Source organism: Miniopterus natalensis, chromosome 17 (genome assembly GCF_054644295.1).
Source record: "Miniopterus natalensis isolate mMinNat1 chromosome 17, mMinNat1.hap1, whole genome shotgun sequence".
Lineage (NCBI taxonomy): Eukaryota > Metazoa > Chordata > Mammalia > Chiroptera > Miniopteridae > Miniopterus > Miniopterus natalensis.
This window is the reverse complement of record NC_142097.1, coordinates 5,397,615-5,541,793: the sequence shown is the minus strand read 5'-3', so window position 1 is coordinate 5,541,793 and position 144,179 is coordinate 5,397,615. Positions and strand designations below refer to the sequence as shown.

General features: G+C 45.9%; 1 protein-coding gene across 1 annotated transcript; it reads right to left on the bottom strand.

Annotated features, from left to right (window-relative positions):
• Window positions 1-43,854: 43,854 nt before the first annotated feature.
• Window positions 43,855-128,888, bottom strand: HS3ST3A1 (heparan sulfate-glucosamine 3-sulfotransferase 3A1). Its single transcript, XM_087825838.1, has 2 exons — window positions 128,290-128,888; window positions 43,855-46,704 (listed from the first exon to the last, which is right to left on the bottom strand). Exons 1-2 carry the CDS (start codon window positions 128,886-128,888, stop codon window positions 46,086-46,088), a joined length of 1,218 nt encoding a protein of 405 aa, XP_087681964.1. The 3' UTR covers window positions 43,855-46,085.
• Window positions 128,889-144,179: the final 15,291 nt, after the last annotated feature.

The window sequence follows — 144,179 nt, the reverse complement described above, 5'->3', positions numbered from 1 at the left end:
TTTTAAATTCACAATATTAATTTCATTCACATGAGCCTTCCCTCAACATTGTATGTGCATTTTAACCCTGGAATGGAAGCTCCCGAGTCCCCTGGTTTAGCCGTCTATCTACATATGGACGGATGGATGTGCGTGTGTGTATTTAAATTGCTTTGGATTATGTTGAGAGTTTTTCTGAAGTTATCTGAAAGTTATAAACAGCTTAAAACTTTACTCCCAAATACTTCAGCATGTATCTGTTAAAAACTCTTATATTTTCCTACATAATCACAATAGAAGCTGTTCTTAAAAAATTTAACATTGCTTTAGCCTATACAGTTAATATTCACATTTCCCCAGTTGTTCCCAAAATGTTCTCTTTTGCCTTTTTGTTTGTTTGTTTGTTTGGGACAATTTCTAACATCTGGTTCTCACTCTTTCCCTGTGGTGTCCACCCCAGGGGCACACGCTGATTTGCCCGCAGTGAAAGCCAGTCTGTCCCTCCGCGGCCCCCTGGCCATCAGGATGGGCCCGGGTTCTGTACAGATGCTAACTCGGCTCACAGAGCGCAGGTCTGTCTCTGGCTTCCACTCACTGCCCTTGGCCAGGTATCAGACTTTGTATTTTTTTTTAATTAAGATTTCTTTTTTTTCAAGTACTCAGCACTTCCCTTGGCTTGTATTTTATTAATGAGCCATCAGGTTGTTTCCTTTTTTTTGTTTTTAAAGCAGCCCCGCTATCTTTGTTCCTTTTCTCCAACTACGAGAGCTCTCTTTTCTGAAAACAGCGTTGACAAATTTTGTTTGTCCTGTTTCCTCTGTGACCGGAGCATCAAGCGGGGGTAATGGCCCCAGGAAGGCGAGGCCGCCGCTGATTTCCTCGGGGACGCGCCTGGAGTGCGGAGGTCGGCGGGGCAGCAATCGGCGGCTCTCGGTGCTCGGCCCCTGGCTAGTTTCCATCCTGCGCGGGTAATTTGCCAAAGCAAACTCTTCTAGATGGATGGGGCCTCTCCCAGTCACTTTCCCTCAGCTTCAGATGGCAGTGTCACTGCAGCACAGATGATGGAGCCCCCCAGCCCCCAGTGTGAGAAGCCCTTACATGCGCCCAGGAGCCACCGTCCACCGTCAGGTCGGCGGGTACAGCCCCAAGGCAGAGCGTCGCCTCCCTCCCATGTCAACTCTGGCGCTAAGCTCCACACGGCTGCCACAGTGCCTCTGGAGAGGTTTTTTTTTTTTGGCTTTATTTTTTTTTTTTTACTACTGTTTGGAGGGTTGCAGAGAGATATGACAGAAAGGGATCTCTGCTTGCTAGCTTCTGTCTTCTCTCCCACTTTTCTGAATTTTTCACTGTCTCTTCCCAAAAGAGAAATTGCATTGGGTTATGATCCAAGCGCTCGGCTGCTCGGCTCTGATTTCAGTGTGTCTGCATCCACCCACCAGTCACAGTGCCGGCAAACAAGCCCTCCCGCTCCTCCTGGGGGGCTGCCACCCGGGAAACTGAGAGACGGGGCTCTGCCCTCTGGGCCTTGCACTCTAGTAAGAGCGTGATTTCCACCGGCATCGAGGATAACATGAAGCAGAAGGGAGTTCCCCCCATAGCTTTTATGCGTTTGTGCTTTTAGATTAAAAAAATAAGAAAGCAGAAAACCCAACGTCTGCCCTGATAGAGTTGGGCCCTTAAGTGACAAGGCATAGAAATCCCACCCCACCCCACAGTGCTTTAAGCCAGAAGGGGCTTTACGGGCTCTGAAAGCTGGGAAATGCAGGAGCTGGAGCTGACTTTAGGGGTGTCTTCTTTTAGGGTCCAGTCACATGGCCAGAATCGCCTTGCTTACCCTTTGGGTCACATCCAGGGCTCTTAGTGGCAGTCTCTAGGACTTCAGGCTCCCATAACTTGGAGAAGAGTTGATTCTCTCATAGATCAAAGGAAAGCCTCACAATTGAAAACTGGGGGCTGCTTACCTGGCTTGTGTTATGTGCATCCTGGATCCAACCAATGTGTGGGGACAGAGGGCTGTGGGTTTGGGGAGACAATGTGCCGACTGGCAGCCTATGTCACTCTCTACCTTGAGGGAAGGGTCAACTCTGCAGGAGTTGAGAGTAGATGTAAATGGTTCTTCCAAAAGGAAATTGACATTAGTGGTGAACAGATGTGGTAATAAAGCAGAAGATATCCCCTGCAGTAATAATACAGAATAAATCAGGGACAGAGGAGTTATACCCCACCTGCGAGAACCTGAGCTGACCCAAATTCCACGCAGGCAGCGGAGACTCTGACCTGTCTCACTGGGCTTCTAGCACTGCTCCATCCCCCAGATTCTGGGATGTCCTCAACACAGCCTGGACCGCTGGGAATGGTCCCAAGGCGTGTGTCCCGTGTTCGTGGCAGGTCGCCTCCAGCTAGCCCAGGGCTCACCTCCCCGAGTGCCCGACTGCCCAGTACCCAGCAGAGTGGCGGCACTCACAGACGTTGCTCTCCTACATGGGGTAGAGATGGGTCTCGTGGGTTTGAGAAGACCTGCCCCACTTCTCTACCCCAGAACCTCACCCCCAAGCGGAGACGCTGTGTGAGGTCAGGTTCATCGACAAACGGTAAAACTTTCCCCCTCACTATCTTTGTCGCTTAGTTTTTATTTTAAATTTAGTAATAGGACCCATATCCTGTATTGTTCAAAAGCCACTCTGCTTGCTGTCATCTGCTACCGTTAGTACCATTATTATTACTGTTATTGTGTTGTTAGAAATGGCAATCTCCTGGGAGTCCAGAAGTAAGAACTAGAGAGTACTAATTTGACCTGATCTCCAATAGTATCTAAGGCAAAGAGCGGGCCTCTGGCAAAGAGCGCCAGGAAACATTGATATCTGCCTTGGCCGCTGAGAGGGAGGGACTCAGGACATGTCTAGGGACTCTGTGCAGCTGACGCCTTGGCCTAACAAGCAGGAATGATGCTCCACAGACTGTGTCTTCCAGATCTATCTGGAGTACGCTGTTCTTGGGCTCCAGTGGTAACCGGAAAGCCACCTAATTGGGCCCACATGAAATAGCTGCTTGAGTTTTTGCCATTTGACTTCACTTCAGAAAATTATTTTAAACTTCGCATCTTCTGCCCGCTCTGGCTTATGGCTTCCAAGAAGGTCTTTAGTATTTGCTTCTGAGTTCCTTTGATGTTGTTTATAATCACCTGCTGCTTGAGTGTTTTGTTAACAAAACGCTGGCTTCTGAATCTAGAGAGTGGGGGTTCTACTAAACAATCTAATGAAGAAACTTACCCTCCAATCAGATTTCAGATGATTGACTGTTATTTAAAGTTCGTGTGGCCTTTGGTACATTAGAAAAGGAGCCCTGAGAAACATGAAGTTAAGACCATTGTATGGAGTTTAAAAAGCCCTGTACCAAGCACATGCTAGCTGCTTTCCGTCTATTTCCATAACTGCATTTAAAAGGCATTAAATGTTCCGATTGAGGGGTTATTTTTGTTTGGCCATTGTCATCAATTCCATATAATGTAATAGATTTCAAAGATATGTTTTCATGGTGAAGCGTTTGGAAATGAGAAAATTGTTGTTTTACGTGAGACTCATGAAAAGAATGCTGCCCTGTTAATGATAATGGCCTTTAAAATGTTCCACATTCCAGAATGTCCCCATCCAAAGCCCTGCCCTGTAAGTCATCCTCTCAGCGTGCGCCATCTCCTAGGCAAGGAGTGCGTTAAACTCCACGACTGTTATTATCACAGGTCTCATTTTATCTGAACACTTTTTCAGAGCCAACAACAGCCCAGAACGTGGAATGACAAGGAACGTTCGGCCTGACTGAGTTTCTGAGCCAGCTCACAGGGCTTGCACTACCCGCTAGATTACACTCCTGTTAGTCTGCGAGCTCTCCGTGGAAATTTCTAGGTCAGGCCATAAGACCCATGTCATTACACAGAAATACTGAACAAAGCTTGATGTCTTCAGGCCTTGTCATCGTGGTGCAGATCAGTTGTGTGGAAGTGAGGAGGGACACGGGACAGTTGTTTTCACTAAGGAAAAATCGAGCACAAGTGCAAGCCCCCACCAAACCTCGGGAGACCCATGAAAACGGAAAGGCGGTGATGGAATTCGAGAGATGCATGGGCTAAGACGGCCTGTGCATAACTCACACTGCAAAGAAAGGAAGAGCAGGAGAAGCCCCCATTAGGTACCCCGAATTAAATAACACCGACCTGGTAGGTGCTGCAAACTGGAGAGGAGGCCTGCGTGAGAGGTGGGTACCATCAGGGACCGGAGAGGATGTCCCAGTAACAGGCAGGTGGCTTCTCTCTGCTACAGCCCTCCTGGGTGTGGGCATCCCACTGTGGCCAGATACTCTGAGTTTTAAAAAGAAACTCAAGTCCCAGTTTTCAGAGGAAATCTAATTTTTAAATGTCTGCAGAATTGTGTGTATGTGTACATGTGCCCATTTGTGTATAAATACTAATAAATGCCACTGGGGCCACCATTATGTGATCTGCACTTTTAAAAGGTACAGCACAGGGTCTGGAAAATTAGCTTTCTGATACAAGTTTTATGAGAAGACACTAGTGGTAAATAAAATGCATTTTTGTAGGAGGAAGTGACAATTTAGTTCTTGATGTTTAACAAATTTCACCCTTTACATTTTAGTTGTGCCCATAGTCAAGGTTTGTAATTCATTTCTAAAAAGGTGACTTCTATTTTTAAGGAAAGGAACTGGAAAATGGGGGCAAGTTGACTGCTCTGCCTTTCCCCCTTAATCCAAGTAACATCTAAGGAACAGAGCAGAGAAGGGAAAACTAAGGGGGAAGTCACACGGGCATCAGTGTCTTTGTAATTCAGCATCTCCAGGGACCACTGGATATTAGGGTCATTGCGGTGGCAGCTAACTTGCTTTCTTATCAGCCCCCTCTCTGGGGTCTCCATGTATGGGAGCACATCAGCGTCTGTTTACCTCTCTTCAGCCTCACTCATTTCTGAGCAGGACAGTGACCTCAAGGAGGGACGTTCCGCTTTCTCCACTTGCCAAGGCCGTCTGGGGGAAAGGCACTGCTTTACCACCGATACCTCATCTGCTCACCTCTGCCCCCACCAGTTAATGCTCTGGGAATTGCAGAAAAGTGGAAAATACCTCTTTTCTTACCCTGTGTCTCACATCATCATGGGCCTTCCTTGTGGAAATGGCCCCTTTGGATTTTGTCCTCTCATCCTACCTGCTATAGTGATGATACCCCGGAGCATCCCAGCGGAGCCCAAGCGGAACTGGTTTGTTGGCCGTGATCTGTGCCATACCTGGGTCTTTGTGCCTGATGCAAAGAGGAGGGAAGCCGGCTCTCCTGCACTGTGGCGGGGAGGGAGGGAGCGGCTCCCTCGCAGAGCAGGAGTGGTGGCAGCGACACTGGCTGGCACATACTAAGCATAAAGCATCCTGGGCACTTTGCATCTGTTTTCCTGCTTGTCCTCAGGTTAACCCAGAGGTTGATGTTCTAACCTTCATTACTCCCGCTGGAGTCAGAGAGGTTGATTAACTTAGCTCCGTCCTGTGCAGGAGGAGGAGCTGCTGCCCCCAGAGGACAGGAGGTCAAAGGACTGTCTTACTTTGAGCGGGCGAGACCTCAAATTCAGGCCACAGGGGGGTTTGGTAACTATACTGTACGAGGAATAGTGCGCATTGCAGGGTCTCCAGAGGACAGAGACACAGAGACTCAAAACGAAGCCTTCCGAGGGTGGCCGAGGTAAATGGGGACTCACCCTGAGAGGCAGAGGACGTCCTAGGAAAACGGAGATTGTGATATCTTTGTTCAAGAACCTGCAGTAGGACCAGTGTCAGTGTGACTGTTGAGCATGCTTGAGTGGCAGTTATGGAGAAACCTTGCAGGGTTATCTTCATGGAGGAAGTTCCAGGTATAACTGGTGAGTTCCACATCTAGAATACATCTTAAAATCTGTTCAAGTGCATCCAGGGAACTGCTTTTCAGAGATGTTTTAGAGCAGTTTCTCAAAATGTGGTTCCCAGGCCAGAGTCATCATCACACCTGAGTCCGTGTTAGAAATGCAGGTTCTCAGCCCTGCCCCAGACCAGCTGCATGAGAATTTCCGGGGCTGGGCCCAGCCGTGTGCGCTTTAACCGACCCTCCTGTCGACACTGATCACATTGAACTCTGAGAGGCACAGAGCAGCTTATGTTCGCATGTCTCCTCCGCCCTCCAGGCGCTAAGCTTCTCACTTCGTCCTGCAGTGTGTATTAGGGCCTGAGGTGCGACAGGCACAACGCATCCTGAGAACAGATGCACTGCCCCGAAGGAGAGCACTTCTGCACACATAAGTCCTTAAAGAGCATGCATCCCATAAAGATGGGATGCTTGTTAAAATGTAAATTTTAGGCCCCCCACCCTACTTTACTACCCGCACTGTGGGATCCAAATCTAGGATAAGGCCCAGGAATTGGAACTTTAATTACTTAAATAATTACATAAACTTTGCTCTTTTCTTTGTAAAAATGTAGATATTCATGGAAAAGGTAATAAATACTCCCACAGGGTACAACATTCAAAACATACAAACGGGGATTCACAGAAGAGTAAACCTTCCCCCCACCCGGGGATCTGCCACAAATGCAGCTACAGGCGGTTTTGTTTGGCTCCTCCTACATCCTATCAGTTCTTATGCAAACAGTTCCGTGCACACGCACACGCACACGCACACGCTGCATGAAAGGATCGTACCTCTCAACCCTATATCCGGACTGTACACTTAAACAAATTCACCAAGTGACTCCTTCTGCTGTGGGTGGGAATGTAAATTTCTGCAGCCACTGCGGGACATACGATGGAAGGTCCTAGAAGAATGCAAACTAGAACTTCCAGATGGCCCAGCAATCCCACTTCCGAGTATTCATTTGAAGGAAAGGAAAACACGAACCGAGAGGAGACTTGCCTTCCATGCTCATTGCAGGGTTATTTGCAATATCCAAGGCACGGAAACAACCTGAGTGAGACACACTTTTGAGAATTACTTTTCTTGGATTTTTGGACAGAATTTGAAAAGTGTATTTCTGTAAGTTATATATTCTTTGGATGGTTCTAGTTAAATTTTAGTTCATCCCTGATTTGGAGGCCAACAATTTCTGAATTGATAGGATCTGAATTAATGAGACACTATTTATACTTTTTCATGGGGGATTATTTTGTGTGCTTGTCGTGTGTCCCCACTTAGGAGAAGAGCGCAGGCCTTCTCTTTGCCTTCACACCTGACCTTAAAGCAGCAGCGCCTGGACATGGCCGGCACTGAGTGAACACCTGCCGGGTGACTGAAGGAGCGCAGAGCGTGTGCGGCCGACTCCAGCCGCAGTGACTGCGTTGCGTGGACGCGTTGGCCTCGCAGTCACAAGCACTGAGGGCCGGAGGGCTTGCGAGGGAGACAAATACATTTTAGCTTCTGTGCTCACGTCACACCTGCTAAATCAGCAGATTCACCGTGAAGGCCCTCTGCACGGCAAAGGCAGGCTTCTGGTGACGACGGAGCTGCGGCAGCCAAGCCATGCAAACAGACAAACAAAATCCATAAAACCCACAGATAAAACCACGCTCTATCCAGCCAGGCCCCGCGGAAGGGACCAGCTCCGATTCTGCGGGGCCCCTTGAATTCCCATCATGGATTCACAGTGCCCTGACCTCTCAAGGTGACTAAAGGAAGACAGGTGCGGAACGTGTCTTAATGTGTGCAGGTCACCCTTCCCATTAATTCAATAAAGCCAAGCAAACGGGAGTTAAGAAAAAAAATATTTTTTCCGGTAACTTATCCTTCCTAAAATGCAGAGATTGAACTTAAAAGACCCCCTACAGAGCTTGAATAATATCAACTATTCCTCCCAGAGCCCTTTAAAGATAAAAACACCAACAAAACAAAACAAAAAGCCCTGAGGTTATTAAAGGATTAAGCTTCAAGCTGTAACCTAAAGACCAGGGCCTGTTAGGAACAGGGTTAGATAGCCCTGGAACGTTGGCATCTACAAGGCCCGAGGTACAGTCAGCTGGATGAAAGGATGATTGTTCTAAATTGGCCTCTTTGCTGGTCGTTCTGGGGGAGGGGGCAGTGCCTGGGGCAGCCCCACTGGGTCCATGAGGAAGGAACCCAAAGTGGGCCAAGCCGGCTTCACATTCTCTCACTGCTGCTTGGTGTCCTGATGTGCAGGCATCCAGAGTTCATTCCAGTACCTCAGCCTGCAAGGCTGGACTAGAGATAAAATGCAGACAGAGCAATCCGCAGGGGTAGGGTGACCCCGGATGCCTAATGACCCTGCGGATAGCAAAGGACTTCAGCGGATAAAGGTAAAACTTGGTGGATGTCAAATTTGTGAGTAAGAATTGAAACCATACTGTGCTAAAATGCTTTTTCAAAAAATCTCCAAAAACCCTTCATGGATGTTTTGGGCCTCCGCGATGTCTCTGCTGTAAAGTGGAAACATTCTGTTCTCATCTGAGGGATGCCCAGAGTTCTGCCTCTGTTCCTCAAATTATCTGACATACAGTTCAATTCAGTTCCATTCAACAGATGCTCAGTCATCACCTAGTATAGCCAAGGCACTATGTTAAGCAACTTAAAGATGTATAAATAGAAAAGGCAAGAGACATAATACTAGTGATGAAAAGGACCTTAAAGGCCATTAATTAATTAATTCAAATAAGCACTGAGTGCCAAGCCTTGTCTTCCCCTAGAAAACTAAGGACATAGCCATAAGCCATGACAGGTGGGTCTCTGGTCCATGTGATCCAGGGTACATTCCAGAATCACCCGAGGAGTTTGTAAGATGCCCAGACAGGGGCTTCACATTGCCCTGAAGATTCCGATTCAGTCAGTTTTCGTGGGATCCTGGGGATACAGGTAATTCTGAGAGAGAACCAGTAATGTAGCACCACTTGAGCATCATTACGCGAGGAAACTAGGGCTAGGAAGGCAGCTGGGATGCTCCCCAGGGTCAATCTGCGAACACGGAGTCATTCCAGGCCTTTGTCAGAGCATGCATGCCACGGTGAGAAACAGGCATGTTCACAAGTAACCGTACACACAGGTAACACAGCACGAGGCTCCGGAAAAGGTCCAGAGTAACAGAGATGTAAAGGCAGAGCCCACCTCCAGGGTGGCACTCAAATGAGCCGGTTGCTCAGTGGTTAGAGCACCGGCCTTCCGACTGCAGGGCCCCTGGCTTGACTCCAGCCAAGGGCGCCCGCCTTGGTTGCAGGCTCGATCCCGGCCACGTGAGGGAGGCAACCAGTCAGTGGGTCTTTCTCATACGGGTGTTTGTCTCTCTCCTTCCCACTCTCTCTGACAAAGCAACGGAAAAAATACCCTCGGGTGAAGATTAATTTTTTTTTTAAATGGGGCTTGGAGAGAGCCTTAGAGGGGATTATAGAAGTTTATGGCCAGGAAGTGTGAGTCCAGCTATATAGGAACTGCATTGAATGCACAGGTGGTTTTGGAGCATATTGCCACCTCAACAGTGCTAAGTCTTGGAATCCATAAACAGCGATGTTCTCCCAATTATTTAGGTCTTTAATTTCTTTCAGCAGTGCTTTGTCTATTTCAGTATATGAGTCTTGCACCTCCTTGATTAAATTTATTTCTAAGTATCTTATTCTTTTTTGATGCTATTGTAAATGAAATTGTTTTCCTAATTTTATTTTTGGATTTCTAATTGCTAGTGTATGGAAATCTAACTATTTTTTGCATATTAATCTTATATCCTGTAACTTTACTCAGTTAGATCACTAGTGCTAATATTTTCTGGTTTTTTTTAATAGTTTATCTAGGATTTTCTGTATATAAGATAATGTTATCTGTGAATAATTTTACTCCTTCCTTCATATTTAGATTTTTTTTTCTTTTTTCTTACATAATTGCTCTGGCTAGAATGTTTGTTACTCTGTTGAATAGAAATGATGAGAGTAGAATCTTTATCTTATTTCTGATCTTAGAGGAAAAGCTTTCACTCTTCATTGAGTAGGACGTTAAATATGTTTGCTTGTTTTATAAATGCCTTTTATCAAATGGAGAAAGTTCTCTTCTTCTTAACTTTTGAGTGTGTTTATCATGAAAACTTGTTGGATTTTATCAAATGTGTATTTCTGCATCAATTGAGAAGATCATTTACTTTCTTCATTCTATAACGTGCCCATTACATTGGTTGATTTTTGTTTGTTTAACCCCCATTGCATAATAAATCCAAATTGCTCGTGGCGTACAATCCTTAATATGCTGCTGGATTTGGGAGGAGTCTGTCCTGAGTAATTAAGTTAATCTAGTACATGACATAGCTGTCAACGAGGTTCCTGGTGAGGAGAGGCACACAATCTAACAGGAAAGATTTTAATTTCTACCGCTTGCATGGGAGTTGGAACAGAAAGGGAGATTACAAAAGAAAAGGCAGACTTTATTCTATTGGCTTAAACAAATCTCAGAAAAGGCTCTGCGAGGTCTTAGGGCGCTAAAGGAGAAAGGCTGCTGATGACACAGCCCTGCCCACGTGAAGTTCCAAATCCCAGGGGAGCGGTGTGGTCGCCCGGGCTCGGGCGTCTTGAACAAGGTCTGTGCAGCCCGTTATAATCACATTAAAATAAGTTGGCGAGTAATCTCTATGTCTATAATTCTCTATAGTTTTATGATTAATTCGTGTCCCTGTTATCTCTGCCTAACAAGCCAAAACATAGTGGCTTACAATAAGAGTAGTTGTTTGACTACCTCTGGCAGTTTCTGCGGGCTAGGAACTGAGAGAAGCCGCAGCTAGGCAGTCCTGGCCTGAGGCCTGTCATGTCAGTCACAGGGGTTGGTGACATCTCCCTCTCCTCACTCACTCTCGGGGCTTCTCTGGTGTGTGTTCCACAGGGGCTACCTTGAGCCTCCTCAAAGTGGTAAGACTGTGCATGGCCAGCCAAGGCCTCTGGATTGTGAGCTTCAAGGTGCCAAGCTGCAGCTACACCTCCCCAACCAGGGTGCCAGGCTGCAGCTACACCTCCCCAACCAGGGTGCCAGGCTGCAGCTACACCTCCCCAACCAGGGTGCCAGGCTGCAGCTACACCTCCCCAACCAGGGTGCCAGGCTGCAGCTACACCTCCCCAACCAGGGTGCCAGGCTGCAGCTACATCTCCCAAGCGAGAAGCTTCCAAAGTCACACAGAGCCACCTCCTCTATAGCCTGTGGGTTGACCAGTCACTAAGGACGGTCACATTCAACAGAGGGGACACAGATTCCACTTCTTCGGGACAGGAGAGTAAAACATTTGCAGGCATGTGTTCAAACTGCCACGATTTACCTGACTGATTATTTTAATGACATTTTATTTAATTGATTGGAAAATCGAATCCCCTGATACTGACACGTAAGCTTTGTCATTTGGTCCACAGAGCTCACATTAAGGCAAAACTGTTCATTTGTGGCAAACAAAATGCTGGAGAGGAAATGATTAACTTCTTGAGTTCTGCATTTGCAACCTAAATATAAGGTGAGACTTTTACAAAGTATCACTGCTTCCAAGACAGTTGTACAAAACCCATCTTCCAGAAAACAATGTTCCACTCTCCTTTATGTGAAGTTTAAGAAAATATCCTAAAACCAAGCTCCCTACGGTACCTGTGGCTGACATTTATTTGCTCCTTTCACTTGCAAGACCCATTTCCTATTTTCACAGAGCGCAGAGCGAGCGCCTGGTTGGCCCTCACACGGACACGCAGGCGCAAGAACGGCGTCCTGTGCGTGGCTGAGCGAGGCCTCGCTGGGTAAATAAAAGGTGCTCATTTATTTATGATGCAAAAATCCATTGTGTGTTCTGCAGGAGGAATCGTCAATTATTTATTTCGAACTCACTGTCTCTAAGTACAGCTTTTTGTGTGCATGGGGCATGTCCATTTCACTACTTTAAAATGCATAATTTTCTTTTGAATGTGGTGAGTGTTCTGTCTCAAAGCTTGTGACATTGTAGTAACCTGCACATTGGTAAAGGATTTTTAGCTTATTATTTCATTTTCATCTGAACCCTCTGTTGCCCTGTAGTAAAATGCTCAAGAATTAAGACAGATGGATATCAGGAGTTCATTCATTCACTGCACACTCACTCCTTTCCCCACCTCCCAAACAGAAAGACTACATCACTAAATCATTAATTATATTCTGGGAACAAACACCTACTCAGGCCTCGGGCACTTACCCTAACCCTAGTAAAGGTGTGATTAGAGTAGCACCATTTCTCAATTGTGTTTTTGTGGCCCTTAAACTTGGATTTCATTTATATTAACTCTAGACCCATCACATCACACTGCAGATCAGACAATCTGGTTTCTATGGTCTGCCCGGAAAATGCAAATAGTTCAGAGATGTCCACAGCCTGCTGGGTGCGTCCCCCAGGGGTGCATTTACCCCCCAGTGTGTACCCAGCAGCCCCTCTGCGCAGCGCTCACTCAGGTGGCAACGAGGGAAGGCGCGGAGTGTGCCAGCCAGGAGCGACTGCTCCTGCGGCCAGCGGCCACCAGCTTTCTCGGGCCAAAGGATGGAAAGCTCTCCTCATGGGAGGTCTGGACGGACGGCTGCTGGCAAAACTCTGACCCAGCACAGCTTTGAGGCCCTAGAGCGGTGCCAGGAGCAGTGGGCAAGCTCCTAGACCCCTGACCCAGCATCCCAGCGGGCAGTCTACTCTTGGGCCCTGGCCTGGTGTGCGCGCTCCAGGTGCCGTATCCATCCAGGTGGGTGGCTTGGCTCCCTCTGGGTGCGCCTACTGAAGGGCGCCTGGTTGACTGCGGTCTTCAGCTCTCACACCTCGGGCCCCACGTGGCATGTGCACTGAGGCCGCGCTCTCCTCTTCCCAGGCTGTTTCCAGCTGACAATTGAGGACAGGGGAGAAGAAAGGGGCGACTAGGGCCAGGCCGTTCCTTCCTGATGTGGGGCTCCCCCAAAGGGCAGGCTCTGCTCTCCGTCTCCCCCTCAGAAAGCTGCCTCTGGCCTGCACTGCAGTTTGAGGTTCTTCCTACCCAACCTTCCTTCCTTTCCCGTTTTCTTTCACAGATGTCAGACCTGTCTTGTAACCTGAAGGCTCTTCTCACCCCCTTTTGCTCCATCTCCCCTTTGTAAAAAGATAAACGGATTTCCCCCAGCAAATCTCTCCTGCTGCTAATTTCATTTCAGTGTCTGCTCTCTGGAGAACCTGAACCACACACTTGGCCCCTGGTTCCTTTTTCTTTTTCCAGTTCTTCCATTGCCCTCTAGTTCCTGCCCTCACACTCTATACCTACCCACGCAGTAGGTCTTTTTATTCTTTCCTCTTATGCTGACGGATCAGAAAGAGATAAACATCTCCTTCTATCTAAGCTCAGCCTAAATCCTTAACACACATGCACATGCACACATGTGTATGCATGTGAGCATGCACACACACACATGCACATGCACACACACACGCACACAAACTGGTCTCCTCTCCAGCCTTCACTGCCTGCAGAATAGGCCTGGGTACTCCCTCCTCTGCCCCCTCACAGAGCAGACGAATCTGTCTAACTAAGCGGAGAAGTTGAACTTTGCAAAAAACGGGTGAAACAGTCATATGTGCTAGATCTGAATTTTGCTTGATCATGTTTTACTCACCTTCGTATTACCAGTGCCGGTGCTTACAGCACTACTAACAGAGTTGTGCAGTTGTAATAACTGTTGAACAAAGACCCACATAATTTCTCTCTCGCTTCTCAGCCCACACTGCTCTCTCCACGTCCCTCGGCACTTCCTCGGATCCGGGGCTTCAAGCTTCCTTCTGGCCCTCTTCAGAGACCTTAGTTGTTGCTCCAGATCTGAACTCTCACCACCCAAGCTGGTTTTGGTCTCCATCTAAAATCCATACTAAGACCCTTATTTCACTAATGCCCATTCTTCCAGCTGCCAGAAGTCTGATTCAATTCATAAAGTAGAAGAAGAAATTTGCCTTTAGCCGTAGACTTTGGATAAGTTGATTCCGTTTCCCCTGGCTTCGGTTTTCTCACCCGTGCTACTTTATTTATAATGTCTATTGTAAACTGAAAGTATTTCCCAAGAAATTAATTCATACAACAATATGAATGGTTGAAATTTTACTTTACATTTTTCTGGGAGATATACATCTCTGTATCCCTATTTCTAATATACTTATTAAATCAAATAAATCAGTAGCATTAAGGCTTTGTGTTGATCAGAGTGAAGAATTAGTGTTGAGGACATACTTGGAGGCTTGGAAAGGTTGATTCTCCTGGTATGAGGTATAATCAGCCCTGCCGCCCCCCCACACCTACACATGCGTCCCCCCCCCCCCACTCCCACGTCTCCTGGTGGGCACACACTCGGGCAAGTTTGCTACCTCCTGGGTTCCAGGATGAGTCCTTTCGTTGCCCATCAAGGCACATGTGGATGTTCTGACAATGAAAGACAGACCACTAATGAATGACATGTAAGGGGTTTGAAATACAGGACAAAACCTTGGTTATTGATGCTTAGCTCCTCCAAAGCTCTGAGAGAAAGGAAATCTGCACTAAACCTCCACATTTCCTTCCCCACCCCTGGGAACAGGCCCTGAAATGCACACGCCTTGGAAATATATGAGATGCCTCTTGGATCTAAGCTCCTTCACCATCAGCTTTAAGTACCATAATAAACTAAGACAACATCCTGCGACCCTGCAAATGCTCTTCGGTGAAATGCACTGGGTGAGACCCCGACTGGAGGAGAAAAGGGCACCCTGTTTCTTCACTGTTCGGGACCTCAGAGCACCGGCCTGGCAGCCTGGGGTCAGAGGAGAGACTGTGAAGCTTGTTGCATCCATCTGATCTAAAGCAGCAGATGCAGCAGAGTAACATTTTGAAGTATTGGTCATAGATTTTTCCTCGCTGGTCTTTACCCTCTGTCACTCCTCACCCAGACAGATGGACACCCCACTGTCATGCCTCAGGACAGGGTTGTCTCAGCAGCTATGCCAAGAGGAAGAAGAATGGACTCAGCTTTGATTAAAATTGGTTTTTGAAACTGATGGCAGGAGCAATGGTCAGCAGAAAGAAGAGATTTGAGTCACAAGGGCCTCAGAATAAGAAAGGAGAACCGTCTTGATGGGTCACTCAGAACAGAGGCAGAAGCTCTGGGACTAAATTTGGTTTCTTTTAGTCCTAGATCTTCACCTTAACACTGTGCCCAGTGCTCACGCTGATGTAGTTCATGTATTGGCTCTTCCAGAAAGATTTGTCTCCTAGTCTAGATGCTGTTATTCCAAGTGCCCAGCCTCTGGCTACTCAGCTACTAGTTATCCTAGTTACTAGATACCCTAGTTAATAATCCCTAGGTCCCTGAGGCTGATAGAGTGTTGCCAACTCTGTTTTGATGGAAACCATATGTTTGTAATTTCACATCAGTGTCAGATGGCAAGACCTGGAGTAGGGCTTCTTGTTCCACAGAGTGTTTGCTTGCCTGAGGCTCATAAAGATCAGTCCTACAGGCTACTGGGGTAACCAGTATTCTGAAACTCCACACAAAAAACCTTTCTGTTAGGCTTGCCTTTGTTCTTGGTACTTCCAGACAAGAAGTCAGAAGAGTCACCTCAAAACTGAAGCAGTTCATGCATCATGCCACCCACCCCAACATTGCTCCCCACAGGGAACTGGGTCACCTAGAAGGCAGTGGGGATCAATCCAGGCTTTGTTCATTTATGGTGATGGAAAATACTAGTCACAAAAGTCTAAAGTCACCCCTAGTGCCTGAGGTTGATTATAAACAAAGAGGAGGGCCCGAGATGGGCAGAGTCAGGGCCAGAAGCACCATCTCAGGCCTGAGCAGAGGAAGGGCGTACAGACTCCTATTGTTTACCTGGAGCCTCAGTGATGCCCAGTCAGGAAGCCCCCTTCACAAACAGAGTTGCCTCTGCCAGCCCTCGGGGACCTGGGGAATACATTTGCCCGGCCTTTGGTCTGTGTGTTTAGACTCATGCCACACCGAATTTCATCTGGGAGGAAAAGCTGTTTCAGATGACCATGAATAGCAGCTTTCATCAGCTGTCACTTCCCATTAAGGCCAGCATAACATGGAAATGTACTAGAGGCTGCTAGAGGCCTGGACCGGTAGTAGTGCTTTCTATTCTAAACATTTATTAACATCATTTATCCTTTTAAAAAGGTTAATCAGTCCACTTGGCTTCCCCCAGGCCCACTGCCCTTTGCTTAGGTACATCTGACTCTTTGTGGTGAAAACTTTGATACCTTAGTCCAGCTCTGGGTGGAATTTAGAAGAGAAACAGAATTTATCTTCTGTACTAGGAGAGATGGGATAATGCTACTATGGGCAGATATTCTGCCTTATATTTGCTGTTAGGAGTAGCAGTGGACTTACTTCAGTGGCATTTGGTAAACCAGCTCTCTAAAAAAAATAATGAAGAGGGAAAGAAAAAGGAAGGAAGGAAGGAAGGAAGGAAGGAAGGAAGGAAGGAAGGAAGGAAGGAAGGAAGGAAGGAAGGAAGGAAGGAAGGAAGGAAGGAAGGAAGGAAGGGAGGAAGACAGGTCATGTTTGTAGTGCTTGCCAATTTCTACAGTGTAAATACTACCACCATGGTCGATTTCAAGCTACCAGCTTGGCATCACTAAGTGTGGAGTCCATGTAGTTGGGAAACAACTGGCTCTAGTAAGCCAGTGGAACTCAGCTCCAACACACAGCTGGCACGTGGGCCTGTGGGTTGGTTTTATAAAGCTGTGTGATGGATACAGGCATAGAAATTTATTGGCCTATATTCTTCAAGCCAGCACAGATAATAAAAGATCCCTTGATCCAAGCGATGGAGGAGGCAGGAATAGGGAGGGCATGATTGGCTGCAGCCCAAGCTAGGTGAGGTAATGTGCTTTAAACTCCAGCCTAAGACCAAGGACCATTTATTGGCCATTTAAGACATTGAAACAGGCAATGGAGACAGGCCAAGCCTGCCTGTCTTGACCCTCAAAGCCATGCTTAGGTTTGGCGGTACTCTGGATAAACACAGAATTGGGAACCAGGCCTTATTTATCCAGGCTTAATAGAAATCTCCAGATTCAACTGTGCTGGGCAGGCAGGAGAAGGAATCTAAGCATCTCTGAAGAAAAATGATCCTCATTCGTAACTTTCTATATAAGTTGCTATGACTAAAGTAAACTTGCATGAAGTCAGCTGGACCCCTGATAACCACCGATCAGTTTAAGGAGCAGCGCTTGACGCAGAGCGACTGTGCACAGGGCGTGCATAGTGGAGCCAATGGCCTCTGGGGTGATCTGACTGACGCCTCCAAATAGGAGCACTTGTGCAGCATGGTGGCAAAATGGCCCAATCGGGTCCTCTTGGGGGAAACATATAAATATAAAGTCGTTCCTCTGTGATGTGTGAGACGCTGCTTTTCTGGCCTTGGGGAATGTGAGGCATTTCCAGTACTGGACCCGCGGGGACCCTGCTCTTCTCCCCTGTCTTTCATCACAGTAGCCACGTCTGCCTCCGTTTCCATCCCAGGGCTAAACCAGTCCTGTGCTTAAGGAAACTGCCACCTAGGAATATAAGACTTGTATATAAATAACATTTGTCAAGTGTCCCTAAGGAGCTCTGATGAAGGGCTTGGAGAAGACGGGAGGTGGCTCAGGCTGTGGAGCGGTCGGAGAAGGGATTGTGACGCAGCCTTGCAGCTGGGCATTGAAGGGTTCACAGTATGAGGAACTGCGGAGAAGTTAGGAGGAAGGGAGAACAGGAGGACATTGCAGAAACTGCGGGCCCCTGTATCAGCGTCAGGCAGGCACGGACTGTGAAGGGAAGCAAAATACACCACCCGAAAATATGCCTCTTCGACATATTGATTATTGGCTTGATTGCTTTTAAGAAACAGCAGACAGAGAAGAAGCTCTAAGACTGAGTGAAAGTCACCCTTTGAGAGAGACGTTTACCCTTATCAGGAAAACCTTCATTTGTAAGGTGTCTCCCCCTCTGTACCGGGAAGAGGGTGTGATAAAAGTCTAGAGACTCTCATCACTGGAGAAGGTACAGGTTCAAACATGCATAACAACCTCACCCTTTTTCGCTGTGCTTTTCCTGGCCGCCTCCCAAACCGGTTCCCCCTTCCCCTCAAGGCCACCTTTGGTCTTTAGGTGGATATGCTATTCAGAGTGGTGGCTCGGGTGATTTTTAAGGAGTTAGTTTTCCTGGGTGTCTCCCACGTGTACAGGAGGTGCACATGTTATTAGACAGTTGTTTGTTTTTCTCTTGTTAATCTGTTTTTTATTACAGAGGGAGGTATTCGCCAAGAACCTAGAAGGATAGAGGAAAAATATTTTTCCTCCCTGCAACTGTAAGGTGGGGGAAATAAAGGAAGGAAGAAATCACAGGAAAGAATATCAGAAAGAAATAATTCAGACCATATCATGGAAAGATTTTAAATGGTAGACTGAGAGGGCTGGGCTTCTTCAAAATATGAGGAATGATCTAACAAAAATTTTGACCGGGAAGGAGACTCTCTAAGAATTCCTGGAAAATCACTGTGGTGATTGTGTGGAGCCAGAAAAGAAGAGAGATCCCATTTCCCTGATCCATACAGGAACAACCCAGCATTGAAACTCTTTCTGATTAGGATGCCGTTCGTATTAAAAGATGACAACTGATATGATATCTGGCATCAATGAAAAGAATCCGAGACCTGCAGTGCTAGCTCTGGAGGTGAATTAACTCTCCCTGGGCATCCTGCAGGGCTGGGGGAAGTGCCGGGGGAAAGGTGGTTCTGACTTGGCCAGCAGCTTATAGCCATAGGGGTGAGGTAGGCACAATCAAAGAAACTGGAGGTAATAGGATTCACTCATTACATTTTTCTTTTCTTTTTTCTCTATAAAAGCGCAGTTTCTGTAGAAAAAGATATCATTTCTTTTACAAATTTACTCTCACGGGAACACGTTTGGAAAGAAATGGAATACATTCAGTACAGCCTTGTTGCTAAAAACATTTAGCACCGTGTGCCTGTAAGAACTGCTTAGAAATGCTTTCCAAATATGACTCATTTGACTTTGAAACTCCCAAGCACAAAGTCCCCTGTGATGATGTACCTGTCAGATGCACAGAGGCGTGGGGCAGTGAGTTAGAAGGGAGGGCTCTGGAGCCAGACTGTCTAGTTTGCAACCAGGCCCTATAATTTGCCTTCTCTGGAAACTTAAGCACTTAGCTACCCCTTGCCTCAGTTTCCTCTTTCATAAAATGATGCCGAGGTTGCTGGGAACATTAAGTGATTTCACACGTAAACTTAGAATCGTCCCTAACACATAATTAGCACTCAATAAATATTAGTCAGGGATATCTACCCACCTCTTACTCAATGCTTACTCTGTTCTATCAGAGGGACGCTTACTAATGTCCTCTCACACACAGAATGGACCTGGGATGTTCCCAGCCCTCCGGAATCTACCTGTAGTCCTGTATTTCGTGCTGCTTATTGGAGAAATTGTCTTAATTGAGCTCATTTCAGCCTGCAGACAATAAGGGGGTTTTAATTGCTGTCTGTCAAAGTTGCCCTTGGGTGGCTTTCTGGAGACTTTCCCCTTCCACGAGGGCCTCTGGTTTGCTCTGGACTCCCGCATGCTGGTTCCTCCCAGGCCCACGCCAGGCAGAGCCGCCCCCATTGGGCAGGGCAGGGCGGGCAGGGCAGGGCGGGCAGGGCGGGCAGGGCAGGGCAGGGCAGGGCAGGGCAGGGGGGGCAGGGCAGGGCAGGGCACTATTTAAGGGGAGCAGAGAGAATGTCCAGGTCTGCCCTCTTTCCTCTTAAACACATTTGCTTCACCGTCCCTCTGGGCCTTTTAAAGCAGCCAGATATTTTTTTAAACCACTTTTTAGGTCACCACCAACATCTACAACATGTTTTAAACCAAACTTTAAATAATGTTTTACTTCGTGCTGTGTGTGAGAAACCTGAAGCGATCTCCCGAGACCTGTCTGAGCCCGGGCTCCACCTGCTGGCCCCACGGCCTGACGGGGAAGCTGAGCCACTCCTGCTCTCCCGTTCACAGCGCTTTCTATTCTGAAGCTGACTTTATTCCAAGGTGACGTATTTGCCCTCTCTTCCTACTCTTCTTCCTTTTAAAACTAATCTCCCTGTGCATCTCCTGAGAGAGCTTCAGGTTACCTACTTCTTACAGTCAATTTATAATCCTTCACCTAGCCTATGGACAGATTTCTCCAAAAATGCCGCTCTCCAGGCTCCAGGATGAGTCCTGGGGCTGCGATGTGCAGCCTGGCGACCGCGTTAACAATACTGTGCATTTGGCGTTGCTAAGTGAGCAGATCTTAAAAGTTCTCACCGCCAGGAAGAAGGGTTTGTAACTATGTGAGGTCAGGAATCTTAGACTTACTGTGGCGATCATTTTGCAATATACACACATATATCAAACCACTCTGTTATACACCTTAAACGAATACAAGTTATATGTCAATCGTATCTCAGTAAAACCAGGGAAAAATGTTAAATGCCATCCTTCAGTTACAGGCAGAACAAGCATGAGAGTAATTGCTTCCTGAAATTCGCCTCAGTCCAAAGTCAGTATTTTGAAGAAAACAATAACTAACCCCTTTCCTTGTACCATCTTATACTTCCAAAAAGAGCACTTCTGGGAGTACATCCTAAGAATCCCGAAACACCAGTCAGAAGGAACTCATGCCCCCCGATGTTCACAGCAGCACTATTTACAGTAGCTAAGACCTGGAAACAGCCCAAGTGCCCATCAGTAGGTGAGTGGGTAAAAAGCTGTGGGACATTCACACCATGGAATACTATGCAGCTGTGAAAAAGAAGGAGCTCTTACCCTTTGGGACACTACGGATGGACCTGGAGAGGATTATGCTGAGTGAAATAAGCCAGGCAGAGAAGACAAGTATCACATGATTTCAATCCTATGTGGAATATAATAAACAAAATAAACTGATGACAAAACAGATCCAGAGACACAGAAGCATGGAACAGACTGAGGGGTCTCAGTGGGAAGATAGGAGTGGGGTGGGGGTGGGGAGAGATTAACCAAAGAACTTACGTGCATATACGCATGACCCATGGACACAGCCAGTAGTGCGGTAGGCCTGGGGGGAGGAGTGGGTGTGGGGTGGAGGGGATCAATGGGGGGAAAAAGGGGACATCTATAATACTTTCAAGAATAAAGAAAAATTTTAAAATAAAAATAAATAAAATAAAAAAATAAGTAAAAGAGCAAATCAGTAGATGGCCTGGTTCATCACAAGAGGGTGGGAGGCAGGCGTGAGGGTGTGGAATATAATGGGAAGGGAGTGAAAACAAGGAGTTTTAGGGGCTCTCTTCTCCCCCTCCCTCTGCAGATAGGATTTTGGAAGATTTTGGAATTTGGGGACCCTCCCCTTCATACCCTCTGACTCCATTTGCATTCCCTCCCAGCAACTCACAGGGTGGGGCCTCAGAGGCAGGCTTCTCAGGAAAACCCCTGGAAATCGGCTCCAATCACTGCCCCTGGGAGTGAGACCCCGTCTGATTTCCGTGGCCCTCTGCATGCCGGTGGCCATGGAATGATAATCAGATTCATGGGGTCCATGGGTATCGGCCAAACAGCTCGATGGGAGGGGGGAGGAGAAGGGAGAAGAGAATGGTGTTCCCCAAATTAGACTAGGCTTTCCTGGACTGAGAGGGGGGAGAGCAAAGTTCCTAGACAAGGCTCCCAGGCCCCCGAGCAACCCAGAGAGGTGATTAAGAAGGAAGAGGCCCCAGGGCCTGGGAAGCCCTGAGGAGCAGACCCTACAGGGGACCAGGGACTTTCCCTCCAGCAAAGGGGGTGGGAGCTGGGCGGGTGGCCCAGGATTCTCCCAGCTCCTGGTGAGCATGGGCCCTGGGCACTGACCACAGGGGGTTGCATGTCATGCAAATTGAAATAGCACTGCAGAGACATTATTGGTACAATCTCACATCCTATGGGGGCAAAAATGGTGTAAAAAGCCAATTTTCCAAAGGTTGCAGGGAAAATGAAGTGCAGACCACATCATCCCGGGTGACCATGGCCAAGGGCAGCCGTCGTTCGCCAGCGTAAAGACACTCTTGGCCCCTTTTGCCTGTGTGCTCTGTACTTTCTGGGTGTGAAACGTCTGAAGCGTTTGTCACAATGGTGCTGCTGTTTTAGCATTAGTTGTAAATAAAATTTAAAATCATTTCTAATTCAGAACAATGTCATCCGAATGTTCATTAAGTGGCACCGAAAATCATACATAGAAATCAGGAAGTTTGGTGTGGAATCTATCTCTATCTATCTATCTATCTATCTATCTATCTATCTATCTATCTATCTATCTATCTATCTATCTATCTATCTATCATCTATCTATCTATCATCTATCTATCTATCTATCTATCTATATCTATCTATCTATCTATCTATCTATCTATCTATCTATCTATCTATCTATTTATATTTTTTATTTTTTCAATTTGTTTTATTGATTTTAGAGAGAGAGGAAGGGAGAGGGGTAGAGAGATAGAAACATTGATGGGAGAAATCATGGATCGGCTGCCTCCTGCACGGCCCCTCCTGGGGTTCGAGCCCTCAGCCAGGGCGTGTGCCCTAACTAGGAATTGAACCTGTGACCTCTTGGTTGCTGGGTCGACACTCAACCACTGGGCCGCACTGGCTGGCTGGTGTGAATTTAAATGGTACACAGTGCTACGATAGAGGCCAAATAGTTCTTATACTATATCATGTTATTTAGAAAGACAATGTTGCTCTGGCCGGTGTGGCTCAGTGGTTGGAGCCTTGGCCTGCTTACCAAAGGGTTGCGGGTTCGATTCCCAGTCCAAGTACCTGGGTTGCAGATCCCCACCTTGGTCCAGGTGGTACCGGAGGCAACTAATCCATGTGTCTCTCTCAGTTCAGTGTTTCTCTCTCTCTCTCTCTCCCTTCCACTCTCTAAAATGCAATGAAAAAAATATTCTCAAGTGAGGTCTAACAAAAAAAGAAAGACAATGCTGCAAAATACTAAAGAAAGCACTGAAAAGGAAAAGCAGCTTTAAAACAGCACTATTCTCAGTGATTGCAGGTTTGTGGAGTCCAGGGATGTATCCCTCCTGCCTTACGGTTAGTTTTAAAAGGTGCATGTTCTCCAAGAATGCCTTGTGTGCACCTGCCCCGGCGTCCTGGAGTCCCAGCTGAGGGGGCATTCAGGCGCTAGGACTTGGCTGAGGCCCTGTCTCATCTGGGCTGTGCCACGTCCCTGGCAGCCGCCAGCCTGGATGAGAGGGTGGGCCCAGGACGCTGCGGCGGAGAGGGGTGATGGGGTGGGAAAGGGCCCGAAGGGGACGTCCCAGAACCCGGAGCCGGATGAGCACTGGTGCGCCCTTCCCTTCCCGGGAAGGAATTGGCTCCATTTCCTCCTTCAGAGCCACTATAATTGGGTTAATTGAAGTAAGAATTCAGAGTTAAAAATCAAGCAAATCTGCAAGCTAAGAGAACAAACAGAATGTAGATCAAGTTACTGGAGAAATCTAAGTTTTGATATGTGGGAAGCAAATGCAGAAAATTGGCTGTTGGGTCACTTCCCCAAAGCCCTGCTGGTGGTTGCTACTAGCTTTCTGCTACATGACAGCGTGGCATTAGTGGTCTGCAGAGGCCGTGTGGGTGGGTTAGGCAAGGTGCACCTCCTGGAGCTGGAGCCCAGCCCCCTGGGACTGTGCCTGAGTGACAGCCTCTAGAACAGCATCCTGAGGGTGGCACAAGCGCAGAGTATGTCCCGGAGTCAAAGGTGAACCCCTGGAACTCACAGAGGAAGCCAGCGCACCTCCACCAGGGCCAGAACAGAAGAGTGTTAATGGTAATTAAAGAGTTTGGAAAAATGTTAAATAGGTGCTGTGTCCCACCTACCAGGGATTATTGCTGCTACTTTCAATGTGCGTGTAGATAGATTGGAAAACATTAATTTCTTAATTTGCTCCGTTGGGCAGGAGGTGCTCAGTCTTGCCCGTGGTGGCTCTTTGCAGATAGGCCTGTCATTCCATCCACCAGGGACCTCTGGGGTTGTTGAGGTGGTGTCCTTTGGTTAGAGGAGGTATCTTCTGGAATAAACCGGGAGTGAAAGGGTGGAGCCTTACCAGTTAAATCAGCGCACAGCTTACAACCTTGACCCTCTCATCTCTTTCCAGGTCCCTTTGGGCAATGCTTTCTTCACACTCTCTTATCTCCATTTGTTCTTTACTTTCTCTCACTTGACCCATGCCACCTCTCCAGCAGGATGAGTTTGGCATGTAATAAATTTCTTCATTCTTCAATCCCTTTAACTGCTGTAACTAGGGTTTTATTTCTACTAGACTCTGGCTCTATATATTGGATCAAACCCCTCTCTGTCTATACCACATGTGGTTTGCATTAATATCAGGAAAGTGTTTCATGCCAACCCTTGAGCTGAGCCCAGTGTGCTACACAATACAATGGTATTCATTTCTGCTCAGCTCTGAAGCTCCTGTTTTCACATGTGAATGCCCTGATTCTCTCTACACCGGGTTCTAAGATAAATCAGAATAAACCTAGAGCTGAGCGGACAGCTTAAGCAGTTTGTGGACTGCGGAGGTGTGGCTAGCAGAACAGTGTGTCAGGAAATGGGGCAAGGAGGCAAAGGTGTGATTAGTCAGAAAGTCAGACCAGACGACATTACTCAGGCAATTACAGAGACCATGGAGGCAGGTCTGGATTGACGATGTCCAGATGTCAAAGCCAAGGGTGACTGAAGTGTGGGATTGTTAGTGGCATCCAGCCACTTCTAGTGGATGTATTGGGCTCTCGCCTCTCCACCTTTTTAATCTCAAAAAAATATTGTGTCCATGTGCTATTGGATGGAGTTTAAAGCTGTAGGAATTAAGTGAAAAGCTCCTGTTTTTTCATGGAGGCCCAGCCAGGATCTCTCTTTACTTCTACATAGTTAATAGAGTATGAAGAGCTGAAGGGATCTCCTTGGTTCTCTTACAAGGTCAAGGAAACCAGATGTGACCAGTGTAGAAAACGACTAAGGTGACCACTTGGGCCTTTGTCTAGATCTTAAGGATGTTGGGACAGTTACTCCCAAAGATATCTTTAAATTCCAAGATTAAATTAAATTGGAAATTAAGATTTTCTGCACTGCACCTGACATTTCTTTGACAGTCCTGTACATATGTTGATGCCCCTGACCAATCAGATTAAATCTTGGATTTTGGTCCAGGGGGTTGAAGAAAGGATTGAATTGCTTTTCTGTCTTTAAAATTCTAAGTTGTTAGGAAACTTTAAAAATTAATACCTCTTTTGTTTTAGCTAGAAAAGTATTATAGGTTATGGATATAACTAGGGTTAAAACAATATTTTTTAGTGGCGATAATTGGAATCACAGATTTCATTGCAGTATATATTTTTTCATTCTTTTCAAATAATTTTTACTTGGGCCACAAGCAAAAAAAAAAGACTCCGATTTTCCAAATTCTTTTATATCATCCCACCTTTTCTATTCTAGCCCTCCGGAGTGCTGCGATGCATGGCCCAAGGCGCAGGCGGTGAGGGATGTGCCCGCCAGGTCTAGAATGGAAGCTGAGATCTCAGAAGCCTTCATACATCCCGGAGGGCTCCCTGTGCCTGCTGGCAGACCCCTGGCCTCTGACCCTGGGGTCAGGTTCAGCAGCGCCTTTCCTCTAAGCGTCTCGTGACCCTTTGGGAACGAGAGGGTCTCTGAGGGCCAGCTACTCCCACTTTCATTGCCCTATGGAAAGAAGGTCAGCATGCTTATCGGTTTCTTTTATTTTTAGATAGTGAGATAAAAACACAGTTAGGCAAAAAGGTTGTGACAATGACCACCATTAATCTCAACCTGAAACTGTGATAGAAACCGATGACCCTTTTGCTTCTAGGCTACTGCTTAGCTCACTGACACGGCATGTACTGGCAGAGTGTGGTGACAAAGTCACTTTCCTTAATGGAGCAGGAAAGAGAAGGCGGTCCTGGGACTCCTGCCTCACCGGAGCTAACGGATCCAGCCGCCATCCCTGGATACGCGGTTTAACTGGCAGTGGGCGCGGGTTCATAGGGGCGGATGGCTGTGACACAGGACGCTGGGGCGCCCGAGTTCCCCGAAGGTGGAGAGCCGCCGGGGCGGCCCCGTGCGGAGGAACAGATGTGTTTCCTGCCCTGGTGACTGCACTTGGTTCTGTAACTGAAGAGGTCCCCGATGACAAATTCCTCTAACACTTAGAAAACCGCATTTCCCAGGAAGGTCTTTCGGAGGTGGAGGGAAAGGTGACGGGAAGCCGTGAGCGCGGGTCGGGTTGCGTTCGGGAGGCCTGCGGTTCTCACGGCGCCCGGCCCGCAGGCTGCCCCCGGGCCCTGCCATGGCAACAGAGGCAAGGGGCTTGCGGGGCCCTTCTCGGGGCCTTTCTCCGGAGCAGGGGCAAGATGCCAGGAAAGGCTGTGTTCAGGGTCAAAGGTGTCGCGCCAGCCTCACCAACAGGGTGGCTGCCCGCGAGTCATAAGTAACATCTCGGTGATAGCCGACATTCATCAAGCACTGTGCCCAGCGCACACCAGCCGCTCCTCTAAGCATCCCGCTCGGAACTTCCCTGAATCTTCACAGCAATTCTGCAGATTTGACATCACCACCCCATTTTACAAATAAAAATGAAGCCAATGAAAAATGCTCTGATCTGGCTCTGCGATCTTAGGGAACCCAGACAGCTTCTGGGCACCTGTGTTTCGGGTTAGGACTGGGAAACTGAAATGTGACCAGTCCTGTAGGAAGCGTAAGCTGTCGCTTGAGGTCCCGGGGGTCTCGCCCACTTTCTTTTCAAAGCCTCTTTTCCCATTTTGTTCCTTTACGGTCCATAGCGCAGGCCAACAGGTTTCATCACCTGTACCAGCTTCAATCAGTTGCCAGCAGCTTCCCAAAGCGCGTGGTTGGGAGGGTTCTCAGGGGAAACCGGGGTTCGAGGCGTCAGAGTGCTGTGACCACCTAGTGATGTTCCTGTGGGGAGAGCAGGGAGCCCACGAGGCAGGTGAGCCGAGCCACACGCATTCCCACGGCTGTGCCATTGCATCTCCTCCGACACTCCAGGAGGGCCTGACACAATGAGTCAGTTCACTAGGATGTACTCGGAGAAGCTTCTGGGCCGCAGCACTGGGCTGTCTCCTGCCCTCACCCCAACGCGCCCCTCCATCCCCTGAAGCTGATCAGGCCAAGCAAGAGGTGGCCGGGGGAGAGGCTGAGGGCACTGTCAGCTTCGCCCGGGACGTGGAGACCCCGGAGACGGGGGGGCAGAGCAGCGGACAGAGCGGCAGCTCAGCCGGGGACTCGGGGGGGACCCACAAGTCCCGAGCCCTGCCTCCCAGAGGGCACCCGTTTTTAACTGTAACTGATACAGTGGAGAGGAGGGTGGGGCCTGTGGCTAGAGGCGCCCGTCCCGGGACAGGACGGAAAACGGATGCCCGGCAGGGCTGGGAGAAAAGGCAAAGAAAGGCAGCAGACACCTCAGTGTCTCGCCCGTGTGTCTCATTTTGCTGTTGTTTTTGCTTGAAGGCTGTAGTTGTGGCAAGGCCGGGGGTGGCTGAAGCCTGGGCGGGCTGGAGGGGAGAGGGGGAGGGGGCAAAGAGAAGAGGCGGCAGAGTGGGCAGAGGGGAGGCCGAGGCCCGGGAGGGGAGGGAAGGCCCTCTGAGCAGAGGGGAGGCCGAGGCCCGGGAGGGGAGGGAAGGTCCCCTAGGCGGAGGGGAGGCCGAGGCCCGGGAGGGGAGGGAAGGTCCCCTAGGCGGAGGGGAGGCCGAGGCCCGGGAGGGGAGGGAAGGTCCCCTAGGCGGAGGGGAGGCCGAGGCATGGGAGGGGAGGGAAGGTCCCCTAAGCAGAGGGGAGGCCGAGGCCCGGGAGGGGAGGGAAGGTCCCCTAAACAGAGGGGAGGCCGAGGCAGGGGAGGGGAGGGAAGGTCCTCTGAGCAGAGGGGAGGCCGAGGCCCGGGAGGGGAGGGAACGTCCTCTAAGCAGAGGGACATGAAGATAGAACCTGGTACTAGGAGCTCAGGGGGAAAAACAAGAACATGGGACATTCCTTAGCTATTAGTGAGTTATATCAAGAAGTCATAGTTCTGTAAGTCACCTCTTTGGAAGCGGGGTAATAACTTCAGATCTGAAAAGAAAGTATTCTTCAAGAGACTGCGTAAGAGAACGTATCAATAAAAAACTAGTTAAGAGTGTGGTAAACTCAAGTTATTCTGCTCAGAGGAGCGTGAAGGCCTTGTTTTATTTAAGAATTAAAAGTCACCTCATATTGGTTAAAAAGCCTTTCTATGAATGGTCACCAATCTCAGCAAAGGCTGTGGCCAAGTCTGTGGCAAAAACACGGATAAAGTTCTGAATGGCTCTGTGCTTGCCGTTTGGAAGCCAGACATGATGGACCGGGGAGGGGATGCCAGTGGATGTAAGCTTGGGGGTAGGGCTCCCCTAGACACTTAGATGCCAGAGCCCAAGGGGACCTCAGTGAGCGCCCACTGCAGCCTCCTTTTCATCAGATTGGGAAACAGGTGACTGACTCTATGGTGCCCCCACGAGCCCCCTCACCATGCCTCTGTGTCACCCTCTCCTTGCATACGGGCAGGACTCGCTTTAGCCAGCAGAGCATGGCAAAGGTTATGAACATCACTCCTGTAACTGTGTCACATGATAGAAGACGCCATCCTGCTGGCAGGCTTTACAGGCCCTGCCTGCTGGTGCGGTGAAGGAAGCAGGCGTGTTTGAGGGAATCACATGGCAAGGAGCTGTGGTGGCCCCTGGGAGCTGTACACAGCCTCTAGTTGCTGAAAATAGGCTCTAAGGGTTGCAAGTGGCCTGCAGGAGACAGCAAGAACTGAGTCCTCGGGCCTATAACCTCAAAAAAAAAAATTATTCCAACAACGTGAATGAGTTTGGAAGCAGAGTCTTCCCCAGACAGTTGTCCGGATGAGAATGCAGCCTGACACTGCAGCTATCTGACACTCTGATCTCTAAGCTGGCCTGGATCAGACCCACAGACTGTGACGTAATAAAGTCATGGCTCTTTGTTCTGCAGCAACATATAGCACACAGAAACCCAGAAGGGTAAATAATTTGTTTATGGTAAATTCAGTGTATATCAGGAAATATTTGTTTTATGTCCCCTCTATTTATGGTATTGCTTGGGATTGAATTTTGTTTCCCCAGGAAGATATGTTGAGGTCCTGACCTCAGGGACCTATTAATGTAATCCTATTTGATCTTTGAGGATGTAATCAAGTTACGATGAGATCGTACTACTAAAAAATACTAAAATTAAAAATAGAACTATCATACTCCTGGCCAGTGTGGCTCAGTTGGTTGGGTGTCATCCCATGCACAGGAAGTTTGCCTGTTCGATTCCTGATCCAGGCACATGCCCTGGTTACCTGCTCAATCCCAGGTAGGGGACATGTAGGAGGCAGCCAATTGAAGTTTTGCTCACATCAATTTTTCTCTCTCTCTCCTCTTCCTTCCTCTCTCTAAAAAATCAATTAAAAATCTTTTTTTTTTTCTTCAAAAAAAAAGAACTACCATATATATGATCCAGCAATTCTATTTCTGAGTATTTACCCAAAGAAAACAAAAGTACTAACTAAAATAAGAGAGATGTACCCCAAGTTTATTGCAGCATTATTTACAATAGCCAAGGCATGGAAACAACATAAGTATCCATCAGTGAATGAATAAATGAAGAAAATGTTATATATTGGTATCTATCTATAGCTCTATCATCTATCTATTATTCAGCCATACAAAAGAAATAAACCTTGCTATTTATGACAACATGGTTGGACCTTGAGGGCATTATACTTAGCGAAATAAGATGCACAGAGAAAGACAAAAACCATATGATGTCACTTATATGTGAAACCTAGAAACAAACAAGCAAGCTCATAGATACAAAAGAGATTCGTGGTTGTCAGAGGTGGGGTGTTGTATGTGGGTTCAAAATGAGTAAAGGGAGTTCAAAGGCACAAACTTCCATAAAAAAGTCATGGGGGTCTAAGGTACAGCATGGCAACTCTACCCTATCGCTAATTTGAAAGTTGCTAGTTGCTAAGGGAGTAGATCTAAAAGTTCTCAACATAAGGAAAAAATCTTGTAACTATGTAGGGTGATGAATGTTAACTAGACTTATTGATTTCACAATATATAAATATCATATATCTGAAATTAATATAATGCTATTTGTCAATTATAGTTTAATAATATATTTTTATAAAGATGAGGTTATACTAGGTAGGGTGAGCCTTAAACCTAATAACTGTTGTTTTTTAAGGACAGGACAACTTAGAGGCAGAGAGGACACAGACACATACAGGAAAGACGGGTACGTGAAGACAGACACAGAAGTTTCAGCTTTAAGCTAAGAAATGAGAGGGATTCTGAAAACCACCAGAAGCTGGAAGACAGGCATGGAAAGGAGTCTCCTTGAAAGTGCACAGAGGGAAATAATCCTGCTGACCCCTTGACTTCAGACTTCTGGACACCTGGCCTGTGAGAAAATAAATGTCTGTTGTTTTAAGCAGCTCCGTTTGTGGTCATTTGTTAGGGCAGCCCCAAGAAACTAAAATAGGCACCTTGGAAAGTTAGCTTAGTGGCCCAAGTTCTCAGGCTCCTAAATCTGAGTTCTATAAAGTGATAAGATAGCAGGACAGAGTTAGAGATGTACAGGACAAAATGAGACCTGTGGTGAAATAAATTGTGTGTGTGTGTGTGTGTGTGTGTGTGTGTACCTGCTCATTCAAACCACATAAAAATGAACAGGCGATGGGTAGAACTTAATGCTAAATATTAAGTGGAAGAAACATAGTTGTTTTGTTTTTATCTTGGAACTATTAAGGCTAAACATTGCATCAAGCCCATTTTTGTGGGGCTATCTCACACAAGAACAAAATTTATTACATGTTATAAACCTACTTCCATAAGCCAACCAGAGATAAAATGGAATCGTGAAAAAGTCAATTAATCCAAAGGCAGGCAGAAATAGATAAAGAAAGGAAGAAAATACAGATGAACTCAATAGAAAACAAATATCAAGATGATAGATTTAAACCTAACTATATCAATAATTGCATTAAGTATAAATTGTCTATCTCAATTGAAAGGAAGACCGTCATAATGGATAAAAAATATCAAGATCCAGCCATATATTGCGTACAAGGAAAGTATTTAAAATATAAAGACACAAGTGGGTCAAAAGTAAAAAAACAAAACAAAACAAAAAAAACAGAAAAAACTTACCATACTAATACTAACCAAAATAAATGACTATATTAATACCAGACAAAATACAGTTCCAAGAAAAGAATGTTGACAGGAATAAAGAAGACTACTTCGTAATGGTAAAGAGGTCAATTCACCAAAGAGACACAGTAATCATAAATGTGTATGCACCTAATAACAGAACCTCAAAATATATGTATGAAGCTAAACTTGGTAGATAGAAGAAATAGGAAAATTTTTTGAGTACAGTACTGCATATGTTCATTATTTTGAATATGGTTATGAGTTTTTCATACCTCAAACTTATCAAATATATGATTTAAATATTTATAGTTTATTATGTTCAGTTGTTTGTTTAAAAATATATATTAGAAATCCAAAAGGATAAAATGAACAGTTTAAATAATTAATAAACTAACATTAAGTTTTGCTTTATCAGAAAACCAAAGCCCTCCCAATGTCTTGCTTTTGGACCAAAAAGATAAAAGGAAAAAATTTTAGACACAGCTGATTTTTTTTTTTTTTTAAATCCTCACCTGATATTTTTCCATTGATTTTTAGAGAGAGTTGAAGGGAGGAAAGAAGGGAAGAGAGAGAAACATCCATGCGAGAGACACATCGGCTGCTTGCCTCCTGCATGCGCACCCACCCTTCACCAGGAACTGAACCCACAGCCCTTCAGTTCTCGGGCTGATTCTCTACCACTGAGAAAACTGGCCAGGGCAGACATAGCTGATTTTAAGGAAAGAAATAATAGGCAAGTCTAAAGATTTAATAATTTTTATTTTAATTTAATGTTGAAATGATGTTTACCCAGATAGTAATAATAAAATTCTTAAGTAATATATTTTATAAACATCAATGAATGACAACAATTGAGGCTGTATTGTATGAAATGGTGCCTTTTATTAAGTAAAATATAACACATGAACAAAATTTGTTTTTAAACAGAAATAACACTGAAAAGAAAATGTCATTATGTGAAGACAGATGTTTTAAATTCTTTAAACCTTTAACATAGAAAACATATACATATTTTATGTTACAGAGAAAAGAAAAAAAACGCTGCTATAGTGATGTAATTTAATAAATACATCTAAAATGAGATTTTCCTATTTTAAGTTTAATTTTAAATTGGTTGTTATTGTTGATAATTTTCCCGGTAGTGTTGTCACAATGAATTTACATTTAACATATTAAACACTTTCCAGTTTCAATTACTAGAGTGGAAAAGTTACAGAATTAAGAAACTTCCCAGAAGCATTTTGAATAAAAAAACCTTAGCTGCTTTTGCAAGAAATAATCAGGAATGATGGACATAAAGCAGAGAAGAAACTCTGTTTCCTCAGAGAAAGACTCGAGTTCTCTCAGATGAGGAAAATTCGCAACATTAAAAATAAATTCAAGGACTTGAAGTACATAAAAGCCACCTTTTTTGATGATTTAAGTCATAGAAGAAGACTTTAAAGAAGATTTGAAAGGCTTCTTAAAAATGGTTAATAAGCATCAAATATGACCCAAATCGGGGAGCTGTAAAGAGCACCTTCTTAATATAGCATAGATGTAAATATAGCTTCTACTTGGACAAATATGAGAAAACGAATTGCATCCAGTCTGCGTCCACCGCCACAACGATCTCTTTTCAGTTCCCTCCCCAAAACAAGGGGAAGAAAATAAACAACATGTACACTCGGCCAAACGGCACCGAGCCACCGAGGGGAGCTGTTAATTTGCTTGTTATTTATGAATCATAATATATATCTGCAAAAATCCCCAGGGAGCCCAGATTTACCCTTGGAAACTTACACCTTTTAATTTAAGAAAAGGCAGGGAAGCCAAAACCGTCCAACCGTTTTGACAGTTATATAAAGTGCTAATAGTCCTAGTCTATAAAGCAGGGAGCCTTGTAAAGTTTTATTTCACAGCGTAGAAGTCCTGTTTCATGGTAAATATCTTCATCTTGTGGAACTGCTGCTAATAACCAATTTCATCAAGTTGAGGTTTTTGTAACTGCGAGCACGAATTAACTCCACGACCCCAAAACCTTCTGATACACAGAGCACCCCGGTTTGATGAACCTGGTTTTTACAGGTGTTGAGTTTAGCAACACTCGCCAGTGTAGCATGAACCATCTCTCATTAAGCTTTTCCCCTAAAACTTGTTTCTTGAAAAATCAGTATATTTTTAACTTTCACATCACCATCTCTTTCTTATTCCGATGAAAATATAACACGTGAACTGAAGTTGTTTCGGGACTAGCTGATTGCAGGAGCGGGATGTGGCACAGCCTGCAAAATCTACCAGGTCACCGTGCCCACGGCAATGATCTTTTAAATACAGAAATAACCTGTCATGCTGTTACACAGGCATTTCTCAGAAAGTGTCATTGAACTTAGGTGCCATCAGAGTGTTCAGTGATGAACGTGGGACTATCCCACCTTTAGGGACTTTGCGAAAGAAAAGAAATTTAGTCTCTGTCATCAAAGACTTGTGCGAACCCTACGTGGTTGGCCACTGAAATATCATCGCCAGGACTCATCAAGCAAGCAGTTTGATGAAACTTGCATTTATATCTGCTTAGAGCTGGCAGGAATCTTTGAAAACATTTAATCTACCCCCTGATGCACAAACTGAGACTCATAAGGCCCCTTAGCATTTCTGTAAAGTCGCAAGACAGTGTCAGGCAGAGCAGAACCCCAGGTCTTGAGGCTGCTTCTTACCGATTCTCACATCCCTATGATAGGAGGCCAAGGCCACTCTACCAACTAACCCCAGGTGTCTGCTTTCTGTAGGTGACTTAGATTGAAGAAGCCTCAGTGGCCGTCCGCCTGCTGAAATGACAAACACAGACTCCACCAGTGGGTTTAAACGGCTCCTCTCTCCTTCTGGTTTCTGCTTCAGTATTAGAGAGCTTTAGGATTTGGAAACTTTGGGTGTATCTTCTAACAACTTGGGCAGTCTTCTAATTTCAAGATAAAATAATCTTAAAATGTGTTACAATGATCCCAAATTGCATAATCTAGATGCACAGAGGCCTGGCAGTGCTAGCAAAATAGGGACGTGCATGTACGTAGACATAGGCGTGCAAACTACAGTCATTTTCTAGAACCAAGGAAGTGGTCTATACAGCTTTTAAACAGTAGCTAGCATAAGAGCTCCCATTTACTATGTGCCAGGCATTGATATAAGCACTTCACATAATAATTTAATTCTCGTAACAGCCTATGCTGTGAGTGCTATTTCTTCATGCTTAGAAAACTGAGGGCCAGAGAGATTAAGTATGCTTCCCAGATCACACAGCTAGAAACTGGCAAATCTAGAATTCAAATCGAACACCCATGCTCTTAATCAATAATCGGCTCTGTCCTCAGTAGTGAGGATTTATGTTAGAAAATAGGCTCGAAAGGGCTTAAGGAGGGTGCCAGGTGATTTGTGAGCTGCGGTAACATATCTGGTGCCTGTGGTCACCAATGGTTTTGGCCTGTGCTGAACAGTTCCACCTGGCATTACCCATTAAAATTAAAATGCACCCCTACCAGTCCTTTCAGCTGAGAGAAGGGTGTCCCACTGCACTGGTTTGTCATTGCTCTTTACACACGTCCTTAAGCCTCTCTGTGCACAGCCATCAGCCAGGCGCTAGGTAAGGGTGAGGGGGCAGCCGGGAGAGTGTAACCGAGGAGCCGGGGGGTGGATTCGGGATGCACTAACTTAAGAAGGGGTGCAGGGCAGGAAACTGCATCCTGCTGATATGGCAAAGTTATCTTCCCCCCAGTCGCATGGGCAGAAGGGACTACTGGCTTCCAGGGACCTGAGGCCCAGACAACCTTAGGGGCTTCTTTGAGAAAAGAGTACAGCCCTAGCCGTTGGGCTCCGTGGTTAGAGCACTGGCCCTCAGCTTGAAGGGCTCGGGTTAGATTCTGGTCAAGGGCATGTACCTTAGTTTTGGGTTCGATCCCCGGCCCCGGTCAGGGAGGGTGTGGGAGGCAACCAATCGATGTGCCTCTCTCACATTGATGTCTCTCTCTCTCTCTCTCCCTTCCACTCTTTCTGAAAAAGCAATGGAGAAAATATCCTCCAGGGAGGGAGGGAGGGAGGGAGGGAGGGAGGGAAGAAAGAAAGAAAGAAAGAAAGAAAGAAAGAAAGAAAGAAAGAAAGAAAGAAAGAAAGAAAGAAAGAAAGAAAGAAAGAAAGAAAGAAAGAAAGAAAGAAAGAAAGAAAAGGAAAGAAAGACAAAGCTGCCAAGCTAGGTTGGGGGAGGACCTGTGAGGGGTCTATGCCCGTGAGGGGTCGGGCAGGTGAGCGTATTCCCTCCGCCGTGACCCACCTGCCCGGGCGAAGGCGGGAGGTGACAGATGTCCGCCTGCTCCTGCGGGCCCAGGCAGGCTGGCGGTTCTAGCAGAGAGCCCTCCCCTCCGGGAGAAACCAGGGCTCCCCGGGGAATCTCAGTTAAACTGGGAGGAACCAAAGCTGCAAAAACTGCCCTTCAAATTCCTACAAGGAATACTTTCCAATCGAGGGAGAACTGGCTTGTTTTAGGAAATGTATGAAGAAAATTGGGGCCAGAGACACACGTTCTTCAGAGTCCGGCTGCCCCGGCTTTCACAGGGTCAGGGGGACGTCACTAAGATGGTCAAGGAGACGGCGCCACGGGCTCCGGGCGGGTGCTTGGGCGGGTTCAAGTCCAAGGCCCAGGTCCCATCCCCGGCCTCGCCCGGGCAGGGAAATCAAGACGGGCAGACTCGGGAACGTGGTCGCGGAGGTGGGTTGGGCGTCCCCCTGGTCTCGGAAGAGCTGGGGGCAGAAAGTAAGACCGGGCTCCGGAGGTAGCAGACAACAGGGCCACCGGCACAATGACAAGACTGGGAGCTTGGTGGCGGAAAAGCGGAAGGAGCCTCTTGTCAGAACTGCGGCCGCCCGTCCCGGTGGCCGCGGCCTCCTTGGGCACAGCCGCCTGGGTAAGGGCCGGGCAGCCACACCGCCCGAGGGCAGCTTAGTCTCCGAGCCGGGGTGGCTCTGTCTGTGCTCCTCGCAGCACTTTCCCGACGCCCGTTTTTCAGGTTCATGGCAGCAAGAATTCACGCAGATCCTTTCGTTCATGGGGACACCCTCGCTTTTTTGAGGTGAAGACAATGAATAATGAGTGGACTTGTTTTATTAACGGTCAGCTTAGTAAGCAGGCTTCAGCTTAATCTGCTTACCCCTTCAGCTGGTGAAGGAACTGTGGCTGAGTGAAGACGCCTGGGCTGTTTACCGTTCAGGGAGGTTGAGCCAGCCTGAAGCTTGCATCCATGGACATATGTGGCCTAGGGCAGCGGTGCCCGCTGTGTGGAACCTGTGTGGTTATGGCTGGTAGCCAAAGACTCAGACCACTCGCTCAAGGCCCCCAGGAGGTCGGAGGGGTCACCCGAGTGTCACATACCATCGAAAAAGCGTCGCCAATGTGCAAACAAGAGCCTGGCAACCCCTCAGGTGGGGGTGGGATTAAAGGCAGTTTGGGGGGAAGGCTGCTGCGAGTGTGGGCGTGGCTAGTGATTTGGGGGGGCCTCCGGCCACGTGCTTCCTGGGATGGAGAGAAAACGGTCCAGGTTGGTCAGCTGCCAGAGTCCAGGCGGGCAGGCCAGCCTCCATCCAGGCGGGGCCACCTGTGCTCTCAGGGCAGGTGACCGGGGGGCACCTAAGCCTGGGGAGCCTGAAGGCAGGCAAGGGAAGCAGGGGGGAGGGCAGGGGGTTAGTCAGTTCCCGGTGTGGAAAGGAAAGGAAAGGGGAAGGCTGATACCATCCGAGGACAGAGAAGGGGAAGGAAAGGGCAAGGGCAATGAGAAAGGAGTCTGCGTATTTACAAGAAATAAGAAATAAAACGCCGCTTAGAAAAGCATCAAGAAGGGCAGGGGCAGCAAGAAATAAAGACTGAGAGTTAAAGAATCAGAGCGGAACAAAGCGCCCTCTTTCCTCACACCTATGCGGGTGACTGTTATAAAACAATAGAAGTGAGAAAGAAACCAGACCCAGGGAGCGCTGAAGAGTATGGGGGGACCTGGCACCGTCACGCTTTGCTGGCGGGAATAGAAAGGGTGCAGCCGCTGTGGGAAAGTTTGGCAGTTCCGCAAAACCCTAAGCTCAGAACTACCACCGGGCCAGAACCCTGCTCCCGGCGCGCCCAGGAGAGCTGGCAGGGCTGCAGCGGGCGCCTGCGGGGCCTGCTCCCGGGGGGATGCCTGCGGGCCCTGCTCCCGGGGGGATGCCTGTGGGTCCTGCTCCCGGGGTGTGCCTGCGGGCCCTGCTCCCGGGGGGCCCTGCTCCTGGGGGCACCTACAGGCCCTGCTCCCGGGGGGCGCCTGTGGGCCCTGCTCCCGGGGGGATGCCTGCGGGCCCTGCTCCCGGGGGGATGCCTGCTGGCCCTGCTCCCGGGGGGATGCCTGTGGGTCCTGCTCCCGGGGGGCCCTGCTCCTGGGGGCGCCTACAGGCCCTGCTCCCGGGGGGCGCCCGCGGGCCCTGCTCCCGCTGCTCGCAGCAGCCGGGAGGCAGACACAGGCCGAGCGCACGGATAAGCAAACCCGCGCACACGGGGCCAGTGCTCAGCCTAGGAACGAAGGGCATTCGAACACACACAACGAGGATGATCCTAAAAGGCTTCATGAGCGCAGCCACCCAGACGCCAGACCAGTGTTATAGAATTCCACTTATGTGAGGTAACTCCAGGGGCCAGATTCACAGGGGCAGAAAGTAGATGAGAGGCTCCCTGCGGCTGGTGGAGGGGGAGATGGGAGTTATTGTTCGATGGGTCCTGGGCCTCTGTCTGAGATGATGGAAAAGTTCTGGAAATGGGTGGTGGTGATGGTTGCACAGCATCGTGAATGTTCTCAGTGGCACTGAATTATAAGCTTAGGCTAGCATGGCAAACTTTATGTTACATGTATTTTCCCATAAAGAATTAAAAAAAACCCACTGAAAACCAAGGAAACTCTCACAGACCAAAGCCGAATGGATTTAACTATAAGCACCACAGAGACCTGGACTCAAAGCAAGACCTACTAACTTCTTTACTTGAGGACAATTTTTGGCGAACCCGAGTCTCCCATGGCAGGTGTATGGTTGATAAAGAGGCAGTAAGCACTGTTCCTATTTCCAAAAGGTTATCACTGGTACGTTCTTGCAGTATTAGGAATTTAAAGAGTAAGGTTCTGCCTCCTTTTTAAAGCAGGGAATGGTACAGAAGGTGGAAAAACCAGAGGAAAAAAATTCAAAGGAAATCATGGCCTGTCTGGACCAGATCAAAGTGATGACGAAAGCAACGGTTACCATGAGCATGAATGAGCTTTTACAGCTATATTTTACTGTCAAGGTGGGGAGTAGTCTGTAAATTAAAGGGCCCAAACTGTACAGATTAAGATAGCCCCAATTTAGAAACTGTTATTAAAGACCTTTTTTTTTTTAACTGAATTTTTTTCAGAATCCAGAAAAGATATGGCCCCAGAGTCAAAGAGGGGTGATCATGCCAGGCTGCAAGGAGAGTGGGAAGGAACTCGGGGTTCCAGGGCAGTCACCGCTCCTCCAGCATTGGGACGTGCGACTGAATTTAGAGGAAGGGAAGGCCTGGCGGCCAGCTAGTACTGATTCCTAATAAAAGCAAATTTTAGTTCGAGTTTTCAGTGCCCTATGGGAAATAACAAAAGTGATTGGTTTTATAATTATTTTAAGAGACAGAAAAAATAATTATTGTGACAGCCCCAACCATACACTGTTTCCAGACATTTCAGTTGGAATGTGCCCGACAGCATAGTTCGTCCTCAGCACTTTTTTAACGACTGGGAAAACTGAGGCTCAGTGGTACTGAGTGATTCATGCAAGGCCTCCTTACTCCCTGTCAGATCAGGGCTATTCACAGAATTATCCACGAGACATGACTTTTCATCACTAAAGCACGGAAAAGGCTGAGGAATTGAAGAAATGCCATTAAAGAAATGGAAGGCAGAATCAATAAAATGGGTGGATTGAAAGAACCATGGCTTCCTTTCAAGGTAGATGCAAGTGTGAAGCGGTAGGTAAGTCCCATGCCTATGTGATCCTGTGATTTATCAGTAGAGCTATGTCTCTGGCCTCAAACAGTGAGTGGAGAAAAGTTTTAATTAGTGCAGAAATGAAGACGGGCTGCTTACGAAGACGACAGGGTGTCAGGGAAAGGCAGAGCAGTGCCATTTTAGCCATCAGGCGATAATAGAAATAAGAGAGATGACAGTAAAAATAATGAAGATCGGCTAGAGACATTGGCGCTGGAGTCCACTGAGTAATAAAAGCGTGGTTGGAATGAATGGGCGTGAAAAAGCAGAGAGCAGGCTGGTGAGAAACCTGGGAGCAAGCCCCGGGCACTGCTGAGGGAGGCGGAATCTGGGCATTGTCACCACGCGGGGTTTGCGGCCTGAGTTAGAAGACGGGGTGAGGCTGGTAAAAACAGGCCTGCTTCCAATTTTCCTGGGCATTCGTTATATATGGCTCGGGCGGGCAGAGTTTATCATTTTATTGATACAGAACTTTTTATTAATGGCCTCATCAAGTAGCAGGGGCCAAAGAGTCTGAGAAAGGGCTCATTATTTACGGCCGATGGAAGACCAGCCTGACGCGTTCAGCACGGAATCGCTTGCAGGTGGGAGCCAGTGGCGCTGGGGACGGCTGCGTCCCCGGGCAGAAGGCAGCGAGAAGGTCCATCCCCACGGAGGCGGCAAACGCCAGCCCCTGGAGGCCGGGGGGAAGGGAATTTTCTCCAAAGAGCACTTTTCCTAAAATGTAAGGGCACCATCTAAGAAAAGGCAAAGGAGGTAAAGGAAGGTAGACTACAGGCTGAGTCTTGAAATCCAAATAAGGTGTAATTAATTCTTGGGCCAGGTGGTTACAAAAAGGGAAAAAGTCACCAGAATCACATGGAAAAGAGGGGAAAACATCAAGCTGCAAGATGACATTTTGGCGTAAAGATTTTGACCCAGGAAAGTATTGAAAGGTAAAAATTTACCCAGAAAAGAAATGATGTGGGAGTAAGGAGGGTGGAAGGGAAGAGACTGGAAAGATGTGAGCAGTTCAGGGGAGAGGAAATGTAGCAGGAGCCACAGCAGATGCATAAACTTTCTATATCTAGACAAAAAGGAAAAACACTATTCAGGCCTAAGGAGAGCGAAAGAGTGTCTTGACTCACTGTACACAAAGGTGAGTTACTATTACGATAGGACATTTAGTTGGACCTTTCCTGACGAAGAACACCTGATCTGTGCGAGGGCAGGTCATCTGAAATAGGAACTGGTTTGGCTCTAGAGCTATCAGCTGATGGTAGCTAAGCAAGAACTCTTCTGTTCCCTCTGGAAAATTGCAGTAAAATGACTGTAAAATTTTCTCGCTTCCTCCTGTTCCCTGGTCGACCAGCTGTTGCAGGCTTGAAATGAAGAAATCTGAGCTCAGATAAGGCTTTATGGCGAAACAGGTGGAGAAAATGTCGCTGCCCGGACCAGAGGCAGACAACCTTTCAGAAGTGAGACGCCAAGTTGCTGACCCCGGATCTTCAGGTCAGTGGCGAGGGGTGGGGCGTGGAGCCTGCTAAGTGTCCTTCCAACACCTCCTCCATCTCCTGTCAAAACCATGTCGCCGTGCTTTCCTGCCCTGCCTCATCCCTCTTCTTTTGGGCCCTGTTTTCCTAGTGTAAATGCTCTTGGGGAGAGGTCAACCCATCCGACCTTCATCTGTCTGGGTACACGCATCAAGTAATGGGACGGCTTTCCCCAGAGCGGAAGCTGCGAGCAGTGGCCCAAGGGGGGCCACAAGGTTTCCCAGGAATCTGAAGTAGGAGGTGGACACCATCAGGTGCGGTGAGCTTGGAGAGAGGGCAGAACGCGGGCAGCAGGGCCGGGGTGCCAGGGATCCTTGGACACAGCAAGAGGTAGGGCGAGGAGGCACTAAAAAGTGAGAGAAGCCCGGAGATGGGAAGTGGGACAGAAACAGACACATCCCTTCTTTTTGTCATGAAAATAAGGCCCCAGGGCCACTGAACACTCTAAGTTTACTATGACATGACTTTGGGAGACACCCAAACACAAGGACCATAGTTTGCCGTGTGCAGATCAGCCAGTAATTTTAAAGCTCTCTCAGGACTGATCAGCTAACACCCAGCTAGAAATCTAAGCCGATCGTGTACCAGCCAGGCAGAGCCGATCGAGGATGCCATTTCTCCTATCTGATCCTCCGAATGCACTTAAAGTATCAAACCCGAGAATCTGGGGAGGAAAAGTATGCTCCCAATTTATTGTTACCTTTTATTTGACAGTAAAACTAGACGAGAGTAAGTTGTTGCTCATGTAGCTATTAAAAGAACACAACCAACAGTTAGAAACTGAACTAGAAAATTAGGGCTATAGCCTGAAACATACTAAGTGTCCTAAACATCCCACAATGGAGCCATATATCAGAAACAGTTTGTATTTCCAGTTTTATTTCCTCCTGGCATAATTAAAATTCGTTATATTATCACTCTGTGTATGAAGTTGCCCTGCCCTGTAATTTCCCCCAATTCACCTCTTTTCAAGAGGGGAGGCCTCCCATTCCCAAACTCCGTATGACAAACGGGTTGAAACTTTCCCCATCCGTTTTCTACCCATGTAATTGAGACTCTGAATGCAGATCTGTTTCCTCAGCGATGACATTTCAAGGACCGCACATCCGACAGTGGCACTGGTGTTTCCCTTAACAGGGCTTGCTGTTGGGTTACTAAGTCCGATTCTTCCTCAGTGACCACGGGAAACCATAAGAGGGCAGGTGGGGTCTTTTATTTCTGCACTAAGACTTTCACTGACTCTCAGCCACACATTTCTATGTTTGGGAACCATAAGCTCTTCTCTTCCCTGATTTCTATGGAAATTATATACAAAGTTCTGGGGTTTCCAGAAACTGTGTCAGTAAGATTTCTCTTTTCTCTGCTATTACGCAGCAAGTCAGGGCCACACATCCATCTGAATTCATCTGCTTAACAGAAGTGGAGCCACTCACTTCAATCTCTCGTCACTTGGTTGTGTCAGGTGATAAGAATTACTGTCACGGCCCTGTCATGGAGGCAAATTGAAACTGTGAGACTTGAACTTGAAAAAGCCTTTGAAACTGTCCTATTGGAATGTTATTTTCCACCTGAAACTGAGTGATTCCACTTCACAGAAATGGAGCTATCCCGCTGGTTACAAGCTGCCCCTGTCTCTCGGCTGTAAAAACCCACATCATTGATGTTTCTCTTTAGTACTCTTGGCAACGCACATTAAACATTGATCTGTTGATTATAACGGGGTCACTTACAGAGCTAGAGAGAGAAACAAGGATTTTCAGGAGAAAAACCCAGAGTGGTGAGTGAAAGTCTTACAAGTCAGGCATTAATTAGACTCTGGTTTGTGGACAAGGTTCAGACGTGCTAACTGTGGTTGGCTCACTACTTCTGACCCCGGGAGCCTCTGCACCCCTGACAGTGTGGGTGGGTGACTCTTTGTGATGGGGGCTCTCCTCTGCAGTGTAAAATGTTTAACAGCGTCCCTGGCACTCGCCCACCACAAGCACCCTACACTCCACCAGCCTCGGGACCAAGTATCTTCAGATACGGCCTTGGGATGCAAAATTGTCTTTTGCTGAGAATCAGTCTTAAGGATTAGTTTCCTCGATGGTAAAGTGGAACTAATGAGAGTGGAGAGCTGCTGGTGGCTCAAGGTGAAATGCATCCGAAAGGTTGATCTATTCCATGACCATAAGGTGTTATTATTTTACAGACATATGTATTTGTTCACACACTGAATTTAGGTATTTTCATGGGTAACAGATTTTGCAGGCCTCAGCTGACAGAGCAGGAGAAATGTGTTTAGAGGAAATTTATCCACTTAACAACTGCAAAATCAAGAGTTAAAAATGTACAGACACACCAACCCAACGTTTTCATGCCCAAAGAAAGGATGGGAATGCCAAATGGGGATGTGACCCAAATTACCCTGGAGGTTTAGTCTAATTTTAAAAATCTTTGAAAATAGGAAAATTAGCGTGGAATTAATACTCCTGGAATAATTAACACCCGTTCTCTAGAAGGTTAGTAATCCCAAGTTATTAGAATAAAATTAATTTTCCTTAAAAGTTTCTAAGTTATTTGGAGAATTTGTACACAGTAGGCGTCATCTGAAAAGCATGCTACTAAGAGTGAAGCTGAAGACCCCTGGGTGTTCTTCTGGAGGGACAGGTCTGCTTTTAAGCAGAGTTAAGGTCAGTGGGCATAGCTGTGGAGCAGGCAGCGAGGTGGAAGGTAGCTAAGATGTTCCCATCAGGAGCAAAACCTACTACTTGGTGGAGCTAAATGGATAAAGACATCTGAGTTTAAGTCCATGCCCAGCAAGAGTGAGGACCACATAGAAACAGAAATGGAAAAGTCCCATACTGGGGGAAGCTTAGGGTGTACTGACTCTAGATCTGTATGCCTTTTCTTCTGGGACCTATAGCTTCTAACACCCACACGAAATCTTGGAAGTTAAAAGGTTTTCCTGGAGTGCTGTTCATTCATTCATTTTTTTAAAAGTCATGTGAACAACAACAACAAAAAAACTACAGGCAAGAAGAGATTCTTTGCACTCAATTTTGTTTTTTTAATTATTTCTTAACACAAAAATGGTGGAGATTGCTGAATACAATTGTTTCCTTGTGCAAGCTACTTTCGCATAATGTCAAACAAATGCAAAAAAGAATCCGAAGCACAAACAAAATGAGTTAAGGAAAAAAAGATAAAAAGTTCAAAATGAGTATTTCCTTGCTGGTAGTGACAATTCTAATGGAGCACAAACAGGCCTGGCACTGGAGAATTGAGGGCACAGAGGGGAAGGAAACCAACTGGAAAAAGGGACCTGGACTTGGGGTTTACTTAACTCCTGAAGGTGGCAACTGATAAACAGAGCCAAAGATTTGGAGCAATTATTTCTTTCCTCCCTTTTACTCCTGTGTGAGGCTTCTCAAGAAATCCTTCCTTCACCTGACGCAGCCTCTGTGGCAAACGCGAGATCGTGCTGCACATTTAAGACAACTTTAGTTTCTTTTGACTGACAACACCGGAGAAGAAAATGAACACCATTTTACAATTCTGCAGTGTCTGGTCCTTTACATTTTGGCGGCTAAAGAAAATTTCCATGAGATAGGAGACGTTTTCCTCTTGGGTTTAAACCTGTAATAAAATGTTGCCGACAGGCTAATTATACACGTTTTATATATTTCGTGCATATGTGCTCCTCTCTAAACCAATTTAATTCCCATTAATGCTAATCTTGTTAATGCCCACTCGGAGAGGAAAGGAATTCTCTTAATAAACGGCTGATTTATTTGAGCTACTTAAATGGGGGATGGGCAGAAACAGATGGGCGAAACCACCATTTTTACCGCCGTCTGCATTTCTGAGAATATTTTCCAAATATTAATGCATATTAGGTTATAATAGATGTGACTAAGAAATGGGGAAAAGTGACAGTCCTCTGCCCATGAAAAACAAGGGCCTTGTAAAAGATGTTTACTGATGTGTTTTAGTACCAGCTCCAAAGGTAGAAAAAGAAGCAGATTTTCTTTGTTAGGAAAAGAGATAAATAAAAATGAGATTTATATTTGTAAGCTCTTACAGAAATGGCTTTTTCATAATAAAAAAAATAGGACGTCAGGTCAAGGTAAATTGGGCTCCTACCACACCTTGTCCTGTTGCCAGTGTGACTGTCCGTCTACCTCGATCTCCGTACCAGAACCTGTCGTTTCTCTCAGTTTCAATCAAACTGAGACTGGCTCTTAGGGTGCCGTGTCCAGGTCTGAGTGGTGTCCTTGGCACACTGTGTGGTGTGATCGGGAGCCAGAGGGCTCACCTGGAACTTACAAGAGGAAACATCTAGTTCATTCCCAACCTGCCTAACGTCTGGAAAGGTACAGGTGTCTTATTTCCAAGTCTCCTGGAAAAAGCGGAGTGAAATAAGAACAAGTGAAAGATGAGGCTTTGTCCAGGATTCGCCATCTGGCCCTCAGCTAAGTCATTTAACCTCCCTGAGACTCAAGTGTCCTTATCTGTAAAATGGCGGTAATCTCTATGTACCATGTTCGTGTGACACAGTAGTATTAGGATCAAAAAAAATGTTGCATTTGAAAGCACTGTGATAACTGAAGTGGTGTAAAACCGTACAGTATTAGTAACTGGGAAACAGCTTAAGAAAAAGTGGCACAGGGCAAAAATTAAAGGGAGAAATACACGAGGCTGGACGCCAGTTCCACCCGAGCCTTGTAAGCCAGAGGGACGGATGGTTTACCCTCGGCGTCCTCTTAAAAGTTTTAACGGCCCGGCCGGGCGTGGCTCAGCCGTTGAGCGTGGACCCGGGATCCAGGCGATCGGGGTTCGATTCCTGGTCAGGGCACATGCCCGGGTTGCCGGCTCGATCAATGACTCTCTCATCATTGATGTTTCTGTCTCTCTCTCTCCCTCTCCTTTCCTCTCTCTGAAATCAATAAAGATATATTAAAAAAAAAAAAAAAAGTTTTAACGGCAATGGATGCTCTTTCTTTATAATGATGTCCGTAAAACATAACATAAAAATTAACAAGTGGAAGTATTCAGACGAGTACAGTTTTCCTTCTTTGTTTATCCACCCGTCCGGTGTGAGTTAAAGGTGAGGACGGGGCGGCGAAGGTGGGGCCCAGGCCGCCTTAACATTCATGGGGGGGGGGAACTACCGAGAGAAATATCTCCAGCACAAATATTAAACCTGCCTTTTCTCTACCGATCGGTAAAAAAATATATTATATCTGATTTTCTCTTTTTTAAATTACAGCGCCCTCAGTCCCAGCCGAAGTCGTGCCCGGTCATCTGGTAGAACTTGCGGTTGAAGGGCCGGTAGAAGTCGCGCAGCCGCTGCAGCACCGCGCGGTCGATGGCGGGGTGCGGCCGGCCCTTGGTCTTGCCCAGGCAGTGCGGCCGGCCGCTGCCCTCGGCCTTCTTCAGGCAGGGGAAGCCCTTGGTCTTGTTGAAGTAGAAGTGCTTGTCGGTGATGATGCGCTTGAGCCCCAGGAAGTCCTGCACGCGGCCCAGCTCGCCGGCCGGGTCGCCCACCAGCCGCTCGCCGCTCACGAAGAGCAGCTGGCGCCGCGGGAAGTGGCGCAGCCAGCGCTCCAGGTGCTTGGCGTAGAGGCCGATCTGGATGGCGCTCCAGGACGCGTCCACCAGGCCCGCGCTGCGGTTGCGGAACGTCAGGCTCTCGAAGGGCGGGATGTCGGGCCGCTTGGACAGCGTCTGCGTGTAGTCCGAGACGGCCCTGGTCACCGGGTCGCGCACCACCACGATCAGCTTGGTGTCCTTGCACATGGCCGAGATGCGCGCGGGCGCCTCCCGCGTCACGAAGTAGCTGGGCGTCTTCTCCATGGTGATCTGCCCGTCCAGGGTTCTGGGCATCAGGTCCCTGCGCAAAGGAGAGGAGAGGGCCTGTGAGAGCCGGACGCCGAGCCGCTCCCGCGTCCCCGCGACCCCCGCCCGCCGGCCGCGCGGGGAGGGCGCGCACGGCCCGGGCCAGGCTGCGGACGAGCCGCGCCGGCCACTGCGCCCGGGCTCCTGGCCTTCAGGGGAAGCGATAACATCCCTCCCACGCGACTGCTGCGATGGTTAAAGGAGTTACTATAACCCAGTAGCTCGCAAAAGGGCCTGACACAGAGTAAGTGCCAAGTAATTTTTATTTTTTATTATCGACCCACAATGCTGTAAGAAAATCAAATGCTGTAAGTTGGATCAAATTCTTTAGGTGAATTAGAATATTGTAATAAACGCAGTGATACTGCTATGAGGTGGTGTCGAAATACCCTGAACACCTTCTGCAGTTTTCTTAAACACAAAGCGATATGTAACATAATACCACAGCATAGTACACAAAACACTTCTCTTTATAATTCCAGAATTTTCCTATAGGAAGCAAGACTTATTAAATAATCCATCTTTTATTTAATAATTTGAAATGCCATTATTACAGTATCCTAAATATCTTGGTTCCTCTCTACGTTGGCCAATTATAGTGTTTTTACGCCAAGATAAATTCTACTGTTCAAAACGTTCTAGATGAGTCTTCTTTATTCTTCCTAATGAATGTTAGAATCACTTTGTCATGCTAAGGAAAAAAAAAAGTCCCCTGAGAATCTTGGAGTAGAGTAGACAGTGCCACCCCAGTCAAGCATGCCTTCCCACAGAGGACAGAGGGTTTTTTTTTCTGTTTTTTGGTAATTTGTTAATTTTTATTTTGCAATTAAAAAATGTACTTTTTTGTGTTATGTGAGTTTGCCTTTGTTGACTTCCTATAATTTTGCCTTACATCAAGGGTTAAAAAGTACACCTCGTGGCCAATTTGATTTCATTCATAACTTTCCCATTCCTACTTCCCCACCACCCCAAGTGGATTCCTTTGAAGTCTACCTCAGATGTCATATGAGTTAGTTCTCAAACATCTGTATCCATCGTGTCTGGTGCAAATTCTCCAACCTCTGTGGCATTCTAGTGGCCCAGACACTGCCTAGTTTAACGACGCAAGTTTTCTCCTATTTTTGCAGTCTGGTTATCTTTCCTTTTTTTTTTTTTTTTTTTGGAAAGAAGAAATAATTAGATGTCTGATAGCTGTTGCTTTTTTTTTTTTTAAAGAAATCTGCAATTCCCTTTCAAAAGAACTTTTAATGTGCCCTGTTCTCCATTTCTTAAATACACATTAAAGTCTGGGTAATGTTAAGTAAAGAGCTCAGTGTTGACACAAGGGAGACTCAGACTATCATTACTCTCTAAGCCACAGTGGTACCACCTTGAGACACAGATTCACAGATTTTGTCACTGCATCCCTCCCTTCAATGGACTCGAGAAATTGGCCAGGCCCAACCTACTCTGGAAGCTTAGGTTACACTTTTATAAGATGAGACAGGAGATCTACCCAGAAATTGTTGGAATATCTCAGTGAAGGAAATTTAATCAAATGTGTGAAAAAGTTCTGGACTAGAAAAGCACACATCAAATATCACTAAAGTGATAAGAAGGATTTTTGTTGATTTAAAAAAAAAAAAAAAAAGCATTCTTGCCTCCTTTCCTAGAGTCTCTGACTTTTAACTGCTCAATCTCATATTTGGCCTGTAAAGTAGAGATAACATACTTCACTCGGGAGCTACTGGCTGGGGAGCTCAGCTTTCCTTCCCTGTGTCTCTGGGGGAGGCAGGTCCCCAGCAGCCCATCAGCAGAGATTAAAGCTGCAGATTGTGCTGAGCCAGAGGAAATACTACTAATATCTCTGAAAAAAGAAACCATATTTTAAGTTATCTCAATAAAGTAGGGAAAATAACCATCCCAAAGAGGGGGAGTTAGAAGAGGAAAAGCTAAAATAGAATTTCAGAAGAAAACACATTAATTACTGTCATCTACAGGATGAGAACCACTGGCTGGGTTAGCATGGGGCGGGGTGGGGAGTCAAGGTTAACTATAAACTTAATGCAAGCTACATTTTTCAAAAGGACTAAGCCACAGTCTAAACAGATCCTTAACGAAGCTTACCTTGTAGGGAATGGTTGCTTTGTAAAAGGATCACGACAGGCTTCTTAAAATAGCAATCTCCCTTTTAATGTCTTCATTCATTTTTTTTTTTTTATTGCAATTTGAATTTTAATGTTCAGAAAAGAGCTCTCCTATCACATGAAATGAAATGCATGTGTCTTTTAGAACACCATCTTCCAGAGTGTTCAGAAGAACTTGGAAACTGTCTTCCTTGTCTGTGCTGCGGCTCTGCTCTGTGTAAGGCCTGGCCCGAGGTGGGCAGTGAACGGACCATGCCCGTGTGCTACGCAGAAATACAAGACAGCTCGGGGGCAGAAAGGCCTGGGCAGTGAGGAGACCATGGGGTCTGTCTGAAGGCAGGAAACGCTGGGACGGGGGTGGAAAGCTCAACAGGGCGACGGGAAGGAAAGGCCCAGGAGGCCTTAACTGCCAGGCTCAGAGGGTGGGCTGCTCCAATACCACTTCTAAATAGCAAAAAGGGGTTGAAGACGTTTATAATAAATACGGAGATGAGCAAATGGGTAGAAACCAAAATTACAAGGAAAGTTAGAGGAGCTTATTGGTTTTCTCCCTAAGAAGACACGAATAAGAAGGGATTTCACAAGCAGATTAAGAATTGTGACAAGGTGGGTGGCACACGTTTGCTCTTTGAGAATTCACAATAACCGAAAGGTAGGAGCAAGCCAAGTGTCCACACGTGGGTTAGCGGGAAAATCGAATGCGGTGCACACACAGGGGAATAGTATCTGGCACATGCTACAACATGGACGAGCCTTAAGGATGTTATGCTGAGTGACACAAGCCAGTCACAGAAATAAAGATACTGCATGATTTCACGGACATGACATTCCTGGAAGAGTCGGATTCCTACTCACAGAAAGTAGGGTGGTGGCTGCCAGGGGCAGGAGACAGGGGAATACTGAGTTGCTTATTGAGTCGAGAGTTTTAGTTTTGGAGATGAAGAGAGTTCTGGAAAGTGACCGCTCAACACTGTGAATGTACTTAACACTTAGAGATGGTTACGATGGTAAATTTTATGTTATGTCTATTTTACTATAATTTATTTTAAAAAGAACTCCCCAAGAAGACAAGGACTCCAACTATATCCATAGAATTTATTTAAACAAAGGAATCCTTTTGGCTTTGAAGATAATTAAACATTAGCACAAGGTACTGAGGGAGGCTGTGGTTTTACTTTCCTCTTGCTAAACCAAAGGGGTATATAATAATTCATAAGACTTTTCTGGAACTATACGAAATTAGAAGATGAGGTTTGCGGCCTCTCTGCCCACTCCCTGTTGGGTGATCACCAGCTAGTCATTTAACCTCTTTAATCTCAGGATACTCACCTCACCAGAAAAACCAAGCCAAGGTTTGGGAAATCTGTTTGTAAATGGAGTCCCGGTGTGACCATTACTACAGGGATTGTACCAAACACTGTTCTCAAGAAGGTGATGCCTGGTGTTCAGAATCCCCAGCTCCCAGGAGCAGCCCATTCTGTGCAGATCACTAGGGCCCAGAGGAGATGAGAAACCCTCCAGCATGTCCCTGGGACATCCGCACACCTGTCCTTTTGAGGCCTCCTACGTATGACATGCAGAGAGCAAAGACACCTGACTCGAGAGCCACCAGCTGGCAAAGCCAAGCTCTTTGGAAGGACAGACTGGCTTGTGGTGTGAGAGAGAAGCTCAGTGTAAGGGGAATAATTTTTCCCAGGAGGTGTGGTGCAGCGTGCCAAGAGGGAAACTGGTTACACTTCCATCTGATTCAAGACACTGCGCCACCTCACTGCCCTGGGGATTTTATTTTGGACCTGATCGGTCACACTGGGATGAGAATCTATGGGCCTACAGTTGCGTTGCTTAAACAGCTGAATGTCTGTGATGTGGGAAATGCTACGGCTAAGTAGGAACCATAACAGACCAGGTAAGGGGCTTGTTCTTTTCTACTTGAGCCACACTGCTGATAGGACAGACCTGCTTCCACGCTGGGCCCCAGTGACTGTGCCGGGGCAACACCTCCTCTGAGAGATGACAGCCCACCACGTTAGCACCGTCGGCAGCCACCGCCATGGCCAGGGGCCGCACCCAGACGCAGCCCTGGGTGGCATTCTACAAGCCGCTCACTGTGCATATGACACATCACAAAGTACCCAAAAGCAGCCTACTTCCTGTGTTCTGCCCCCGTATCCACTTGGGCCGTTTCTGCAAGTCCACGCTGCCCTCATGTAATCTTCTTGCTCCCCAGCCACTGGAGCTGCCACCAGCTCTCTCCGGAGGTTCTCCTTTCTAGGAGAAAATAGCCTCCCCACTGTACTTCTAATAAATGGCATGTGGTCAACTGGTTATTCCCATAGAAAAACAAATCTTAATCTCTTACCATATCCAAAACTCAATCCCAAATGGCATGCAGCTATAAATACGAATGGTAAAATAAAATAAAAAACCTTTAAAGGAAACCTAGGAGAAGATCTTAATTATTTCAGTGGGGGTAAAGATTTCTAAAATTTCTTGAACGTATACTGAGTAGAGAAGACAGTGTCCAAATGGCCGATACTGTATGAGAAGGTGAGGAAGTTCACGCACCATGAGGGAAACGCAAGCTCAGACAGTGAAGGCCGCACTGCGAGCACCCTCCCGAGCAGCTGGTCTAAAACCCCAGCCAACGCCGGGTGCGGGCGGGGATGGCAACGAGCGGCTCTGCTGGCACCAGTGTAAACCGACACGGTGACTTTAGCAAACTGGCGCTCTCTACCAGAGCCGGGCACGTGCAGGTGCTATGGCCCAGCAATTTCGCTGCCAGGGCCACACTCGGTAGAAACTGTACAAATGCTCACCAGGCCATGCTCACGAATGCTCATGATTAGTCATGACAGCCCCAAATGCAGGCTACCCAAACATGCATATCTTTCTATTTTATGATATATATACACATATACATATATGCTTATATATAATGTATAATTTCATGTGTACATATATGAAATACTGTAAGAACTGGCATGAATGACTTAAATCTGTGAATGAATCTCATATACCCAATGTTAACAAACACAGCCAGTCACAAGAATATATACTGTATAATTTTTCTTACAAAAAGTTCAAAAACAAGCAAAATCTCACCTAGAGGGTTTCATGTCAGGACAGGGGACACGCCTGCAGGAGGGAGTGAGTGGAAGGGAGCATAAAAAGCTCTGGAGAGATGGAAACATCCCAGGCCATGATCTGGGTGCTGGCTACCCTAGTGTATCCACCTTGTGAAAAGTCACTGAGCTATATACCAGGACTTGTATCCTTTCCAGAATTTTTTTATACTACAACAAATGTTTACAAAACTTATAACAAATAAATGGACCAATTTTTTTATATTCTCCAAGAAAAACATGCATTTCAGAAAGGCGCATTTGCCAAACCAACTATATCTCCACTTTGTGGAAACTCAGATCATAAAGGAACAGGAGCTGAGCTCCCATAGCTATGACCCAGGGGACTTCTCAGTGACCACCTCCCCCTAACCCCAGGGAAGTCACTGGAACAGGAGCTGCGAGCCTCTGTCCCATGCGTGTGCCATCGATTCTCATGGTGCTGTAAGCACTGTGGTGTTCACAGTATCAGAGGATGCATCTCTAGAGTGTGGACTCGAGTACAGAGGTACCCGAAGAGTGCATGGTGTTTGCACAACAGTTTAGCAATTACTTTCTCATTTAATCACTGAACCTCATTTAATTACTTATAGGAGAGATAAGGGAGGTATGCACCCCAGTTTTCTGGTGAGAAAGCTGAGAGTCAGAGGCTGTGTGGCTTGGGCAAGTTCCCATGGTCAAGATATGGAAGGCGGTGGATGGTCCCACCAAAGCCTAGGGCAAGGTGACTTCTGTTGCATTGGATAAGAGAAAGCCAGCAGACGAAGAGGGTAGGAAAATAAAATACAGAAGCTGGCTTAGAGCAAATCTGACAGATGGAGAGCGTGAGAATGCGAACAAGCCATCCAGAAGGGAGCTGCAAAGGTCCTGAAAGACCCAAATCTGAACTGAATATAGACAAAGGAATTTGACGGTTTGAATGGGAGGAACGTATAAAATTAGAATCAGAAGATAGTGCGATTACCATCAGTGATAAATTAACTCTGAGGCGATGCAGCCACGGGATGAAACAAGAACAGACTGCAGGTGGTGGAAGCCTCGAGGACGCTCTTCCAGTGCAAGCCCAGCCTGGGGAGCCTGGGTTAGAGGGAGGGCGGTGGGAAGGAAAGGGGTGGTGGGAACAGGAGAAATGCTGAAGGGAGAACTGATGGGCTGGAGAGCTGGTTCGGGGGGGGGGGAGCAACATGCGGGAGATCCCAACATTTTAAAGGTGGAAAATGATGGAAATTTTACTGAGACGAAAAAACAACAAAACAGTTATTTTGAAGAACAAACTAGGTCCCCCCACCCCCACCTAAAAAAGGAAAGAAATGTAAGTTTTTCTTTCAGTAGAGTTGAAACTAATTTTTAAAAGTTAGGATTTCTGCATAAGAATTCTAATGACGACAAACATTATTGGTTTTATTCTAAAACATGGCACAGGCGACCATCTCCATGTAGACAACACGGTTTCACAGGAAGCTCCAAGCTGGGAACAGAAACACGGGACTCGGTCTTGATTCTGCCGTGAAGCTGTGGGATACTGAACACATCACTTCAGTTTTCTGGGCCTTGTTTTCTTCATAAGACAAATATGACTCTTGTCCTCGGAGTCCTTAAGGCCCTGCCAGCTCTAAGATCCCAGGTATGGTGCAGGATGCTAATGAATATTAATGTGTGGAACATGAAGCTCCGCCCAGCCTCACACTGCTGTGTGCAGAGCGAGACTCCACCAATCAGATAAAGGTTTTCTGTAAATCATCAGAGAAGGCAATTTTACATCAACGGAATTGATTTCAAAATCAAGGAGGCTGCAAAGAATGCAGCTCATATAGTGGATGCCAAGAGCAAGTGCTCAGGTTAGTTCAGATGAAGGCGCACTGGGCATTTCCTAGCACTTGGAGACAGTAGGGAGCCCTGGAAGCCCAGGCGCTGAGTGAGCTCACTGCGCTTGACAAGACGGTGCCACAGATAACCCACCTCTGCCCCATGCTCCCCCTGGGCCTGAAACATCAAAATAAGATGTCACAGCTAGAAGATGAAGTTCATGGATAGGACTAAGTTAACAATAACAGATACAGGGCAGCCATGAATTCAAGTTGGGGTGCCTTAGAAGAAACATAGTGCAGACAGAAGGAAATGAATCCTTCTTAAATATTTACTGTAGACCAAGATCCAATGTATTATTTCCTGCATCTCACAACAGTGAAAAGCTAGAATTGTTCTCATAATTTCACAGATGATAAATAGGCTCAAAGAGGTAAAGGACTTGCCCAAGAATCGCAGTAATGAATGACAGGGACAGAATGAGCATCGAGGTTCAATCAACTCCAAAGCACATACCCTTTCAACCCTCCCCAGCACCCAGGAACCTTCAGTGGCACTCTTTTGGTGGATGTTATTGGCTGTCTTTTGGCATTTTGTCAAAACAGGTGAGTGCTGAAGGCACCACTTCACTCTAGCACCCCCCCACCCCCCGAATGCTGCAGAGGTGAAACATGCGAGGGGCCTTTGCAGCAGCTTCTGCAAGAGAAGGACCTGCTGCCAGGGAAAGTCCTGGGTCTTAAGGCGGAGGGAATTCACCTTGAAGAATGAATAAATCTGGGCCCTGGACGTACACAGCCAAGCAGTACCGTGTGTCTGGGTTTGGAAGCTTTACGGGAAGCCTTTGGCAGCAGAAAATTCGAGGAAAACATGCTCTTTTCATGGCCACCGCATGAAGGTCGTTCCGGGGGTCCCAGGTGGTGTGAGCCCGGAGCACAGGAAGCCTCTTGAACCCCTGGCGCCGGCAGCCCACCCTCCCTCGGGTAAAGCCCGACCACATCAGTGTTTCTTTTCCTGCCGTTGCTATGTGGGACCCCACTCCAAACGTGACTTGTGAAGCTGGAATGAAAACTCCCTTTAGTTGTTTGATTTGGCTCCCGTGGAAGAAGACTTATGCTCTTAACTGGCTCCCACACTGACTGATCCAGACGTGCAATTCTTACAGTCAAACAGCCATCGAGATAAGTCACACGGGAAATCTAAGGGCTGGTGCACCTCCCAGTCCTGCGATAGCGCACTCCCCAGCCTCCCCGCTATCAAGCAAAGGGAGCAAGAGGAAGGGATGCTTCTTGTTCCCGCCAGGCTTACCACAAAGGAAGAATGTTTATTTCAAGAAAGCAATGCAATGGCCAAGCACCCCAGGGCCAAGGATTCTGGGCTGATCATTTTGGGGAATCTCATAGGAGGGCAGAAAGCACACCTGCACCCAGGTCAGAGAGAAGAGCAGTGCTCAAAGGAAAGGGGAAAAAGTTATCTTGGGTCATAAATTCAAGGAACAGTGCTTAATGTTTGCGTGGGACCTTACTGTTTCCCAAGCAACCCCCCAAGTTATCTCATTCATTGACTCTTAGGAAATACAAAAACAGAACAATATCTTAGAAGGTGCATTGCTTCCTCCTTCAACTTTCTCCTTCTAGGATGACTTTATTGGGGAGCTCATACATTCATAAGACGTAATTATCATTTCTAGCCCTGTATATATGATCCCAAACTGTGTTTGGGGACATCTGTAGTACTTTCAACAATAAAGGTAAATAAATAAAAATTAAAAATATATATTTCTTAATATATAAAAAAATTAATAAGTAAAATAAAATGGTGTCTGGCTCTTGGGAACAATGTGCTTCTTCCAGTGTCCTATCAAAATATCACAGAAAATCCAGAAAAAATTAGCAACACTAAAAACTAAAATTCAGACAAACCTAATAATGTCAGAATATGTAAGCCAATCAGAGCCTAAGAGAACACCTGCAAAAAGATAGGGACATGTCACACCCCTCCACAGGGGTCTGCCTCTGGATTTCAAACATTCTTTATGCATCAAGCTAAAAAGTGACAATTTTTCTCTTATTCCGAGTGTGGGACTCGACACTCGTAGGAGCCTGAGAGTCAGTGTCTCCTCAAATCTGTGCAGCTAGCACCTCACCCTGAGCCCTTTCTCTCGTATGGTAGAGATCCACACTTTGAAAACTATTAGCTCATTTTTTAGAGTTTCAGAATAAAGTATTTCCCAGGCTTTCATGCAGAAAAATAAACAAAATAACACAATAAGTAGCCTACTGGCAAATGGGGGAGTTTGGCCTTAGACTTTAGTAAGACGTGCTCAACGGCGGTGAAAGATTAAAGGGAAAAGAGACCTTTGCACGGGGCTACGCTTTACTTCATTTGAAGTAGCCGGGAAAAGACAATCTTCAGAGATGCGATGTTCAAAAATCTTAGCAGCCAGGGATGCTCAGCACGTACCTTGAGAACAACACACACTGAAGTTTCATTTCAACTGAAAGGCAGACAGAGCCGAAGTAAAAGCCCAGGAATGAAGATGTGAGCATGTGAACAGCTGAGGAGAAATCTAAAATCAGTTAGAAATAAGTCGAAGAAGGGTTCCAAATCTAGTTATAAAAAATGATGGTAAATAATTAGCAGAAATAAAATGTAAACTAGTCAGGATCTAAAGCCTAACATTTGCAAACCCTTAGAGGCAGTGAGTGTGTGGGAGGGGGGGGCTGGGGGGAGATGGGTTGATTACGGGGAGACCAAGAAGGGGGAGAAAAGGGAGAGGGTGCTGAGGAGAGGAGGCGCGGGGCCTTGCGCTCCGGAGCAGCAGCCTTTCCACACATTCGACCTGGGAGGGGTCCGCCCGTCGGCCCCTTCTCAGGCGTGGGGAGGTCTGGGCAGTCACGCCGCCGACTTTCTCGAAATCAAGTATGTGCAGGGCACGGCCACGCTGACGCTTCAGGTCCCGAGCGGTGACGCTGGCTGGTGGGGGGAAAACTCCCCTGCAGAGCTCCCGAAGGAGGACCGCTCCATGCCCGTGCGCGGGGTGGAAGGGGCCGAGGCAGGCGGCCCGGTCGGCCCGGTTCTGAAGCCCACAGTCCCGGGAGAAAGGCGGGCTCTCGGCCCGGGGGCGCCCAGCAAGGCCAGGCTGGGCCCTGCCCCGGCGCTGGCTCACCCTGGCCCCTGCGCGGTTCCTGGGTGACCCGTGCAGAGCTGTCCCTCAGCGTTGTGCTGCCGGGGACAGTGGCTTCGGCACCCCGCTCCCCCGTCAGCCGGGCTTAGCGGGTCTCTGCGTATGTGCAGCTGGAGACAAGGGAAGAGCTGCCTTCCTGGCCGGGAAATCAACAGTCTGAGGACAAGCGGAGACAGAAACACGCTGCGGGCACGCTGAGGGGAGGCCTGAAACGTCACATCGGTTCTGTGCTGCATTTTGGCAATAGTGGGTTTTCTGTTTGCTTTCCCTCTCCTGATTTTTTGTTGTTGTTCGTTAGGTCCTGGACACGGAGTGGGTGCTGACTCGGTATCTCTCCTGAGTGTCAAACAGGAAAAGCCCGCCGGAACTGCGGTTTCGCACGGTCTGGGGCCACGGCCGGCCGGGGGGTTCTTCCCGAAACTGGCTACCAGGCCCCTGACCTCAGCTTTCGGGATTCTGAACAGTAGGAAACGGTACACAATCTGCCTCGCTAACATCAAAACAGAACTTCCCAAATCGTCTCACTCTTTTGATATAAAACAAATTTTCAACATAATGACATCATGACGTAATGAGGCCCGCAGACAAAACAAACACCAGGGGAGACGGTGATGAGCGCCCGCGGGACAGTCCCTCGGTGCAGCTGCGCCGCGCCTCTGTGAGGGAGGAAACCGGCCCCCAGGAGGACGAGCCCGCTCGAAGCCCCGAGGGTCAGGGTCCCGCACAACGCACGGATTTACTGACGACAGGGCCCAGTGCAGCCCGGACCCTAAACATGCACGCTCGTGACCAGCGCTGCGCGGGCACCAGGAACCGGTCTCCAAACGCCTTGCCCTGTGACCTCAGAACGAAGGGCCTGGATGCTGAGAATGCGGGCGGGTGTGAGGTGCTGCCAACTCTGAGCCTGGGCACCTCTTCCGGCCGGAGGAAGAGCTGAGAGAGGCAAGAAGTCAGCGGAGAGAAAAGACAAACTGGTAGCTCCCCCGATGCTTCGTATCGAAGAGCATGAAACGGCTTCTTGTTAAAAGCGCCACCTGCCAGTGCTGCCGGCTGCCCCTCCTCCCGCCTCCCGGGGCAGCTCCCTCCTTAGCGCCGCAGTGCACATGGGGGAGAAGAGGCCCTCTGCGTTATCAGGCAGGTCATGCCACTCGGAAACTTGTAAATAGTGTCCCAAAATCATGTATATACACACTAAATACTTATAAAGGCCCTGTTTATTAAAATATGTTTCATTTTCAAAACTGAGCCGTTAAAGTGTGTATACACATTTTTTGGAACACCCTGGATGCAGGTGCAGGCGAAACAGGTGAAGCACGAGACCGAATTCTTCCTACTGGGAGTTTCAGGGTAGAATTGAAAACAGTTCTAATTTTATAAAAAACTTAAATAGATTTAATTATAATTTTTAAAAATGCATAAAAAGTCAACTTGAATTCTGATTTCAAATTTTGATATTTATTAATTATTTCTATTTTGTCTTTGGATGTTGATAGCTTAGAATTCTTCAAAAGAAAAATGACTTATGAAAATAATTTTAACTTTTACACTGACTTTGATTTACAGTGTGAAGATATATCTAAATTTGTACACTGTCCTTTAAAAATCCTTTAGCTCAAGAGTATCCAAACTATGGCCCGCAGGTCAAATCCGACTACCTTTATCAGAAAGTTTTACGGAAACACAGCCATGCCCACCTGCTTATGTAGTCTACGGCTGCCTCCAAACATCAGCAGCAGAGCTGAGCAGCTGTGACAGAGGCCATATGGCCCATAAAGTCTAAAATATTCATTATTGTGACGGTTTCAGAAAGTTTGTCAACTCTTGCTTTAGGTCATTACTGTCAATAGAAGACCATTAATATAAAATCTTGATTGTAACATAATTAGTATTTTGTTGAAATTAAGCATGAAAAACAAATTGTACTGCATACATATATGAGCTCATGGTTTGTGTAGATCGTTTCTTTATTACTCATCCAAACCTGCTGGCCCATCCACAGAATACCCCGCTGAGCAATAGCAGTTAAATCCAGTCATCCTTGGTAGGCTGCCAAAACTTTCAGACATAGAAAAACAATAGATTTAAGCATATTTTTTTTCTCTTTTGTTGTTATGAAGGATTATTTGTCAAAATAGGAGAATAGACTATATTTCATTTAACAGTTTATCAGCTTGATTTATCACTTTTTAAGTGTTTAGACATGTGAGATGTGGGGCCTCCACTGTACTGCTGTCCAGAGACCTGGCAAGGTCAAGACTGGGCCTGAGGAGAAGGTACAGGGCTCAGAGGTCATTATAAAGAAAAGGGCGACAGAAAACGAGGCTCTGGTTCCCAACAAACCCGAGGGCCCTCACGTGGACAAGGTGGCCCTTCCACAGCAGAGATGTCACTGACGTGCTCGCCAACATTTATGTGATTAGACAATAGTTTCTCTTTTTTTCAACGCAAGAAGGCAGAACATCAGAGGCTCTAGGGTAAGACCACAGAGAAAAGAGCTGCTTTCCAAATGGACTTTTTTACAATTAAATGTTTCAAAAACTTAAAAATTACACAAGTAAAAAGGTTCGTTATAGAAAAATTAGAAAATTCAAAGAAGCACAAAATTCTAAAAAGTAAAATCACCCACCTAGCACTCAGATGTAGCATTTTGAAATATATCCATCTAGACTATTCTATGCAGATCTTTGTAAGTTATTTATAAAACAGATCATTTTCTACATAGGTTATTTGAAATGCTTTTTGCACTTAGGAATAAATTGGGAACATCATTCTTGAGTTAAATACACGTCAACTTCATTTTAAACAACTGTGCAGTATCCCACTATGTGGACTGTCATAAAGTGTTTTGTGAATCCCTTATTGTTGGACACTTAGGTTATTTCCAAAGCTAAACAACTTCATTCACATGTTTAATTATTCCCTTGAAGACAAAACTAGAGAAAGCATATTTTAAAGGCTTTCAAATCATATTACAAACTTATTTTCTGTGAAGGCATTTAAATTTTGTCTTTGAATTTTCATATATTATTTTTAATATTTTATCTCTAGTTGTCAAAGTACGTTTTCTCATGCACTCATTAATACTATGTGTTATGATATTGCATAATTACTGCCAATAAACATAGGTAAATGATTTTTCAATATTTGAATACTTATATTTTAAAGTAGTGAGCATCGTCTCATATGTTATTAGAAATATAAATTTTAAAGACATTTCCTGGGTATTTTTTTTTTTGCCTATTATTTTCTACTGAATGTCTTTTCTTAGCTCTTAGGCATTTTCTTTATGTTAGTTATATTTATCTCTTTTATGCAGCGAATATTCTTGTTTATCATTTGTCATTTCCTTTTTCATACCTTTAATTTTTTTGTTTTTAAACCTATCAGTCTTTTTCTTTATGACTTTTGCATTTCTTTTATGATGTTTTCTAAATAAAGTATTTCTTACTTTAATATAAATATCCACCTTAATTTTATTTATTTTTGAATTCATTTTAGATACTTGCTGAGTTTGAATTATAAGTACTTGTCTTTTTAAAGACTGATAGATGTTTTTTAATTCAATACTGATATCCACCTATTTCTTACAGTAACTTCCTATGCATCCTTCATTTTGTATGTCAAGATTTTGTGTTATGTTTGTATATTAAGTGTTTATATCATGTTCTACGTTTATTTTCGTACCAGCAAAGCACTCTTTTAATTATTATAATGTCTTAATATGTCTTAAATCTAACATGAAATTGCCTAACAATCCTATTCTTGAATATTTTCATTAAATATTCTCTTCCAAATGAACTGAAGAATTATACAATATTTGTATCAGGTCCCCTTCCTTCTTCCATTGGAATTGGGATTTCATACAATGTACAGATTAATTTTCAGAAGAAATGGCACTTTGCTGTATTGGGTCTGTCAATCTGATATGGCTTTCATTCATACAGATTTTCTTCAATGCTCACCAAAACCTTTTGTTTTTTTTTAATATATCTTTATTGATTTCAGAGGGAGGAAGGGAGAGGGAGAGAGACAGAAATGGTGAGAGAGAGTCACTGACCGGCTGCCTCCTGCGGTAAAGCTGACCTTTGGGATGCACGTCTGTGCGATGCAGTATGCGTACAGACTGTAACCCGACCACAGTCAGGATATAAAGCAGTTCCATCACTTTACGGTCTTCCTTCCCTTCACCCTGGTCCCTGGCAAACAGTCTGCTGTCACTATAATTTTTTCTTTCTGAGAATGTCCTCTAAATGAAATAATGTCATCTATAACCTTTTGAGATTGGTGCCTTTCCCTCAAGGTGCTGCCTTTGAGATCCATCGAGCTGCTCACACACCAAGTCTCCTCCTTGCTGCCCCACTGTGTGAATGCACCACGGCGCATGCAGGCACTCCCATGACGGTGGACGGTCGGGTTGGTGCCAGTTACAAGCAGACCTTCTACCAACATTTGGTACAGACTTTTATCTTTCTCTAGGGATGGCTGAATAGTATGAAAAGTATATGTTTCACTTTATAAGAAACTGCCAAGTTGTCTTACAGAATAGCTGCGCCACTTTGCATTCCCCAAAACAATTGTGACGGTTCTGTTTGCTCCCAATCCTTGTCAGCAGGTGCTGTCATTTGCGGGTGTTTTTTAGCCTTTCTAATGGTTAGACAGTGGTTTCTCACAGAGGCTTTACCTTACACTGCCTGATGCCTAATGACACTGAACAGCTTCCCATCTGCTAAGCTGTCTCTGTGTTGACATGCTTGTTAAAGCCTTTTGCCCATCTTAAAACTTGGGTTGTTCACTGTCTTACTGTTGTGTTTCAAAGTTCTTTATATATTCTAACTAGAACTCCTTTCTTGGATATGGAATTTGGAAATATTTTCCCAGTCTGTAGCTTGCCTTATTATTCCCCACCTCCCATGGATACTAGACAACTTTAATGCTTAAATTCTGTACTTTTTTTCAGGTTTTTGTGTTTTTTTGTGAGAATATTTAAGTTCTACTCTCTTAGTAAGTTTCAATTATACAATACAGGGTTATCAACTACAGTCATCCTGTTATACATGAGACCCTCAGACTTATTCAGTTTATAAATGAGAGCTTCAGACCTTTTACCAACCTCTTCCTACTTCCCCAACCACCCAGCCCTTGGCAACCACTGTTCTACTCTCAGTTTCTATGAGTTTGACTTTTTTAAAAAGATTCCACATATAAATGGCACCATGAAGTATTTGTCTTTCTTTTGAAAGTGTTCAGTCTCTAACTGAGCAATAATTTTTAAAATTTTTATGAAGTCTCATTTATCCAATTTTATGGATTGTGCTCTTAGCACCATGTCTAAACACTCTGCCGAGCCCCAGGTCATGAAGCTTCAGTAAAACTTTTTACAGGCAAGATGTACATACTTCTTGTTGATATTATTCCTAACCTCAAAGTTTTTGTTTTTGTTACTACTTTAAATGTGATCCTGATGTTACATTTAATCTGACTATACCTTAAAATGTTTTTTAAAATGCTGAAATCCTATTTTCTATCTGGTGATTTGTTTTCTTCCAATAAATCCAACATCTATGTATTTGCACAGAGTTAGGGTTAAGTTGTGTAAAATAAATCTTGCGGCACATATGTGGGAGATGCTTACATTTGCATTTAGGGCATTATCAGTAGCCTAAAGTAGTATGTGAGTCTCTAAAACTATTTTAGCGGTAGGCAAGATATCTAAAATGTAAATAAAGACATAGATAGGACAGACTCCATATTCTGGCAACTTGCACAATTGTCATGAGTTAAGAACAAAGGACTATGGTGGGTGGGTCATGATGGACAGTCTAAGTTCAAGGCCCCAAATCTGTCCTTGGTGTAGCTAAGCCTGACACAGGACCATGATCTTATCGACTGAAGGCCGAGGTTCTTAATCTGAGTCCCAGAGAGTATCAGGCAGCAGTGAGCTCACTGCAAGCGTATGTGAACCGTGCACGAGGGCCTACCTGCACTGTGCCGAGGGAAAGCCTGAAATCTCACCAGATGTTCCGGAAAGTCCATCCCATTTCGACAAGGCGCACTCACATCCTCTCCACCCTCTCATTTCAAACGCATTCGACTCACCACGCATATTCAATACGGATTTGCCGAGTAAGTGAACGAATAAACATTTCTTGAATTACTATTATATGACTACTTTTAGGATTTGACCTCAAGCATAAAATTTTTATTTAGCAAACATTTATTGAGCGCCAACTCTGTCCAAGCACCCTATTAAAAGATGGAATTACAAGGGCAAAAAGATGACGTTCCTGCTCACGAAGACCTTACCCCCTAGTGCGCAGATGGGCTTAAGAGCAAATGTATTTCAATGGGAGAATTACTATAAAAGGAGTGTTCGTCAAGTTCAGAAAAGGAACACCTGATCTGCTCAAGGAATTGAGAGATGGCTTCACAAATACAGCGGGGCCTGAGTTAAGACTCGAATGACAAGGAGAGGAGAGCTCTAAGTGGTCCCAACCCGTTCAATTGCATACACTGCGAACTTGAGACGCTGCAGAGTGAGTCTGCGATGGAGGCTGGGTGCAAATCACCAACTGGGTTACAGGCTGATTCACTTTATCATGGGCTTCACTGTAGTTTCTGAGGGTCACGGAACAGAGGGAGAGGGACTCTAGGGGAGACAGTGTTTGAAACACGGAGGCAGAGGAGACGGTGGCATGTTTCAGGGAACTACAGCGGTCAGTTTTCCTGGGAGATAAAGTATGAGCGATAAAGTCCCACAGGTTCAATGGACAGAAATACCAGTTCAATTGACAGAAATACAAATATTACTCTAAATAAGAGTCCACTGTAGCACTTTTACAAAGGCCTCCCAAACCAGAAACAATGTAAATGACAATCAGGGGACTGGATAAAAACTTCTAGTACAGCATATCCATATAACCGAACATTTTGGAACAAGTTAAAAACATTGACCTACGTCTGTTTCAAATTTTTAAAAATCTTCAGTGATAGGATATTATCTCACATTTGTAAAAACAGGCAATAAAAAACAACAATGCTTGTGTGTTAACATATATTTCAGTGGCTGTTAGGTTGAGTGTGTTGATGGCCCTAATTCTTCATCCCTCTGTTTTTACCCGTAACCATGAGTTTTACAGATTATTCGTCAGGAGTAAAATCTATTTTCCCATCCCTGATACTGAGTTCAGCCATGTGACTTGTTTTGGTCAATGGACACTAGCAGTTGTGATACAAGAAGAGGCTTGAAAACCTTCTGATATGTCCCACTCACGCTCCTGCGCCTGGCCACCACTGCGAGGCATGTCCGCACAAGCCTTTCGGAGGGTGAAAAACAAATGGTTGAGTCGCCCAAGTTATCCCAGCAAAGACCACCCCAGTTCTGTCTGAGCCGGCTGATTCCCCAGACACGCGAACAGACCCGGCCAAGGTCAGGGTGACCACAGGGACATGAGCAAGGCCGGCTGAGGTCTCAGACTGGCCCGGACCAGCTGAACTCTGTAGACTTGTAAAATAAATACTGTCATTGTATGTCTGTGAGGTTTTGTGGTAATGTTATGAAGCATTATTTGAGCCACAGATAATTAATATGCTGTATCTGTATGTAATATAGGCTGGCCCCAAATCTGCACAGATGCACATCAAACTATTCGCAGTGGTTACCTCTAGGGAATGGAATTACTGGTCAACACTATTTCCAAACACTGGGAAGCACTGCTGCACCCGTAAGAAACCAGTTGCTCTTTCTGATTCCATCCATTTTCCTTCCTTAACTTGTTCTTATAACGCCCCAAATAGGCTAGGAAAGAAAACAGGTCCTGCTCCCCGTAGCTGCCTAGGGTCTTAGGATTAAGTCTAAATGGTGGCAGAACTGGCTCGGTCCACTCCTCTGGAGCGGTCGGCTTGTGTTCTTGTCGGCAACACGGGTAGTCTGAGATCAGTGAACAAGCAAATAACCCCTAGTTTAGCCCAGTTTCTTTTATAAAGATGCAAGTGGCTCCTGCTGGAGTGGGGTCATCATGACAATAATTGTTTCTCCCGTGAACAGGAGAGCCATGACGAGAAACTGCAAACTACCGAAACGCTGTACAAACGAGCAAAGCAGCTGAACTAATGCTTAGCATGGTGATGATGATGACGACGATGTGTTTATTTTTATGCACAGTGACAGCCAACTGCCACACGATCTCTTAAACATCTCGCAGTTGGTCTAGTGTGGACTTTCAGGTGATAAAACACATGAGGTATTTTCTACATAACTGGATACTGATGTGTCCAGCTATCTCACTCATCATGCCAACTGTCTCGGAGAAGATGTGGTTATTGTTTAACCTTCACCAGATTCTGTTGAGTGTCTGGTTCCATTTCCTACTAGTTATATGACCCATAAGTGTTTTAATTTCTCTGTCTCACTTTCCTCACCCACTCAATGGAAATAATCAAGGTAACTTTGTATTAAGATCAAATTCAGTCATTTGCCACCATCTCCCTACCTCTACCCTCAGATCGGCAAGAAGCCTGGCAAAGGATCCATGAAGAGCTGATGGGCTCTTGCCACTGACGCTCTCCTTACTCCTAATAGCCAGACGCCCGGACTCATTATTAACCTCTCTTTCTCCAAAACACCTTAGTTTTCTAATGTCTGCCCCACTGGTGATGTAAACAAAACAGGCACTGCTGTGCTTTACTTGGGACGGTTCCATCCACAGTATGTTCAAGGGGAAACAAGCCTTCAGCAACTGTAGTCCAACCACACGTTTTAAGTATTACAAGGGCCCGGCTGGGAGATAATTTGCCCAACTTTACACGAATCAAGCAGGAACAAAAATCCCGATCGGACCCCACCTCCAGGTCAGAGTGACTTCTAAAATATTTGCCAACTACTGTATGTCTACAGAACTAATCCACAGTAATTATAGCTTAGACTGTTGAAGAATATGCAAAATATTTCTATTTAGATAAAATACATATTCCTTATTCATGAGAAAACTAGAATATCATCCTTAGATGTCAAGTTTGAAGAGCTTGCTGTGACCACCTCAAACCTTCCAACCAAAAGCAATTCATACGCCCCCTTCCGGATTCTCTATCGTTTACACGGACGGTGTGGAGCTTTCCTGGTCCCGCTGCCACCCTTTCTTTCTCCGCAGCAGCAGCTGTCGCGGTGGCACGCCTCCCAAACCCATGCTTCTGAGTTCAGGTCACAGGCGGCTTCTTGGCCGGGTTGGTCCACAGGCTCCATTAGAAGTCCTTCCACTTGGTGATCTGCTTTCAGATTCTTTGCTAATCGCCTACTTCTTTTGAGGGGCACAAAACCCGCCTGAACTTCCCTGCCCCAGTAGGCAGGATGTTCTCTGCTTTCAGATGTCACAGCCCTTCCAAAATATAGTCTTGATCTTGGGAAAATAAGTAATTAGCCTGATGGGGAATAAACAACCATTGCAGCAGTTTTCTTGCTATTGCTACTGGGTTTTGAAGTAACAGAGGCCTGGGCAGGTCAGAAAGAAGGTGGGTGCTGGTGGGTCTCAATGCCCCACTGAGCTCAAACGCCAGCTGCTGGCACCCGAAGCTCATTAGTCCTAACCCAGCTCCGCTAATGGCCCCGAGCGCTGATGCAGCTTCCAGGCGCACGCAGGGGGCGCTCATTAGCGTTTTAACCTCCCAGTGCCCTGGCCGGCTCCAAGGCCTCCGTCTCACAAGTTGATGCAAACTTGAAGGCAGAGCACACCAAGTGCTGTAAGATGGGAGAACGGGGCCACTTTGTAGAGGCCCCATGAAGGCAAACGTTGCTCTCATCATTCCTCTTGGAAGAAGTTCGGCATAGTATTGTAGGCAATGTCCTTTCCTTTTTGGTAAACATAGAATGAAAGTATTTTGAGATCTGTGGGCACAGCTCTTTAGATCAGGGTTTCTCAACCTCAATACTGTCGACATTTTGGAATGAATAATTTCTCTGTTGTAAGAACTGTTTTGTGTATCGTAGGATTTGAGCCGTATCCCTGGCCTCAACCCACTAGAAGCCAGTAGCACCCTTCCCGGACCCCTAGGGCATGAGAACAACCAAAAATGTCTCCAGACACTGTCAAAAGTCCCCGGGGGGAAAATACACCCCTGTTGAGAACGACTGCTTTAGAAGATGGCAATCTGCATTAAAAATATAGAATAGAATAATACAGGATAAGATAGAAAATATCAGACAAAATCACATAAGAGAAAGTATTATTTCATGAATACATATTTCACACTTATATTTTTGTATGTATATGCATATAAATAATGTGGGTCATGATTAAAAAAAAAAAAAAAAAGGTCCACAAATACTGATGGAGTATCTTGACTCTCAAAAAACAATTATTTACCTGTGCTATTGCTAGGAGATCGGCATTGTCTCCCACTTAGAAATTTCTATTTTTGTTTCAACCTTTTATTGCATGCTTTTATTTAGTTGCTTTTAATTCAACAACTAATGGGCACTTTGTCTTCTACCTTATTAAGGCAATTATGGTTTGTCTCTATCTCACATGAAACAAAATTATCAAAATAGACCGTCACGGGTAATCCAGTAGATTAGTGAGTCTACTGTGTGCTGCAGGAAAATGTGCGAAGTCAAACCTTGTCATCTCAGTGCCTATCATCTTCTTCAGGGGACAGTCTGGTAAACAATGTCTCTTTAGGTCTCGCTTTATAGACAGATCCGACAGAGTTAGTTGATGAATATCAAGTCACACAAGAAATGATACCTCCTTAGTTAGGAACATGTCACATGAATGCAAAGAGACTGAAACAAGTATATAATGGTAAAATAATGTTTCACAACAGCAGAGCTTCAGTTTCAAATCAAGTTTCATAGAGCACCCCCCTCAAACACACGCACAAAAGTGGGTGCAGAAGGGATGCTCTTAGTTTTGGCCATATTACCATAGAAAACAAAAGTGAAGCTTTGTAAGTGGTGGTCCAGCAAGTCCTCAAATTGAAAAAAACATCTGGAGTGAGCTAGAAATGCTGAGTGTTTGGAAATGAAACAGATGTGGGTAAAAATAGGAACCAGAGGCAGGAGGTACTGTCCAAAGCGAGCAGCTGTCCAGGCAAGGAGGTTCACAAAGGAGAGAGGAAAGCTGGATCTCAGGCGTCCAGCATCTGAGGCTAGGATCAAGCAAAAGATCAAGCGAGGCTTTGTCCATGTTTCCTCTTATATGTTTCCTTTCTAGAAAAAACTGAGTTCAAGATTTGGCCGTGTAGCTGTGCAGACCATGGGTGGAAAAGGGAAAAAGACAATGTGACCTGTCCAATTAATTTCTTGAGTAGGAAACAGGATCGCTTAATTAAGACAAAGAACATTGTAACTTGGACAAAGCCTGGGCTCTTCGTGGCCCACATGGGGTAAAATTTGGAAGAACAGGCCAGTGGAGGAGAAGGGTGGTGTCCACAGAAAGTGACCCGGGGGTACAGGACAACCTCTAAAAAGTGGCCCTAACCAACAGCGTCAAAGATTGCGTGCTGCAAGGACATGGGCAGAGGTGGCGAGGGGCGAGAGGCTGGGCAGCGAGGTGCACGGCTGCTTCCCGGGACGGGGCCTCCGGGGGAGGCAGGTTTTCCACGACAGCTGGGAGCTAGTCTCCGAGGAGAAGTCTCCGAGGGTTTCTCTCGGCAAGTTCTCGTCTGCTTTTGTTTGGTTGTTTTAATTAAACTCGCATTGTCTTTCAACGACTGATGTCCCCTTTGCTTCCTACAGACAGTTTTGGTGATTTGTGTCGTTCTATAGATTATAAATTAGTTAATGCTTTAAATTCTTTAAATTATAGAGTTATGTTTTCTAATTTATTTGGTATCTTCAGCCATATCTACCTTTATCGCTTTATTATTTCTTGCCCTTCTTCTGGTTTTCAGATTTGAACGTCCACATTACACATTTTCATTCTTTCTAGCTTGATATTAAAATTTATAAGAACATGAATTCATTCTACTGATATCATTGAGTTTACCATTATAACAAGATACGTAGTGTTATCATTTGACTCTTACCCAAGTGCAGATTTAATTTCCTCTTAATTCAAGGGTTTTAAAGAAAATAACTTTTAACCTTGTAGTAGCTTTATAAATTTTATTTTTCCCTTTGTTATTAATTTTCACTTGTACTAAAAGTGCGAGTTTAATATTTGTTAAACTTTCAGGAAACATTATGCTTTTTGCAGCCATGTGTATAAATGCTTTTATAAATGGTCCACAGACTTCTGAAAAATCTTCCTATTTTCTGTTTGTAGTATAGGTAGCCTTCCGATGCCAATTTATTAAATTAAAGTTTAGTATATTTTTGAGAGTTCCACCTGTTTTTTTCCAATTGCTGTGGCAAAGATTCAGATGGGTATATTAGAATATTCCACCAGGTTGTGATATTTTTTAAAAAAATCTCTGCTTGTTCTGTGGATTACATTGATGTAATTTCCTGGTTTTCACATTGTATCATAGTTATACAAGATGTTAAAACTTGAGGAAAGCTGGGTGAAGGGTACACAGGAACTTTCACTACATCTATTTGCAATACTATAAATCTACAAACTATTTCAAAATAAAAGGTGAAAAAATAAAAGTAAAAAATCCATTTGCATTTCTAAGAGCTTTCAGTTCTTGTATTTTGATGCTAAATGATTATGTCATCCAGGAAGCTAAGCTATAGATTGTACTCGATTATTAAAAACAGATCTTTTGTTTCACTTCAGGTCTTTTACATTGAATCTTACATTGTCTGTTGTAAATTCTGTCACTCCAGCTTGCTTACTTTTTTCCCTTTCTCAGTTTGAGGGCGTGTGTGTGCACCCATGTACCTAGGTGAGCGTTAACCATTCTGATACCTGCGAACATTATTTACATCGCTTTAGGACGCCTCTCGTAAGCAAGGAATTACCATCACAGATGACTAATTCCGTTTTGTGCTATATAATATCAGTTCACTCATTTTTTGTGGTGTCTTTTAACTTTCTTTACCTTAGCCATGTGAGATGGTTTGGATGGTTAAGAATTCTTAATTCACAAGCTCTCCCCTCAGCGCTCTGCAATGAGGCTGAGGTTTTCTGAAATGCAGTATTTTGAGGACATCTGATGCCAGCTTCACTCTTCTTCTTTAGAGGAAACCTGATTTTGTTCTGCTCCCCTCCCCCTTCCATCCTTTGATCCAGCTTTTCTCTTTGGAGTCAGGCAGGGTACATTTAGGCCATTTTCATTACTTCTGCAGGGTATCCAGTTAATCTTTTCAAGTGAGACTGAAATCTTGTTGAGGAAACAAATGGAAGATTTTTCTGGTTTTCTCCTATTTCCTACTGAAACTGTATGGGGGGGCGGCGGGTGGGAAGAGGGGCTATTTTTTTGATTCCTCCAACTGGCCATGTTCTTTCGAACGACCAGCACTTAGGTCTGATCATGTTTCACCCGCTGACCTCTCAGAGCACCAAAGGTGAATCTATATTTGTCCACATTTAGGCTGAAAGGACTTTTTCTGCCCCAGTTCCCTGAAATCTGTCAGGGCCAGAAGAAGGGAGAAGAGAACTGTTGGGTATTTTCTGGGATTTACGTTGTTAAATTAAAAGTGAAATAAATAGCCTAGATAGGGAGAGGAGGTAGGAACTGAACACAGGAGCTACTAGGCCCAGGCTAAGGCCTGAAACTCCTGTGCTGAGTTCCCACCTGTACCCGACACACTGTCCCTGGAGGGCGGGGACTCCCCAGGCCCAAGCCTGCCCTCTGCAGGTGTGACCACTGCCCTCCTGGCACCTGGTGTCTCCCCAGGGTCAACTCAACATCTCCGCTCAGTCTCGGCACAGCAGCTGTCCTTCCTCGGGGCTTCCTGGGGGTCCCTGGGGCTTCCATCGCAAGCCCAGCTCTTCTTCCCCAGCTCCCGGCCTGACTACCCCTCCATCAATCTAGGCTTCCCTGCGTTATCTCTTTCAGAAGTTTTGGGCACGGGGGTGGTGACTTGCTCTGGTTCCATTACTGAAACTTCTTTTTTCTTATTGCAACTATTTCTTTGGCCGCCTCACCGGGGACTTGGGAGAAGGGGAGACTTACACGCAAAGGTTCACGTTACCGCACTGAACTAGAACACGGCCTTAATTTTCATGTTATCTGGTTAGCCCGTGACTGATTTTCATTCCCCCAGAGTGAAAAAGCGTGGATTCTCTTCAGCTGAGAACACTGGAGGCCTCAGTGGAGGCCTCAGTCCCAGAGGCGATCACTTCCTGTGGGCCCTCTTCGGGGCCACCGCACACTGTGCTTCCGGCTGGGGACAGGGGACCCCATTTCAGGGGCCTCCTGTGGAGCTGCAGCTGCAGCCCCGGCGCCCGTCCGTTTCCAGGCCTCAGGCCCCGGAGGCGAAGGTGAGGCGGCTCTAAGGGGCCAAGGGCGAGCCCCAAGAGCTGGAGTGGGCAGCCTGGGCCTGCACCCCCTTCCACTCCTCACCCTCATTCCTTCCAAGTGAGTCTCCCCTTCTCTGCCTGGGCTTTAAACACAGAACAGGGGCTTCCTATTGAATGTCCTATCCCATGTCCACAAAATGACACTTTCGGGGAAGGAGAGGGAGGGGCTAGAGCACGAAAAAGGGAAAAAGACAGAATGCTCAAGGGACACCGAGTTGACTCTGTCTAATTATACGTTTTATATTCCCCTAATTGCTCTGTTTAATTATTGATGTGGAAAGTGTTTCCTTCTAGGGAGTTGAGTAATCAAGAGCCCTCAGGACCCAGAAGACAGACATCACCTGCTTTGGGTTTGGTAATTAAGGCTTCATCAGTCACAGCTGGAGAAGGCCAGGCCCTCGGACGGACGGACAGACGTCCGCAGAGCAGCGAGCGCCAGGCCGTGGGCCCGGGCGGGCGGCAGGGCCCGTGAAGGGCGCCGGGTGGAGGAAGGAGGGCCAGCACCCGGCCGCGCCCGCTGCCCCCGCTCCCGGCTCCTCCTTCTGCAGGCGGGTCAGTGCAGACGCCGGGCTCCTGCCGCAGGGGTCTGGCTCTGCGGTTTCAGCCCCTCCATTATCTGTAATTGCTTGGGGACTTCAAGTCACAAAGCCTAATATTCAAAGTGTCAATACTGTTTTTGTTTAATGTGTAATTGAACTACTATGGCCTCTGCAGATCTCACTAATAATTTCCTCCTGTTTTTCACCCAACATCCTCTGACATTCATTCCTCTTGGCCCCCAGGAAAAGGCAGTGCCTCCTGGGTGGCCAGATAAATGGATACTTGAATGTCACTGGGACAAGGGAGCAGAACCGGGAATGGATGGACTGACCCAGGAGATTCTGTTTGGGGATTCAGTTCGGTGGGGATCGTAGGGTGAAGGAAATCATAATCCAGTGTGGCTGACGCGTGTTTCCGTTTCCTTGTCTGCAAATGTGGAGGCTCCACTGTGCATCATCTCAAAAGTCCCTTCTGGTTCTAACACTCCGGGCATGTGGATGACGGAATGGACACTCTGAGAAGCGGCACAAAGATGGAAGACACACAGATGAGCCACTCTGGTCCCCCTGCATCAGAGGATTTGGGGCGTAGCCATGTCAAGTGTGGTCAGCTGATGGGTTCCAGCTGTTAGCATCTTTAGGGTCGTATCAGCTACTGAGCACACACTTTGCTCCAGGTGGCTCTTGGTCAGCGACGGAACGGTGGGGACACAGGCGCCTGGCGCAGTCTGCCCTGCTGGGGCTCCTCTGATGAGCAATCTTTGCTCCAGATCTCGCGGTGGGCCGGCACTGACTGTCAGGGCGGCCCATCGGCTGCCTCCCCCTCCTCTTTACAGGTGGCCCTCTCCAAAACACCTCTGTACTCTTAACTCCTCTGGATCTGCTTCCTGGAAAACCCAAAGACTGGGTAGAAAAGAAGAAAATAGGCATTTCAAGCCGAGGGATGGACACATGCACAAAGGCACAGTGACACAAAGATGAAGGTTGTGGGACAGGTCTTGGGCGGGAATAGAGTCTGGATGTGTGCAGTGGTGCGAGCAGGAGGGGGACTGGGGAGGTAGAGCTGGAAAGCCTGGGATCTAGGACATGCAGCTGCTTACGGGGTTGTGGGCCCTGGTGAGGAAAGTGGTAGCCCTGAGACAGTAATGAGCTGCCTAAAGCAATCAAATGTGGGAAATTCCATAGCATAGAACTTTTGACAGCCCTAAAAAAAAGATGTTTTATTCTACATAGGTGGTTTCCTTGAACGAGTACCACCTGTTATTTGTTAGGGAGAAAATGAATTGCTTGTCCCATGCCACAGCAAAATCGATCATATCATCACGCCAATCAATCATGTAAAATCCAGTCTCTGAGACCCTGTTTCCAGGAAAGAAATTGGCAGTTAATATTCCTATCGCCATCTACTTACTCAGGAGGAGAATATGACCTGCTCACGGGATCCTAAAGTAACTTCCTTCAGACCATTATCAAATTCTAACAGTGAAATTCATCCATCCATACTAAGTTTTCATTTTATAAACCACAATGTGCTTTAATTAAAGAAAAACACAGCATTTCCCAAACTGTGCTCCAAAGAACATATAGTCCTATGGGTTTTCATTACAAATGCTTTCCATTGTCAAAAACATTGCATATGACAAAGCCCATTTGACTTGTCACTGTGAGCCTTAGAAACACAACGTCCACTGTAAAAAAAAATCATTTACGTTTGTTGAATTCATTTCCCACTCATATTTGATCACAAAATCCTCCTATTTTCATAACACTGTGGAAGTAACACTATAGTAACTATATTTTGTAGGCTGACTTTGAGGAATTCATAAACATTTCATATCAAATGTGGTAGTAAACAAAAGAACTGCCATCTAGTTTCATAAAGTTTTATCTCTTATTCTTGAGTTTACTGCCCCTGCACTCAGAATAAAGTCAGAGAAGGGGATTTGTTCCCAGCCAGGTATGTGGACGGTCCTTGTAACCGGTCACACTGTGGAGAGGCCTGTGAGCAGTGGAACTGGGGAACATTCAATGCGCTGTTGTGTAGAAAGAGAACAGCTTACAGCTGGAAACACAGCTTAAAGGTATAAATGAGAAGTTCAAAGGCTATGGTTTGCTGGATTGCCAATCATCTATGGAAAGTACCTTCTATTCTGCCAAATTAGGGAATATTTGTATAAGGCTGTCTTAGTGTTTGTGACCACAGTGCAATAGTCTTGTGTTCACTTTAAGTTTCAGCGATACGGTGCAAGCTGTGCCTTACTAAAACAATGGTGCAAACCTGTCCAACACAGCCAGAGAAAATGCAAGCCACTGAGCTACTAGGCTGAAGGCAACCCAGAGGCTGCTTGAAAATGTTTTAAGGTCGCCCTATAAAGTGAGAGCGTGGGCTCAGCACGGGGGTTCCAGACACCCACCCTCCCTCGTTCAATCAGCACAGGTTCTGTTACATGGTAAGATTTGGCAACATTATTTTAGGGATGAGTCCTAGGGGTACAAACAACATTTGAAACCACTACTGTAAACTGTAATCTCTACACACACACACACCCCGGAAGGTACGTCTATCATTAGGAAACGGAGCATGACCGCGGGCTCGATCGCAGGGAAAGAAATGCTCGCCTTCTCACTGCTCTGAAAACATGCCACACCAAGTTCCCGAGGGACCCTCCTGGTCAGACACACACAATCCCACCTAAAATGCAGTTCTCCCTGCTACCTTTGGAAGTGAAAACTGCAGGGTCCAATGCTGCCAAGCACTTTGGTGTAAACGATGTCCACTAACGGGTCCCGAAATGATGGCTTCATGAGGTCATGAGTCAAATGATCAAAACCACCACAATACTAACAAGACAGTTCGCATACACCATCTCTGCTCCAACAAAAGCCAAGCAAGGCATAACTTATCTCTGCCTTTCCAGGTGGCAAAACCAAAGTATGGACAAGTTGAGCAATTTGTCCACAATTTCCCAGGAGATAAGGAAGAGTGCTGGGCCTTGAACCCTGGACGGCAGATTTCAAAGGCAGTGCTGTTGCAAAGGCAGTGAGTCCCCTGCACGAAATTTAAAAAACCCTATGTGACATAATCTGTTCAGATATGGAACAGAATAGCTTGTTTTCATAGCTTCTAAGGTTAGCTGGCTTTGCAGAACTTGGGGTAATCTGCTATCACCCCAAATTTAAGTGACACAAGCTTCAGAAGCTTATATCCCTGAGTCATGGCCTTTCTTATTTACGCCTCCCAGTGGCCCCAGTCAGTACGACCCACAGTCATTGCAAGTGAAAGTCCCCAGTCTCCGAGGTTTGTATATGTGACTTCTCATTTTGCTAGCGCAGTAAGCGAGTAGGGGAAGCACCTCCTCTCTTCTACTCGGGGGTCTGCAACATTGACTCAGGCCTCTCCTCTCTGCCCCGGAGACCTCTTGGAGGGGCGCAGTGTGGGCCCGTTCACTCCAGTCTGCCCAGGAACGGACCCACTGGCTTTCACATGCTGATCAACAGAACCAGGGTGCTGCTGAGTGTCTCCATGCGATCCCGTCAAGCAGCTCATCCTGCGGTCACTTTAGTGTCACCTGGGATTCCAGAGAATCCATCTATTGCATGAGCCCGAATTTCGTAGTTAATTCAATCAAACACTTAGAAATAAAGTATAAAAAGATGGCTGTGTGATTTTATCTTGACTTCTAAAGGAATTCACAGGGAAGCTTGGACAGGATCTGTTTGAGGAATAGCCAGCTCCTTAGACATGCTTATTAATAAATAGCTTGCGCTTCAAAACCCACAACCCAGGATTCTATTTTCAACAACTTTCGTTATAGGTGCAATTCCGAAAGTGACTAGTGGCCCCACATATGACATCCCCTTTCATCAGGACAGCTGTAAGTGGTGGGGTGCAGTGGCTAGCGAGGGTGCCAGTCCGAATCACATCCCAATATCTGAGAGAGAAAATCTAAACAGGTTCCGTCCCCTTTAAAAGCCTTTCAGACAGGAGAGGCCTCCCTTAATGTTATAAACTTGAATGGGAGAAATGTCTGTTCTGCTTCCCAGCCCCCACTCTGTTCCCAGCATCTTTGTTTGAACCGAGTCTCAAAAAACATGTAAATCTTGGCCCAGACTAAGCAAATCACCTTAAAAAGGAAGGTTAGAGAACTGTTTATTATTTGAAATGTCTCTCCCTAGACCTTATTTTTGATAAATTGGCTTCAGCTTCATTACTTCATGATATATCTCCCTTGACATTTAATTATACTCACTCCAAACACATTAAGCGAATCAGTCTGAACAGCTTCTTATTAATATGCAAATTTCTCCTTTGAAAACCCATGAATCTGTGAAAAATCTCTTTAGGCTTCCATTAAAGCCCCTCAGGAAGTTGTATACCTCACACAGACACTTGCCTCATTCAGGGACTCAATGATTCAGCATTTACTAATTGTCTCAGTTAACTATTCTGGCCACATCAAGGGGAGGTGGTAGGAAAGAGCCGGGGACAAGGGACCAAGTGGGATTCAGAAGCTGAACACTTAAAGATGAATGATCAGAAGGCCAGGCCTGAATGAGTGGCTGTAATTAGAGTTGAAAATCAAACCTCTTTGCAGCACAATCAGCCAGATGAGTTGAAACGACCCATTTTGAGGCAGAGAAGCCGTGGACACAGCTCACCAGTGACTTCCCTGGCAACTGCTGCTACGGCTGGAGTGGGGACTGCTGAACTGGGACTTAGGTGGTCTCCTGCACACGAAGAGATCTCTCTGGCACTCACAAAGGCTCGCTGCACACACACTCAATCAAAGCTGCCTCCACAAAAGACCTGGTTATCGTGTGACATGGGGTGCCACAGACACACTCTCCTGTTTAGCAGGGGAACCTGGAGCAAACGACCAGTAAGTGCAAAGTGCAAATAAGTTGTCCAAAGGCAGTCAAGGAAAAGAAGCAGCAGCCAGCTTTCCAGAATTCTGGAACCAAAGCCCAGTCTTCAAAGGCAAGCTGAGGGAGACCTGGCCACAAGGAGACGGAGGCATATGGGGAGGGAAGGAGTTTTCCAAGTGAATCCAAAGCCTCAGAGGTCAAAACTAAGGGGAAAAAGTAAAGATAACACAGAAAAGGACTCTGGGTATTCAGAGTGTAAGAGAGAATTCAGAATTTCTTTGGTATCTGTTGACAAGATACCCAAGATGGGGAAAGACAACAGGTCTCCGGAAGTCCTGAGATGAATGTGAAATATGGATGTCTGGGCATAGGAAGATAAGAGTACCAGAAAGATAAGAGAATCGGAAAGCAGCTTCGTCAGGTTCCGTTGGTTTTATAATCTTGGTTTTTCTGAACATTTTTAAGAAAGATTTGCTTAGATTTGACATATATGCTTCAATTCCTGATGAACATGAAAGAAGTATAACAGGTTCTTTCAGTGACATGTGTAATCTTATCCTGAGTGATCTTGTCCTTTATAGATCCCAGTGTCATCATCTTACAAAAGAAGGCAATGGCATCTGCTCCGTTCTCTTTTCAAGGTTGTTGTTGTTACCATTGTAACGAGCTAGTTATTAGTATTAATAATAATAAGAAAGCAAAAGGAAGCCAGACATTATAAGCACGGTCATCTGGGAAGCTTCACTAGGAAGCTGCAACTTCACACTCCCCAGGGAACCACTGGTCCATTCCCCACAGATCACTGGGGGAAGGGGTCCAACAAAGGCGAAGATGGATACAGAAGCAGTAAAGTTGGGGTGATGTAGGGAAGGTGCTTGCCTGTAAGTCTAACCTGATAACAAAAATCATTGGCTAGGAGGGTGGACCCCAAAGCAAGCCAGTGAAAATTTGGAAATACGTAATCCCCAGACAAAGGAATTCTCTCTCTCTTGTTCCTCTGGCTTTGTTCCTGCTCCCTTGCACTTGCCCATGAGTCTCCATAGCCATGTGGCCCTAGAAGCCCCACGGCCATATGGACCCCACACACAACGACTGCAGCTGGGAACACAAGCTAACTAGCTGGACTGGACTGTGCTTCAATATGAAATGGAAACTCTGGGCAATGGCTTTAATCCTAGCTCTGCTGAAGATGAAACAGGACTTTTTCCTTGGTGGGATGGAGGGAGATGGGACCTTGGGAACTCAGGGGTTTAATTCCACAGAAATAAAACTTTTGACGATACCCCATCCTCCCATGGGAGCCTCCAGAAATTCTTATTCCAGCAGCAGCCCAAGAATCCCACTTCCAATAACACTATGAGGATTAAACTGAATAAAATATGTCCAGGAGATGGGAGGGGGCTCTGTGGAGAATTCCACACATATAAAGTTCTCTGCATAGCAATATCTGCAGAAGTTAGGTTTTCTCATTTTCACAATAGCCTTACAAATGGCCTCAACTGCTACCTAGAAACTAAACTGCTTAACAAGGGGAATAAAAAATAAACTAATATTTAATGAGTCCCGCTACAATCCCGGTGTTGCTTAAGCTGATTTTTATAAGTTGTTTCACTTTATCCTTACAGCAATTTGAAGGAACAGAAAAAAGTGTCTTAAGTCCTAACTGGGTGGGAAAGGCCTGCAACACAGACCCAGCTTCAAAAGAACTCCCAGTCCTTTAAAGAGAAGACAGGACAAGAAAATAATATGGGAACTCTGGCATCTGAAAGACTATTAAATTCATTTTTAAGGAAGGATTAAACCACTCCATATGTACCTGTCATTGAGGTTGATCACATCCACTGCAAAGGGTCTAAGTAAAATAATACCCATTGGAGGAATCTGATTGTATGGGGATAAAAAGATGTTACTCTCATGGAAACATCTCCTTAAAACTTTGGATATAATCTATAAATTGATCAAAGAGGACAACAATAACCAAAAAAATGAAATCATATTTATTGTAGTAAAGGGTCATAGTTTCCAGTTAAAGCTCTTTTCTTGCTTGCTTAAAATTCGTTATATTTAGTGCAACAAATCAGGAAGAAAAAAAAAGGGGGCTGATATGAAGAACAAAATTTTGCAAAAGCTTCTCTGGGAACATTTTTACAAGTATCTCAGAGCAAGCTGGGGGGAGAAAGCGAGAGGGGCTTGGTGGTTTCGAGAAAAGGAACCAGAATTATCTATTTGGCACCTTCTTTATCTCACCCTAATAGGGCCAGCACATGTTTCCTTTCCTCGACTAGACGGAAGAGCATGAGGCATGAATGCGTGACTTGGGGAGTCGAGGAACTGAGCCCAGTTCCTGGCCGTGCCCCTTAAGAGCTGTGCCGACCTGAGTCTTTGTTCCTATGGATGGTTTAAGGCCCAGCTTACAGAACGTACTGTGTAAGGGGCCTGGGGTACGTACGTAGTAGCCAAAAGGGGTCGCTACTGCGATTAAACACTCTCCTTGAGGAACGGGAAATGCTCTTCTGTTGCACTTCGCAGCTTCGGGACGGCTGAACAAAGTGGGGTCCCAACATATACAATCAATTCTCAGTATTCAACATAGTTCGTTCTCTGAAGCGCCGGCGAGTGCTGAGCCAGCAAACACTGAGCTGCTGTTCCAGGCGCAACGCAACGGCAGGTTCCCAAGAGCCTCTGGTCACAACACACAGTCAACCGATCAATACGCAACCTTGTTTGATGCATTTCTGTTTAAAGAGACTTTCTTTAACATGTATTGTCTGTTCGATAACATTAAACTTGCAGTCAACCGCTATATAGCTCATGCCTGAACAAAGTTGATCCAGCACACATTTCTGTGGGACACATCACAGCTTCCCTGAGCTTAGGGACACTAGACTTAGGGCACTTCAGCATTACACCTGGGGGCCACTGAAATAGTGAAATCATGCCTCCCTCAAAAAAGCACAAAAATGCAAAACAAAAACAAAAAACCATAGACCGAGAAAAGGACACTTGTTTGCAGTACTCAGAAATTTTGCTGCTCTGTGCATGCCCGCCAATGACCAGGAAAGCGCTGCAAGTGTTAATTTTGGGGCTACAAATAAATTTTAGAAAGTAGATGAATTCACAAATAAGAACCTATGAATAACAACAAATGTCAACTGTACTTGCCAAATGGATGAATTTTAAAAAATCTGTAAAAGTAGGCCGAATGTGTGGTGAGAATTCTGTTCCTCCAAATCAGGTTTTCTCCTTTTACACACACAATAAAGCAAAACAAGAATAGGCCAGAGACACACCCATTCATAGAAAATGGCAAGTTGATGTCAAATTGCTTTCCCTGTGCTAATGAATGGCTCTTCTGTCCCACTGCCATCCCTGGGTCACGAAAAAGGGAAAAAGCCACAGATCTGCAGAGTTATGTTCACTTCTCTCATCAAGGCCAGAAACTGAAACATCAGCATGTTTTCCTGGCGACTCCAGTACCTTCCCTAACTGATCTGGGGAACCAGAGTTACTCATTTTGCAGCTGCCAGACAGAGTGATGTTTCTCAGAACTCACAGTCCCAACCTCTATGCTCGGGGTTAGCGATCCTGTTATGGTTACAGCAGGAAAAGTTATCCTTCATCCCGCTCCCATTTGTCATCTTCCAGAAGTTCAACTTCAGAGCCCAAGCTTTACAGAAGCACTTGGGTTTCAAGGTCTCTTTTCAAATAGATAAACCTGCCAGCGGTGCCTGAAGAGCCAGTTCTGGGATAAATGAGCATATGCTATTTTTAAAATTTCTGTTTGGGAACAAAAAGAGGTTCAAGTTGTTTTAGAAGAAAGGCAAAGATTAATTTTTAATGCAACTGAATGGACTTGATTTTATTTTATAGATACGAAAAAATATGCTCTTAATTTTTTAAGTTCTTTACTGCTTTATGAGACAATGGCCATGAGCTTTCTACTCCCCACCTCCTGGGCACCCAAGTGAATCCATGGATCTCTGCACAAACACATGGTTTGAAGAGCAGGATGGGGACTGGTTTTTCGAAATTAAGACTTGAATTCCATTAATAATGTTGCTGACTCCATCAATGTTTCCCCCCCACCTCCAAGGTGAAAGTTGCTAATCACATGTAATCAGTTCATTTTAACCCGTGGAAATTGACAGCTCCCAATGAGAAGCCTCTTGGGACAGGTCATGAAGCCAGGATAGCTCCATGGGCATGAAGCCCATGCAGTCTCCCATGCGCTCAGAAAGGCTCCTCCCTCTGCTTAGTGCTCTGATGTTTCACCCTAAAAATTCTTAATACTTTTTTAACAAGGAGTCCCACATTTTTATTTTGCACAGTGCCCACAAATTAGGAACCTGGCCTTGCATGAGCAAATTACTGAGGGAGAACTCCACGGATTTCCAGTCCTGCTCTTCTCCCATCCACTATAAATGGACATTAGGTCTGCAAGACAGGTCACAGACACTCCATGTGGCATCAGCTTCATGCCTCCAGAACCCATCCATCTGCCAGGGCGGCTGGGAGCCAAGCTCTCGCACTACCAGGCTCAGACGCAGGGATCATAGCCTCGGCTCTGCTGAGCACAGACCCAGTTTATCTTAATTAAAAGAATGAGCTAACAGACAGGCAGGTTAGGAATACACCGCTTCCTGCATAAACACTGTGGCCTTCAGTCACTCCGGCAGCATCAAGTGGCATATTTTATGCATATGTATTTTTATAAAGTAGCTAGAGAAATAAAGCGATCTTATATCATCTAAGAACAACAATCTTTCTACTTGGCAGGCTGCCCCGCAATCCTTCCTCCACAGCTCCTCCGCCTCTCCTCCAGGCTCCTGACGCAGTCCCCCTCCTGTCCCCATTACTTTGCACAAAGGTGAATAAATCATTGTGAAACTCTTATTATCTTATTTTCTCTCTGCTCCCTCCTACTCTGTCCTACCAATCTTGAATGGTCTGAGAAAAATTGATGCTGGTGTCTCTGGGAAATGTATTGCACCTATAATTCAGTTTTAAAACAAGCACGCCAGCCGTGGCCGGCCCCGGCAGGGAAGGTGCATGTTTCACAAGAGTAATTGAATCTTTCCTTTCAATTTTCCCTCAAGTATTAAAGACAACTGATGCCTCACTGAAAACTCTTCTAAAATTTCCACCAGACACTTGTCAGCTGAGGATAGAGCTGTCGCTAGTACAGGACAGAGGTGGGGGATGAGGGGATGGCAGTGGGAAAGCAGTCCCCCGCACTTCACGGCCAGAAGGTTGCTCCAAGGTAGTGAAAGTAATAAGAACCCTTTATTCCATAAGCCTCCACTTTATGCCATCAGTATTTCTGTTTTCCTAAGTGACAACACTGCTGAATTTAACTGAGTTTCCAATAATATGAGAAACATTCTTTAACAGATTGCTTTGCCCTGCCAAGGTTTTAAAAGGTGTTTTCTATCAAGAAATATGTATTTGATCTGGAAGTGCTACATTTGTGTATTTTAAGTGACACATCAATTTTATAGTGTTTTCGATCCAACAGAAGTGGCATGTCTTACTACTTAATGGGTCATACATCTGTGTTTCACAGTGAAGCTCACGGTGGCGCTGCATGGATAAGTTACTTTTGTGTTTACAGATGGGGATTCCAGTTTTTCTAGACGAATTTCTCTTACAGTTGGCTTAAATGGCTCAATGATTGACCAACGCCCAGCCACCAGATCTGCCACTGAGCAGACTCCACCAGGAGAGGAGGAGTCATCATTTTGCAAGTCACGGGAGCTGTTTCTGGACATTTTCACGGTAGCGTCTCTTTCCTACCACTGTCCAATTGCTCCTTCCTGAGCCTTGTCGCCGCCTCCTTCCCTCCTTCTCCCTACGTTTTAAATCTTCTAGGAAGTAATCATGCGCCAACTGTCACTATCTTCCTTTGCAATGGAAATTGAAAACCGAGCGAAGTAAAATATGGAATAAAATAATGGGATGGGTAAAATAATATGGAATGTGAAAGTTATAAAACACGCATTAGTGACCATCCCTACAAAGCTGAGCGCCACATCGAGACACGGGCCAGATCCTCCAGCGCAATCACCCGGTGGGCGGAACGGAAGGCTCTGCAGGGCCCACCCGAGGGAGCCCCCGGTCTCTGTGCCTGTTTCGTCTCCCTCCCCAAGGGTCTGGGAAGCTTCAGAGCACAAGAAAGCAGGAGGCTCTACTCAGAGGAAGGAAAAGTATCAGGGCAGAGTTACCTCCTGTTTTATACTGTTATCTGCTGTTGCCTAACAAAGCAACAACATTTAATGCTTGAAACAATACAAAGCATGTATTTGTTCAAGATTCTGTATTTTAGGAAGAGCTTGGCTATGTGGTTCTTCTGCTCCATATGACGTCAGTTGGACTCACGCAGCTTTATTCATCCAGAAGCTCAGCTGGGGCTACAATGACCAAGGCGGCTCCACTCACATGTCTGGATCCTCAGCTGGGTGGCTGGGAACCTGGGGCTGGCTGGCCTCTCCCTCTGGCTGGGTGGTTGGTTTTCTTATCTGATGATTCAGGGCTCCAATGGAGCAAAACCAGAAGCTGTCAGGCCTCTACATGGCTAAGCTTGTAACTGATACAGCACCACTTCACTCAACTGGCCACTAAAAGTCAAAAGATCAGCTCAGATCCAAGGCGAGAGGAAATTAGGTTGCACTTCTTGATGGAAGAAGTGGAATGCACATATATGAACAGGAAGAATCACTGGTGGACACCACTGGAGACAACACCTTACCAATTCCCAGGGTCCTTCTAAACCCAGATCCCAGCTCAGAGGAGGATACTAGAGGTCAGCTAGGGAGTGCAGTCACCTTCCATAATTTCTCTTCACAGGTTAGAAACATTGCCAAAGAACACTCTTCCCCTTAGGCATCACTACCTACTTGTTACTACATCCTAATTTTGAACTTATTTGAGTTACACCAAGAGTCAACTGTGGGTGAAGTGGGAAACTTGCACCGTGGAATCAGATCAAGGACAATTGCTTAACACAGTCAACCAATCAAGCTCAAAAAGAACAGAACATATAACATAGTAATGCTGCCTCGCCCAGTTAAAAAATGATTAAAATGATTAAAGTCGTATCTCGGCCAAATCTCCAGAAACAAAATACAGAATTTGTCTTTGAACTTCTAAGGGCTCGAAGGGTTCTCAAAGGTAATTTTGATTTTGTAAGATCTTTACCTTTTACACTGATTTTAGAAGCTCACCGCCAACCATGTAAGGTGAGAATCCACTCTATATGTTCCAAACTTACCAATGCAGAGCTATAGAGGGTGCCCCTGCTCCTCAGCATGGGCTTAGGTAAAGAAGCCTAAATTCCTTCCAGGAACATGTTTTAGACTTGTGGTCCAGACTGATAGGCTTATCTTTTGTGTTCCAGCAAAAAGCAGTTCCTTTGGGGCATAGATGAAATACATTTGTGCACAAGAGAAAGCAAATAGTTGATTTTAAATTTATTGTTGATGTCTGATTACTAGGTTTTTGCCACTCATCAAATGTCCTCAAGCAATAATCAATAATGTTCTAGTAGTTTCTGCATCACTGACTAGCTGCTTTGCACTGAGCAAGATATTTTCACCCTTTTCTAAGCTCCAGTTAAAGGTTCAGGGGTTAAAGATCACAGGGATATTAAAGTTCCAGTTAAAGGAAGGGGGTAAGCATCATCATCATCAAGGCTTATCTTTGCAAAATGTTTTCTAGAGTACAAAGCACTTTTATGTACTTATCTCATTTGATTTCAATTTCTAGTGTCCCTTTCATTTTCACCACTGTATGAGTTGATGGATTAAGAAATGCAAGCTCAATTGATAAAATACACTTGTTTTCAGCACTTTGCTTTAAACAGTCAAATAATTTTAAATGTTCCTACTGTGGGAGAAACCTACTTTCCTTAATCTCTACATTTAGTTTGGAAGACAACCTATAATTTTCGAAATGTTTTTCAAAACTTAAGTAGGGGTGTGACTTACTACTTAATGATCAGCTTTGCTCACATGTGTTCTGTGATTTACTGGAGAAATTCGCTGTAGAATGAGAATGTCCTGAAGAAAAAGCATCCCCTCTATCTTCCTGAATGATCTTGGCATTCGTTCCCATTAAGGTCTACCCAAAGAGTGAAATGCAGACTGGGAGGGGTGTCCCTGAAACCGCACATTCCTATTTAAAGGGATCAACTTCGCTTTTATCAGTTTCGTTCAATTTTACTCCAGTGAAAAATTTCATTTGAACCCAGTTCTAAGACGATCACATGTTTGAAAACTACTGCTTCAGGGAACACATGAGCTTTGCAAACCTTGTTAACTCGACTGACATATTGTGATATAAATCTCTCTACTGATACTGTAAAATAATTTTGTTTTACTGAACTATTCAGACTGACCTTGTGTATCCCCCAAAACATCCTTTATAGTTCTACCCTGTGGTTTGAGCGAGTTTTGAATGAATGCCAAGCATTTCCTATCTCACTAGATAGACTAAGACTACAAAAACAGTCAAGCCAGAAAAAAATCCCAGTCAAAAAGTTTTAAAGAATTCTCAGATGTTAATTCTGAGCCAAGTGCCAGTGATTCACCGGTGGGTGATGCTGAGTAATCTTGCTCTGGACTTCTTAATCCATGTTCCATTAATGGATTTGAGCCACCAATCCAAAGGTTAGGAATTAAAAGACCCCATTCCCACCTCTTTTTATTAAATTATTCTAACCTCATCCTAGGTAATTCATCACTGTCTCACTCACCCTTGGTACACATGTTGGGAATGGAAGGGCCAGTTTAGATAATTACCCTCTCCACCTTCTCAAACATACTGTAAGAAACAAAGCTGGAGTCTGGTTTCTTTGACATTCGAGAGGGTCAGTCTCCCAGTTTTACACCCTGTGCTGCAGAACAGCCAGTTCCAAGAGACTCGTGCTCCTTGCGAACTCTCTTCCCTTAGTGGAATCGTATCTCTTGCCTTGAGCTTGATCATTTCAATATTAACTCAGGTGGAGCATCATGGCCAGATGACCGTCTGTTGGCTGTTTACAGAGCCCGTTCAGTGGACACAACTTCTGAAGGCTACTTGAAGGAAAGATGGGGGTCAGGTCCTTCACACACCTCCAGACACCTTCTCCACTGTGAAAGGCACTGGCTTGCTCTGTTTCCTGTACATGGAATTATGCTACAGAAATGGAGGCCTTCACTTAACTGTGTGTGCCATGAACTGAACTGTTCCCCGTAGCCCCTGCTATATTCATGTGTTGAAGTCTTAACTCAAATGTGACTGTATGCGGAGATCATGCATTTAAAAAGCTTAAATTAGGTCATAAGGGTGAGCTCTAATCTAATAGGACTGGTGTCCTTATAAGAAGAGGGTCACCAGGGATACGCAAGAAGGCCAAGGAAAGACGATTCAGGAAAAACCCTGTTGCCATTGTGATCTTCGGCTTCCAGCCTCCAAACTGTGAGAAAATAAATTTCTGTTGTTTAAATTGGCCAGTGTGTGGTACTTTGTTACGGCATCCTTAGAAGACGAGTGCCGTACCACATAACCTCCATACCTGGCACTGGCCTTGAGAAGAGACGTTTCTGGAAAGCATTATGGCTGTCTTTACCTATCTGAGGGCTCCTGTGTAGGGAATCAGATTTGTTCTACGTACAGCTAGGAGGAAATCTAGAATCAGCTCGAAGTTAAAAAGAATTTGGCCTAATTATAAAAAATGAATTTTTAAATTTTAAAGCTTTTCAGAAGAGAAATGAGCTAGATTCCGAAAGGGAGTGAGGTCCTCTCACAGGAGTAGCCATTCGTGGGATGATGAAGCATCTCAGAGAATGCTGGGCTGCTACGACTCGCGGATGATTTTAAGGTGGTAAAACTAAGATTAAGACGACGTCGCACAGGGGGTTACCACTAACCAGCACATGACCTTGGGAGAGTTCCATAAGGTCTCTTAACCTCAGTTTCCAAAATACTTTCTAGAAACAAGTGCAATCTGTGTGAAGATTGAAAAGGTTGTGCTGGTGAAGCATTACATATGAACAGAAGGCGTCACCACCATCATCGTGGTGCACGTGCCACCAAATGAAACCATTTTAAGGGCAAATATATTTTTTCCCTTTGGGGTTGCTTAAAAAGATGATGCTTGTTTACTGAAAAGCAATCATCTAGACTCATTAAAAACTGAACTCCGAAACTCTGTATTACATCAGAAGAAGGAAAAGCCCAGGTGAAACTGGGCCAATGTTCTCTTTTCCAGCATGGCTGGGATGCAATGCGAAGAAGCTGTGCACGCAGAGGGACAGACGCGACTCCTTCGTCTCAAGGGTCTAAGGGTCTGGGGTGACCTCCGTAAGGGGGCCAAGCCGCCTTCCCTGCGAGGGAGCCTTGGAGGAGGCTGCCCGCGGGGCGCATTCCTGCTGCGTCCCGCCGCTGTCGCCGCTCAGGCCGGCGATGTCTGGCGAGCCCCAGCCTCTGCATCTGTACCGTCGGGCTGGCGTCGCCCTGGAGCAGCGACGTGGGGAGGCTCTGGCTCAGGTGAGCAGTGAGGAGCAGCTGATGCCCCCACAGCCCCCAGCCGCTCCTCGCGCCCCGGTCCTTTGAACAGCGGTAATTATTATAAATGGGCGGCGACGCGATGGGCAGAGATGCAGGTTTTCCAAGGGGATCTGCAAAGCAGCATCCTCTCAAAAGCAGCCCAGGCTCCGCCACGGGCGGCACAAAGGCCTTCTGGCTGGCTGTTGTTTGCGAGCTGGTGCGCACCCGAGGGGTGACTGTCACCTGCTTAACGGACCGCGGATGCCAGGCTGGCGTCCGGCTAGCCCAGGTGGGCACCTCCCACAGAACATCAGCTCCCGGTGCCCGGCCGGGTAGCTGTTTATGAAAAGACGGCGCGGCGATCGGTGACGGGCTGATGTATGTGTTGCTAATGATTGAAGCAATCAGTCTGGTGATAAGTGGCCCGCGTGCGTCCAGTGCACGCTGAGGCGCATTAGCATTCCTCAGGCACCGCCGTCTGACAAGTCCCCAGATCACCGAGAATGAATGCCCAGCCCTGCCCAGACATAATTAAACTGCCAATGCAGATACACCTAAATAACACTGATATCTTAATGACAGCAGATAGCGTCCCAGTAATGAGCAGCGAGAGGGCTGCGCAGGGACCGGGGAAATCAGCCCTGCCGGCCACAGGGAGCAGGCCCACGGGCAGCCCCTCCCGGGCGTTCATCACCGCCGAGCGCTCCTTTCTCATCTCTCTCTGGTGGTTTGCCTCCGCCAGCTGAGCAGCCTTTCCTTCCCTCTCCCTGTCTAGACCTGAGCGCCAAGCATCCCTCCGCATGGGACAGGTGCTACATTTTCTGTCACAGTCCGCTGGGCCCCAGAGGTTGTGGTCATGTGGCTTCTGAAAGGACCAGACAGTGCTCGGGACATGGACGGTTGTGGATCCTGGGTCTGCAGATCCCGAGTTCGTGGAAGGGACACTTCCTCACGTCTGCGTCGCCCAGAGCATCTAGCAGGAAACTGAGGACGCATCGCATGCACCTGCATTCCCCAGCCTCCGGAGTTTGGGGGTCGCTTGAACAGGGGGTTATGTATGTGTATTTCTCTGCTGAATTTCCACCGGTCCTTCCTCTCCAATACCGTAAAACTGTCTACTAGATATACCCTTTCCTCACCACGAAGCTGTGTGCACTTCCATCATGTCTCATTCCTTTATTTTCATACACCACCCCTAGAAAAAAATGCATCTGCCACCCAAACTTCACCCCTGCCATCCCTGCCACATCGCGCGCTCAGTTCCATGGTCCCGCAGTGGAATTTCCCCCACTGACTTCCTTATGGAAACTGCACCACCTCTGCAGCCTCTCTCCCTACCTCCCCTTTTTACTAAAACCTGACTGTTTATCGGCCTAATTTCCTCTTCTGAAAAATAAAGAGCTTGGACAAGATCATCATTTCTCAGCTGCATTTTCTAGAACACCAACTGTTCATAGCACAGTGCCAAGTAGTAGATGCTCAATAACTATGTGTTGAATGAATAAAAATACATCTACCAGGAAAAAAATAGGTATCATAGACAAGTAAGTTTGGGAAGAGTTGAGATAAATGTGTTTAATCTTTACTCTAGCACGTTTCAAGCCCTGCAATGTGCTGGTAAGCGCTGTGAAAATCCAAGATCACATGGCAGGCAACATTTAGCAACACACTGAACTCCCGGATTCATGCTTTGTAGGCTGCCTAGGAAACCTCACAGAACACACATTAGACCAGTGATTACTGATTCCTATTCTATTAAATATTCTATAACCTATTAAATTCTGTCATCAAGTATCTTACATGAGACCCAACTCCACTCGCTTCACCTCAGAGAAGGGAAAGGAGTCTTCAGCTCAGTCCCTCCCCTCAGCATCTAATACCATGCTTCACCTCTTAACGTCCCCATTAGTTAATTATACTAACATGTCCAAGTCTCATTTTCATACTCTAATGCTTTCCAGTAGCCATTTCCTTGATCTTTAATGACTTTGTGGCTATATTGCTTTTATATATTGTCTTAATCAGTTCAGGCTGCTAAATAAAAAAACCACAGACTGGGTGGCTTAAACAACAAACAGTTCTGGAGGCTGGAAGGTCCAAAATCAAGGTGCCAGCAGATCGGGTGTAAGGTTGAGAGCTCTCTTCGTGGTTGGGAGACATCCATCCACCTTCTCACTGTATCCACACAGGGCAGATAGCACATTAATCCCATCAAGAGGGCTCTACTATCAAGACTTCACCAGAATGTAATCACCCTCAAATATAAATTGGGGTGGGCACGGATGTTCAATCCGTAGCATATATCCACCATGTCCCTTAACACCCTAGATGATATTCAGGTTAAGGACCCATCTATAACCCTGACCTTCAGCCATCACCTTCCAAGGCTCCGCCGACAGTCTCCACTCTCCGTCTGTCAGCCGTGAACGGAGGCACAGACCGAGTTATTGCACCGCTCAGTCTCGGAGCTCTCACATATTTCCTGCTTTTTATGCGGGCATTTTCTCTCGCCACATTTCTTCTGCTCAGCACTGTTTAATGACGCTCCGACCTCAGGGAAATCTCCCTGACACGGATCCCTCCCAGCGAACCAGATGCATCTGCTCCTCTGACAGGAGCTGTACCTCACGCTGCCGGATTCCACAGCTGGACACAGCAGCACTTTCTTATGCACGACCCCCTGACCACCACATGGACCTAACAACCTGTTGTACCTATTGCCACACCTGGAACTCCACAGGCTCTTCCCCTTCTAGCCTCAAGGAAAGTGATCAGGAGAAGTCACAAAGCTATCCTATCTCAGTTCACCATAAATTCTTGCCAACTCATATAACTGAACTGTTAATGGTTAATGGTACTTAGAGGACCTTTGATTCATTTCTTATTGATCATCTGAAAACTCCCCTTTCCTCTAAACACACCACTCCCCAAGATGCTCACAGAAGACTGACAGATACTCTATGAAAAGAAGATTACATGGTTACATATAGTTGGGGAACATAAGGTGAAATTACAGTCTCACTTATCCGCCCTGGCCAGTGTGGCTCAGTTGGTTGGCATTGTCCCATGCACCCAGAGGTTGCCGGCTGGATTCCCGGTCAGGGCACATGCCCAGGTTGCAGGCTCAATTCCCAGTAGAGGGTGTGGGGAGATGGCCGATCAGTGTTTCTCTCTCTCCCTCTCCCTTCCTCTCTCTCTAAAAAAATCACTAAAACACATATTTATAAAAAAGTTGCCTTATTTACATCTATTATGAATCTGCTAGGAAGTGCAACAGCAAGTAACATTAACTAATTGATTTGATAACTCAATTTTTTATTATTAAATAAATGGACCAAACTGTTTAGTATAAGTTTAAATTTTCTTTTCAGGACTCGTGACAGAGGAGCCTGGGCTAGCTGTTCACCCAACCTATCTCCTCTTCTTCCTGAGAACACAGCTGCACCTTACTCAGCAGCCACCCACCCGCTATGAGTGGCATGTGCCGGAGCTCCAGCCCGCAGCCTGAGAGCAGAGCTGCCGTGGACCACTTCCAAGCCTGTCTGTGCAAACCTCGCCTCCGCAGTCCCGCCTTTTCTTTCCCACTCCAGCTGCGAGACCAGAGGTGAAGCCCAGAGCAAGCCTGGGGTTATGTCAGAATCCTGGGTCCCTGAATCACTACCTGCAGCAGGGTCACTTGAGCAAAACCATCTGCACAGCCAGTTACCTGAGTGAAAGCTAAACTTCGTTTATGTAGACTCTCAAATTTGGGGATTTATTCAGGGCCTGGACTAGGCTGAGAGGAGTGAGATATTTTCCTCAGGTGCAAAATTTAAGGGGGCACCAAAAATTCAGTAATCAAGATAAGCAAGATTTTAATGCAATATTTTCAAAATATCAAAACGGATGCCAAAAAATCCATCATGAACACATTATCAACATTTTAAATGAAGACGGTACCACCATTCACTTGCTTCCACAGCTGCGCCTCCCTGGCTGACAGAGCCTTCCACCGTGCGCACCGCAGCGATGCCGGTCCCAAAGCACCACCCTGTTCAAAGGGCTCCTGGGTAACTGAACGGCTGAGCCAGAGCCCTTCCGTCAGGCGCCAACATACTGTCCCTGCTTAAATGAACCTCATACTCTGGAGGGGGGGGAGGAGTAATTTTTAATCTTTATTTGAATAAAAATGTATTCACTTCTGTCCTCATGCTGTGCGTCTCCTGCTTTCATTCTTAGATTCCCCTTCTTTACCGGCGTCATCATATCCGGCCCTTCTCCTTTAAGGTGCCACTACCTCCTCCATGGGAGTTTATCGTAACAATCTATTGGCCTCTTTTCCTCTTTTATGTTTTTCACATACTGTTTAACTCAAGAACTGCAATTTAACACTCTGGGTCCGAATCTATCCTGTCCAAAGAAGCTGCATACTTGGTGTCTCCATTCTCTTCATTCCCACACAGAGACATCGATTCACAGGCACTTGCTGATTTGATTTGACCTCAGTTTATGGCTGCCTGACTGGCAATTGCTACATGTGGCCTTGAACACTTTAATTTTCCCTTGGCTGACCACGGTGCTTACAACCTCAGTGCTGGGCATGCCAGGGGAGCAGCCGTCGCAGCACCGATCAATACAACTTCCCCAGGAAGGCATTCTCGAGGGCACCGTGGGACGCGGATGTGTGCGTGGGCGGGGGTGGGGCTCCTTCTGCCTCTTCTTAGGTCTATAACCTTATTTGTAAATTTATTTGTAGAAAAAAGATGTGTTTTTCTCCAGAACCCTGCCTACTGGCTGAAGGGACAGCGACCAAATCTCCCTTTCTTGATTATTCAGTGCCACCTTTGTTATGAACATTTTCAGTGGGTCTGGGGACTTTCTCAAATGCAGATTAAGACAGGAAAGGTAGAGCTAAAACTTCCTCATCAGCAGCCCCTGTACTTGAGAAGGGAACTGGAAGCAGCAGATTAGGGTGAGGGGCCTCCCAGGCCTTACCTCTCCCACCCAAGCAAGTAATCTGCACCTTGACTAAACCCAGATGAGCAGCTCTCCCCTCTGGTTACTGACAAATCCTGCTTCCCCTCCAGCAGGAAGGAGAATTGTCACTTGACTTCTGGACCCCTTAGGTCTAAGGCTGCCTGGTCTTCCACAATCAATCAGCTTCAATTTCTGAGCTGTTTCTGTCATGGTACAAAGTCCACACAATAAGCAAGAATTGCTGTGGCCCACAGCTGAGAACAAAATCCAGAACCCTATCAACAAGAGATTAGATTATGTCTCCAAGGCTGAGTGTAGAGCAGGAGCCAGTTCCTCCCTTCAACTTCTCCTTGGGATACTGTGTTCAACTGTGGGTTCACAGGACGGGAAACTTGGTGCTGCCCGGCCCGACAGGTGCAACACGGGGAAGACCAAGAAGAGGACCTCCACAGACCCTGTGCTGGAGAAGCTGCCTGAAGAAGCGAGGGGAGCTCCAGGGCCAGGCCCACTAACGGTGAAGCCATCACCAGCCATCACTGCAGATGTATCATGGCCGTGGTCAAGGTGTCTGTGACGAGGATACTGTGCTTTCCCCTCAGTTGGAAAAACTAAGATCTACTCTACCTGTGGTTCCTCCAGGGTTCTCAAGACTTGTCCATGTACCAAAATTCTAAAAATCAGTTCAAATCTCCCTAAATATCTCTGAGATTGTGCCTCACCCATCAAGCCCCCATCCATAGCACTCCTTGCTTTAAAGCGTTTTCTTCTGAGGTGCCCCCTGGCCAGCTAATATACACCTTTCTGAACGCACCTGGAGATCTTCTGAGGCACATGAAATTGTACTAATTTCTCAAAAAAAGTTTTATGTTCATTACCCCAGCCCCTCTACCCTTTCAAAGCCCTTCCTTCTAAAACTATAAGTAGGCTCTTAGCCTAACTATCCATATCTTTATCAAACATCCCTTAGAATGATATTCAGAAAAATGTTGTTCCTTTGATATCCCTTACAGATACGGACTTTAGAACAATGGATAACCTAATAATTTTCCTATAAATACTCTGGGCAGTGGTCTGTAAAGAAAATTAGACACCAAGATGAGGGAACAGTGCCACCCACGTGCATGCCAACAAGTACCGAGGCTGCAGACGTCAACAAAATCAGAGATTCTAAAGGAAAAAGTGCATTCCTGGTGCATTAGCCAGAGTTGGGGATTTCTGCTGCATAAACAAGACACCTCAACCCTCTGATTGATCACAGGTTTGTTCTTTTTGGTTAACTTGTTTGTTAGTTCGTTTTGTTTTGCTCTGTTTCTAAGAGTTTCTATTGAGTAGCTAACCTATGCTCCTGGCTCAGAGCTTCCACCCGTCCAGCTGCAAAGCCCACGGCCCAAGTCCTGGGGTCTCAGCAGCTCTGAGCTTTCTGTTGATTGAAGAAAAGTAGCAGGGAACTGACAGCGCTCAGAAAGGTAACTGTGAGTTACTGCTCTGCTGGTTCCCATTTTAGAAGCAAACAAGCAATGTATAACGCATCAAGCTTATTTAAAAAATTAAAATGAGAAATAGAAGTGCTCACAAGGGGAATGGCAAATCCACGAAGTTTCCCAGACAGTTGTTACCAGAGCTGCCGCCTGATAGCATGAAGCCCTGCGTGGAACGATGTCCCTGGGACGCAGGCCCCATGGACGCGCAGTGGTCAGTGCGCCCTGACCCAGGCACCGCCGGTCACCGCCTCCCTCACTGAGCGCTGGTGCCTCGAGTCTCAGACCTACAAGGGCAATCTGGTTAGAGCATGCTCAGCCTTCCAGCAAAAGAGAGACAGGGCAAAGGTTTGGTTTCAAGCAGGAAGAGTAAAAGTTCATCCAGATTTTCATACCTGCGGGGTGGGTAAGATGCCATGCCTGAGGTTGTAACAGCTGCCACCTCCCGCCACCATCCGTCCACCCCCACCTCCACTCTGCCTCCTTTTCCTGAAACGATCTCCCCGCCGGCAGACTGCCCACCATGCGATTCCATCCTGAATCTCTGTGTCGCCAAAGGACTCTTTCTTAAGCCTCCTGAGGATGGTGTTACGGGAAATACAGTTCAGTGGCACCTGGCTGATCAGCAAAGAGCGAATGAACAGCTTAGTATGGAATTCACAGTTGTCCCCAATAAAGTCCCAGATCACCTCCTTTTAGGGTCACCACGCGCTCCGTCCCAGCGTGAGACCCACATGCTGCTGCTCCAGACACCTAAGGCCCCCTGCACACAGCCCAGGGCTGCCGGCCTCTCCTGAGCCCTGCCTTCCTGGAGCTCACCCTGCACCCTTGGAAGCGGGCCCCAGGGCCTCGTTCTTACAAGCCTATCACTTGGCTCCTGCCGCACGGAAATGAGAGCAGCCAGGTGAAGAAATGCAATGCACCCTTGTTTAAAGGGCGTCGTATTAAACATCCATCTCACTTACACAGCTTCAGCTGGGCAGCAGAGGGAGCGCATCTGGAGTACTGCGAGGACTTGGCATTCAGCTGGAGCTGGGTGCACGTGCGAGAAAGGAGGGCCAGTCCCGCAGCCCTGCGTCCCTCCTTCCCTCGGGGCCCTTGCGGGCACCTCGCCTCGCCGTGTGCTGACTAAAGATTTCTCAGGTAAAGGACTCTATAAGAACTTGTCTCACATGGGGAGTTTAAAGCTAACATCCAAATAAGACGGGATTCCCCTATGACATGAATGGGGCACTTTTTGATGAAATAATGAACATAAGAAAGGTATTTATACTCATCAGGTGAATTAACTATTTGAGAAAAGAAATAAAGTTCTATCTGCACCTCAAACCACACCCCAACTAAATTCCAGACCTGTTAAGAGCTCCACGTGTATTTGAATAAATAATAGTATATGTAAGAATTAAAAGCAGAGATGGATGCATAGTCACCCCTGGAGAAGTGTTTTCAAGCCTGAAAGCAAAGGAACAAATCAGGAAGGTGACTTCATTCAAGTCCCTCCCTCTCGCATCCTTCATCCAGTCTTAGACACGATGGCCGAAGGAAGAGAGAAGTGTCAAAAGCTCTCCTTTGGTACTGAAGACTAGTGAGGGTGACCTCGGCATGCCGACACAGACCAATCAAGCCAAGAAATGGTGCCTAGGGGCGCTGTACCTGGGTATCTTACCAAGAACAGTGGTGTGTATGAAGAATAGTAAGTAGGGGCTACCCTGGAAGAACTCCTGGAGTCTCCTCTGCAGATTTCAGAAGGGTTAGAAAGCAAGGAAAAATCACAAAATAAAAGGAGATCCACTCGGAGACTTGATGGCAAGGGTGCTGGACCCAGTGGAAATTACAGGAAGCAGGTCAGACAGTCAGATCATTTACACAGAGAAGGCTCAGCCACACCAATTAAAACAAACAAAACCAAAAACTGCTAATAAACAGAAGCCCACGCAGAAAGCAGTCCCCAAGCCCAGCACATTGACAACAGTGGGGAGGGGTGGGGGACGGCCCAGAAACAGCCCCCCGCTGCACACTGCGCGATGCGGCCTCTTTCCCTCCTCTCAGTTGCTGGGTCATTTCATTAGAATGGGTTTGTCATTAGCTGGACCTCCTGTTTATCTGAGGTGAATCACACACCCTATTTTTTTGAGCAAATTAAAGAACTGAATAAAACCTTCCACAGTCAGCTATGAGTCAGCAGAGGACAATGGACGTGAGTCCTGAAAGAGAAGCTACAGAATTAAAAGAAATGAGCAAAGCCCTAAATAAGGAGAGACAACAAAGGTACATTTTAGAGAGAAAAGGTGATGTACAAGCACACAAAACCCGAAGTTTTAAGTGCTACCTGCCAATATGCTCCCAAAACTTAAACACGGACTTTATAAAACCAGGAAAAATATGAAATACTAAGGATAAGGCAGGCTAAGAAGACCGTGCATGAGAGGTAAAGGGAAATGAAAAGAGAATGGGTGAAACAATGAAAAGAAACAAAACACACAAGTGAAAAGTTAATTATCGTGGAGGCCAAACTTGAAGCCACCCCCCTTGCAGGGCAGGGAAAACCTATCAGGAGATGAGCGGAGGAAGAAGGGCGGGCGGACAGAGGTCAGGGAGCGGAGCTTCAGGAGGCTCTGCGACATCTCGCATCTGAATAAATATCTGGGTATATCTTCTAAGAACAAACACATTCTCCTAATCATAATACAGTGATCACACTCAGGATATTTCACATTGAGGCCTTTTTTTAAAAATTTCTGTTTGGTCACAGCATGTGTCTGGGTTTGGGTTTAGAGCATACGGTTTCCATTAGTCTGGACACCCTTGCTGATGATGCCCACGCTAAAGTGATCAGACCTCTTTCAGCGCAAAACACTGAAGCTCCATCACTCAATATCATGGAAAAATATCTCGAAATAATAATTAAATATTGTCATTCTGTTTTACTCAAAGTACAACTGCAATAAAGCGAGATGCCTAATCAAGAAGCTGATACTGAACTAAAGTACTCAGCACTCCAGGAAAACCAATTAAGTGTTTTCTTCTTTTAAAAAGATAAAGACACCAAAGTTCGGGGACTTAAAGTGGCCTCCCTCAGGTGTACAGGTTGAGGGAAGGTTGGTGAAATTCAGACTTAATTCCAGCCATTTTCATGCAGCCAAGCACAGACCTTACAATGCCTGCCCTATGGGGAGTGCAGAGAGCCACCAAGAGAGCAGAAGCCAGCTGCTTCCACAGCCTCATTTCTTTTCACACCACATCTAGGCAGAGGTCCCCACCCCCAGTGCACGGCAGAATCATCTCGGGACCTTTTAAACGACGCACAGATTCCTTTGAGCACACCCGGGACCAATTAACCAGGAGTCTCTGGGCAGAGGCGGGCATCAGTGTTTACAAGCTCCCCGGGTGATGCTCACGGCAGCCAGCGTGGGGACCGTGCCCTGGGGCAGTGGAAGCTCAGGCCTTGATGCCACGGTGCATTTCTGTCCGCCTCCAGCATGTGTAAGCCTCTCGCGTTAGGAGGTGACACCAGACTGCCTTTTTCTCTCTCGCTGCTGATTTTCTTGCCAGCATTCACCCTGAGACACTGCCAGGCCACAACCCCTACTAAACGCATTGGCCGCGCCCCCCACAGCCCCAGGCTGGCGACACCGGGGACTTCTAGCAGGTGGACACAGCCTGTGGTGGCACTTTCGCTCACACGAGCATCCGAAAGACAATGGTGCGTTTCACCAGCATGACTGTCCCAAGCACAAGCAAGAAAAGGAGGAGCCAAGAGCAGTGACGATGGGGCGAGCTGGGCTGGGTGGGGCTGAAGGCAGCTTCCTCAGAGAAGCGCTGGGCAGGGGCTCGGCCACAGAGGCGGCCACGGCTGGCCCAGCACGGGCAGGGGTCCCTCATGGGCAGCTGAGTCCTCAAGCGAAGGCCAGTGCTGGCACTGTCTGTCTTGTTCCGATGGGAATAAGACGGTGGCCATCCCCAGGCTGTCTTCCTGGGACAGGCCGGTAGTAACTCAGGCTCCGTGTCTGGGAAAGGGGGGCCCGCAGCCTGCCACCTGCCAGGGCATGCGTCAGCCGGGGGCCTGGCCTGGGAAGTCCAGGATAACTCATTCTGCAGAAGGCAGCAGCAGACGTGTTTGCCTCAGACAGACAGACTCCCCAGGCCATTCTGTGAACACTGCACATCCTGTCACCAGTGTGGTGGCCGGGGACAGGGATTCCTGACACTGCGGCCCCTCCCACCCCCTCTGATCTCCCTTACATCCTGGGATTGAATGGCTCTATAAAAATGTCCAGTGAAAGACGGATTCAGAAACTGAAGAAACCTTATCCTGATGGAAGTCCTCCCGAATCCTCCAACCTCCGACTCAGCTCAGGCCCTTCCCGCAGGCCCCTCCGTACCTGCCCCACCTCCACCCTGGCCAGGCAGAGTTTATGGGCTGCACCAGTCCCGTTTTCCTACACTGATGGACATCACTGGCAAACCTTTCCACTGGGCCAAACTCGATCCAAAGAGTTACACCTCAAGGCACCGGCTGAGCTCCAGAAGGCGCAGTTCACGAAGCCAACGGGCATGCCTGTGACCCTAAACCATCCTATATTTACTATGACAGGACAGGGCTCTAGCTCGTGAAAAGATGCTTTTTGTCAAATGCTCGTTGCCTGGAAGGCCCTGGCTGCTTTTATAAGGGGGCTGTGTAGCTGGAGCAGACACAGGACCCGAAAAGCTAACTCAGCAGCTTTGTTTGCTCACTTTGTTGGGATTAAGGAGTCATGTCAGACCTAAAGGGGTCTGAAACAAGATCCCACAGACCCTCAGGGCTGGCCTGCAAGTGAGAAAAACATGTCCCTGTTCTGTCATGTGCTACAGGTGAAGGCAGGGGAAGGGAGCCCACTACCCACACTCCCAGCTCCCTCTCCTGCAGGGTGGCAGGGGTCCCATGGGGAGAGGAGGAGATCAGTGATGGTTGTTCCCGCAGCCCAGAAGCCCCGGGAAGGTAGACCCAGGTCATCTTTCCAAGATGGCAATAGTCCTGAAAGAAACTGAGGTTGGAGTACACGAAGTGGAGGGACGAAGCTGCAGGGTGGATGCTCCCTGAAGGCTCTGTGTGGTGCCCAGGACCATGTTAGGTTTCACTCAGATCATTCCTCGGGGACTTCGTGTGAGCTGAGCCGTGGCAACGGGAGTTGGGATTTTGTAGGCAATCTAGAAGTGGGAATCCAGGCAAATCGAGAAAACCTCAGAGATGTCCAGCTATTCTGCCCCTGAGGGCGGGTCGGGGGTGGGGGTTAGTGCTCTTCATCTCTGTAGCTGCTCAACAGGCTGGATATCTGGAAGGTTCTTACCAGCTCTGACAAGCTCTGCTACCAGGAATTACTAAGTGGATGGAGTCCAGGGGGGTTTAGCCCAGCAAAGCCTCACAAAACGGCCCAACCTGAAGACACAGGTCCCTGACACTGGCTGGAGGCCACCATTCTTGCTCTGGCTCAGAACTCTGGCCCAGGCAAATGCAGCTGGAGTCCCTTCCTCTCCTCATCTATATTTCTGAACTTTGTAAATGCTTATAATTAACTGCGAGGGACTAATTTAAAATCCCAAAATCTCAACGTTTAGCACTGGTGCCAGGCCTAAAGTTTTCCTGAATTATCAATGGATGAATGGCCCGGTCTATTATTACACAAGGGAACATTTGGACTCATCCCATTGAGCGAAATCCACATCGCCATGGCTCCAAGGAAGCTAAAGAGTTTAGGGCTGGTTTTGGGAAGTTTCTAATGTTAATCCAAGACAAGCAATTCTTCCATCAGCAGCACCTCGGGACATGTGTTAATAATGTGTTTCTATATACAGATCTTTGTTCCGTCTGCACAGCAGCATATCTTTTTAGCCCTTGGTGGAGACACGAGATGAGAAGTGCGTTGAGATTGGAAGGGAGCAGTGATGTTCTCCAAAGATCCAGGGTCTTCTTGATGGAGACCTACATTTCTGAGAAAGTTGTCCCATCAGAGAACCTTTCCATGTTTACATTTATTTTCATTACTTAGAAATTGGGCCTTGTTTTCTATGGTCTTATTGGATTGATCAAGTTTGGTCTTTTGGTTTACCATCTCTCCAGTTTGAAGTTATTTGTGTTCTTTTAGGGGTCACATTGAAGTGTTTTGCATGATGACTGACTTAAGGAAATCTGAGGTTGATATTTCTATCAGCACAGACTTTAAGACACTTTAACCCTGCCCCACTTCACCTCTCATTCTCATTTGTGATCCAACCAATCTCTTACTTTTATTAATCGCATAGTCGTTGCTCACTTAGATGCACTAACATGTTTACCAATTTCTTGGCTTACCATTACTCTTATTACATCATGCTTTCCTTCTGGATTCAGTCTTTCTTGCTAAAGTATGTCACTTAGTAATTGTTTCAGCAGAAGTCTGCATGTAGTTAACTCTCTGTTTATCTGAAAGCTCTCCAAGTTCCGTCTTATTAAACATATCTTGGACCTAGTTAGTCTATTTTCTGTGTCTATAAACCATCTTTTGCTAGTCCCCCATCTCACTATCTGTTTGGTAATTTTGTGAAATATTTGAATTACTAATATTACTCGGCTGTTTTGCTCTGCTGTTTATCAAGTTGATCTTTTAGTTATTACTACGTTTTTATGCTATTTTATCCCATCCACTGAGTTTTTAATTTCAACTGTTTTTCATTTCACATTCTATTTGGTTCTTTACCAAACGTTTATACTGTCCAACTTTTTCATTATGATTTTTATATTTTCTTTTATTTAATAATATGAAACAAACATGTAAGTATCTTTCAGAGTATATATTTTTGAGGTCTGTCTTGAGGTTTGTTGGGTCTGCTGCCTCCCCCTCAGGGTTGATTTCTTTCCTAGAGTGACTGCAATTGCTAGTTGTGCACTTGTCCTCAATTGTGGTTGTTGATGCTGGGGAAGTCTCCTGGGACCAAGTTAGGAAAAATCACCCAGATAGGTTTCAGTTTGTCTTTTGCCAAAGATACCAGGGGTGTCGACAGTCCTGAGACCAGTCCTCATGCGACTTCTAAGCCTGTGGTTCTCACACTTCACAGGAAGTAGACACTCAGTCACATGCAAACGGACAGCTCATAACTGTGGTTTTAATTCCCTATGGGTGATTTTAAAATTTTGCCCCAAATCCTGTATCTTCACCACCGTGTTCTGGTCCTGGGAGGTGAGGTTTTCTAATACAGAGGTCAAGAGCATGGGGTCTGCCAAGCATACAGCATTCTGGAGGGGGCAGAGTTTTGTTCCTCCAGCCTGCAGGTCCTCGCTCCCGCTTACCCTCTGTGGGTTCCTGCAGCCTCAGCCTCCACTTACTGCTCTGGCAGAATTTTTTCTTTGAGCTTCGGCTTGTTTTTGTTGTGGTGGTTGTATTTATGCAACATTCCTATGTGTTTACTGCTAGTGGGAGGAGAGAGGTGGGAATTAGATCACATCTTTCCTCAGCTCAGTCCATCTCGTCGCTGGAAGTGTTTCTGAGATAATTAAAGGTTTTAATTATGAGGCTATATTGGTACCACATCTCAGGAGCGGAGAAGCTAACCATCCCATATCTACTGTGTTGCTGGAGCAAGCGCAGACGCACCCAGCCTGAGCCCCCCAGTGCGCACTGCTAGGGATGCCATCCCGCACACACATCTGGGTCTCCCCAAATGACACAGAATGAGTGGGATCACTCACTGCTCGCGTCCCCGGGCTGGGCCTGCCAGCTCCTTCCACTTCCATCTGTCTGCACAACCATTAATGTTTTTTAAGATGTTCAGTGTTCACAGCCATCAACGTCTGAAACTTCAGTACAGGCCTCTAAACTGAAAGTAAAAGACTGATGTGAATTCAATCCCTTGGGAAAGGTAGCAGGGCATAAAAAGTTAAAATATAACTTTGAGTAGCATGCCTAAAGAATCTCAATGCCACCTTCCCCTTGTAACCTTCCTGGCGCTCATATTTGCTGCTCTAAAAATCTAAAATGGGTCTCGAGCCATTCCACACTCCTCCCACCTTCCTGTTCCCGAAAGCTGTGTCCTAGCTGGGTGGGTGGGAAATTCTATTCTGGGAGTCCCGCTAATCCAGCTTGCAGAGCAGCATCTTGCAAAAGCTGCAGTTAGCAGGTTAGTCAACAGTTCACTTGACCACTCAATGTTTTCTTACAGCTCAAAAATATAAAATCTTCAAGAATTACTGACATTTGAATACTCTCACCACATTTATGAGAATCCAGCTGTTACCCAGGGGTGCAAAATAAAGGATATTCTTAGGCTAGAGAAACTCCAAATCAGCAGTCAGTGCTACTGTTAGGCGACAAAGGTTCGTCTCTATATTTCCATTTCTCTCTCAAATGACTGGTTGTTTCCTTTTTCTACTATCTACCACAGGAACTGCTTCTTGCTTTTTGTCTTAAAATGATAAGCATAACAGATGCTTAATCCTAATACCCATTTTCATGATAGCGGTAATGACACCTTATAAACAATTTTGGAAACAAGAGGAGGAAATAATCACTCATCCTTAAGTCTGGCACACACGCATTTTAGTGTATTTCCTTTCAGGCTATTTTTGTGCCTTGCAACTTTTATTTCAACAGTTAAAATCATTGTACCCCATGGATTTTTCATGCTTCTAAAAAACTTTGGGGTTCCTAAGCATCTCATTCCATTTTTCATCAAACAACCCTCCAACCAGAACAAGGCAAAAATTCTTGGCCATGTTTTACAGAAAAGGGAACAGGCGCAGGCATTGGACGGCGAGTTGCTGGGCATGACAGGGGGGCACGGGAGAAGCTGTTGTCATCAGGGCTCTTAGTGGGCGTCCGTGAGCCCAGGGAACTCATCTGCCACGTCAGCCCACAGACTCGCGGGTAGTGAGACGAGAGGCACAGCTGGAATTCAAGGGAGAAAGGTGGGACGGAGGGTGGCTTCAAGGAGCAGTAATTACATGTCTAATCAGTAATTACAGTGTCTGCCTACCAAGAAGCAATAAAGTCGGCTTTCTTGTAAGACATTTAGCTCTGAAGGAAATCCCACAAGAAAAAATTCCCCCCGAAAAAGATTTAGTATGGTGGCGATACTGGAGCAGATACACAACCTGTGTTAGGCTGAGTTGGTGAGCTCTGCTCAATTGTATCTATAAATTCTGCGTTAAAAAACAACAGTCTCCCTATTTTCATATTTTATATTGTATAGCAGATGTATTATTTTAGCAAATTTTCACCTCTAAGACTGCAGGAAGAAAACCTCCCCAGAGGGCATCCAAAATGACAACGGCTACCAACGGGCCAACTGCAGGGCGTCCCGATGGTTAGTAGTGAGCAACCTTCCCTCCCCACGGCCCTGGGAAGGGGTCCGAGCAGAACCACGTGCCCCGAGGAATCACGACAACAAAGGAGAAGACACACTGGAGAGAGAACAAATAGACGGAAAGGTTCGCGATAAAACAAGTAGCAGAATGTTAAGAGTAAACTCTAGACCGGGTGGGGAACCTTTTTTCTGCCAAGGGCCATTTGGATATTTATAACGTCATTCGTGAGCCATACAAAATTATCAACTTAAACATTAGCTATGAAAAAGCTCCTAGATTTACTAAATTTCAAGTCCCGCCTGCGGTTGCCTTGGCAGGGCCAGACCCAATGATTTCGCAGGCCACAGACGGCCCTCGGGCCGGACGCTCCCCAGTGCTGCCCTAGGGGGTGAGTAGTTGGGTGCTCATTTTAAACTTCTTGTAGCTTTGCTATATACTGAATTTTTTCACAATAAAATGCTGTTTAGCAACAAAACAAAACAGAGTACAAGAAAATGGTTTGCTAAGTAGCAAACTCCTCCTGCATAGATTAGTTTCCTCTCCTCACTTCACCCTCTCACAGTGTCTTTTTTACCTCTAAGAATTTCTTGAAAACACTTCTCTAACGGTGACCAAATATGATCAGAAAACAATGAGTCAAACCCATTTTTGAGAAAACAAAACTGAGTCCCAAAGAGGGGATTGAGGTCCCAAATCAGATAATCACAAAGTAGGTTCGGGAGCCAAAGGCAGGCCCCCTGTCTCTGCTTCCACGGTGTCCCCACACATTTTCCTTCCTCTGGGATGAAGAGCTGGATCTCTTCCTTGTGAAACTTTACCTGGAGGGACTAGGAAACGAATGCATTTGGAAATGTTAAGTGGAGGTTTAGAAGAAGTCAGGATGCTAAGGGCAGCCCAGGGGCGAGCAGAAGGGATGCGAGAGCGGTTCTGGTGATTTGATTCTGGGGTTGGGACAGGGCTCACAACTGAACTGGCCGTGACTGAACCTTTCGCTTCTGTTCATAGAAGCCGACTCCCTGGAGGAGACGTCCTGGCAGTGTTTTAATCCGCTGAGGTCATTTCACCTGCCTGACCTGTAGACCCATTCTTTCGTTTTGAAGGATTCAGAAGATGGAAATTCAACAGCTATTTTCTGAGTTTCTACCAGGTGAGAGGCACTGGGCCAGAAACCTCAGGACATTTTTTAAAAATGAGCAAAACACAGATTCAAAGAGCTAACCATCCTATCAGGGATATGGGAGACATAAAAAGAAAGAGTGAACATTTTATACGTTGAACTGCAGAAAAGCGATGACCCTTTCCTACCAAAAGACCATGCTTAATTAACACCCTGATCCCGACGGGCAGGAGAGATTTTTATGTGTAGTCCTGAGTTCAGGAGGTCCTGGAGAAACAGTACAACACGCTCCATTAAAGTTTCCCCCTTATATCTGGACTGCGGTCAAAATGTGAATGTCCATGAGACTGCTCACCTGACCTACTCGGCCCATGGAGACCTTGGCTCTCGCAGCCTCCCTCCTGTCTGCATTTAAGATGACCACTCTCCTGGCCTCCATGCATTACAGTTGCCCTGTGTCTCATCTGACCTCTCTGAATGCACTTTAAAATATTCTTCCATAACCCAATGCCCCCAATGAGGCTTCTTCCAGGCCTCCTGCTCTCTTAAAAGTTCAATCCATCTCTGGTTCTTCCTCTCGCTTCCAAGATCACTCCACGTCCACACTTGCATTACACCTCTGCCTCGCCCTGGCCTTGGTGATTCCGATCCACACCCCGCAGCTGTACTCGCTCAGCCTCACGCATTTCTAGACTAACACGGTAACAGTTTGGGAAGAGTCACTTTTAATTCCCTTTCACTCTCCTAAACCAACCAGACACCACGATGCTACAACTCTCCTCTCCAGTCTCACCCTGGCTCAGGTCTTCATTAGCTGTGGCCAAATGAGCACAGATGGTGTCCTAGTGACATTCCCACCCGCAGTACGCTCTGCCCCACACTGAACAGCACCCCAACTAATTCAGCCTGTACCCACCTCCATGTCAATCCTCCTAAAACTGCTAAGGGCCCGTAGCATTGCCTTGCTCAAAAACTTTTCCTGTTTCCACAGGAAAAAAATTCTAAACTTTTAAACTACCTTTCAGGACCCCCCACAGTGAGGTTCTAATTTTTATTTCTCACTTTACCTCGCAGTATTCCTCATGGACAAAATATCGACTCTACTTAAACTAATCCACCTACCGCCATCCCACAACAGCACCCGAATGCACCCCTCCCCCACTGCGGTTGCCCCTGCCTGGAATTTCTTCTCAGCGTCTCCCTGTTTATCTAAGTCCTACTCGTTTCTGTGACCCCATCTCCTTCCGGAGGTCTCCTCCATTGTCCCAGCACAAAGGTCTCCCCTGCACTGTCCGCTTCGAGACTTGGATGCTTTTCATCTGCACGCCCTCGCTTGGCACCGCACATGCTGCTCTGTACTGCGATTCTCTCCTGACTCCCCGGCCAAGCGCAAGCTCCTGCTCTAAGGGGGAAAGCTGCCTTTCAGTGGCTCAGACAATTTGGATAATAATGTTTGAAGTCAGAAAGCAGTGAAATTCCTAGCCTGCATTTTTATTTCATAATTTGCCCACTCATAAGCCACTGCGCATGCAACCGCAGTGCTCAGATAAAGGTGGGCGTGTGCTTTGAAGAAAGAACCACAGACGCAAGCTTGGGTCTGCATGCGGGGGACACCTAGTTCCAACCAGGGGCTTTTTCTCTCTCGCTCCTAATTATGCTGACCCGTGTCAGGAAAAACAATGGGAAAACCCACCGTTAACCTGCAACTCCCACCATTTCAGCTCCCAGCTTATTCTAAAAATCATCCGGAGATTTTAGCTCTTTCCACGTTTGTCTAAGAGATTCCCAGACAGCACAAGACCACACCAAGGGTCATCAAGGGGCCTGCCGAAAGCAGCTAAGAAAGGGGGGAAATTGTACTGGGAAAGAATGAGTTGAAAACTGATTAGCTGCTGGAATGGCTACCAGCGGGCCAGCAGGTTTCGAAGGCTCAAAAGCTTCACTGCGAGTATTTAGCTTCGTTCCAGCTTCAGGGCTGGGTAGCAAGGGGACGCTACAGGTGGGGAGCAAGGAGAGGCTAGAAATTCCTCCCAGGGCAGCACCACGGCAAAGCTCTACCCTGCTGCGGACACGGGTTGACAGGGAGGTTCTCCAGGTAGCCGATGAAAGCCTTCTTGTTAGGATGAGCCCCAAACCAGCAGCTTCAGCATCACTTGAGAACTTATGAGAAATACAAATTCTCAGGCCCACCTTAGGCCTCCTGGATCTGATTCTCAGGAGCTGGGGCCCAGACTCTGTGTTTAAATGAGTTTTCAGAAGATTCTGAAGCCCACTTAGGTTTGAACAGCCTCAGCAGACAGTGCTGGTGGTTGTGTCAGTTAACTGCTGCGTAACAAAGGACCCTGAACTCAGTAACTTAAATAACAGATTATCCCACACAACTTCTGAGGATCAGAAATCCGAGAGCAGCATATCTGGGTGGGTCCTGCTAAGGTATCTCTTGAGACTACAGTCTTGTGGTGAGCCGGGGCTACGGGCACACGCAGGCTTGACCAGGCTGGGGGATCACTGGAAATGCACCGATGCTGCATGGCTGTTGGCAGAGACTCCTGGTCCTTCCACGTGGGCCTCTGCGGAGGGCTGCTCAGAAAGCATGACAGCTGGCCTCCCATGGCAAGTCCTCCAAGACGAAGAAGAGCACCCTGGTGCTGGGAAGTACAGCCCTGTCACAACAGAACCCTGAAAGCAGCATTCTATCACATTTCCACATTCAGTTTGTGATGAGTGAGCTGCCAGACCCAGCCCACAACTCGAGAGGGGGAAGATTAAGCTCCGCCTCCTGAAGGCAGGCATACGGAGGAACTTGTGGGCATATTCTCTAAACGCCGCAGCAGTGGCGGAGATGTCCGCAAACTGTGAGGAGCGCACAGGAGCCGAGGCATCCCATTTTAATTAGGATCTTCCAGTTATAAAATAAATACATCATGAGGATGTAATGTATAGCTTGGTGACAACAGTTAATAATATTGCACATTTAAAAGTTGCTAAGATGGCAGATCTTAAAAGTTCTCATTAGAAGAAGAAAAATGTATAGCTATGTATGGTGACAGATATTAGCAAGACTTACTGCGGTGATCACTGTGTTATTAAAAAATAAAATCTCCCCAGCACACCATCCTAAGAATCAATTGCTTATTCCTACAGCAAACAACTCCTCTAATATATATATTAAATATTATGTAACAGCCAGTAAACTGACTAGTGCCAATAATCTCCACTTCTCATGTCTGGGTGACGGAACGAGCAGTTGCTTGGTAGGGTGGCCAACCCGCATGCTATTCACCTGCGTAACTCCGGTTTCTTGCCCGGATTCTGCCTGGCCGGCCCGAGGCCTCTCAGCGGTCATGGACTCCGCGCTGCTGCGGGTCCATGGAGTTGCTCCCTGGCCGAGCTGCTCGCTGCAGAGCGCCCACCTTCTCCACTGCCTTCCACCCGAAGAGCCTTCAGGTCTGGCTGCGGGGGAACCAGTGAAGCCAACTGTCCCCTCCTGGAGACAGGAAAAATGACCGCTCGACTAGTCACGATGACAGGAAAGCCTAAAGCTTTCCCTGGTCCACATTCCTGCAGCACAGCACATAACACATGCAGAACAGGACAATTCCCGGCTCAGTGGGAACAAACAGAAATCACTTCATTGACATTCTTACTTTGCACATGAAAACAACTCAGCCACGAGGAAGTCAAGAGCTGGTATAAGTTCACTAACTAAACAATGACGAAGCCAGGACTGAATTCCAGGCTCCTCTGCTAGGAGGTGCTTTTCCACACCGGCCAACGTGATTGCCCTTAGCGTCAAGGTCAGGCGCTTCCCCTCCAGGCCTGCGTCCCATCGCTGTTAGGGGCCCTAAGAAAGGCTGACCGCAGCTTTTGTTCTACATATGAAAAAGGTTTTTCAGAGTTCTTGTAATCTAGAACCCAATCGAATGCATTCTCTCACACCACCACTGGGAGTATCTGAAACAATGTTTTCAAAGGGCAATTTTGCAGTATCTAGCGAAAGCCTTAAAAAATGTATATGCCTTTGACCCAACCATTTTTCATCTGAGAAGTCATTCTAAAAAATAACCATGGGTGAACATTCAAGATTCCTAACCAGGAGTCCACCGCAATTTTGCTTGTCATAGTGAAATATTGGACACTGAACAGTAAGGAGTTCTTAAGTGACTTCTGGCATATCTGGACAACATAATCTATGCAATACTAAAAAAACCTTTAAAAGTACGGGCTTCCACAGTGGTGTATGGAGAGCTGTGCTTTCCTCACTCAAGGCCTTGATCCAATCCAGTCGGGAGCCTGGGCCCCACAGATCTCCTCCTACGGGGATCCAGTGCCTAACCCTGTGCTCGCCACGAGAAAGGGACTTGGCAATATTTAATGCATGCGTAAATAACAACTAGACTCTTACTGTGCCACCAAAGCACCTTATTAACAAAGTCGTACTCGGGTAAGAGAAATTACAAATACCATGTCAATAACAATAATTACTTGCAAGTATGGTGTCGACTGAATTTGAATTTGAATTATGTATTAAAAATAAAACTGATTTTTCATTATTATGATCCCCAAATTTTCTATTTATGTTAAATGTACAAAATGTATGAATAACATGTAGCTGTCTGATGTCAAAATACCTAAAAAGGCAATTTAATGTTAGATAAGCTGGAGAGTCTTTGATCATATCACGCAACTATATATATTTAAATATCCAGATGCCCAGCATGGTGCATCTTTTTTGCTTTTAATTAAAACATTTATGTAACTGGACACATTTTTGCATTCCAATGACATTTTCTTTGTTGTTTCAAAATTATGGAAACTTGATCACATTTCTACCTGTACAGTACTGTTGGAATCAGTTGTGGAAGTCAGTTTAGCAGTATGCATGAAATGTTCATAGCCTTTGACCTTATGATTCTATTTCTGGGAACACATTCTAAACAACTTGTACTCAATGTAACAAATAGCATCACAAACAAAGATAGCCATCAAGGTACCATTTATAATAGTCCCAAACTGAAAAGTGCCTACAGGCTAAGTAAGTAAACTGTGGTATATTCTTAAAACGGGATTTAGAAGTCAATACAACATTTATAAAAGGCCTAAAGATATAGTTAGACAATGTTTATACTCTACCCCTAAATGATAAAATTATTATAAATTGAATATATGCAACTGAGCCTAATTAATTTAAAAAGTTTTTAAAAATAAGTGACACAAAGTAGAACGCCTGGGAGGAAGTGCATCCGACTGGTGATAGGAGTGGTGTTTTCTGAATTTGCTACGTTTTCTGTAGTGGGTCAGCATATACAGAGCTTGTGCTAAAAACCCCAACATAAGCATTCCTAAAATCATCACACTGTATAAAATAACACAATAAAAGTTACAGGGCTTGTGGGGAAAATAGAGTCAGGGTACAACCCTCAAAAACCTCCGCAGAAGCACAGTAAGAAAAGGCGGGAACCTAATAACAGTAGCAGCACAGTTTTACGCACCTGCAATGTTAGGGAATTCGTAAGTACTACAATAAATATGACACTTGACCTTGAAAAGCCTTACAGCCTTCTTGTGAGAGTGGGCACTGGAAGGCTGCAGGTTGTGAGTTACTGTGAAGTGGCAGAAGGCTCTCTAAGATGGGACCTAATGCTGGACACGACACACGTCTGCGATGTGTCACCCATGGTGAACTGCGGGCTGCATGTGTGCGCATGTGCATGTGTGTTTTCTCGCATGGCTGGGTTCCGCTGGGTACAGTTTTCTGCATTCCTCCAGTGTTTCCTATGGATGAAAACACACAATAATCTCACATCATGCTCAAATTATTTCCTAATATACAAATTCTGGGAACAGTTTCACTCTATTAATACAAGCATTACAGCAGAACTGTCTGTACTGTCTTCCTGATAAACTTTAATGTGAGCTAATAAAATCCTACTTAAGTTGTCTAGACACTCTATATTGTCTCAAAACAACTAGTTACGTGAATAAAGAATAAAGAAATGTAAACCTGCTTGGCCACCAGCAGGCAAAAGCAGCAATGGGCTGACTAAATATTTTACTCTTCAAGTGTGTTCTATCAGTGCTGTGAAGACACATCTCCAAGCATTGTTTGATGACTGACTAGAAGAGCTATCAAACTGTGTAAATAAACTTTGGTCTATCAGATAAGTGTTGGACTAAATGACCGGGGGGCCACTGCCAACGCCAACAATGAGATTTGATGACAGTGGACTATTTTCTTATTAATAAGGTACTTTATTTTGGGTAAGAATAAACAAGCTCAGTCCCCAGAGGGTTGGGATTTTGTACAAACTCCATGAATTTCAAACAAGAACTGATTAGAATAAAAATAAATCCAGCCACACCATCCTGAGCCTAAATATTCCAAATTTACAAAAATATGTTTACAGTACATTTTATATTTTGTTGTAGTGTGTCTAAGAAAGCTGCAAATATGTGAAACATCTTATTTCTGTCGTTTTTATAGGAACATATGCCATAAATAGTCCAAATCACTTTCCTCTGTTATGGAAGACACATTTCCTTTAACTACTGTCTTAGCCTCTCTAGGCCGAGAGAATATACCCAGAGACTCAAACTTTTTTATTTCCTAAATGTCACCCGAGAGCAATACGAAGTTTTCCTCTATTTTAAAATTACCTTGACTTAAACAAACACAAAAAAAGGCCTTTCCTGGGAAACAGTTTGTCCAAATGAACACTTCCTTTTTTCTGATGGATGCTATAAAAGGGGAAACGACTCATTTGGCAAAGTATAGTACATCATTACTCAAACCCGAGTTCAATAGTTCAGATCTTTAGAGGCTGTGGGGAGGAAGAAAAAGAACTTTCTGTTTTCAAGGAAAATGATTTTGCCCAAGCTTTCAAAACTGAGCTCGTATATTCTACAGAATTCTGATCCTAGGCACCCATAAATCAATATATTGAAACTGCTCACGTTATCTAATTATTATCCTATTTTTACAACTTCCTCTTTTGAAGGACACTGGAGTCACCCAAACTTTATAACTGTGCTGACATATTATAATAGATCCACATAAGTCACACGTCCAAGCCAATATACTAATCGATGAACTATTTGTTTATTTGCTTTTTTGTAAATGAAGGGGAAACGTGCTTGTAAGAAGACAGCTGAAATATAACCTATCCATGCTGCAGTTTGCTAAATGAGCAAGCGGTTGCATGTGGAATGAGACACTGAATGTCCGATGGATTTCTAAGCAGTTCATAATAGTCACCTTTTGCATTTGCATTTGCACAGCACTGCTCATGCATTAGATCACTTAATTAATGATTTTCATGCTTCCTCTTCCTGGGAAATCAATAATCTATTATAAGAAACCGTATATGAGATCCTGCCACATCTTTTCAAACGCCTTACTTCTCAGCTGGCACTGTCATGTATAGCAGCCCCTGGCAGGGGCTCGGCTAAGGTGATGCAAGGAGCCTGCACAGCTCGAGGTTCTGCCGTTTGTTAATTTTGTAGAGGCCCTTGACTTGAATTCCTGAAAAGGGGGTATAGCTACTCAGTCTCCACAAACGGGGGGAAATGTCACTTTTCAAAAAAAAGACCAAGTGAACAAAATTAGGGTAGAAACCGAAAAGGCAATAAATATACGGCCTGAGGAAATTTACTGGAAACCCACAGCCATGGAAAGGGCGTGAGCAGGGAGACAGGCGCGGGGAGCAGGGATGATGGGCATTTCCACGGCTGAGAGCGCCAGGACTCACCGAAGTCTCCCGGGGCACCCCCTGACATGCCGAGGGTGCCCGGGAAGGGGACTGAACTGCCGCTGCACCCCAGGCCCCGGCGCGGGGGCCCCTGCCCTGTGCGGGGCGCCCTCCGAGCGTGTCTGCTCCCCTGCTGCGGTGGCGGCGGGCTGGTCACGCAGCGAAGCTTCTCCGAGCTCCCACCCGGGGCAGGGGGGCAGCGGGGCAGCTGCTTCATCTTAGGCTATCAGACGAGTGAGGTGAAAATGCAATCGCTCCTATCAACGTGAGCCCGCTAGCTCTCCAATTCCTCAGTCCTCGGGGCCCACCGCTCTCCCTCTGCTCTCCCTTCCTCACCCTCTCCACGCGGGCCCCTGACCCGCTGCCAGGCGGACGGCCACCTTAGGTCCCCGGGTGGGCCGGGGGCACAGGCACGCTCATTACCTGCCATATCCCGACACTAAATCTGGAGAGGTGCCCTGGAACTCATTCCTCACTTTAGATACAGCAAGTCCCCTTACGTAAGCAATTTTCAGCTCGAGATCTCTTCCAAGTCCTTTCTCTATGAGCGTCTAAGAATTGGAGGGAAACTGTCACCATCAACTAAATGAGAAATAAAACACTACAATTTTTTTCCATGAACAATGAATCTGTGAGTCAGACAGTTAAGAAATAAAGTGGTTTGTCTTTTTTTCAGGTTCCCCCCCTCCTCTCCCCCCCCCCCCCCCACTTTTAGTGTATTCTCATCGTCGCCAAAATTTCCAGAGAGGAGAAAGGGAAGTATGAGGAACATAAGAACACATGTTGGATATTTGGCATTCATAGAGGAGAAAATATTCAATGGTTAAAACTTTAAAAAGAAAATTCAGTGTTGGTGAGAGAAAACACAAAGCATTTAAATTTCTTCATTCTCTCATGGGTCTTCCAAGTGAGGTGCAAAAAGGTGGAGATTCTTAAGGCAAGTTTGTGTTTCCTCCCACACCCCCAATGGAGCTTAGCCTAGGCTGGTGCAGCACGCCTTGAAAAACAGCCACACGCTTTCCCCCAAATCTCAAGAACATTAAACAGGCATAGCAGACACTACTTGTGCTCAACAACTAATACTGGAAACCTTAGCATCCGTCCAAAGAACACAATCTGCAATTTAATAACAGAATCGGGCTAGAACCATCTGATAAAAAAATCTGTTGATCTAAGTCACCAGGCACAGGAGACCAAGACGCAGAAATGCAGTGACCAGGACAAAGACACACTAAGTACACTTTAGACCTCCTTTCATAGAGGGAAGGTTTATTTCCACCGATGACGAGCCGTGGTGGTCATAAAGCAAGGTGAGGAACTCGCTGGCCGACTCAGGCCCAGCAGAGAAGAGGGAGACGGCACAGAGCAGACGCCCGGTGACGTTCATTCCACCCCCGGGCTCTTCTGAAGCTGTTCCATCTACCTGGCAACCTGCTGCGGGCTCCTGTCACACAGGTAGCCCATCGGGTCTCAGGGTCCCCAGTCACTTCCTAACTGGAGAGACAGCATTCTTTTGTTCAGACCGCCGTTCACCCTTCTGTGGTGTTTGCGACCACGGACCTTGAAACCGTCTACTCCCCACTACTGCCAGCATTTTATTATAAAAATTTTAAACATAGCCAAAGTTGGAGAAACTTGTACAAGTAACATCATATACCCACCAGCTAAACTCCAAATATATTATTTTCTGTTTTTATTATCATATGTCTACCCTTCCATCAACTCATCCATCAGTTCGTCTTAACACTTTTAATGCACTTTCTTATTTTGTTTTATGTTTTGTCTTTACTGTTGAAAGTATTACAAATGGCCCCCTTTCCCCCACTGATTCCCTCCACCCTGCAACCCCCCAGGCCTTCACCACACTATTGTCTGTGTCCATGGGCTATGCACATATGCATATAAATTCTTTGATTACTCTCTCCCCACCCCCCCCACCCCCACCCCCGCCTTCGCTCTGAGATCCCTCAGTCCGTTCCAGGCTTCTCTGTCTCTGGATCTATTTTGTTCCTTGGTTTATTTTCTTCATTAGATTCCACATATGAGTGAGATCATGTGGTATTTGTCTTTCTCTGCCTGGCTTATTTCCCTTAGCATAATACTCTCCAGGTCCCGCCATGCTGTCTCAAAGGGTAGGGGACCCTTAGTTTTTACAGCTGCATAGTATTCCATGGTGTTAATGTCCGAGAAGATGCTTGATATGATTTAATCTTCCTGAACTTGTAGAGACTTGTTTTGTGTCCTAACATGTGGTCTGTCTTTGAGAATGGCCCATGTGCATGTGAAGAGAATGCCTGTTCTGCAGCTTTGGGGCGAAATGTCAATTAAACCCATCGGATCTAGCGTGTCATTTAGAGTCACTGTTTCGTTGCTGATTTTTTGTCCGGAAGATCTACCCAGTGAAGTCCGTGGGGTGTTAAAGTGCCCTGCTGTGACTGTATTGCTGCTGCTCTCCCCCTTTAAGCCCTCCAGAAGTTTTTCATGTATCTTTAGGTGCTCCTCTACTGGGTGCATATATGTTTCCCAGGGCTATATCCTCTTGTTGAATTAATTCCTTTCTTGTCTCTTGCTATGGCCTTCATTTTGAAGTCTCTTTTGTCAGATATGAGTACTGTTACCCCAGCTTTTTTTTGTTTCCATTTGCATGGGACATTTCTTTCCATCCCTTCACTTTCATGCTGTGTGGGTCTTTTGTTCTGAGGGGGTCTCTTGTAGACAGCATATATCTGGGTCATGTTTTCCCACCCATTCAGCCACCCTATGTCCTTTGATTGGAGCATTTAATGCATTTACATTTAAGGTTATTATTGACAGGTACTTATTTATTGCCACTTTATTTCTTTATGCCTATGTTTCTCCTTCTCTCTATTTCAACGTCTTATTACAGCAGTCCCTTTAACATTTCCTGCAATGCTGGTTTGCTGGTGATCAAGTAAATTATAGACGTCAGTACAGTTCCCGCTGAACACTTCTGCCCTTAGCATAACTTACAGGAACGGTCTCCCTTTGGGGGTGAATATAAGCATGTTTCCCTGAACCTGCTCTCTTTCCACGCTCTCCCTGTGTCCTGCTGCACTTTCGCACCTCGGCTGTGGTCACGGCTGGCACAACCACCATGCCCTTTCATGGGTCCCACCCCGATCCCATTGGTACCACAGCTTCCCCTGAGGCCCTTTCCATTCCAGGGTCTAAAATAAAGCTGTTTGTTCTCTGATACATGTTATTTCCTTCTCTGTTCTCTATCATAGTCACAGTTACTAATGCACACACCTGAGCGAGAAATATTCCCTTTTCTCCCCCTTCTCCATTGCTAGCATTACACAAGAGCTTTACAATTCCTTTTACCAAAACGTCTGGCAAATCTTCCCACCACACCCCATGCCTCCGCACTGGCCTAGTTCAACCTCCGAAGTCTTTTCTTTCGGTTCCTCAACAGCCACCCTGCCCAGTATCCTCCGCCCTTCAGCTGTCTCCTAGGATTTGGCTCCCACAGCAGAACCAGAGATCTGAGGAATCCTCTACTGAAAGCCCAGGACGGTAGCCACTGTCCTTGGGGGGCTAGAAAACCCGTGAAATGTGGCTAGTCAGAACTGGGACATGCTGCACGCATAAAATACATGCTAGACTTGTGATATTGTGTATGAAAATGCAAAATATCTCATTGATAATGTTTTATTTTTTTATTACATGTTGAAATTTTAATATTTCAGACATGTTGGCTTAAGTAAAAATATCATTAAAATGAATTTCACCTCTTCATTCTTACTTTTTTAAGGTGGCTACTAGAAAATTTTAAATGAAATACGTGGCTCCCATTACATTTCTATCAGACAATGCTGATCCAGAATAAAGTCCAAACTCCCTAACATGCCATTTACAATCCTCAGTGATCTTTCCTCGTGCTCTAATCCCAACCTGATGTCTCGCTCCTCTCCTGCTGAGGCAGATTGCTGAAGGAAGCCACGTGGTGGGACAGTTTCTCAGAACAAGAGTCAGATGACTGTGTCCGTTACTCCCTCCAAATGCTCCGCAGACTGTTGAAGGAAGCCACGTGGCGGGACAGTTTCTCAGAACAAGGGTCAGATGACTGAGTCCGTTACTCCCTCCAAATGCTCCGCAGAGTGCCCAGGCACCCAAGAGACAAAAGGGGAAATGGGGAAGATCTACGAATTAAGCATGTACTAAAGTACAAAGCCAAGGAAATATCAGTGAGTCAATAAGTTTTTTAAAAAAATGACCAAAGACTGCTTTGATTTGTGTTTATGTGATGTCATTTCCAAAACAGAATATTTGTATTGGAACATAAAGTCACTTTTACATAAGATGCCATGGCCCGAACAACTCCCCGTCTTTCAGAAAACTGCCCCAGGTTGCTGCGGGCAGTCCAGAGGGACTGTCCCCTCCTCACACGGCTGCAAGAACTCTGTCATTTCTGAGTTGCAGCTCCAAGTGGGAGGTTGCTCTGCTCGCCTCCAACATGCAGTCACAACACCTCCCATGAACGTGGGTAGTGGATACTCATGGGAGTAGCAAGGTAAGTAGGGGAAAGATCGCCTTAAGCCTACCCAAGAAGTCTGCACACTATGACCCGTGAGCCTAAGGCCTGTGTTGGTAAATAAAGTTTTATTGGAACATGGCCACACCCATTCACTTACATATTGTCTAAAGCTGCTTTCCTGCTAGAAAAGCAGGGGTGAATAATTGTGATGAAGACCACATGGCCCACAAAGCCTAAAATATTTGCTACCTGGCCCTTTCCAGGAAAAAAATGCTGACCTCTGCCTTAAAGGTCATTTTTAAATTTTTTTCATTAAACAAATAGTGAATCTGTTACGTACAGTCCCAGGCCCTGGAGATACAGGTTTTAGAATCCACAGCACAGAATGTTTCTGGGGGACCCTGAAGCATGTTCATTTCAGTCTTTCACACAGGACTTCTGTTCACACCAGCCTGTGTTTTTCTACTGAGATCCACTATAACAAATACATTTTATATCCAACCCTTTCTGTGCATGCGCGCGCACACACACACACACAAATAACTGAACCATGTCTGTCGAGATAATATTTGCCTTGCCAGCTACCTGAGATTCACTCTCCTATTTTATCCTACTGTATCCCCTTCCATTAAATAATTTGATTTTATTATACATTAATGTCCTGTGACTCACAGTAGGAAAACTCTCGGCTCACCAGCTTTTTATGGTCCAGCTCTGGGTGTCACCATAAGCCATAGGTTATAAACTAGAATCTGTTTACCCCCCGATAAGAATGATCTGCTTTATCAATGCAGAATTTTGTTTTGTTTTAGATTTGGCTTTGGTTTTTAATATATTAATTATTTCCCAATATGTTTTTTTCAAAATCAGTGTTCAAAGATTATTTCACAAAATCAGAGGGCGCTGCAATAATGAGTCCACTTTCTCACTTGGTACCCACCAGCTGGAGCTGAGAAGTACTTAATCCAATGTTTGCTTCCAACCTGCCATCTTTCGCTACAGGAAAAGTGCACCTGAAAATCCCAAGAATTTTTATCACAAGCATTAACTCCCCAGGACTTCCCCCCCATATAAATATAAAACAGATCCAATTTGTTCTCTTTCCATCATTAAACCCTCACAGGGCATTCTAGGAGACCCTCTGGCTTTGGGGAAAGCCTTTTTAACAGATACTGTTATAGTCCCAGGTCCTCCTACCCCAAGAAGACAGGGTAAGGTCTCATTAGAAAGTAAAACAAGTGGCCTTTATTTCTTTAAAAAAAAAAATCATACCCACAATATTTGATGAAAGAAACTACAAAAATCATTAGAGTCCACCAGGAAATTAAAAAAAAAAAAAAAGAGAAAGAGATGCCTGTTTTTGTTTACTTGAAAGCTTTGTTTGTGAAATGAAACCACTGCACGCTGCAGCTTTGCTGCCTCAGGCTTCTCAAAGCGGCGAGTGGGCACAAGCTCGGCTTCAGTCAAGAGAGGTGAGAGGGAGCTCTGGGAATGGAACTTTAGCTGCTGCTTAATCCAGTTCCCTTTTTAAATACCTGCACTTAATGAGACTCTGCCAAGATTTATGACCGTAACAAACACATCATTTCTGACTTTGTCTTTCAAACCAGCCTGGCAACTTTGATATTTGCTATTGAAAGGAGAGGCTAATCCAAGTAAGAACTCTGAAAACGGAAAAAGGAATTTTATTCCCATAATTTGATTGATTACTTCCTACCCTGAACACTCCAGAGAGAAAAAGCAAACTTTTCCTGCCTGTACTCGGGTTTCTCCCACTAATCTTTTACAAGCAGGCAACAAGCATAAAACACAAATTACTTACGAGGATCCATAGGCCAGTCATGCTAGCGGGGCTCTCAAGTCTATAAGCATCACCGACTCAATTCAAGTCAGTGCTTTCATTCTCCAGGTCTGGGAGGGGAAAAATAATGCTGTAACTTGCTCCATTCTCTGTAATATTTTTTTGTCTTTGGTGCAAATCCTCCAAAGTTAAATGTATGTAATTCAGAGCATGCGACTGTTTTCCAGTTGTATTCTCCAGGACTGTACCTTGGCAATCAGAAGCCTTGAGCTCATGTCTTTTGACTTAACCCTGGGGAAGCACCTCAGTTTCTTTACATGCAGAAGACACTCCTTAAGGTGGCTTTTAATTCCAACATCCTTGACAGCTTACGATTCTGACTAGAGCCACGTCCGGTGTGGCAATGACCTGATCACTATAGTAAAGGGCACTACTAATGACCAGCTGGCAAGAAATCAATGAGATGAAAGTTATTAATGACAATAATGAAGATTGACAGAATGGTGTTTGGAGGTGACAAATGGGCCATGCCCTCACCGGCAGTATTAATACATCTACAGAATAAAAAAAAAAGTGTCAATGAAAAACGGGAATACAGAAAAGAGTGAGAAAGATGGACTTTGGCAATGACAGCCACATTCGGGGGGCTCGTCGGGGATTCCTAGAGCCAACAGGGAGCAGGGGTAGCTGAAGATAGCAGCAAAGGGGCATAGCCACCAACTCACCTTGCCCCAATCCCAGGAGCAGCAAGCAACCGTCTGATTATATTTCTGATAATACTCCGGCTCCCCTCTACGGCTGTTTAGAAGGAAGAAGCCTGCTCATTTGGACCAATTACTAGTTGAATTTTGTCATGGTTATCGTTATATTTTAATGGATGAGGGGAAAAAATCAATTGAATGGCCCAGGGTTTCTGATATACTTAGGAGGATGACTTCTGTGATCAGATTAACTTCTTTAAAAAAAGAATTACACAAATAACAGAGGTGGCTTTGATTATTCTATATAGCCAATGAGCTCACAAGGATGTCTAGCAACTACTTTAAAAAATTTACTTTTCAACCATATGTTGATACGTTGCCTTGTTTTTTAACTGACGGTTCAGGACCCAGAACCAAACAGGTTCAAGTCACTGTCACATGGACCAGCCTTTCGATCCCTGCCCCCGCTGAGCCACGACGGTCTGCTGTGCAGGCGGGAAGCCTCGCGGGCGACGGTCTGAGCGCACGCAGAACATCGCAGGGGTGGGCGGGCCCGGCCCGGGGCCCGGCTCCCGTTCTGTTCCTTTGGCTCTATGACCCTGGGCAAGCCACCTCGCCTAGCTGAGCCTCCGTCCCCTGAGCTAGCATCCAGGCTACATACAGCAGCACGCAGCACGCAGCGAGGGCTCAGCAAATGGAGCCATTACGGCACGTCTAAAATGATGGATGAATCATCCAGAGAGAAAATCAATACGGAAACACGGGCTCGAACTGCACTTTAGACCAGATGGTTCTAACAGACACACACGGAACAGTCCGGCCATCGGCAGCAGGACGCACGTTCCTCCCGGGAGCACACGAGACAGTTTCCAGGAGAGAGCCAGGCAGGGCCACAAAACAAGTCTTAACAAATCTGGGAAGACTGAAATCATATCATGCATCTTCTCCGAACACAACGGGACGAAACCAGAAATCAGTAACAAGGAGAAGACTGGAAAATTCACACGTGTATAGAGATCGAACAATCCGCTCCTGGACAAGTCAGAGAAGAAATCTCGAAAAAAATATCTGGAGACAACTGAACAGGGAAACAACCCATGGCAGCAGCAAAGCAGCTCGCCAAGGGCGGTTCACAGCGGTAAGTGCTTGGTCAAGAGGAAAGAAAGGTCTCACACGACCCGGCTTTACCCCTTAAGGAACCAGAAAAAGAAGGAACCACTAAGCCTGAAGTCAGTAGAAAGAGCAAAATAACACAAGACAGTGGAAATGAATGGAACCGAGACCAAAATGAGAGATTTTTTTAATCAAATGTACATTGCAGGGTTCAAATACTTCGTTATTTAAAAAACGGTTCAAAGTGCATGAAGAAAAGTGTATGCCAACTGAGACAGAAAAATACCAAACAACAGGTTGGGGAGGGCATTAAATCACAGAAATTCATTTTATCTGCATAAGCATAAGCAGCCTGTCTTTTGCAGGAAACCGGCTCATAAAACAGATCCAATAAAGACGAGTGAATCGACCATTAGCAGAAAACACTGTTAAATTCTTTGATCTTAGGTGTAGCTTTTGTGCTGTTTTGTTTTGCTTGAGTAAAAACGTAATGTGGATAAAACTATTTTTACAGTTGTTAAAAATATCAAAGGGAGTGCTTCCAGTCAGATTTTCATTACTCTGTTGAACAGACTCTCAGCTGCACAACTGTGTGTTTAAAAACAGAAGCAGAGAATGCCCACGTGCCACCTAGACAGGAACTTTGCGCCCATGAGACTGGCCTCCTGGCCTGGCAGGTGCAGCAGGAAGAGCTGCCAGGATGCCCGGGTCCCAGTCCTCCTGTGCCCGGAGGTCAGGGTTTCTGTCTTCCCCTAATCCTTTCCCCCGGGATCACTCCGAATCTGTCTGCTCCTCCAGTGGCCTCCTAATCATGTCTAAAGCAAAGGTGAAAGCTCAAGGTTAAGTAAGCAGCTAGAGTATCTGAGCTGGCCCAGAAAATCCAGACCGTGTTGTCACCTTAGCCAGAAGGAGTGTCCACCGTCACGAACAGATCTCCACCCCTGACAACTGCTCCTCCTATGTTCGTAACAAAAAAGCCAGACGCCCACATCTGATTTCCCTCTGACCTCAACTTTGGTTTTTCGTGTTCTCGGAAACTTGTCACCTACATCAAAGTTTCTGCTCTCCAGCACCAGAGGGATTCGGTCAGGGGTGGGCAACTTTTTATATCTTGTTCGCTTTACATCTGCCAGAGAAAGAAAGAAAGAAAAACAAAACTATGTCTGCTTGTTTCAGGGACAAGGGAACAGGAGGGGAGCCACAAGCCAATTTTATTATGAAATCAGCTGAGGGGAAGCTCAGCGTGTCTGGAAGCAACAGGTGCTGGCAGTGGAGGGGAGGCTGGCAGGCCTGCGCCGGCCTCAGCGAGGAGAGGAGCAGGCAACGAGGGAGCTGCGCAGCCGGGCGCGTCAGCACGGGCCCGCAGCCCTGCCATCTTTGTTCATGTAGCTGTTTTTCCTTGTTTGAGAATAATTTTAGATATTAAACTCATAACAAAAATAGTAGAGAGAATTCTCCTAAGGTTATTATTCAACACAACCCCAGTGCAACGAACAAAACCAAGGAACTGACCTCGGTTATAATACTATTAACTAGACCACATAGACATCATGCACATTCCCCCGTTTCTCCATGAACGGCCTTTTTCTGTTCCAGGATCCAATCAAGGGTACCCCACTTTATCGACTCATTAGCGATCAGTCTCGTTTGTCTCCTCCCATCTGGGACAGTTTATCAGTCTTACATCATCTTGACATTTTTCAAGAATACTGGTCAGGGATTTTGTAGATGCCCCCCCCCCATTTGGGTGGGTCAAACTTTTTCTCATGATTAGAGTAAGGTTATGGATTTGGGGGAGGGGAATTTCCCACCATGAGGGCATCTCTGCCTGATAAGGCAAAATCAAGTTAACCTTACCACTTGGTTAGGGCGGTGTCTGCCGGGTTTCCCACCGTAACATTCCTATTTTCCCCTTTCCTCCTGAGTTACTTTTATCCTGACTCCCCCCCTCCACCCTGCCCTCCCTGGGCACTGGGCTGCAGTGCCCGGAAGGTCCCTCCCTCTGGACTAGCACCTTCCTATAAAACTGTCCCACGTGGGCAGGGTCCTCAGCAGTGTATCTCAGGCACACTAAGGGTTAAACAGACTTCCACAAGCTGCCTGTTAAGAACCATGGACCCTCCTCCAAAGCCTGTATAACACGGGAGAAACAAGGCTGCATGTTGAAATAAAATCATCTGGAAGTATTTTCATTTGAAGCCGGCGTTCAGAAACAGAGGCAAACACACTCGCAAAACTAATCTGGGGCATATGGCATTCCTTTCAGTCATGTGCATTTCTAATATAAATCTCCTAATCACTTATATCTTGTTTTTCAGATTTATTGTGAAGGCAAGTCTCTTTTATTCCTCTCCAAAGAATAAACCCCCTACCTAAAAGAAGTGAGCTCAGGCAGAGAGTCAAAGAGCAGCTCAGTCACACTGCGCAGATCTAACTCGCGGAAAGTGCTACCTAACCCCACCCCCGCCTGTTTTTCAGTTGAGACTGAGCACAGATTCTGATGATGATGTTTTCAAAGTTCAGCCCTCCTGGTTCCTTGCTGACTCTCTTTCCCACTAGGTGGCGCTACAGGTCACGGTCAAAGTAAGCTACTCTCAAGAGTCAGCGACCAGGTTTTTAAAAAATATCTCTTCACGAATACCAGAGCCTAATGTCAAGTACTAAACTTCATTCTTAATAAACACTTTCCCTTTTCTTTTTATGTTTACTGTCATCTGACAACTTCTGAAACAAGCCAAATCTGAGCTTCTGAAATACCTTCCTGACTTGTTCATAGGACGAATGTTCACAGTGGAGGCCCGAGAGCCACAACCACCAGAACAGGGCAAAGAGCCAGAAGGCACGATCGCTGGAGGCCACCGGTTGGGAAGATGCTTCAATTCACTGAACTCGGCTTTTCCTCATTTTCTAAGTTCTGATTTCACATGAGTTTATTTATTAACTATAGCAATATCCCCTGAAGAGATTTTTAAACTGTATCAAATTTAAAGTGCTGGCAAGCATTTTTTAAAAAGACAGTTTCATAAATGCAAAGCCTAGGGAGCGAAAATATTACTTAGGTATAATTTCCTCTTATTACATATTAAAGAAATATATTTAATAAGAAACCTCGATTTCACAATTGTAGCTCATCACTTCAGAAACTAATTTCTAAAATCTTGAAGTCTGTCTAATATCATTGGGAAACATACCAAAAGACACTTTTTAGCAGCCAGGTTACTCTCGCTTGGTGGAGGAAGATGTTCCTCTAAGGGAAGGTGCTAAGTGTATAAAATTCCCAACTTGGCCCAGCAATTCCACAGATGGGAGCTGCAATTTGCGATTGTCCAAATGCACCCCTTAGAGATACGAGGCCCTTTGCTGTCTCTATCAGGCAGGTCTGTTTGCTCTGTGACTCTCCTCAGGATGTGAGTGTCTGGTCTGTGGAAGGTCAGCAGTGTTGTCATTAACTGCACAGGCTCACTGCATTCCCATGACCCCTCCAAAATACGCATTTGACACTTACCTTTCCTAGCCAACCAACACATTTATATGAGACAAATATTTTGGCCAGTGCTTTCTTTTTAAAGGGAAGAAGAAGATTTTAATATTGTGGAGGATTTTCACTCATAGATGGTTATGCATTTGACATAAAATATATCAGCGCATTGTACAACTCATTGTTATGAACAGTCGCTCGCATGAGGTATTCCAGGGCCTGGCTGCACATGACTTTTTTTGTTATTGTTTTTAATGCCTGGACTCAGGCGTCCCAAAGCCTGTTGCATGCCCTGGGTGTCTGATATTATTCAGAAGTTCCCTAACCACACACTAACTTTCCTGTTATCAGTTCCATCACTTGCCCCTCCTACCAGGTGTCTGGTCTTGTGTGCAAGTGTGCGTGCTGTGCGATCCACAGACACACAGGAACTGGGCTATCTGACTTGTCTGCTGGGATGAGGGGCCCAGAGCAGACATTCAGCAAATGGAATGGCAGCACTGTGGCTTCTCTATGGGCCTGCCTGCCGCCTCTCAGTGGGCAGAGAATGCCCATCACCGAGAGCTCCCGGGAACTACATGTATGAGAGAAATTGTACCTTCTTCCCGGTAGACACGTGCCCTAGAGCCAGGGGCTAAAGCAACTTCTTCCTGCTTCCTTTCTCCCCTTTGTCCCTTCCCTATGTTCTTAACTGGGCCCTAAGGACAGAGAGACCTCTTGGGACTTCAGTCCACATGACCTAGCATGGGTGGCCAGACTCTGCAGCTCCCTTGGCTCAAATTTCATTTCCAACCCTTCGTGCAGAAGGGCCTGTGGCTCAGGAGGGTGGGAAACTGCTCATGGAGGTTCTCTGCAGCTGCTCCCAGCTGCTCCGAGACGCTGATTTCTCCTGATAGGAACCAAAAGTTCCTCTGCTCAGCTCGCCTCTCCGGTGGACTTGAAAAACATGGCAATGATCGTTAGAGCCCAGAAGACCTCTGATTTTGATGAAGTCTGGGGAGAACTGGCTCCTAAATACCAAGCTAAGCAATCTTTGATCTTCCTGAATGCTGCAGAGTAAAACAATTTAAGTGATACTGATCTCGGCTGAAACTGTCCAGTCTCACTAAAGAAAACAGATCAAAACCTAGGAAATAGATGTGCTAGTATAAAAGATTGGATAATAAATACTTACTATCTTGTCCAAAAATATAGACTAAAATGCTATAGAAACCAAACATTTATATGCCTATATATATATATAAACATGTGTATATATACACACGTATCTTTAAATACTTCATAAATAGGTATGTCTTGTCTTAGGAGGAAAAAAGCACACCTTCTCATTAGAACAGATATACACGGGCAGAGAGAAAAGCCTTCTTAGTGAACACTAAGCTCACCTGCTCTTGAACTACAGAGAGTAGAGGCATTTGGTCTTGACTTCCAAAAAAGATCTGCATGTTTAGAAGCCAATGAAGCCATTCCCTGCTTTCCTCTATGAACCTACCACACATACAATGAAAATGGAGACTGTTCATTGCAAAGGATTGCTTTCCCATGACATGCAAGCCACTGACATTTGTTGTACTGCTATTATGTCTGCTATTTTAAACCCCATCAGGATGGAGTTTCATATCCAGAAAACTACACTGAAGCATCCTAAATTATCATTCACAAATTTCCTGGTATATTAAATTTTGCTTTTGTTTCATTTATTTTAGAGTGATGTTAGGACATTTTTAATTAATTAGAAAAATGTCCTTTATAAAGATTTTGAATAAATTAATTTTCATTGCCTTTCCTACAAATTTGTTCAAAGAAAGAGTTGATTACACTATTCTTGGGATGCAGTTTATAAAGTACTTTATTTTCTTGCCCCGGTGTGATAAAGCTATTGAAACATCCCAACGATGCGTTTCTAACTCTCAAACTCATTCTCCAAGGGATTTTCTCCAGCTTTCTAACAGCTACGCATTTCTCCCTTTGTCGGGACAGTAGGGGGCACTGCCATAACAAACCATTATGACCCACCACGAGACTTCACTGGGTGGAAAAACAAGGCTAGACATTTATGCGCGATTCCCCACGTCACGAGTACCTAAAGGTTATTATAAAGATTTTTCTCTTCCATAATTCAAGTCAGGGTGCAAATGCTGCGGTTTTCTTTCTGTTCGTGTGTGCGCACTGGCGTGTGGTCGTCAGTGTGGAATAGAAGTCCCATATCACAAATTTTGGGCTAACTCAAGAGAGTCTAACTGAATCCCTTTTTCTAAAATACTGGCTAAATAAGCAGCTGGAAGGCCCTGGCCAGGTAGCTCAGTTGGTGAGAGAGTAGATGGGTTGCGGAGCACATGCAAGCATGGACCAATGACTGCATAAATACGTGGAACAACAAATTGATGTTTCTCTCTCCTTTCCTGTCTTTTCCTTCCCCTCTCTCTAGAAATCAATAAACAAACAAACAAAAATGAAAATGCACTTAATCTAGTTAAGTGGCATTCTGTGTGGGAGATTTTTTTTCAAGGTTAAGTCTTCAATCTTTCTCACAAACATCAAACCCCAACTTAAGGGCCAAATGAAAGAGAACTGCAGCGAAATTTCATTAAATAATCACATAATCCAGGCTCCATAGCTTGGATTTTTTTTTTTTAATAAGAGTTTTCTATGTAATTGAGTTAAACTTAAATTTATGCACCCAATAAAAAACCATTGCAAGTGGTAAAACAAAGACATTGCTCTAACACTTAGAAAATTAAATTCACCAAACCATGAAGTCTACTGTGCAGTTATTTTTGTAACCACCATAAATTGCTTTATAGAACTCCTCTGCTGGAGTAAACAATCCAAGGAAAGGTTTACTTTACAGCATGCATCCAGTTTCCAAATAGAGAACGTTCTAAATGTCCCCCTTCTCTGCCCCCCCCAATACTTGTGTTTCTAGTTACCCTGAAGCCTGCCTTCTCTCACACAAGCTCAGAAAGTTCCATGAAAAACAAGACCCAGGTCTCTAGATATTCTGAGCCCTCACACACTCCTTTCTGGAATGAGAAGAAACAATTCTACATTGTGGAAATAAAGGCTAAATGGTAAAATTTAAATAAAGGGTTTTAGTACTAAATATCTCACCATATATAATAGCACCTCAGAGCCAAACATTGTCTTAGATATTCGGGGCAGTCGGCTTGAAATGTGTTCACTTATACACTGTACGAGGCCGAATTCAATGCAAACTGCTATAGATAAGAGTTTTAGGGGTCTTTAATCACTTCTTTTTTGTGTCCTTGATGGAAAAAACAGAGCTGCCTTTGTGCTAAAAAGAAGGACCTGTTGTTTTCAGATTCAACAGGTCATTTTTATAAGAACTTCCCAGAGGATACAACATAAATGACAGAAACACAAGGGGATTTTTTAAGAGACTGATGATTTTAAATGATATATATTCTATATTAAGGAAAGGTTGTTTGTTTTTCTTTCTAACAAATGAAAAGTTACTGTTTTAAAGTGCTTAGTGTTTGAATTTGACTTTTAGGACCAAATGTTTTCTCATGAGTTGGGTTACTGTAAATTCAGCTCCTGAAATCTATCTGAGGGTGCTCTGACCCCTCATGTAAATAAACTTGTCAAATCATGTCCATTTCTGTTTTGGGGATGCGTGGTTGATTTAGTGGGCTTTTGATATATATTTAAATTGTGCTGTAACTTTTGTAATATTGTTTCAGTTAAAATGACAAGGAGACTGCACATTTAAACAACAAGATAAAACTATAAAATGGAAAGTCCTGGCCACATGATTTTTGCTTGTTTTCAGAGTAAAGAAAAAGGCCAATATTTTTTGGCAAATAAAATCCAGGTGACACTAGGATTTATTAGAGTTTGGCTGATTCTATTATTGAAACTGGGCTGAATCAGAGAAAACTGCTAAATTTAAGATTAACATCTAAACCATGCTTGTTTTCTAAACTGCACTAGGAGGGTTTTTCACAATGTAACCAGTGTCCTTATATTTCTTCCCTTTTTTTTAATTGGCTACCTCAATTCTAAAGAGTATTGTTTGAAGAGCTTTGGAAAAGTTTCTGCCTGTCCAGAGACAAAAGGTCCTCACTCTTCCTTATAAATATAGATAGCACTTTACAAAACTCATTCCTGGCCCCAAACAAAAGTTATGACCAAGGAAGCCTTTAAAACACAGTGACCCCTCGCTCACTTGCTCCAGCATGTATTTCCCAACTCCCTAGACTCCGGTTCTTGACACTTTTACGAAGTTCCTATATTACCACCTAGAACAGTGACCTGGAGGTCAAGGTGAGGAAGTACCTGGTGGCAAAGGCTGCATTAGCCACAGCGAATCGCCCAGAAGGTAAAAAAGAAATGAAAGCAGCTTCCTTAGGAAAGTGAGGGGTCGACCTAATAACTGATGAACAGGTTCTAACTTAGGAGAGATTTTTGTTTTCTTTTTTCTTTAGCCACCAAGGATCCTCTCCAGAACAGGAAAAAAAAAAAAAAAAAGAAACTAATTCTTTGGGGGAAAGGAAATCCTGAGAACTAAAGAAAAAATCATGACGGGCTAAAGAAAACATCATGAAGGCCCAAATTCCGCACCCACCCACCTGGAGAGTGGGTACCATCCGCTTTCCTGGAAAAAGAAGGCACGCGGGGAGGGGGCCTCTCGAGTAAAGGACAACTCCTGATGACCCTTTGCCTTCTGCACAAAACGGGACGGAGGTGAACTGGGGGTCAGCCTGGGCTCTCCGGCCGCCTCCGCCGCTCGGTCCCCAAACCCGCGCGCCCTGCCCGCCGCGCCCGCGCCCGCGCCCGCTCACCGGTACCACGCGAGGCCCTTGTCGTAGCTGCGGTCGAAGAAGTGGGGCTCGGCGCCCACGGCGCGCACGTCGGGGTGCACGCGCAGGAACTCCAGCAGCGCGCGCGTGCCGCCCTTCTTCACGCCGATGATGATGGCCTGCGGCAGCTGCTTGCTCCCCTCGTCCAGCAGCAGCGGCAGAGTCCCTGGCGGGGGCTCGGCCACGCTGCTCCCGGCCCCGGAGCCGCCCGGAGCCCCGGCCAGGCCGGGGGTCTCCTCCTCCCAGGCCGCCTCCTGGCCGCCGTCGCGCGCGGGGGGCCGCCCGCGCCTCCGCCACGGCCGCGGCTGCGGGAGGCGCGCGCTCTGCGCCGCCGCGGGCCACGCCGCCGGCGCCGCGGGGCCTCGGGCCAGGGCGCCGCGCCCCGGGGCCCCCGCCTCCCCGCGGCCGCCCGGCCGCCCCACGACGGGGCCCGTCAGGCTCTGGCAGCGCTCGGCCAGGCAGTAGAAGACGTAGAGGGACGTGAGCAGGGAGCAGAGCATCAGCAGGAACTTGCGGAAGATGCTGCGGGACAGCGGCTCGGCCGCGGCGGGGTGGGCGCCGGCCGGGCCCGGGGGGGCCATCCTAGCCCGAGGCGGCGTCGGGAAGCGGGCGGGCCATGCTAGACCGGGACTCCGCCGGGCGCCCCGACATCCTCCGGGAGGCCCCGCGCGCCGGACGGAGGCCGCATCGCCCGTGCGTCCCTGCGGGAGGCGGCAGCCGGCGCCACGCGGGATCGCTGCCTCAGGTCGAGGGGGCGGGAAGGGAGACGCGGTGCGGTGCTTAGGAAACCATCGTCTTAGACTGGCCGAGTCCTGAGCCTGCTGGCAGGTTTCGGCGCCCCGGTGCTCTCGGTCGCCGAAGCGGGGGTCCCGGCGGCGGTGGCGAAGGCGGCGAGTCCCAGCCGCGGCCCGAGCGGTCCCGGCTCGGCACAGATCTCCGCTCAGCGCCCTCGCATCCCTCGCTCCGTCCGGGTGGGGGACGCGCCGCTCCGGGGCTGCCGAGCTCGATGCGCTCCGGGCAGCGGCGAGCGACAGAGCCTCGCGGCCCCGGCTCCCCGGCCCCCGGCCCGCCTGGGCGCGCCCTCTCCGCCCTGCCCCGAGCGCGGTCCCCGCCGAGTCCCGCCGCCCGAGCCGGGAGGCCCGCGCCCAGCAGTGCGCCCCGCTCGGTGCGCGCCCGGCGGCTCCAGGCGGCTCCAAGCGGCTCGGGCGCCCTACCTGGGAGCGGCGCGGCCGGGCAGCGAGGGACCTGTCAGCGGCCGCGGCCACCGAGCTCGCGGGCACTCCCTCGCCGCCTCCCGGGCCGTCGCCGCTGCCGCCGCCACACGTGGGGCGCCCGGGGCAGCAAACTTGGCGGTGACGTCAACGGCCCGGCCCGGGCCAGACCAGCCCCCGGACGAGCCGGGTAGGATGGAGAAAAGGTGGCGCGGACCCTGCAGCTGCGGCCCAATGACATCGGAGAGGGCGGGGGCGCCCGGGGCGACGCCCCTTCCCCCTCCGCTTTCCCTCCCCGCGCGGCGCGCGGCCTCGCCCCTTTGGAGCGCAGCTGGGGGCGGCGGCCGCCCGGGCCGTCTGACTGACAGCTCGAGCCGGCCGGATCCCCGGGGGCCTGACTTCCACCCGGCGGGCCACTCCCCGGGTTAGGGGTTCCCTGCGCCTCCGACTGCGCTCAGCCTTCCCAGCCCTGACCCGCTCCAAGTCCCCGCGCGCCTCTTCCCCGCCGCCGGGTCGCGACATCCTCCGCGCGTCCCGCCCCGGCCCCGGCCCGGGCGCGGACCTTTGGAAGTTTCGTCCGCGGCAGTTGGGGACCCGCTGCAGCCACGCCCCGTGCGTCCCGGGCGGACGGGATTCCTCCGCGGGGCGCCGCCGCACCTACCGCGGCGCCCGAGCCGAGCGCCGTCTGCCCCGCGGTGCTTCGCAGTTGGTTTTCCTAATGGTTGTTTGCCCTGCTGTTAATTTGGGATGATCAAGAGCTCCCCCGGACCGAGAAGGGAATAACCTCTTAGGAAACAAGCCAATAAATCAAGGGGAGAAATTAAGATTTTAAAAAATATATCACCCCTCATTCTAAACCCCTATGCCCAGTTTTTGGTGATGGAATTTTTTAAAAAATGGTGTGTGTGTAAAGGAGTTAAATGTCCTTCCATAAACGGCGGTTTCCTCTCGCTCAGGCCTCCCCTGACCCCACATCCTCTCCTTGCGCTCCTGGGAGAGCAGGTCAGGAAGGGATACAAATGGCCTTGCTGTTTAATGGGGGGAGGTGGCCCGTGGGACCTGCATGAGGTGGGGTTTTTATTCCAGTCCGATTTGTTCCTGATTTCTCGGCTTCCTTGTCTCGGCAGGACGCCCCGCAATGTGGGCGGTAGCCTGGCGGCTGCACCACCCCCTGTAAGTGGCTCAGGCAGCCCTCGGGGCCCAGTGTGGGTGCTGGCGGGGCCCAGTGTGGGTGCTGGCGGGGCCCAGTGTGGGTGCTGGCCGGCCCCACTGTGGGTGCTGGCCGGCCCCACTGTGGGTGCTGGCCGGGCCCGCAGCAGGCGGTGTCAGCGTTGCAGGAAACTCGGGGAATTCCTGCTGCCCAGTGTTGGGACTTTGCAAACTTCCCCTCTCCTGAGCTGTGTTTGGCCATGGAAGTGGAAGTCAGGAAAAGTCCTTTTTAACCTTCCAAAGGCGGATCCAAGTGCCCGCTGGATAAAGACAGCGCTGGAGGTGGATTATGTTTATGAAGTTCCAGTCCCAACCCATTCTCCCAGCCAGCGAAGAGCCTCTTAGACTCTGGTGCCATAAAGCCATGGGCTTTTACAAGGATGAACAAGTCCTGCAGGCCTGTAAGGCCTCGTTGTGTGCCAAAATTGGATATCGACAAACCAGTTGAGGTTTAATATTAACTCGAGATTTAGTGTATTTTAAAGTTTTTCTCTAGGTATTTCAGTCTGCTTTCCAGAAGGAAAACAAACAACAAAAATCAGACCATTTTAAAGTTATTCTGAAGGCACCGAATGCTTACCAACGTGCCTCGGTGTTCTCATCCGGTACATGATCGCCTCCAAGCTCTCCCTTCCAGCTCCCACACATGGTAGGATATAGTGTGTTTATGCTTTCACATTTCCAGCATAGGTGATTCCTTTCTGTGGGTATTGGAAATACATATTCTGTATGAGATATGTTCTCAGGACCACTCATCCTTTATCTACGGCCTCTCTGTACATTAGAAGTAAAATATGAGCCACAAATATAAGCCTTATCAGTCATCTAAAGTTTCTGGTAGCTGCTTTTTAAAAGGTGAAAAGAAAAAGGTGGAATGATTTTAATAATATATCTAATATAACAAAAAGTGTGATTTTTACATGTAGTTGACATATAATCGAGGTCATTTACGTTCTTTCTTTTCATACCAAGTCTTTGAAATCAGTGTGTATTTTACGGTTCCAGCACTACTTTGTGGGGACTAGCCACATTTAAGTGCTCAGTGCATGTGGGTACATGTGGCTAGTGGCTACCATACTGGACAGTACAGATGGATATGATGTTTTGGGTGAGAGGGGTGTATCTCTCAGAGTCCCAACAGAAAACAGGCGGCATGTTGAAATTAGCATACTTGTCGGCGGGTTTATTTAAGAAAGATTTGTTTACAAAGTAGTAGGAATGGCAAAGCCCAGGGTACAGTGCAATGCCCGGGGCTAGTAGCATTGGCATTGTTACCACCCATAAGTCTAAAGGAATGAGGGAAAGGAGGGGTTATCAAAACCTAGAGGCCAGAGTCATCCAGAGGAGGCCCTTGAGAGAAGCAGCCAGCTTTGTCAGTGGGACCCAGCCCACCCAAGGCAACTCCTCGGCGAAGGGTCCGGGAAAGGGATTTTTGACAAAAAACTAAAAAACAACAGTGGGGGATAGGTATGTGGCATATGTCTAATCACAAAATAAGATTGATTAAAGTCCCATGAATTCCCATGATAACAGTAGCTACAGTCACACCACAACCCTTCAGAAACGACTTCTTTTCATCTACTCTAGGGCATTTATTAGAATGGAAACAGCTAATCACTATTACAGAACTTGGAGGGAGAAATACGGCTACCAAAATACCAAGAAGCGCTGTGGACTTGGCCGCAGTTCCTTCTTGTTTCTCCCTTTCTCTTTGTCTTTCCATGTGAAAGCATACAGCCACTCCTCACAGGTGATAAGGGTCTGCCAGGAAAGCTCCTGCTGTCATAGAAGCCGGTCTCGTGCTCAGCAGGGAGGTAGGTGAGGGTGACATTCAGTGCCTTCCAGCTCCCCTCCCTGCAGCCTTGTCTCCCCTCAGCGGGTGCCCACTTCTGCTCCAGCGCTCTCCAAGGCATCCTACCGGCAGGCCCTTCTCAGGCCTGGATCTTATAAACCATCCACTCTACTGTACAAAAGTTCACTTACCTTCCTTTATCCCCACCCAGAGGGTTTACATTTTCAACTTAGAAATATATTTTAAATGACTTTCTTCTAGAATCAGTAAGTCATGTTTATTTAAAACAGTTGATATACAATGAAATATGAAGCATAAAGTAAAACAAAGCACACTCAAAATTTCAAATTGTATTGCCTAGAGATGACCATGATTAATATATTGGTTAATTTCCTTTAAAGTTTATATATACACATACACATGTATAAATATATATGTATGTATATACATATATATGTATATATACAGTTGACCTTTGAACAATGCACGGGTTAGGGGCACCAAGGATACCAAAATCTGCAGATGCTCAAGTCCCCTGTGTAAAATGGTCTGGAACAATGCATACAGTCCTTCTTCATCCACAGACTCCCAACAGTTCAGGTAATGATTGAAAAAGATCTGCATATTGGTGGACCTGGCAATCCAAACTTGTGTTGTTCAAGGGTCAGCTTTATACAGGGAGATATTATATATAATGGTATAATAATTATATATAATAATTATATAACATCAAATATATTTTATATAAATTATACATAAAATAATATATACTATTATATGTATTATAGAATGTGTAATATGATTTATATACTATATATAATTTATGTGTTTATAATATATAACTTACATGTAAACCTATATATAAAGTTATACATATGAAATTATATATATCCGTCTATAGATGTAGAGATAGGTATTTTTTTAGAGACTAAGACTTCCTAGCCATGCGGAGAACATGGAGAGCACCTCTTGGCCCCCTGTAATAATGAGAATAACTGATGTACGCGGGCTCATGAATGGCTCTGCTCAGAGAGTTTAGGCGCTTCCCTGGGCCTTCACCCTCCCTGCCCCAGAAGCCCGCACTCCTAAGAAAGGGCCCTCCGGCCTCCACTGCCTCATCCCTTCCTCGCCCCTGCCTCACGCTCATCTCTGCCCCCATCCTCTGCCAGGGCACCCAACTGGCCAAACTGGCGTGGAAGCAGGAGAACCTGGGAGCCCATTGATGTCATGTATCCAGGTCAGCCTCCTAAAGCAGGTCCAGGGGGCCAAATGGTTCTGGGAGAGCCAAGAAATTATGTTCTGCCTGTGGGGAAACAGGTTTTAGGAGCTTATCATCTTAATGAGACAAAACATGCACACATTCCTTGGCATGCAAAAGTGCACTGTGTTCCACTAGACCATGCGATGATGTGCTACATGTGCGCCAGATCCACGTTTAGTTTCAGCTGTGCCCAGTGCCTTCCGGTCCCAAAGCACGCGGTGCTTCTCCCTAGAGTGTGCATCCCCTCCCTCCTCCAGACCAGCTCACATCACCCCTTCCAGGGTGTGAGGCTTGTGCTGTTGTGCGTGTGTGTGACGTCTCTGCTTCCCTTTCAGGCCATGCAAGCACTCCAGGGGGCCCGACACAATTGCTCAGCACTTCATCTGGAACACCTAGCATATCGCCTGGTGCCAGGAGACCAGTACAGATTTGGTGATGAAGGAATGACCCCAGAGGAGAGTCAGGGGCTGGGCATTCAGTCTGAGAGCACACAGGGAAAACTGGAGACAAGAGAGGGCCTGGTGTGTTGTCAGCTGCTGTGTTTCAGTGTGAATCACGTGTGAGTAGGCCTGGGGAAGGCACTGAAAGGAGCCAGCGGTAGCATAAAATGAGAACAGGGAAGAAACGGGAGCAGATCCTGAGGGCCCCGCAGGATTTCCTTTAGGGTCTGCGCTTTTGCCACACATCTGTGGAGGCTGACGTGACGATATTTGCTTTTTGAGGAGTTTCTCCAAAACTTTCTATCAGTGTCAAGGCTGGGGGGCAGGATTCCATTCTTACTAAAGCAGAGGAAATGTGAACATCGATAATTAGCAAGAAATTAAGAGAGAGATTTAGTGGAGGGGTGGGTGGCACAATGAATGTGGAGGAATTGGTTGGGGGGGCTGATATTTTGGGTCACAAGGCATAAGCACCAATGCGGCAGTCACAAGGGGCAGCCTATCAATAAATGCTGCATGATTAATGTGACCGGATCTCCATCTATACTTATTTTAACCCTAAGACAGTGTTTTAATTATCTATTAATTTAAGAAAGTTTCCTAGGAGCAGAAGTGAGATTTTAGCAGCTTTGGAAATGGTCTCAGCCTCTACGTCACGGTGTAGCGTCTGTCTGACGACACAGTCCTGTTTTTCGGGGTTCCTCCCTGTCCTGAGGATGACCGTACAGATCAGAGGCGGTGCTCTTCTGTCCTCAGAGTTCTCACCCAACACGTCTGCTTCCGTCCGCTCTCTCTCTAAAGACGTGCGTCGGACTTGCTGTTGCCACAAACCATCTTGAAGATCCAAAGGATAAACCATGGTCAAGAAATGCCCAAGGAGTCGCACAAAAACCGCCTCTGTTCATCTGAAGGGGATGTAGCGGCCTTCGTGTCACCTTCATTAATCCCAGGAGGCATCATTCACTTGGTAAGCACGCGGATTTGTAATTGATTGTGACAAGTTTCTGTCAGGTGGTGGGACAGTGTTTTGAAAAAGAAACACCTTTATCTATGTCAGGAGGACTCACACGGGTGCTGAAATTCCAGAACTTCAGCCTCTGACACCTCCTGGGAGAGATGCTGTCTGCCACAAACACTGAGAAGCCGCGGGGGTAGGGAGCTCTGCGCATCCTGGTGAGTAGCCACGACTGTCCTGCTCTTCTAGCAACAGCACCTGGACCTTGCTCTGGGCAAACACTCCTCATATTCCTCATACTCATGCCATAAGATCTGGAGGCAGCTAACCTCGCCCCTCGGCTTGAGCTGTGGTCCATCTTCCAGTCCACAGGGGCTGGTATAGAGAACACAAGTAAATCAAGCCAGGCCCAGAGGTTCAGTGCAGGACTTTGCTGGAATTACTGGAAAAGCTCGTCCTGTGCCCTAGGTTTGGCCAGCTGGCAGGATGTACGCCTGAGCTGCTGGCGGCCACAGTTTCCTCCGTGAGGCTAAACCTACCCGAGGATGAAGTCAACACAGGACACAGAGGTAAGTGAGGAACTGAGATGAGACAGATCCCAGGAAACTTGCTCTGATCTCAGGTTCATCTGTAGCCTAGAGTCAGTTCTGCTGTTGTAATTTTCCGTGCTCGTTGGGATTGGAGCGGCATGTCTCTGTCAATTCCATCAGATCCCCATACAGGCTTTCTTGTCCCCCCGTCACTAGGGGTCCTGTAATTGGCCCCGCCTGTGCTGCTCACGCCACCAGCTTAGATCTACCAGGAACCACCTGCTCTCACCGGTCTGTTTGTACCTGTTCCCCTACCCCCAGCACCTCAGCCGGGCCTACACTGCGGTCACCTAGCCTGCCTCCGGGGAGTCCAGCTCAAAGGCAGGGAGCTAATTCTGACAGTTTAAATTATCTATTTAGTTACCATATGGGAGGTTTAACACATTACTATTATTGTTTTTCTATAAAAAAGGAATGTTTGCTTTGAAATTCAGTTGATGACTCTTTACAACAGACATACCTATTGCTTTCAATGATATATTCACATCATTCCAATGCAGTTCTTGAAAGATTTGTTATTCATGAACTTATTGTAATCATAACAATATTACGAGAATAGAAGGTTGATTCACCACTGCTTGGGATATAAAACTACCCAATACCATAAACTCTGATTTATTTATAATTAAAATAAACAAAAACAGAGACAAAAACTGGGGTTCAGGATCTTCAGATTTAAATTTCAGTGCCTGATTTTTTGTTCTCTGTCCCAGGAACTATGAAAGTATCACTTTGGAAAATTACTTTGAAAACCAAATGCTGTATAGGTTAGAAAACTTGTAGTAGACAACCCAGTGGAGAGGCTGGAGTTAGATGTTGGCCATGAAATCATAGAATGACAACTGCAGTGTTGGCAGAAGGTACAAACAGAAAAAGAAAATCTAAAATATCTTACACAGAAAGAAACATAAAACATTGTGATGGGGTAGATATGGAAGATGAAGGAAAAGTGAAAGTCAAAAGCCACTCCAAAGTTCCTATTGAATCGGTCCTTCCACAGTTGCCTGGTGCTTGTTTGCTGATTTTTATGTTGTTTTAAAAAATATATCTTCATTGACTTCAGAGAGAGGAAGGGAGAGGGAAAGAGAGAGATAGAAACATCAGTGATGAGAATCATTGACTGGCTGCCATCTGCACGCCCCAGGCTGGGGATTGAGCCAGAAACCCAGGCATGTGCCCTGACCAGGAATTGAACCGTAATCACCTGGATCCTAGATCAATGCTCAACCCCTGAGCACGCCGGCCAGGCTACCGGTTGTTCTTTATTTATCTGTCTTTACAGCCATGCTGGTGCCTAGCTCTGAATAGCATTTCGGATGGGGACATGCCAGTGGGACTGGAGAGGTGGAGTCCAGTAAGTAGCAGTCCAGTGGCCAATGGGATTGGAAGCTGGGTCCAGTCGCCATCAGAAGTACCGATACAGCCTTGGCCACGTGTCAGAGCTCATCAAAAGTCAGGTCCAGCTTGAAATGGAATCACGGTGATCATTTTGATCACAGTGACTTTTTGCCTAAAATCTTACTCATCTCATATTGGGGGCAAATTATTTTCTCAATCTCAAGTGATATTGTGATTAAAAATGTATTAATTGCTAAGCTCTGAGTTATTGAGAGTTCAAATAAAATAGAAATATCACTAAGAGTCCCCAAAGTGAGTGGAGTTTAAGAAGGACTTTGCTGAAAAAGGAATAAAATTTTTGCAAATGAAGGTGAGCAAGGCGGTTGTTCCAGGTTGAGAAACAGAAGAAAATAAAAAGGTATTGCAAGGCAACATTAGAAGTGTTCTTACCAGTCAGAGTGAGCAAAACTCTTTGTAGTTTGGACAAGAAAAGGTGATGCGGGAGAAAGACTGAACAAAGGGCTAATATTTACCGAAGGCCAGTGTGCTAGGCTTAGCAGGTCTAACTCGGAGTGGGGGGTCAGGCCTTCTCCTGTCATTTCCAATGTGGGAAGAGGCCAGAGTTCCCCTACATATAAGCCTAGTCCTGAGAAATATTCCAGAACAAAGCATCTGCTCATAACCAAGCAAATTTGGGAAAGCATGTTACCTCTTGAGCTTTCCTGATAAAAGCTAGCATATTATAGTCTCTGAGATGCCTTTGCAGTACAGAAAACCCAGTTAAATTTTGTTCAGTATGATGTTTTCCTGTTTTCCAAGCTTTTTCGACCATGGACTGACTGCTTTTGCCCCTGCCCTGTCCAGTAACATTCACTGCTCTGAGGAGCATGCATTACGAAATAGAATCCTAAGCTTTGTAGGACTGGCTGTTGTCAGGAACCTCGGAAATCAAATGTTTTCAGAACAGTCTGGGTCTCAGCTGCACATAGTGAGGCCTTGGTTTACTTTGCATCCAGGTGGGGGACATTTCACCAACTATCTGGGATTTCCTTTTGTTCTATTATTTCTCCAGGGACCAACATTCCCCAAGGGATAGGGTTTTAACTAATACCTTGACAAATGGCAATTTTCATGAGTTATTGATTTGGCCAAAAATAATGGAAAATGTTAATAATTACATAGAAATTTCCTCATGCCTCTTGCTTCTGTCCTGAGTCAATTCTTTTAGATTCTGTGACATATAAAAGAAATAGGTGCAGGTTTTGAAAAATGCCTAATCAAGAAATCAATTAGCATGCAAAAAGGTCAGAAAACATTATTATTTTTTTCAGTAAACTGACCATACAGGTTTTCAAAATCTCTCAGCTACAATAAAAATTAAGCAACAGAAGAAAGAACTATTACTTTAAAAATGGAACCAATTTAAATAAGTAACCTAGGGCGAAACATTGATTCAGTGAAGGTTGTGTGCTTATTTTATTTGTTCTCTTCTCAGTTTCTTTTCTGAAAGTAGAGGATACTGAGTCCATAATTCCTTTTTGTTTTGTTATAACATTGATACCTTGTTTTATTTGAAAGATACCATATACTTTACAAAGTAGATAAAATAAGTTAATCTTTAGGGTGAATTTTAGAAGGTTGTGGGGCATAAATAGCAGACCTGAAAAATAAGGGGAGTCTGCATGAGTTTCTGTGGTTCCCACCTCTAGTGATATTTGGAAACATCCCTTGTGCTGTGAAAGAGGGGGGCCGAGTCAAGGGGAAGTGAGTGTCTTGCCTCTCCCACTCCCAGACATAGTCCAGCAGGAGTGGGAGAGAGACATCAACCTCCCAGATAAGCCCAAGAGAACCTGAGAACAAAGGAGATTGGGCCTCAGTCCACAGAGAGGGCCCAGGGAAGGAGTGAGCCTCAGAGAGATCCCCACCCCAGAGTGGCATGAGAGCTGAAGAGGAACGGACAGGAGGGCTTCCTTAGCAGAAAGCACCCACTGCAGCTCCCCAGCAGCCCTGCAGACCTCCTGAGGCGTTGGAAAGGCGTCCACAAAGGATGCAGAGGGAGCAGGGCCTGGAGAAGCCTGGGGGCCAGGACAGGCCATGACACAGCTGTGACAGGCATGGACTGGTGACTGAGAACAGGTAGGAAAAGTGAAGCTCATCAGATGCCCATGGATGGGTAGCAATGGTCAAAGCCCAGGTTCCCTATGATACCTTGGCATTCTCTAAGGCCAAGTGGGAGATACAGAGCGAGATCAGAGGAATCGATAGAAGGGGGCACAGGGAGAGTCCGGGGGACCCTGCGATTACCCAGAGTGGACTGATCACTTTTTTTTTTTTTTAAGAAATATACCTTTATTGATCTCAGAGAGAGGAAAGGAGAGGGAGAGAGAGAGATAGAAACATCAATGATGAGAGAGTCATTGATCGAGCCCGCAACCCGGGCATGTGCCCTGACCGGGAATCGAACCCCAATTGCCTGGATTCTAGGTCGACGCTCAACCGCTGAGCCACACCCGGCCGGGCTGATCACATTTTTCATAATCAGAAAAACAGATACTCAGAATGGAAACTCAGCTCTGTTTTCAAAGGCACAAGAGAGCTTTTTCTGTACATCTGGCTTCCCAGCCTGAGGTTTGTGTGCCTGCGCACCCTCGGAAGTGGGCACAGGCCCCTGCGCTGTTTACTCATGGAAACATAGAAGGCCGTGCCTTAAAACACCTACAGACTCCACTTCTTTTAACAAATGTGATTTACTTTTTCTTTTTAGCTGTGCTATTATTTCTACCCAATCATATAGCTTTTTCGGTCATACTATTAAGCAACTAGGGATGCAAGATTAATTACTGCTGATTTTTGGTGCACATCGACTTGGTCAAAGTTAAATACTTACCATTTTAAAATTGGGATGGTTTGATCTCCTAGCATCTAAACAAGTCTCATTTGATCAAATTTATAAATGTTCACAAGGCTTTTAAGATTTGATACTTTAAATACAAAACAAGAGGTTGCTTCTTCTTTCCTTGCCCAAATAATCTTCTTTCATCGTTCCCTGGAAAACCTAGATAAGACATGTGCACACCACACATAAGCGTGCAGACACAGAAACATAAATAGCTTCATATTTATAGCACGAGATTTAAATTGATTGTCCTCCTAGGACCCATCTCACTTACCCTGCTAGTGACTGATTTTGAAAAAAAGAAAAGAAAAGAAATGACTAATACTGCTGAGCAGGAATAGTAACTGGAATTAGAATCATCAGTGTGGATTCTCCTCAGGTTATGCAATATTCCACTTACACAGATTTGCCTTTAACAAATTAGTTCATAAAGCATGTAAAATGCATGGTGATGGTGGAAAATAAATAAAATTTCATAGATGATAGAAAATATTGCATTACCTGCAAAATCACACACAGAAAGCATGATACATAGTTGGGTGAGTAAAAAGGAAGCAGGCAGTGGCTACCAAGACTACATGTTTTATTTTCTGTCCCTTGTGGGGTTTCTATTCCAGGTCAGATATACACTCAGCCTCTCAGAGTGTGATTTGTAAACACCTTTCTTTACTGCTTTCTCTTTTATTGTATTTTTACCATCCGAGAGGAAGATCCAAATGATGCCAATCCAAAAAACTAATGTTGCTCTGGCCAAGTGACTCAGTGGTTAGAGTGTCAGCCTGCGCACCAAAGGGTTGTGGGTTTGATTCCCAGTAAAAGGCATATCCCTGAGTTGCAGGTTCAGTCCCAGGCTTTGGTCAGGGAAAGTGCAGGAGGCAATAGGTGTGTCTCTCTCACATCGATATTTCACCCTTCCTCTCTTTCTCTCTCTCTCTCTGCCCATCCCTCCTTCCCTTCTGCTCTTTCTAAAAAAAATCAGTGCAAAAATATCCTCACATAAGGATTAACGAAAACACACACAAATACCTAATGTTCATCTCTCTTCTCATCTGCTAGATTTTTGTAAGTGGTACTGAAACTTCTGAAGCAAATGATTGCATCTTTTTACTTTATTTTATTTAAATACTTTTATTGATTTGGAGAGAGGAAGGAAGAGAGAAAGAGAGAAACATCGATGTGAGACAGTCATTGATTGGCTGCCTCCTGCATGCCCCCTGCTGGGAATCAAGTGAGCAACCTGGGCATGTGCCCTGACCGGGAACTGAACCAGGAACCTTCCGGTGCATGAGGTGATGCCCAATCAACTGAGCCACACCAGCCATGGCTGATTACATCATTTTAAAATATAAAAACACATGTACAACAGTAAAATAAATGCATATTTTTAGTTCTGGTTATTTTCTACACAATAATATAGCTTTTTCAGTCATATTATTAAGCAACTAAAAGTACAATATTAATTACTGCACATTGTATTATATTTTTTTAGGGCTTCCATAACAAATTACCTCAAACTGGGTGACTTTAGAAACTATTATTTTCTCATACATCTAGAGGATAAAGTACAAAATCAAGGTGTTAGAACAGCAATACTCCCTCCAAGGGCTCTAGGGAAGGGCCCTTCCTTGCCCCTTTCTAGCTTCTGGTGGGCAGATGCCGTCAATCCTTGGTGTTCCTTGGCCTGAATATGCATCATTCCAGTTTCTACTTGTGTCTTCACATGGCCGTCTTCCCTCCATGTGTGACTGTTTTTTTCAAGAGGGCCCCCCAATCCAATGTGACTTCACATTAAATATTAATTACATCTGTAAAGACCCTATTTCCAAATATGATCACATTCACAGGTACTAAAAATCAGAACTTGAACATCTTTGCGAGGACGTAATTCATACCACAATAAACATGTATCAATCAATTGGCTTAATAATAACAGCTAACATATATGAGCTCTTACTGTGTGTTAAATGCTTTGAAAACGTGATCTCACTAAGTTTGACTGGTGGAGATATTGAGGCTCAAAGAAGACAAACTGCACAGCTCCTAAGTTGTAGGATCAGTTCGAACATACCTCTGTTTAGCTCCAAAGCCAATACCCTTAACCATTAAGGCTGGGCATCTCCTTAATGAAACATGCTTAAAGGGTTTTCATTACAATTCATTGGAACTCTTATTTTATCTGAGAATTCAGTAAAACACACATTTCCAGTTCAGTGTGCAGTGTCTTGCTGTACCTTGGTAACACCTGTAGGACTGCTTGAAATGTCTTCAGATGTTAGAACTCCTATAAACTTTCTTCTGGAGCTTCTCATTCTTTTCTATTGTCAATCTCTGTCATTTCCTAGGAAAGACCTGAAATTTATATTCTTGCAGCCTTGATCATCTCCATAATTCTTGCATTTTTTTCATGGTGAGAAACGAGAGAGACAGACAGACAGAGATAGAGAGAGAGGCTGATTTTGTTAACGTTACTTCTCTGGTGGTAAAGGAGGATTTTGTCCATCTGACCACCTCTTCTCTTTAGCATTCTGCCCTTTAACTGCTGGGATAACATTAGCTATGGCTGCAAAGATAATGCTTATCTTTACTAATTAAACACTAAAAGCCCAAGCTCACCTCCAAGCTTTGGACAACTCAATCTCTGACACAAGTTCCAGTCTTCTAAAGGACTCAGAATAACTCATGTCCTAGATTAATAAGAATGTGATTTTTATGAACCATTTACACAGACAAAATAATGTTTTTAGACATGACTAAAATAGTGATTTAAAAAATAGTCCCTTCTTTGCTGTATATGATTAGGTTTCTTTTTTGTTTATAGACAAGAAAATTCAAGGTAATGTACTAAACATCCTAAAAAAGCATGAGCAAGACTGGGGGAAGTTACCAAAAAAGAGATATTCTAACTAAACTTCTTACCTAATCAATTTCCCTGTTGTGAGGAAACCATCCCACTTTTCTTTCTAAATAAAGAATAGGTACTTTCCTAATACCTATTATTTTCTTGCTGACTTGAAATGATATGTTTATTTTACTTACATTTAAATGATATTTTCTCAGATTACAACATCATGAAACTAGAAATCAACCACAATAAAAAAAACCCTCAAAAACATTCTAACACATGGAGGCTAAGTAGCATGTTATTAAACAATGAATAGGCTACCAATGAGAGGAAGGAAAGAATAAAAAATCACCTGGAAAAAAATGAAAAGTGAACACACAATAACCCAAAATCTATGGGACCAGCAAAAGCAGTCCTGGGAGGGAAGTTCATAGCACTGCAGGCCTACCTCAAAAAGCAAGAAGAATATAGAATAAACAGTCTAACCTTACACCTAAAAGAACTAGAAAGAGGACAACAAGAAAAGCCCAGAGTAAGTAGAAATAAGGAAATAATAAAGATCAGGTTGGAAATAAATGGCACAGAGACTAAAAAGCAAAACAAAACAAAGCAAAAACAATACAAAAGATTAATGAAACCAAAGGCTGTTTCTTTGAAAAGATAAACAAGATTGATGAACTTTTAGCCAGACTCATCAATAAACAGAGAGAGAGGACCCAAATAAATAATATCAGAAATGAAAGAGGAGAAGTAACAACTGATATCACAGAAATACAAAGGACTGTAAGAAAATACTATGAACAACTATATGTCAACAAATTGGAAAACTTGGGAAAAATTCCTAGAAACTTCCAATACAGAATCAGGAAGAATTGGAAAACCTGAACAGACCAATAATAACTAATGAATTTGAAGCAGTGACCAAAAAACTCCCAGCAAACAAAAGTCCTGGACCCGATGGCTTCACAAGTGAGTTCTACCAAACATTCAAAATACTAACGCCTATCCTCCCCAAACTATTCCAAAAAATTCAAGAGGAGGGAAGACTTCCAAACTCTTTTTATGAGGCCAGCATTATCCTCATACCAAAATTAGATAAACACACTACAAAAAAAGAAAATTACAGGCTAACATCTCTGATGAACACAGATGCAAATACCCCCGACAAAACATTAACAAATGGGATCTAGCAATATATTAAAGAGATCATTACCATTATCAAGTAGGATTTACTCAAGGGATGAAAGGTTAGTACAATATTCACAAATCAATACGTGTGATACATCACATAAACAATTTGAAAGACAAAAATCACATGATCATATCAATAGATGCAGA

Coding starts and splice junctions, on each gene's coding strand:
- HS3ST3A1 (XM_087825838.1), bottom strand. CDS start 128,888: ATGGCCCCCCCGGGCCCGGCCGGCGCCCACCCCGCCGCGGCCGAGCCG. Junction 46,705..128,289: donor AAGGGCCTCGCGTGGTACCG/GTGAGCGGGCGC, acceptor TCCTTTGCGCAG/GGACCTGATGCCCAGAACCC.